Source organism: Phoenix dactylifera, unplaced genomic scaffold (genome assembly GCF_009389715.1).
Source record: "Phoenix dactylifera cultivar Barhee BC4 unplaced genomic scaffold, palm_55x_up_171113_PBpolish2nd_filt_p 000333F, whole genome shotgun sequence".
NCBI classification, from domain to species: domain Eukaryota; kingdom Viridiplantae; phylum Streptophyta; class Magnoliopsida; order Arecales; family Arecaceae; genus Phoenix; species Phoenix dactylifera.
In genome coordinates this window covers 260918-405096 of record NW_024067796.1, presented here as the reverse complement: position 1 = coordinate 405096, position 144179 = coordinate 260918, and the positions used below count along the sequence as shown (strand labels likewise).

Here is a 144179-nt window from a genome sequence, read left to right as displayed (position 1 = left end):
AGCTCACTTTCTGTTGAGATGCGGCTCCTCTTGAGTATCATCTCTAGGTCCCTCTTCCCGAAGACTGGCCGCTTCGATTTTGTATCTGAGAGAGACCTAGCTCTTATGTTCTACATCCTCCAGGACACCCCAATCAACTTTCCCAAGATGATGTATAGATACCTATGTGAGCCACTAGATAGACCTAGGCTCACCCTCCCCTATGGCATGATGTTCACTCTTCTGTTTAGGGAGGCCGAGATTCCCATTCCTGAGGGGGAACCCTCTCGCGCATTGCGATGGACAGATCGCATGCGTCCGGGAACCCTACACAGGATGGGGTTTCGGAAGGTCGAGGAAACCTGGGTTAGGAAATCATCCACCTCCACACATACCACCAGACATTCCCCCAGTCCTGACCCAGACTCAGACTATCCTACCTTTCCCTCCACTTCTGCTCCCACCACCTCAGCCGGACCCTCCTCCTCTGCTCCACCTACTCAGCCCATGGAGGTCCGGATCGCTCCTGAGCAGCTCCGGGAGTTGCGGCAGGAGATAGTTAGAGATCTCCGGGACGACCTACTTAGGGAGCTCCGGGGTTCAGTGCCTGCTCCTTCTCCTGCACCTTCTTCAGCGTTGGTCCCTTCCCTGTCCGCCGTGGCTGAGATGACGGCCCATGTGCGGGAAGAGATCGACAATGTAAGGTTCCTGATCCAAGCCCAGTTCTACAGCATGAGCGAAGTCACGAGCACTACTCGGAAGATGCGCGATAACGTCCGACAGGATATGGGCACCACTACCCAGGGGGCAGAGCGCTTGGCGAATGTACTGATCGCCAAGTTGGACACACTGCAGGAGACCCTGACCGAGCTCTCCACCACACACAGCAGGGCCACTTCGGCCATTATCTCCCAGCTTGGGAATGTCACAGACGGGGTCACTCTCCTTATGGAACAGAACAGATTGAGAGGAGGAGCCACATCCTCGAGAGGAGGAGCCACATCCTCGAGGAGACCCTAGCTGCTTTTGTTTTATTTTGACATGTATCTTTTGCTTTACTTATTGTATTCACAAATGTATTTATATATCCATCAATACAATGAGTAGACATATTCATTTCAATACTGTGCCAATTGATCTCTGCTTGCTTGTGTGTTCTATTCATTTCCTTTTTGATACGATGACAAAAAGGGGGAGAAATATGTAATAGATATGTAAAAGAAAAAAATGAAAATCAATAAAAAAAACTTTTAAAACACACAATAATTTGTTCTTAGTGGATTTGATACCTCGAGGCTCATTATCTCTCTGTTGGGGCTCCTAATGGAGTAATCTCCAGAATCTATTCAAGGGATATTCGGAGATTAGTTGAATCCTACTCAAGAACAAATTGACAGATTTTTCCTCTAAAAACCAAAAATTTCAGTTCAAAAACTTCAATGCATTAAAAGAAAATTCAGAGAATCAAAACAAAGTAGAATGCATATGTTGAGGGGGAGAATCTGAATTTTTAAGAAAGTCAAATCATTAAATATATATAAGCCAAACAATTGAGTGCATGACATGAAGGCTTATATAATTCCAAATGAAAGGGAGAGCTTTAACTCCAAAATTTATTGTTTCACACCTTTCAAGTTTGGATAAATTAAAAAAACCAGACACTTGAATTCATTTATAGATTTCATTTCCTTGTTTATTGAGCAATTCACTTTACATATACTCAATATTTTGTCATCATCAAAAAGGGGGAGATTGTGGAGTGATTGATTAAAACCCTATTTGATTTTGATGAGCTCAAAGCATTTGAGTATATCTTTTGTTTACTAATGAATTCAATTGAGTGTTTCAGTGAAAATCTTGTCTAAGTGTTTCTAGACTTGGTTCAAGATATTTTGGATAAGTTAAGAAGTCAGTTTGAACCAAAGTCTGAGACTCGAATCGACTCCAGAATATTACGAGTCGACTCCAAGCGTATCAGAATCACTGGCACGGGCTCGAGTCGACTCCGGATCATTACGAGTCAACTCCGACTGAGAACTGACAGACGAACAGAAAGACTCAACTCAAAACCTGTCAGCGAGTCGACTCCTGAAGTGCGCGAGTCGACTCCGATGATTACCGAGTCGACTCCGGAGTAGTATGAGTCGACTCCAAGGAGTTACAGACAGAAAAGTCAGAGAGCGATTTTCGACCCTGAGATTCGAGTCGACTCCTGTGGAACGCGAGTCGACTCCGATGGTTGGCAGGTCGACTCCAAAGAAAGCGTAGAGTCGACTCTCAGTGATACACAAGGCAAAAGTCAGAGAGCAGTTTTCGGAAACTGAGAGCCGAGTCGACTCCGGAACAGTTCGAGTCGACTCCAAGACTGGACGAGCCAAAAGACAGAAGATCGGGAGTTCGGGCTCTGAGCGCCGAGTCGACTCCCAGGATTGTCGAGTCGACTCGAGTGGGCCAAGTTGAAAAATTAGCTCCATGGACTTCATGGGATGAGCCGACTCCGAAAATGGCAAGTCAGCTCCAGAAGTTGGCGAGTCGACTCCGGGTTAAGTCGAGTCGACTCCCAGTCGCGGAGGTCACTTTAATTCAAATTCGGAACAGTTGCCGAGCCGACTCCAGAAAAGCATGAGTCGACTCCCGCTACAGCCGAGTCGACTCCAGATCGCGCGAGTCGACTCCGACCCCAACGGACATATTGTCAGGATGTGCAGAGTGTGCAGAACGGGCAGAAAAAAGTGTCTAACGGCTAGTTTCCGTGGGGGATGGCTTAAATAGCCACAGAGGACTGTAGCAAGGTAGAGAAGCACCATTCCACTCAAAGAAATCAACCATCCTATCTCGGCCAACTGGTTTTCAACAGAAAAGAAGGAAGAGCGCCATTAACTCCATCTAGCTACCTCTTCCCAGCATTTAAAGAAGTCTCCTCCTGCCTTCAAGTCGACCAGACATTCAAGAGGAGACTCACAGTTCAAGAAGTCCTACTCTACTCCAACTCAAACGTGTTTGAGGGCTCTTAACTTCTCTCTAGTTTATATTGCTGTATATCTGCTTTTTAGAAGCTCTGTTTTTCTATTTGTCTTTGTTCTTTCCATCTTGTCTTTGCTTGATTCAATCAGGGGATTGAATCAAGAGTGTAGAGGTTGGTTGGTGAGCCGAGGGTAAAACCAACGTGTAAGGGTTCGATTGTGATCCCGGAAAAACAATCGGGGTGGTTCTAGTCGGTGAGCCTGGGAAAACCGACCGAGTTCGTTGTGACCTCGTAAAACAACAAGTTGGGTTGTGAGCTTGTAAAACAACCGGCTGTAATCCAAGGGGTTATAGTGAATTCCCAAGTGAGACTTGGGGAGTGGACGTAGGAGCAAGGGATAGCTCCGAACCACTATAAACATTGTGTTTGTGATTGCTTGTGTCTCTCTCTCTCACTCTCATTTCACTCACAGCATATAGCAACTAATTAATCATCTTGCAAAAGTATTAATTTGTCATCCACAAACGTTTTAATTGCAAAATTATTTTAAAACCCAATTCACCCCCCCTCTTGGGTTGTCTTTCTGGGCAACACTTATTTAATAATCTTTCTTATAGGGAACAAACATAAATTGTAGAAGGCTCTTTTGTGAAATAATATACTGTCCAGGGCTTCACTGCAAAATTCTATTTATTGGCGAAACGGGTTTGGGTTTCGGGTTTCGGATTTCGGGTCTGAACTGGGTTTCGGGTTGCTGGTCTGAATTGAGTTTCGGATTTCGGATTTTTTTCGGGTTTCGGGTTCGAACCAGGCCCAAGTTGGGCCCGTAGTGAATAGGGCCCGTGAACAGGGCCCTTCTTCTTCCCCAAACCCCCACGGATAAGAAGAAGAAGAGGAAGAAAGAACCGGGGGGGGGGTGTCTAGGTGGCCAGCCTAGATGGCGGAGGCCATCATCCGGTCGACGGCCAGCTGGCCGCAGTGATGGCCGGCGGCCGTTGCGGTGGTCGGGGTCGAGAACAACCGAGCTTGGTCTTGGTTTGGGGCTAAAATAAAGGGAAGAATCGAAGCTATCTGGCAATAGAATGAATAGCAAGAAGAAGAGGCTTACTGGCGATCGACGGAGGCGGCGGATCCCAGCCGCAGGTGGCTCGATTCGGCAGCTAGCAGTAGCGACGGCGGTGGGGTTTCCATTGGCCAAACTAGATCTCAAAACAGGGGAAGCAGAGGAAACCAAAAAAAAATCCAAGGAAGAAGATGATCTAGCGTGGAGAAGCTCGGTTGGGGTGGCGCACGCGGTCACCGGAGGAGGAGAGAAGTAGGGAAGAGAGGGGGGAAAGGATAGGAGGTGCTCCATGGAGGATCCAAGGGACGAGGAAAGGAGGGTTTTATAACCCTATTTCAATGGCTTTCCATCGCGAAAATTGCGGCGGTGGGGCGAAATCAATGGCCGCTCGTGCGGCCGCAGGGTGGCTGCGGAACGATCGTGGGGTTGCCAAGTAACGCCCGTGGCACCCCGCCCTCGCTGCGCCCGAAGAAAGCCGGAGGGGATCGTGTCTGCGATCCCCTGCTCTGGCCCCTTCCAAAAGGGGAATGGGGCTGAAGTCGGTTGGGGCTGCCGACTTCAGCCCCCTATCTCACACCAAAGAAAAAGAGAAGGGGTCTTGGGAGGTGATTCATGTGAAGGAAGGAAAAGAGGAGAGTTTCTTCTCTCTCCCAAGTGTTTTACGTGGTGTAGGACGCCTTCCCCAAGGCGTCTTCTTCCCCAAGTCCTCTTCTTCCTGTCGCGTGGGCTCCTAGTTGTTTTTGTGGTGGTTCTCAAGCGGAAGGAAGGGGAAAACATCCTGAGACGATCGGCCGGACGCGATCAAGGAGGAGAGGTAGAATCCCTGTCGCGTGGGTGTTTTGCAGTTTCTTCATTCCCTCAAAAAAAAACTGAAACCCAAGTTTTTTCTTCCTATGGATTTTTTCTCTATTTGCGACGGCTTCCGTGGAGGAAGGAGATCTTCCATCGACGACCGTTTGCATGGAGCACCGCCGCGCGACTCGAGCAAGGAGGAGGGGAGCGTTTCCCTGACGCTATCTACGGCTAGAAAGAGAGAACTTCTGCCGCATCTCCACCACCGCACGCATCAGATCCGAGAGGAATCTCTGACGAGCACCATCTGCACCCGTGCCGGGGCCAACGCGCGTCTGCGGCCGTTCGTGGATAGATCCTAAGAAAAGAAGCGTTATTTGGTATTTTTATTTTTCATCATATCTTAATTTTCTCTATTTTTTTTTTTGCAAAAAGATAAGATGGCAGGATATCTTCTACGAAGTTCGATGTGATAAAGTTTGATGGAACTAGAAATTTCAGGCTATGATAGAGAAGGGTGAAAGATCTGTTAGTATCGTAGGGTATGGTGAAAGCCCTGTATGGAAAGAAACCCGATAACATGGGTGATGCAGAGTGGAAGGAATTGGAGGCGAAGGCTGTTTCAAATATACAATTTTGTCTGGCTGATAACGTGATGTATCATGTCATGGACGAGGAATCTCCGGTAGCAATCTGGTCGAAATTGGAGAGTCGGTATATATCCAAGCCGTTGACGAACAAGCAAAAATGATTGGTATCATATTTTAAGAGCAAGTCCGAGAAGGCATAGTATTGATACCATGATTCAATATGTCACAAGGCTTAAAATTTAACATAATTTATAAATCATAAAGAGGGAACAACTAACACATGACTTATTTGGATACTTAAAAATTTAGATCATGTTTAATTAATGATCAACTCCTCCTAGTCATGAAATGCTCAAAATTTTCTTTATCATACCAATAATAGAAGAACATATCAAAGAGATAACATAGTCATATCTTGATTAACCTGAGAATCAACAGTATTTACCTTCTCTTATTAACAAAATCCTTGTTATTAAAAAAATCTAGTTTTCCATCATAATATATTACAAAATACTATCAATATTTTTGACCAGTTTAAAATGACTCACTCCACCGTACTTTTACTGCGCAACTTTGATCAATATTCTCCAAAATTTCTTAATGATCCAGATCATCATCATTTTTTTTGATAATACCCAAGCAAAATTTTTTCCTTACTTTCCAAGCATACTAGATCATGATTAACCCTCGAGATAATTGCCATATTTGCACCATTGTATGATCAAGTAATAATATTTTAGGTCCAATTTGAGCTAAGCCAACCCTAGATTCCCTTAACAAGTCCATTATACAATTTGATATTGATCTCTCTTTTAAGAATACTAATTTGATGCTCCAACAAATTAATCCTAGATTAACTCACTCATAAGCATATTCAACCTTTTCGAATCTTATCTTATAGATTAAACTCATTGAGGCCTCTCATGAAATTCCACTAGCATTTCTCCTATAGTGATACAGAATCCATGATCAACCCATGGCCTTGATTTATAATTTTTTTCACAAAAATGTAATAATTTGGTTCAAAGATTTACGAAAAATTTCACCAAGATATAAGCACTATGATATTACATTCAAATCAATTCCTCTAATAAGAGAAATATTTTTATTTGCAATATTGCAAACATTCATGATTTTGTAAATCCACTAGACTATCTGAAACAAAGAGACCAATATACATTAACTTAGAGTATCTACTGAAGACAACATAGATTTATTAACTGTTTCATCCTGTTAGTAATAGTCCCCTTTTTTTTAACATACTAGATAGAAGATCCTATTGATAACACAATAATATCCTTATCAGTCAAGAATCAAAACACTATTCCTTTTCTTTGACAAGGAAATTCTCCTTAACAAGGAAAACCATCAAATCATAGAGTTAATATTGTTGACCAGCTATAAAATAATTCAAACCACCACACTTTCTCATAATTTATGAAATAACTTGCGAACCAAATACCAATCTGCATTGTGATTTGAAAAGATCTAAAATTTCAAATTTTAGGTAAAGCTAAAGAAAAATTCTAGAGTCTCATCCTAAATATATTTTCCTTCTACATAGGAGTTTCATGCATGATCTATATATAGATTTCAATCCTCGAAGAATATTTCAATGAATATCATAAAATATTTTCTAGCCCAAACCTTAAACAATATTTTATAAATGAACCTTAACTTGCCACCAAAATAATTAACTTCAAGCTAGAAGTAACATCAAAATACCCTCATCAAGTTGAACTTCCAAAATCACATATAGCACGATAATATTCCATGATCAATACTCCTTCACTTAATTTAGTCAAAATCTAGTTAATCATAACAAGAAATACAAATTGTTACCCTGAGAGAATTTCCAACCAGCTTATTCACACTTTGGCTATAAGAAAAGTTAGCTAGCATTTTGATTCAAACATCTCAAAATTTAGATAACATAACACAAATCTATCAATAACAAAAAGGCATTTGTCTCATTGCCTAATTTCGACCCATCGACCCATCTCTCAAACTTTTCGATGGACCCTAAGAATCTTAAAAGTTAATCTCCAATATAACTATTTCAATCACGATCTCTAGTAATCTTAAACCTAAGCTATGATACGACCAAATATATCATGCCCCAAACATGGAACGCAATAGATGCCACACACCTGTATGGTAGGACATACAAGCATGCAAGGCTATAGATCATATCAAAGCAACAATAAATCCTAAAATTCTATTTAACTAATAATTTATTCAAATCAATCTTACAAAGTTCCAATGTAACATATGTCAATATGTGCTAACTAATAACATAAATCAAATTAAATACTATAACTAATCTGACTAAAATGCTATCAACTGAAGGTATCTTTAAAAAATCTAACGCACTCCCCAGTCTCTTGCAATCATGCATCTAGATCTGAAAATAGAGAAAACATGATAATGAGGCAAACCAGCCCAGTAAGCAACATAATACCCTAGAGTGAGATCAAAGCATAACAAATATTTAATTAAAGTATAAAATATTGACTGGGATTTAAATCATCAATAATACATATTTTCTTTTGAAATTTATTACCACTTTCATAAAAACTGGTACTGTAATCCTAAAATCAATAGGCAATGTCCACGTAACTCAGTGGCATGAGTCGCACAAAGTGTCAAAAACTACTATTATTAACCACCGGTGGCAACGGTGTCAAAATACCACTATTCTAATCATCGGTGGTGCGGTGTCAAAGCCAATTTCTTGTAGATTAGTGTTGCCCAGATAGACAACCCAAGAGGGGGGGTGAATTGGGTTTTAAAATAATTTTAACTATTAAAGCGTTTGTGGGTGACTAATTAATGCTTTTTACAAGATGATTAATTAGTTGCTGTGATGTGTATGAAATGAGAGTAATGGTAAGAGACAAGCAATCACAAACACAAAGCTTTTATAGTGGTTCGGAGCTAACCCTTGCTCCTACGTCCACTCCCCAAGTCTCTCTTGGGAATTCACTATAACCCCTTGGATTACAGCCGGTTGTTTTCCAAGCTCACAACCAAACTTGTTGTTTTACGAGCTCACAACGAACTCGGTCGGTTTTTCCAGGCTCACCGACTAGAACCAACCCCGATTGTTTTTCCGGGATCACAATCGAACCCTTACACGTTGGTTTTACACTCGGCTCACCAACCAACCTCAATACTCTTGATTCAATGCCCCGATTGAACCAAGCAAAGACAAAGGTGTAGATAAAAGAGACAAACAGAAAAATACAGCTTCTCAAAAGCAGATAAATGGCAATATGAACAATAACGAAGTTAAGAGCCCTCAAACGCTTTTAAGTTGGAGAAGAGGAAGGGCTTCTTAAACTTCTGGTCTCCTCTTGAGTGAGTAGTCGACTTAAATGCAGGAGGAGAAGGCTTTTAATTGCTGGGAAGATGTAGGTGGATGCAGTAAATGCAGATCTTCCTCTTTTTCGTTGAAGAACACGTTGCAGAGCTTGAATGCTTGATTAGTTGGAGTGGAATGGTTCTTCTCTGCCTTGCTACAGTCTTCTGTGGCTATTTAAACCAACCCCCACGGAAACTAGCCGTTAGAGAGTTTTTTCTGCCCGTTCTGCACACTCTGCGCAGCCTGACAATGTGTCCGTTGGAGGGTTAGAGTCGACTCGCGCGATCAGGAGTCGACTCGGCTGTAGCGGGAGTCGACTCAAGCTTTTCCGGAGTCGACTCGGCAACTGTTCCAAATTTGAATTAAAGTTGCCTTCACGACTGGGAGTCGACTCGTCTTGACCTGGAGTCGACTCGCCAACTTCTTGAGCTGACTTGGCAATTTCGGAGTCGGCTCATCCACTGAAGTCCGTGGATCCAATTTTGAATTTGATCCACTCGAGTCGACTCGACTATCCTGGGAGTCGACTCGAATCTCAGAGCCCGAATTCCCGATTCTCTGTCTTTTGGCTCGTCCAGTCTTGGAGTCGACTCGAACTTCCTCGGAGTCGACTCGGCTCTCAGTTTCCGAAACTTGGTCTTCTGCCTTTTTGATGTGAAGCTGTCTTGGAGTCGACTCAAGCTGTCTGGGAGTCGACTCGAATCTCAGAGGCAGTAACTTGGTCTTCTGTCTGTTGATGGTCGCGGAGTCTTGGAGTCGACTCGCATATTGCGGGAGTCGACTCGAATCTCAGAGTCCGAAAATTGCTCTCTGACTTTTTCTTGTGTTCCTCTGAGAGTCGACTCTCACCTTCTTTGGAGTCGACTTGCCATCCATCGGAGTCGACTCGCGTTTCACTGGAGTCGACTCGAATCTCAGACCCGAAAACTGCTCTCTGACTTTTTCTTTGTGTTCCTCTTGGAGTCGACTCTTACTATCCTGGAGTCGACTCGGTGAACATCGGAGTCGACTCGCGCACTTTGGGAGTCGACTCGTTGACAGGTTCTGAGTTGAAGCTTTCTGTTCTTCTGTCTGTTCTCAGTCGGAGTCGACTCGTACAGATCTGGAGTCGACTCGAGCCCGTGCCAGTGAACTTGATACGCTTGGAGTCGACTCGTGATACTCTGGAGTCGACTCGAGTCTCAGACTTTGGTTCAAGCTGACTTCTTAACTTATCCAAAAATTATGAACCAAGTCTTGAGACACTTAGACAAGATTTTCACTGAAACACTTAATTGAATTCATTAGTAAACAAGAAATATACTCAATTGCTTTGATCTCATCAAAATCAAATAGGGTTTTAATCAATCACTCCACAATCTTCCCCTTTTTGATGATGACAAAACACTGAGTATATGTAAAGTGAATTGCACAATAAACAATGAAATAAAATCCATAAATGAATTCAAATGTCTAGTAATTCAATTTATCCAAGCTTGAAAGGAGTGAAACAATAAATTTCGGAGTTAAAGCTCCCTCTTTCATTTGGAATTATATAAGCCTTCATATTATACAATCAATTGTTTGGCTTATATGTCATTAATGATTTTGCTTGATTAAAATTCAGATTCTCCCCCTCAACATATGTATTCTACTATGTTTTGCTTCTTTGAATTTCCTTTTAATGCTTTGAAGTTTTTGAACTGAATTTTTTTTGGTTTTTAGAGGGAAAATCTGTCAATTTGTTCTTGAGTAGGATTCAGCTAATCTCCGAATATCCCTTGAATAGATTCTGGAGATTACTCCATTAGGAGCCCCAAAAGAGAGATAATGAGCCTCGGGGTACCGAATCCACTTAGAACAAATTTGTGTGTTTTAAGAGTTTATCTTTTTATTGATTTCCATTGATTCCTTTTACATATTTTATACATATTTTTCTTTCTTTTACATATTTCTCCCCCTTTTTGTCATCATATCAAAAAGGAGGTAAACAGAACACACAATCAAACATAGATCAAAAGGCACATTATTGAAGAAAAATGCGGCTACTCATTGTATTAATTTGTATGTAAGTACATTTCAGAATACAATAAGTAACGTAAAGCAATACATGTCAAAGCAAAATACAAAAAGTAGCTACGGTCTCCTCGAGGATGTAGGTCCTCCTCTCGAGGATGTATCTCCTCCTCTCGAGGATGTGACTCCTCCTCTCGAGGATGTGGCTCCTCCTCTCGAGGATGTATCTCCTCGAGGCATGCGCTCCACGAGTGATTGGACCGCATTGGTCACGTTCTCTAGCTGGCGAATGATGGCCTGGATGGCCCTGCTCTGTGTCGTATCCAGCTCGAGTACTGACTTCTGCAGTCCGTCCAGCTTGTCGATGAGCACATTCGACAAGCGCTCGGCCCCTGCGGTGGTGGTGGACATGTCACGGCCGATGTCATCCCGCATCTGTCGAGTGGTGCTCGTGACCTCACTCATGCTGTGGAACTGGGCCTGTATCAAGGTCCTCATGTTGTATATCTCTTGCCTCACCTCAGCCGTCATGTCTGTCACGGCTGTCAGGGAAGGGACCAATGCGGAAGATGTGGGCGCAGGAGAGGGAGTAGGCACCGCACCCCGGAGCTCCTGGAGCAGATCTCGGACTATCTCCTGCCGCAGCTCCCGAAGCTGCTCAGACGAGATCCGGACATCCATAGGCTGAGTGGCTGAGGAGGAGGGTCCGGCGGAGGTGGTAGGAGCAGAAGTGGATGGAAAGTCTGGTACGTCGGAAAAGTCAGAATCGGGCTCAGGACTGGGGGAAGGTCTGGTGGTCTGTGTGGTGATGGATGACTTCCTAACCCAGATCCCCTCTCTCTTCCGAAACCCCATCCTGTGTAGGGTCCCCGCTCGCATGCGATCTGTCCATCGCAATGCGCGAAAGGATTCCCCCTCAGGAATGGGAATCTCGTACTCCCTAAACAGAAGGGTGAATATCATGCCGTATGGGAGGGTGAGCCTAGGTCTATCTAGGGGCTCACACATATACCTATAGATGAGTTTGGGGAAGTTGATCGGAGTGTCCTGAAGAATATAAAACATAAGAGCTAGGTCTCTCTCATTTACAAAATCAAATCTCCCTGTCTTAGGGAAGATGGACCTAGACAGTATACTCAAAAGGATTCTCACCTCAATCGGAAGTGAGCTAGCAGAAACCTCGTCTAGAGGTGACTGGGGTGGATGCCCTAGAACGGCCGTAAGGGCCTCAACCCTGTCCTCAGGGTGTGTGGGAGCCACCCCTACTAATGGAAGGTGGAGGATGTGGGCAATAAGATCCTCCGTAACAAACAGAGGGACACCGGCTACTGTGCCCTCGATATCCCCATCTCCCCGATGGACGGTACCATAGAACTCTCTAACAAGGCCAGGGTAAGTGGGGAGATCTAAAGTGAGGAAGTACTCTAATCCCTGTTCCCTAAGCCTATCACCTATGGTGAACCCTTCCCGGGAGAGATAGTCGAAATCGACATATCTCTCGGTGGTAACGGCCTTCCCGGCCAATGGCCTCGCGGGAACCGCCCTAGGCGGGGAACGAGCCGGAGGTGGTTGCCTCGCGGGATCGTGCCGCGCCTTGGAGCGCCGCTCGGGACCGGCCTCGGGTCGGGACCTCTTCCGGACAACGGTCTTACGCGGCATTATGACCTAGACGGAATGAAAAACCTAAAGGACGGAGAAAGGTCGACGGAGGAGGCTTGGGACCGACCGGGGGCGACCTAGGAAGGGATGAAAAACCTAAGAACCGGTGAAAGATCGACGAAAAAGGGGTTGGAGACGATCGGGGACGACCTAGGAGTCGGCTCTAGGGCTTTTGAACAGTGGCGGCTTGAGAGAAAAGTGTTTTCGAAACGACAAATCTAGGGTTAAAAAGTCGGATCCCGACTGCGAGTCGACTCCACTGAGTCGCGAGTCGACTCGACCTCGAGTCGACTCCAGAATATGCGCGAGTCAACTCTCCTTATGCGCCTGAAGACTTCGAGTCGACTCCTGACTATATGCGAGTCGACTCCCCCTCTGCTGCCATCTTTGCGAGTCGACTCCCGCAAATGCGCGAGTCGACTCCCCCTTAGGAGCCGACTCTGAAACTTACTTGAGTCGTCTCTAACCTTGGCACGCACCTAAAAATCATGCTATAATCGTGCCAAATGAGGGAAAAACACTAAAGTATGATCTGATTTGATGATTATTGAAAAGAAACTCTATTTTAACCACAATCTAGTCATCAAAATCAATGAATCTAGTGGAAACCACCACTAGGATGGATCAATCACTCCTAATCCCCTCCTAAGCACACTAAACCTCTCTTCACTTAGGGGTTTTGTAAAAATGTCTGCTAATTGATTATCAGTACAAACAAATTGGAGTGTCACATCACCATTCAATACATGATCTCTTATGAAGTGATGTCTTATCTCAATGTGTTTAGTTCTTGAATGTTGAATTGGATTTTTAGTTAGATTAATGGCACTTGTATTATCACAGTTAATGGGAATTTTATCTTGTTTAATGCCATAATCTTCTAATTGTTGTTTAATCCACAAGATTTGAGCACAACAACTCCCGGCTGCAACATATTCAGCTTCAGCAGTAGATAATGCAACCGAGTTTTGTTTCTTGCTAAACCATGAGATAAGATTTTCTCCTAGAAATTGACACGACCCACTGGTACTTTTTCTATCAAGCTTACATCCAGCGAAGTCTGAATCTGTGTATCCTATTAAGTTTAGGCTAGATTCTTTAGAGTACCATAGCCCTATGTTCTTAGTTCCTATTAAGTATTTAAAAATTCTCTTAACTGCAGCTAGATGTGATTCTTTAGGATTAGCCTGATATCTAGCACACATGCAAACACTAAACATAATATCAGGTCTACTTGCAGTAAAATACAATAAGGATCCTATCATACCTCTATAAAGTTTTTGATCTACAGATTTACCTGATTCATCTTGATCTAATTTGCATGATGAGCTCATGGGGGTGCTGATTGACTTGTTTTCCTCCATATCAAACTTCTTGAGCATCTCCTTGATATACTTGGCTTGATTGATGAAGATGCCTCCTTCAGACTGTTTGATTTGAAGCCCGAGGAAGTAGTTCAGCTCTCCCATCATGCTCATCTCAAACTCACTCTGCATCAAATCAGCAAATTCTTCGCAGAGGCGATTGTTAGTAGCACCGAAAATGATATCATCAACATAAATCTGTACTAATAACATGTCTTTGTTTTGTTTTTTCAGAAATAGGGTTGTATCTACATTTCCCCTAGAGAATTCATGTTCTAATAGAAATTTGCTAAGTCTCTCATACCATGCTCTAGGTGCTTGTTTTAAACCATAAAGTGCTTTGTTCAGTTTATATACATGATTAGGGTATTGATGATTTTCAAAACCAGGAGGTTGTTCTACATATACCTCCTCATTAATATACCCATTTAAAAATGCACTTTTTACATCCATTTGAAAAAGTTTGAAGTCCTTAGAGCATGCATATGCTAATAATAGTCTAATAGCCTCAAGTCTAGCTACAGGAGCAAAGGTTTCATCAAAATCTATACCTTCTTCTTGATTATAACCCTTTGCTACTAGTCTAGCCTTATTCCTTATAACAATTCCATTTTCATCAAGTTTATTTTTATAAATCCATTTCGTGCCTATAATAGGATATTCAGAAGGTCTCTCTATTAGATTCCATACCTTGTTTCTAGTAAATTGGTTTAATTCTTCTTGCATTGCATTTATCCAATTTACATCATTTTCGGCCTCTTCTATGTGTTTGGGCTCAAAGTGTGAGACAAAAGCTAGATGGTTATTTAAATTTCTAAGGGATGCTCTAGTCCTAACCGGTTGAGATGGATCATCTAGAATTAGTTCCTTAGGATGCCCGTGAGCATACCTCCAAGCCTTAGTTAGCCCATGATCCACAATAGCCTCTTGGCTTGATGATGCTCCTTCACTCAACTTTTGATTATCATCTTGTAATGCCATCTTATCTATCTTTTCTTCAAGAATTTCAACATCGTCATCAAAATTAACTTTCTTACTAGAGGAGATGTCACTAGAGTCATCAAATACAACATGTATAGATTCTTCTATAACTAAGGTTCTTTTATTAAAGACTCTATAGGCTTTACTAGTTGTAGAGTAACCTAAGAATATTCCTTCATCCGATTTAGAGTCAAATTTACCTAGATTATCTTTCCCATTATTATGAACAAAACACCTACATCCAAAAACATGAAAGTAATTAACTTTTGGTTTTCTGTTTTTCCAAAGTTCATAAGGTGTTTTCTTTATGATGGGTCTTAATAAAACTCTATTTAATATATGGCAAGAAGTATTAATGGCTTCTCCCCAAAAGTACTTAGGGAGGTTACTTTCACATAACATAGTTCTAGCCATTTCCTCTAGAGTCCTATTTTTCCTTTCCACAACTCCATTTTGTTGTGGTGTCCTAGGTGCAGAAAAATTATGAGTTATTCCCTTTTTACTACAAAACTCATTGAATAACTGATTTTCAAATTCGGTACCATGGTCACTTCTAATGGCTATTACTGAAGTATCTCTAGCATTGGTTACTTCCTTATGAAACTTTTTAAATACTGAAAAAGCTTGATCTTTATGTGCTAAGAACATAACCCAAGTGTACCTAGAATAATCATCTACAATAACTAGACCATATTTATTTCCACCTAGGCTTGTTGTTCTAGTTGGTCCGAATAGGTCCATGTGTAATAATTCTAGAGGTCTAGAGGTAGAGACACATTTTATGGATTTAAATGAGTTCCTAGATTGTTTGCCAAATTGACATGCTTCACATATTTTGTTCTTTTCAAATTTTAATTTTGGCAAACCTATCACGGAATCTCTTTTAACTAGTTTAGTTATTGTGTCCATGCTTGCATGACCTAACTTACGGTGCCATAACCAACTAGCATCATTATCTTTAGTTTCATTAACAACTAAACATTGGTTATGTTTTGCAAGATCTTCTAGGTCAACAACATATACATTTCCACGTCTAATCCCTTTAAAAACTAAACTACTGTCATTAGGGTTTGTTATAATGCATAGTGATGGTTTAAACATAACATCATATCCTTTATCACATAATTGACTAATGCTTAATAAGTTATGCTTAAGACCATCAACATATCTAACATTATCTATAAAAGTTGAAGGGGTGATTTGAACTTTACCAATACCAATGATGTGACCTTGGTTGTTGTCTCCAAAAGTCACAGCACCTCCCTTCTTAGCTTCAAGGGTGAAAAATTGATCCTTATCACCCGTCATGTGCCTTGAGCAGCCACTATCCAAATACCAGCAGTTTTTGTTGACCTTGGCTGCAAGACACTCCTACACAAGCAAATCATGTCAACTTAGGTACCCAAGTTTTCTTGGGTCCTTCATGGTTAGTCAAGTTGGTTCCTTTTGGAACCCATACCCTTTTAATTTTCCTTCTTGATTTACCTTTTCTAAAATTACACACATTTGCTTTATGACCTATAGTTCCACAACAAAAGCAGGTTATTTTCTTAGTTTTAGTTTCTCCAGCTTTAACAAAGAAGTTACTAAGAAGTTTTTGTTTATTTCTTGGTTTATATCCTAAACCCGCTTTATTAAATACTGCTCGTTGACTATTGAGTATCATATTTAACTTTTCAGAACTATATGTAAATTTTTCAACTAAGGGTTTGTATTTGTTAAGTTCTTTAGTTAGTGTTTGATTTTCTATTTTTAGATCATTTAGTTTGTTTGTTAGATCCTTGTTTAAGATTTGTTTATGGTTTTTAAATTCTGAAAATTCCTTAGTTAGTTTTTCATTATCTTTAGTTAAGGTATTAGTCTTTTGAGTTAAAAGTTGGTTGCTTGTCTTAAGTTCTATATTTTCTTTGGTGATTAAATCCTTATCCTTAACTAATTTATCGTATTTATGTAGGTATGATTGATTAGTTATTTTTAGTTCTTTATTCTTAAGATTTATTGCCTTATATTCTATCATTAATTCATTAAAAGCATCATAAAGTTCATCAAATGTAAAATCAAGCTGTGTTTCGGAAGTTACCTCATTTTCATTGGCCATGAAGCAGAAATTGGCCTTCTCTTCTTGTTCTTCATCCGATGATGAAGATGATGTGTCGGAGTCCGATAGGGTGGTGACAAGGGCTTTCTTCTTCTTGTACTTGCTGCCCTTCTTTAGTAAGGGACACTCAGCTCTGATGTGTCCCGGCTTTTTGCACTCATAGCACCCAATCCCCTCATTTTCCCTTTCCTTACCTTTGTCCTTGCGGTAGGAATTTGAGGGGCCTCTCCTTTGATGATAAGCCTTCTTGTGGTTGATGAATTTTTTGAACTTGCGCACAAGAAGTGCCTCACCATCATCTTCCTCATGTTCTTCTCCTTCACTGCTGCTACTGCAAGATAATTCCTTGTTAGATGAAGTAGATTTCAGAGCTATTACCTTTTTCTTGTGGGAGGACTCTTCCTCGTTGTGTTGCTTCATGGTTAGCTCGTGCGTCATTAAGGATCCAAGAAGCTCCTCGAGTGGTAATTTGTTCAAGTCCTTGGCTTCTTGGATTGCCGTCACTTTAGCTTCCCACGACCTTGGTAGACACCGAAGGATTTTCCTGACAAGCTCACTGTTAGTATAGTTCTTGCCAAGGCTTTTTAGGCCATTGACAATGTCAGTAAACCTAGTGAACATGCTAGTGATTGTCTCATTAGAATCCATTTTAAATAGTTCATACTTATGAACCAATATATTAATTTTGGATTCTTTAACTTGATTTGTGCCCTCATGGGTCACTTCAAGTCTATCCCAGATCTCTTTTGCAGAGTTGCAAGTAGAGACCCTATTGAATTCATTTCTATCTAAGGCACAGTAAAACACATTCATAGCTTTAGAATTTAGTTGTGCTTTTCTCATGTCATGTTCATCCCAATTCTTTTCTAATTTGAGTACCGTGATACCCTCTACATATGTGGATGGGATGTATGGGCCATTTACTACAATGGTCCACATCTCATAGTCTTGGGCTTGGATGAATATTCTCATCCTAGCCTTCCAGTATGAGTAGTCGGATCCATTAAAGAAAGGGGGTCTTTGGGTGGACTGACCCTCAATGTGGGAAGATCCAAATGGGGTTGTCATTTTGATCTTTTAACTCTTGGGTGGAAGAGTTTAGGCTCTGATACCACTTGTTGCCCAGATAGACAACCCAAGAGGGGGGGTGAATTGGGTTTTAAAATAATTTTAACTATTAAAGTGTTTGTGGGTGACTAATTAATGCTTTTTACAAGATGATTAATTAGTTGCTGTGATGTGTATGAAATGAGAGTAATGGTAAGAGACAAGCAATCACAAACACAAAGCTTTTATAGTGGTTCGGAGCTAACCCTTGCTCCTACGTCCACTCCCCAAGTCTCTCTTGGGAATTCACTATAACCCCTTGGATTACAGCCGGTTGTTTTCCAAGCTCACAACCAAACTTGTTGTTTTACGAGCTCACAACGAACTCGGTCGGTTTTCCCAGGCTCACCGACTAGAACCAACCCCGATTGTTTTCCCGGGATCACAATCGAACCCTTACACGTTGGTTTTACACTCGGCTCACCAACCAACCTCAATACTCTTGATTCAATGCCCCGATTGAACCAAGCAAAGACAAAGGTGTAGATAAAAGAGACAAACAGAAAAATACAGCTTCTCAAAAGCAGATAAATGGCAATATGAACAATAACAAAGTTAAGAGCCCTCAAACGCTTTTAAGTTGGAGAAGAGGAAGGGCTTCTTAAACTTCTGGTCTCCTCTTGAGTGAGTAGTCGACTTGAATGCAGGAGGAGAAGGCTTTTAATTGCTGGAAAGATGTAGGTGGATGCACTAAATACAGATCTTCCTCTTTTTCGTTGAAGAACACGTTGCAGAGCTTGAATGCTTGATTAGTTGGAGTGGAATGGTTCTTCTCTGCCTTGCTACAGTCTTCTGTGGCTATTTAAACCAACCCCCACGGAAACTAGCCGTTAGAGAGTTTTTTCTGCCCGTTCTGCACACTCTGCGCAGCCTGACAATGTGTCCGTTGGTGGGTTAGAGTCGACTCGCGCGATCAGGAGTCGACTCGGCTGTAGCGGGAGTCGACTCAAGCTTTTCCGGAGTCGACTCGGCAACTGTTCCAAATTTGAATTAAAGTTGCCTTCACGACTGGGAGTCGACTCGTCTTGACCTGGAGTCGACTCGCCAACTTCTGGAGCTGACTTGGCAATTTCGGAGTCGGCTCATCCACTGAAGTCCGTGGATCCAATTTTGAATTTGATCCACTCGAGTCGACTCGACTATCCTGGGAGTCGACTCAAATCTCAGAGCCCGAACTCCCGATTCTCTGTCTTTTGGCTCGTCCAGTCTTGGAGTCGACTCGAACTTCCTCGGAGTCGACTCGGCTCTCAGTTTCCGAAACTTGGTCTTCTGCCTTTTTGATGTGAAGCTGTCTTGGAGTCGACTCGAGCTGTCTGGGAGTCGACTCGAATCTCAGAGGCAGCAACTTGGTCTTCTGTCTGTTGATGGTCGCGGAGTCTTGGAGTCGACTCGCATATTGCGGGAGTCGACTCGAATCTCAGAGTCCGAAAATTGCTCTCTGACTTTTTCTTGTGTTCCTCTGAGAGTCGACTCTCACCTTCTTTGGAGTCGACTTGCCATCCATCGGAGTCGACTCGCGTTTCACTGGAGTCGACTCGAATCTCAGACCCGAAAACTGCTCTCTGACTTTTTCTTTGTGTTCCTCTTGGAGTCGACTCTTACTATCCTGGAGTCGACTCGGTGAACATCGGAGTCGACTCGCGCACTTTGGGAGTCGACTCGTTGACAGGTTCTGAGTTGAAGCTTTCTGTTCTTCTGTCTGTTCTCAGTCGGAGTCGACTCGTACAGATCTGGAGTCGACTCGAGCCCGTGCCAGTGAACTTGATACGCTTGGAGTCGACTCGTGATACTCTGGAGTCGACTCGAGTCTCAGACTTTGGTTCAAGCTGACTTCTTAACTTATCCAAAAATTATGAACCAAGTCTTGAGACACTTAGACAAGATTTTCACTGAAACACTTAATTGAATTCATTAGTAAACAAGAAATATACTCAATTGCTTTGATCTCATCAAAATCAAATAGGGTTTTAATCAATCACTCCACAATTAGTGACATATTGAATCATGGTATCAATACCTTACCTTCTCAGACTTGCTCTTGTGATTTGATGTCAATCATTTTTGGAAATAGAACATTGTTGTCTAAAGCCCATCATTACATGTTCACTTTGTGAATGACATTCCTAACCATATAATGATTTGACTCTAAGGTTTGTCATTATCTTTTGTTGGATCATACCATAATAATTGTATTGAATCTATTTTATTTCAACTTCTATCCTAGATACAATTAATTTTAATCGATCGTGTTATGAATCAATCCCAATCTGAGCTGGAGTGAACCTACATCAACATCATGATTTCAATCTTAAATTTTAGTTAGTCACTTATCTAGTGCTAATCTTGTTAGTTTATATAAAATTTTTGATAATTGATCCAAATTTACCTATCACACTAATTTTGATCGAGGAGAATGAGATCTTGGATTTATAGTACTCAATGAGCTGAACATCTTCTAAATTTGGAATGCTTAGATTTTTCAAATTTCGAGGATGAAATTTTCTTAAGGAGGAGAGAATGTAAGACCAGCACGAATTGGGCCATATTGGACTAAAGTCGGCAGACCTAACCAACTTCAATCCAATTTGGATAGAAAAGGCAAAAAAGAAGATCGCAATCGTGATCCTCTACTATGCCTTCCTCGAGCGAAATAGGGACGGGATCTACGGCAGCCCTGTGGCAGCTTTATGGCCGCTTGAACGGCTGTCGATCCTGCTCAACTGCCATGAAAATCGCATCACTGAATGAGCCGATCCCATTTAGAAACCCTCTTATAAAATCCCGTCCCCCTGCGGTTGACCCACCGCCGAGCATTCTCCTCCCTCACCTCCCTCCTTCTCCTCCTTCTTTGGTGGTCGGTGTGTCGCCGCAGCCAAGGACCACCACCCGAGATCTTTCTCTCCTATTTTCGCTTGTTCTGAGATCCACTTCGCCATTGAAAGCTGCCGCTTGACAGCCGAATCGAGCTGTCATGGCCGAAATCCCCCATCTCTGCCGCACACTAGTGAGTTTCCCCTCCCTTCTCTATTCCTCCTGTTGAGCTATTTCCCTATTTTGCGCCAACCAAGAATGTCCTCGGTGTCTCTCTTCTTGTCGGCCGCCGCAGCAGCTAGCGACTACTACTGCCACCGATGGTTGGCCGGCGGCCGCCGCCGGATCCTCTCCTTCCCTCTTCCCTTTTCCTCTCTTCAAACTTTTCGACAGACCCTAAGAATCTTAAAAGTTAATCTCCAATATAACTATTTCAATCACGATCTCTAGTAATCTTAAACCTAAGCTATTATATGACCAAATATGTCATGCCCCAAACATGGAACGCAATAGATGCCACACACCTGTATGGTGGGACATACAAGCACGCAAGGCTATAGATCATATCAAAGCAACAATAAATCCTAAAATTCTATTTAACTAATAATTTATTCAAATCAATCTTACAAAGTTCCAATGTAACATATGTCAATATGTGCTAACTAATAACATAAATCAAATTAAATACTATAACTAATCTGACTAAAATGCTATCAACTGAAGGTATCTTTAAAAAATCTAACGCACTCCCCAGTCTCTTGCAATCATGCATCTAGATCTGAAAATAGAGAAAACATGATAATGAGGCAAACCAGCCCAGTAAGCAACATAATACCCTAGAGTGAGATCAAAGCATAACAAATATTTAATTAAAGTATAAAATATTGACTGGGAATTAAATCATCAATAATACATATTTTCTTTTAAAATTTATTACCACTTTCATAAAAACTGGTACTGTAATCCTAAAATCAATAGGCTATGTCTATGTAACTCAGTGGCATGAGTCGCACAAAGTATCAAAAACTACTATTATTAACCACCGGTGGCAACGGTGTCAAAATACCACTATTCTAATCATCGGTGGTGCGGTGTCAAAGCCAATTTCTTGTAGATTAGTGACATATTGAATCATGGTATCAATACCTTACCTTCTCAGACTTGCTCTTGTGATTTGATGTCAATCATTTTTGGAAATAGAACATTGTTGTCTAAAGCCCATCATTACATGTTCACTTTGTGAATCACATTCCTAACCATATAATGATTTGACTCTAAGGTTCGTCATTATCTTTTGTTGGATCATACCATAATAATTGTATTGAATCCATTTTATTTCAACTTCTATCCTAGATACAATTAATTTTAATCGATCGTGTTATGAATCAATCCCAATCTGAGCTGGAGTGAACCTACATCAAGATCATGATTTCAATCTTAAATTTTAGTTAGTCACTTATCTAGTGCTAATCTTGCTAGTTTATATAAAATTTTTGATAATTGATCCAAATTTACCTATCGCACTAATTTTGATCGAGGAGAATGAGATCTTGGATTTATAGTACTCAATGAGCTGAACATCTTCTAAATTTGGAATGCCTAGATTTTTCAAATTTCGAGGACGAAATTTTCTTAAGGAGGAGAGAATGTAAGACCAGCCCGAAATGGGCCATATTGGACTAAAGTCGGCAGGCCCAACCAACTTCAATCCAATTTGGATAGAAAAGGCAGAAAAGAAGATCGCAATCGCGATCCTCTGTTATGCCTTCCTCGAGCGTAACAGGGACGGGATCTACAGCAGCCCTGTGGCAGCTTTATGGCCGCTTGAACGGCTGTCGATCCTACTCAACTGCCATGACAATCGCATCACTGAACGAGCCGATCCCATTTAGAAATCCTCTTATAAAATCCCGTCCCCCTGCGGTTGACCCACCGCCGAGCATTCTCCTCCCTCACCTCCCTCCTTCTTCTTCTTCTTTGGTGGTCGGTCTGCCGCCGCAGCCAAGGACCACCACCCGAGATCTTTCTCTCCTATTTTCGCTTGTTCTGAGATCCACTTTGCCATCAAAAGCCGCCGCTTGACCGTCGAATCGAGCTGTCACGGCCGAAATCCCCCATCTCTGCCGCACACCGGTGAGTTTCCCCTCCCTTCTCTATTCCTTCTGTTGAGCTATTTTCCTATTTTGCGCCTATCGAGAATGTCCTCGGTGTCTCTCTTCTTGTCGGCCACCGCAGCAGCTAGCGACTACTACTGCCACCGATGGTTGGCCGGCCGCCGCCTAGGCCGGCCGCCGCCAGATCCTCTCCTTCCCTCTTCCGTTTTCCTCTCTTCATTCTCTTCTCCTTACTCCTTGTTTGTGAGTGCATCGGGATGAAAACAACTCTTTTGGGTCCTGTTGGTCCATGACCATTTTGTGCCCGGTTGGGCCGTATTCACCCATTATGATCCGTACTCCTTTTGAGTCATGTTGGACCCTATTCATCCGTTGTGGACCGTATTCCTCTTGGGCTCTATGAGGCTCTATTGACCCATTGTGGGCTATATTCCTTTTTAGCCTTGTTAGGCCCTATTCATTCATTATGGGTCGTATTCATTTTGAGCCCTGTTCACCCATTGTGGGTCGTATTCCTTTTGGGCCTTATTGGGCCCTTTTCATCCATCATAGTCGTATTTGTTTTGGGCCATGTTCATCCATTGTGGGCTGTATTCCTTTTGAGCCTTGCTAGGCCCTATTCATCCATTGTGAGCCCTATATATCCATGTGGGCCGAGTCCGTTAATTTTGAACCAAAAATAAAAATAAAGAGAGAGAAGACAAACACCCTTTCTCTCTTTCTACTTCACTCATGGACTATATACATTGATTGATCCGGATCAACCCAGGCCAAATCTCGCTTGTCTTATTTTGATCAAACCATACTGAATAGACTAAGCCTCTGAATGGACCTAACCAAGTGGATTAGGCCCGAAACTAAGTGTATCAGGCCCAAATGCTCAACTAGCCTTAGATCGTGTATCTCTTTCCCTCTCTAAGCAAGCCCACATTCTGACTAGATCTAGATCTTTCTCCGATGGTCGATCCGAACCACTCGAACTTAGCTGAAGACCAGGATCAAACCAAATCCAGACCCGAGCTGAGATCTAGACATGCTTGGGGAACCTAGCATAGGTCTTATTCTTCTTGTTGCTCAGATCCAAGTTGACCCTATTTGGAGACCATGAACCGCCCTGGTACTTCGGTAGTAAACATGTGCCATTACTTTAGCCCCAGTTAGATTTGAACACTTTTGATCTTTACCTGACCCATTATATCCTTCTAGCTCGGACTGACCTACGTAGTCGAGCACTGTCACCCGACCAACCTGATCCAAGGCATAAGACAATAGTGTTTAATTTAATTTGACTTCTTGAATAATATTAAAATTAATAAAATTTTAATGATATTAAACAGTTGTATCTGACACATTTGTCTAAAGTGGGATTTAAAGCAAAAATAGGTAAGTAACCTAATGCTTCAAAATGTGTTTTTCAAATTATTTGGTAAAATAATTATTAGTTGATTAAATTTTGATATATGCTTTGTACTTAGTTAAACGGGTCAGGCATGTTAATAATCAGTTTTAAAAATTATATTGTATACTATGAAATCTGCAAATTGTGATTGGAAAAGTTATGATAAAACTGTTTTGTATGTATGTATTCTCAGCATGGCTATGATTTGGCTTCGCCAATAAGAATTATTTGTTGGCCTTGTTGACTTATAATCTGTAAAAAACTGGTTTCGATACCGCACCATCGGTGATTAGAATAGTAGTATTTGAACACCGTTATGTACCATCGGTGGTTAATAGTAGTAGTTTTTGGCACTTTGTGCGACCCATGCCATAAGGTTACGTGACCATAACCTATTGATGTTGAAATTCTAGTATCAGTTTTATGAAAACAATAATTATTTTTTAAAAAATATATTTATTGATTATTTTTTTGTCATTACTTTGTATTTTAATTAAATATTTGGTATGCTTTGGCCCCACTCTCGGGTATTATATTGCTTACTGGGCTAATATAGTTCATTACTATATTTCTCTATTTCCCAAATCTAGATACATAGACTCATGATTGCTCGAGACTTAGGAAGTATCCTAATTTTTTTGAAGATTCTTTCAGTTATTGGTATTTTAGTTAGACTAGTTATATTATTTGATTTATGTTAGCGCATGCTACATTAAAATTATTGTCTGAATGAATGCAATAAATTATTAATTAAATGAATTTGTTATTGCTTTGATATGATATGTAGCCTTGCTTGCCTGTACAGTCCTCCGTATAGGCATGCCGCGTTTGTCGCACTCCGAGTTCAGGGCCGGACACAACATCATTACCTCGAGGGGTTTCAAGCAAGTTAGTCACAAAATCTTGGTGTTTGAGTTGTTTGTGCTTGTTCTTATTTTTTGTACTTATCTTCAGCATTTATTTTGCTGTGTATACTTGTGTTTTACTTAATCATTGTTTAAGTTTGTAAAAGGTTTTGTAAAACCCAATTCACCCCCTCCTCCCTCTTGGGCTGTCATTTTGAGAAACAATTGGTATCGAAGCAGGTTCTCTTATATCTTTTAAAGACATAACTGTCTAAGAGCTCAAGATCCATATGGCAATTCTTAAAATGTCTTTTGTTGAAGGACACTCCTTTATTAGGTTTTCTCTTTTTAGCAGATTTGATTATGTTTATTGGAAGGGTAGAATCAAAAATTTTATTCAAGCACAAAACTATGATTTATAGAATATCATAGTACATGGTCCACACACACCCACTAAAACTATAAACAGAATTTAGATTTTCAAACATGAAAGTAAATGGGATAATAACGAAAAGAAATTAGCTCAACTAAATGCTAAAGCAATGAAGATACTTTATCGTGCTCTTAATAAAAATAAATTTAATAAAATTTCTACATGCTCTTCTGCTATGAAAATCTGAGATAAATTGGAAATAATCTATGAAGGAATTAATAGTGTAAAAGAATAAAAAATTAATATGCTAACACAAAATTATGAAATGTTTAATGTTGAATCTATTTCTGAAATATTTTAAAGATTTTCAAATATTATTAATGATTTGAAAACTTTAGAAAAATCATATACTAATGTTGATCTTGTAAAGCAGATTCTTCGATCTTGGCCTACATCTTGAGAAATGAAAATGATAGCTATTCAAAAGGCAAAGAATCTAAATGAGCTATCCTTGGAGAAGTTCTTGGGTTCCCTCATGACCCATGAGCTGAGCATGATGAACCAAGAAGAGGATAGCAATCAAGAAAACAAAATCTTAGCTTTCAAGTCCCTCAATCAGGAAGCTAGCACAACACTTGTGGAATCTAGTGCTAAAAATGAGGATTTATCCTTAATCACCAGAAAATTCAAGGACTTCTTGAAGATTAAGAAGAAGAAGAAGAATCTAGAAGAAAGAAGTGAACCTTCAGCTAAGGGGAAAATAAACAAAGAAAGAAAAAAGAGATGAAAGGAAAGAAAGCTTCCGCTAAGGGGGAGCCAAGCAAAAAACAAAAAAAAAGAAAACTTAGAGCGACAGTGAAGAATTCAGCTTCAAAGAAGAAGAAATAAAGGTAAACAACTTGTGCTTTACGGCATAAGAAGATAAGATAAAACCTGAACCCCATTCTGATTTTACATTCGATGAATTGTAAAATACTTTTGAAGGTCTCCTTTTTGTGTTAAAACAATTGGAAAAATAGAGAACTTACGAAAACAAACTCCAAACTATCTAAAAATAAAACAAATTTCAAATGAAAAAAATCAATTAACTATTGAGAATAATGATCTGAAATTAAAAGTAGAAGACTTAAATACCAAGCTTTCAAACTTCATACATAGAGAGTAGAAATTAGACATCAAAGTAACTAACTCTAATCACTTATTTATAAAATATAATTACTGTGGAAGAAAGGGACACATGACACATTCTCGTCCACTAAAAAACAATACTACTAAATAAGAAAATCTTGGTTCCTAAAAGGATCAATAATTACTAGTCAACAAGGATCTAAAAAAATTTGGATACCCAAATCTAAATTTTGATTTCCTGACCAAACATAAATCAATATTAGGATATTTTGATTTAAACATGAAATCATTATAAAAGCTGAAAATTAGATTATAACCTTGCTTATCTGAAACAAACATAATTTAACTTGAATTGGAACCAAAATAATTCCAAATCTGTAAATAAGGTAGAACTGAAATAGTGGATTGATTTTGATGAATCTCTTTTTGTTGCCTTACATGCTTTAATTCTATGATACTTGTACTTAATGCTTTGATACATGTTATAATGCACTGATACTTGCCGAAACTCATCAATATTAGGTCCTTATTTGATTTTGGTTCTATAAAGTTCTCATATCTTTAAAATTAATATGATCTGATACTTTGAAATATTTGTTCTCTATATTCTGATACTCAAAATCTTAATGACTTAAGATAAGCAGCAATGCTTAGAAAGTATATATCTCAAATTATTAATCTAAAAGATTCATTAAAAACTTTTTACAAACCCTAAAATGTTAAAAATAATGATTAATTGAGGGAGAGAAAGAAAACTTAAGGGGGGAGAGATCATATAAAACTTAATAGCATAAATGAAAGACTTCTACAAAAAAAGAGAGAAAGAATGCTAAACATATAAAGAAATAAAAAATGATCTAATTTCTCTTCAATAAGCCTCATCAGAAATTTAAATCTAAAATTTATTCCCATACTCCTTGAAGCTTGCTATTTGGTTGATATATCATGTGCTTCAATCATGAACCAAATTGCAACTCTAATATTTGATATTTTTAGCACCATTAAAATTGATCTTAAATGGCTCTAATTTAATGACAAAAGAGGGAGAGAGAAAGTTAACTATTGGTAAATTTGAATTTTTTGAAACTCTTGAAACCCAAGTGGTTTGATACATCAAAGTTGAATGATCAAAAGCTCTGAGTCTGTTTTTTCATCTGTGAGCTCTTCAATTCCCTTGAATAATGATTGAAATAAGTTTTAAGTTGCTATAATTTACTTAATACTTGATAAATTTTAGAATGCAATTTTTTCATGCGGTCAAAAAGGGGGAGAGAGTAGATTGAGTATATGCTTAATTGAATATATATTAGCTTGGGTTAATCAGAATATATTATGAACCATTCATGAAGTATGTTCTTAAGGCATATATTTATTTACTTCATATTTTACATAAATGAATTAATTGTGCACAAATCCTAAAAGCATAATATGCTTTATTTTGCATATACCCAAAGTTTCATCATCAAAGGGAGAGATTGTTGACCCAACAGATTGATGTTGATGAGAACAAAATATTTATGTATAATACTGATGATTTTATATTTTTGGAGAAGTTAAATTTGTTTCATAGGGACCTCAATGAGGTTGAAAGATTAGAGAAGCACGGAGAAGTTTTTTTGAATAGTTTTGGGAGTTTCTGTAATGGACAAGTCGATCCCGAACTATCTCAAGTTGACTCCTAAAAATCACAAGTTAACCCTAGCGCAAACGAGTCGACCCATGAATGGTCATAGACAAAAAATAGAAAGCAGTCAAAGACAGCTCTTTTACGAGTCAACCTCTAAAGAATTCGAGTCAACTCCTAAAGATTACGAGTTAATCTTGGAAGAATTTGAGTCGGCTATTTGCGCCTAACAACAATAATGGCTAGTTTGTAAAACCAGAATGGTCATATTCACTCGCAATGGCTAATTTCTCCTCTCCAATAGCTAGAAATGGCTCTCCAACAACTTTTTAGGCTATAAATACTTTCAAATTGGATTAGAGAAGATGATGGATTAAGGAGATTGAGTGGATGAGGTAAAAAAAAAAGAATACAGGTGAACACCACTTCTTGGGTTTCAACTTGAGGATCAATTTGAGAAGTGACTATTCAAAGCCTCCTTCTACTTTAGAGCGAGCTTCCAAAAATCTATAGAGAGAGAGCTTCAACGGCCAATCATTGAATTTCATCACAAGATCAAGAGCTGAATTCTACTCACGAAGATTCCATCATTTAGAGCAAATCAAGCATGAGCTACAACGAGAAAATCCAATATTTATAAAGGCCATTGTGTATGTATTTTTCTATCTTTATTTAGTGCATCAAATTAGAAAATCTCGTATGGAGTTTTTGGTATGGCTGACACCATGAAAATCAGCTGGCTTGTAAGGTTGTGGTTGATTGTCCTAAAAGATCGACTAAGTTTTGCTGATCTTGGAAATCAACAAAGAGTTCCCAAGGGTTGGAACTCGATGTTAGTTTAGTTTTGCTAACAAAATAGCTTGGTTTTGGTTGATTGCCAGAAAAAAGCAAATGGGTTTGGTTGGGAGCTCGAAAAATAACTGAGTTGTATTCTTGTTTATAAGTTATAACGAAATTTCTAAGGAGGAAGCCTTAAGGAAGAGACGTAAGTGTAGGGTTGGCACCGAACCACTATAAAATCTTGGTATTTGATTTGTTTATGCTTGTTCTTATTTTCTGCACTTATCTTTAGTATTTATTTCGCTGTGCATACTTGTGTTTTACTTAGTCATTGATTAAGTTTGCAAAAAGTTTTGAAAAACCTAATTCAACCCCCCCCCCCCCCCCCCCCCTCCCTTGGGTTGTTATCTTGGGCAACATTTGTCATACAAGGTGTGATGCGTACACCATACGTATCACCTTTCTTGAAGTTGAAAGCACAAAGGAAGTAAGAAATTTTCATTTGACGAAGTCTAGAAAATGAAATTCTAACTGAAACAGAAAAAGAACAAGCATAATGGTCGTTCTCCCTACGAAAGTAATAAGGAGACCATTAATATATGCTACTTAAAGTCTTCAAATAATATATAGAAGCATTTTTCACATGCTATGAGAATTAGGCATTTACAGATATTTGTCTTTGAATTGTAAACTTCCTGGTTATCAAGGAGTGCAAGGAATGTATAGTGTTATATTTAATGATGCTATCACTATCTCATGCGAGGCAAGATATGGTGCACCACATGTATCTACTTTCTTGAAGTACAAAGGAACAAAGAAGGTTGAAATCTTTGTTTGACTAAATTTACGAAATAAAAACCTAACTAAAGAAACTTATGGAAGAGTGGTGAACCTGTGCTTAAAAGTTTTTCTCCCTACGAAAGTAATAAGATCACTAACAATATGCTATGTTCAATCTTTGAATTGTGAACTTCCTAGCGAAAGAAATGTGTTAGAAAAAATGTGAAGAAAGTTTAAAAGTTCATCTGTGCTGCTACGTACTGATGCATCTGGCTAGAATAAAAATTTATAATTTTCTTTCTACTAATATATGCTACTTGTTGGATTTCAAAGAATATATGGAAGCATTTATTACTGTACAGCACGGCAATTAGAAATTTATAGAGTTTCGTCTTTAATTGTCAACTTCCTACCAAAAGCAATGTGCTAGAAAAATGACAAATTAAGGGAAAACTTGGATTTTATTTATACTTAATTTAGAGTTTTAACATTAGCTGAGGAAGGCTAGTAGGAAGCATTCAAACTCTTTTAAGCTTAATTTACCCGATTGTTGCGAGAGAGGGGCACTAGCATATGCTAATTACTCTTATTGGTTTGTTTTGTTTTTTCAACCTTCCTCTCCTCGCATCCGCACCCTCTTTCTCCCTCTTTTCTAGTCTTACCTTGGTGGAGTTCCAAGGCTGTACCTTTTATTTTCCCAGTAAAAGCTGTTTAGACCTCTCCATCTAACTTTTGCTCTTAAAACTATAAGAACAAGAAAAGGAGGTGAATTCATACGTAACTCCAAATACTGGTCTGCTCAAGAGAATCTCTTAAGATGGTGCATGGATAAGCCCAAGTCAATATGTTTACCATGTTCTCTTAATTTCGCATTAATTTTTTGTTGGAAGGAAATAAAATCCCAAAAAGACTACTAACAGTACTTAATAAACATAGAACTTCAAAAAAATCTTTTAAATAAAAATAGTTATTAAACGAAGTCAATGATGTGCATTATCAACATAAAAGAATTTAAAATGAAGAACTGATCACAATATTGAAGGAGCGACATTCAGACACACCCGCATCACCTAAGATAATTGATCCAAGCACCTATCAAGATCAACTTCCTCAAATGAAATTAAACTAGTCCCATCTTTAACATTCTTTTGACATCTACTTCCTCAAAATTTGAAACATCCAACATATCGTTTTTTGAGGAGAAAGTAAGGGGAATATTGGAACATCTACCATATCTTGAGGATCCTAATTACCCTTCACCAAGCATCGACATAATTTAAATTTAGGTTTTTTTCTTTTAATTTCCCTCAAAATGGCTATCCTTTACAAATGCACAACCAATGCATGATGAAATAAATATATTCACTGTCTTAATTAATGTGAGGAAAACGTGCCTTCAAGGACATATGAAGATGAGCAATGTGTGGAACTTGATAGAGCACGGGGGAAGCAAGATGTCACACCAAATAATATAGCAACCTTCATTTGAGGGAAGAGGGAATTGATGTAGTGGTGCCGCTGTTGCCTGTGAAGGTGGGGAACTGTCGACTAAACCCATTAATGTCCCAACAACATTACCAATTTCCAACCTTCAATATAAACACAATAAACTTCCACCATTCTCCACCAGCCATCAGCAATTGGTCTAGAATTTAAGTGTGTCTCGGGGGCTCGTTCTGGCCTTTTATCTAGGCCCAACTGGGAGGGCATGGAAAAACCTTGAACTAGTCCTTTTGACCTATAGCTTGTATTGCTAGGAGCCTTCTCTTTTGGTGGACGAGTGCCTGTGTTCTAGTATTCTCCACTTGTAACCGAACGCTATTGCATCAGCATCAACAGAACCCTCTTTTCCATTTTCAGGTTGGTGTCCTAATTGTGCACTTTCAGCTATCACACTTGCACTATTATCAACTACAAGATCATCCCACTTCCAAAATAACATTAGGCCGTGAAACTAGCTCAACACTAATGATTTCAGTAGTAGAGAAATGTGCTTTAGCATCTTATGTTCCATGAACTTGATTAGATACATGAGTCTTAACATTTCTATTTCATGAACTTGGAGAAATTCACCTTTTTTGGGAAGGTAATGCTGAGATTTCTATCTTTGCCTCATTGAAAATTAACTTCTCTAACCAACAGATTAGGTTGGAAGAGTCCTTGTTGAGATGATGTGGTCATTATAGAATGAAGATGAAGGAGAAACACATGCTCTGGTAACATACTGATAGTGTAGAGTTAAAACGAATACAGATCCAATTTTTTTTAATAAGGAAAGAAAATACCCATGTTGAATGATCTTGTTTGTAAAATAATTATCAAAGATCCGAATTGAGTTAAATAGAAGATGTTTTAGCTTTGCCTGTCACTTGAATGAATAGACGTCCATAGGTCAATGTTATCAGGCCTCACCAATGAAACGGAGAGTACTCAATAAACAACATTAAGAAATAGTCATATCTTTGATCATATACTAATCAGATTTTTTGACTCTTTGAGTTTGGTTATTACTCTAGAATGTTGCAACTGAAGTATATTTGTTTCTTCGTAGTTTACAAGCTTTGTTTGTTCATAGATGCATTCAACTTTGCGCTCGCAATCATTTAAATATCTCAAGACAGAGTTTAAGATTCAAAGACTCTCCACGGAGTCTAAATGTCACCAATGCACCACATTAAGGAATCCATGCTGAGGAAACTACTAGAAGTACTACAAGGCAGAAGAGTGTAAATCCATAATACCGAGGGGCCACATATTGAAGATGCCAATGAAGACGCCAAATTATAATAAAAAAAGTTAAATGCTGTGATAACCTGGAAAAAAAAACATCTTTTGAATTAAGTACATTATATTTTGATCAGAATGCAGAGGGCATGCTACTTAGAAGTGGATCTTTCAACATGTAGAACCTTTTGAGAACAAAAATGTTTTTGTTCTGCTTGACTATCAAATAGTAGCCGATATCATGATAATGTTTCTTACCTAGTTTGTTGTATTCTGGGTGTGCGGCAAGATAATTTGGTCCAAGTCTTTCTTCATCTACAACATTACTCTGACAAACTACATAATAATATAAATTTAAAATCTGAGAATAGAGGTTCATCAGCTAACACTGAAATGTGAAGGAAAAAGCAAAAGTCAATACTGATTTATTTGAAAAATAGCAAGAGAAAAGGTCTGCACATACGAGGGACAACATTTTCTACTGACATGTGTAACTCCATTGAGACTTCATGTATCAATCATTCATTGTTCATCAGTAGCTTTGTGCTATCTATAATCAACAACATGTCTATAGGGTTTCTAAAGATAAATTAACAGCTACATTTTGTTTTGAGTCCTCCTTCCTTTGTCATGTACTGTTTAGTGAGTTTGAGGAAAGTCATATATAAGTCACTTAACTGGATTATTATCATTTCAACATTTTTTTTTTCTTGCTCAATGTGATTTTTTACAGCGATTCTCTGATAGGTCTACCAAGCTAAAATATTCGTGCTGATAATGTTCTATCGTCTTTTCTCCTGAAAAAATTGAAAAATTTTGACCATATCTCTTGTGTTGTTATAATCCAATGTCAATTAATTTGGGATTTCTTTTCCTTTTATGAGCATATGGGCGGCATCGAAATGCATATTTATGTTGAATCAGTTACAATATGATGCCCACACGCATTAATTTGTTCTTGTGTGCCCGACACTAAATCGATGTTCCACATTTGAATATTCTAACCAGTGTGAAACAAGAATATCTGGATATTCTTAATTGTCTATCTCATTACCCTCCTTCAAATAATTTTGCTGGAATGCTAACTTGATCTTCCTTGGTCAACAAAAGATAGATTAACATCAATTCAAACTAAGGTCATGCAATCCACCTAACTTCCAATGTAATGTTTCCTACCTACAAGTCTCTGGGGACATCTTACGCTTTACCTTAATTAAGAACATTTTGGAAGTGGATATGGTATGGTCATAATGATAGATTGGCGGCTGACGACCACACGCTTATACGAGCATCGAATTCTTGAGGAGGCCATAGAGGACGTAGTTGATAGTTTACTTGGACCAGAACTCAAGAAGCATGATTGATGAATTATTCTTCTATAAAAGTACATTCTGATATGCAGAATTCTATCAGCACAAAATTGAAAGTACTTAGAAGCACACTGTTTGTGTTGAGAATTTCCATCCTAATTCATACTTACAAAGTTCAGAACAAAATGAGAAAAAGCTAGGCCAACTGATAACAAAGTAGATAAGCCCTATCTCTTATCATTTTGGTCAGTTATCCATTAATCTTATGTATCTAGCTGAAATTTTGCGGGTGAAGCGTAAGAGCATTCTGAATGCACAGCTCTCGGACATCTGCATTGGAACTACTGCAGCACCCGCGTACCTCCCAGCCCATTACTTTGAAACCAAGGAAGCCAAAGGGAACGTGAGAGAGTTCCACCTTATTGATGGAGTTGCTGCTGCTAATAATCCATTATGTACGCATCAAACCATGATGTAGAAATTTGATTATGATTTATGGATTGATGGTGCTAAGCTTTCTAATTCTGAACTTTCAGGCATTGATTGCGATTGGAGAAGTAACGAAGGAGGTGCACTAAGGGAACCCGGATTACTTCCCCTACAGACCTATGGATTATCGCAAACTTCTACTTATATCATTAGGGACCGGTTCAGCAAAGGTTGAAGAAAGGTACGCTGCAAAACGTGCAAGCAAATGGGGAGTTCTGGGGTGGTTGCTGAGTGGCGGATCCACGCCATTGGTGGATGTGTTTATGCAATCAAGTGCTGAAATGGTTGACATACACATTTCAGTGGTCTTTCAGGAGGCTCTCCGGTCTGAATCAAATTATCTTCAGATTGAGGTATGAACATGTGATCAGTAAAGCATTAAAAAAAACTGGCTTGTTTTGCTATAAATGAAGCCTTATATGTCATGCATTCTCTTGAATGGAAACGCAGGATGATACTTTGAGCGGGACTGTATCTTCTATTGATGTCTCCACGAAGGACAACTTACAGGATCTCGTTAAGAGGGGTGACCAGTTGTTGAAGAAACCAGTCTCAAGGGTGAACCTGGAGACTGGTGCGTTTGAAACAGTAGGGAATGGAGAAGGAACAAACGAAGATGCTCTTAAAAGGTAGAGAGAATCATTTATGATTGTTCCTACCTTCTATTAACAACTTAGATTTGTGACAAAAAGATTAGTTGAACCTAATTGGTGTATATTTGCAGGTCTGCTAAACTCCTTTCACATGAAAGAAGACTTCATGAGTCAAGATCCCCGCATGTGAAAACGCCCAGAAAACATTAATGAGCATCGCTCGGTTACTGTAACTTCATGAAATTTTTCCTTTCTTGACGGGAGAAGAAGCCAACTGTACACTGTATGCAAGCAATATACGTCTTCATGGTGGATGCAGTTAGTTCATGCAATCCAAGAAATAGTAGCATTGTGATACTGTAGGCAAATTTGCCAGAAGGAAAGTTCTGTAGATTAGTACATTTTTAAAAGGCAATATAATTCATTCATTCTATTATAAAAGTCCTGCGTAACTATTAATGATTGTTTTGCTGAAGCTGGACTCTCTCTCACTCTGTCTCTCACTCTCACTCATATGCATTAGAGGTGAAGACCTAAAGTCCATGGAAGCAACAAATTAAAAGCTCTCTCTTGATTCAACCAATTATATGAATATAGACATATAATCAGGCTAGCTTGAAAAGGTGCCCGTATGTAAAATATTCAATTTTCTGAAATGTAATGAGTTTGCAATACAAAAAAAAATTAACCCTCTTTGAAGGTTAAGAAATGCAATCCATCATCAAATCTCCCGTCTTTAAAACTAACTGCAAGTTTGACAACTATATCACTTGGATGATATTGGTTTGGTTCTCTGTATTGCTAACAAAGTATTCAAAAAGAAGAACAAAGAATCGATAGAATATGCCTTGAAGTAGAGATCTTCAAAATAAAAAACCAAGTATCTTGAGAATCAAATCCAAATATGAGAAGGAAATTATTGGTCTTCTTAGCTTCAAATGAAATGTGCAGAAGATATACATGTCAACCGTTTCATGCAAAGCTAACAGGACTTAGAAAACCAAATAGCATTGGAAGATTATCAGGACAACTGCTTGATGAATGCAAGGCATAGAAAAGCTTGCACAAAGATCCTAAAACTAATACAGATTCTTGCATAAAGATCCTTCTACATTATGTTCACATCTTAATTTTCTGATTTTTTTTATACAGAAAGAAGCAATCTGCAGATCCATTACGTTTAACAGCATGAGACTGAAAACTAAAACCCAATTTTGAAATCTACTGTCGTTTATAGTGGATTACTTATCCCAGTTTTGAATATACAGTGGATAAATCATTATCTCATTGGTGTTAGATTTTGCTATGCCAATAAATCAACATATGATTTAATTATTGATGACAATAAATTTATGGAAAATCATATTCTAGATAAACAAAAATTTAGAAGACAAGAATTTGCTAGGTCAAGTGGTTATGGCTGTTTTCAGGTTTACTTTGTGTATGCTTTAGGTTTAACTGTAGACTCAATTTATAGAAGTAGTGGTTTTCAGATACTTCAGCACGTTACCATTTTCCATCTTAGAAAAAAATTAGAAAACACAATTAGATCACTTGACTGTCAACAAGTTCCTTTCATACTAAATTTTACCATTAATTAAGTATAGAGATCAAAACCCATATAAAGGTATTTGCTAAGTTTCAGCTTAGCAACATCATTCAATGAAAGTAAAGAATGCTTTGTATGATGTTTATTGTTCTGAAGGCCTAATATAATCAAATAAAAGGGCTTCTTTCAATTGTAATTTGTATTTATGCCCTCATTTGGAATCATTCTTAATTCTTTTTTGGTCAACTATTGAAAGATTTTAGAATTCAGCACAACAAAGCCACCTAACAATCAATATCGTTTCTCTCACCAACAATTCTCTAAAAGAGTTAATCCAACTGTTCTATTCTATGCAATCAATCATGATACGTCCTTTGACGAGCCACCTTCGCGTATTGAATCATTCAACGGCGGCTTGTCATATCAGCCACATGCTGATTTCAAAATGTCAAAGTACGTATATCATCTTCGATGTTGGACTAGCACTCCGAAGAAGAATATTACGAACCTTCTCATGTATGCCGAAGTCTATTTAAACTTCTACCTATCCCTACTTGGATCACTTAAAACTTTTGTGTCCCCAAAGTAGTTCCCTTATTGTTGATCAGCAACTGCTCAACAATCATGCAAAAATCAAAATCCATCAGTCAGATACAGGCCCCAACCTATGGAAACCTAATCACTATTCTCAGCATTGATGGAGGAGGAATTAAAGGAATCATCCCTGCAACTATTCTTACATTTCTAGAATCAGAACTTCAGGTATTAACCATATAAATGCTCATAGATAATTTTATTAAATCTTCAGTTTCCTAGAAATTAAGATACACCTAATAATTAGATAATTGTTGCTGATTCATCATTTCTTTCTTATTTTCTACTTTCTTTGTTTCTTAGATCTAGTTATCCATTTGTTATGCTAGTGTTAGATTTTAGAGGCAGTTTTCCTAATTTTTTTCTATAGTTTTTTTGTTTTATGATTATATTTTTCTAGTTTACAAAATCTTATGCATGCCGAAGATACTTCTATGATATTCATAGATCAGTCAAACATGTTATACAGATCATCTTTTTCAAGCAGTGATTTTCCTTATTAAAAATTGAGAACATTTCTAATTTTTCTAACTTCCAGCCAAAGTTTTTCTTAATGTCCTCTTCGTTACAAAAGCATATTTTGAACAGTGTCAAAACAAAAAATTAGTTCTCAGGAGATTATTTTCACTTATTAGAATTTTTATTCTTGACATAATGATTGCTCAGTTTGCAGCTTAAGTGAGAAATCTTTTAGCTAGCGGAGCTAATATGCACCGGTATCATATGGCTTTTTTGCTTCTTCGATGCTTATAAATGCATAGAAAACTGTAAATGGTTGAAATTTCTTTTTATAATCCAACATGTAAATTGTGTGTTTTCCATAAACTTGAGAATTCAAGATCTATTTTCAGTAACACGTTCTTTATCCATCATTTTCCACCTTTTATTCTTTTTCTGCCAAATTGTCTCATTATAATTAACTAACAGTTCTCTCTAAAATATTTTGATTGATTTTTTTCCTTACAAAAAGGGAGGGAAAAAAAGATTCTGATGGACAAAATAAATCAAATTATAACCTTCCTCGTCACAATCCACAAGTAGATTCCTGTCTGACATCTCAACTAAATTTCATGCAAACTCACCTAACATTCAACATAGTACGTTTTACCTACAATTGTTAAAAAAAGAAAATTTCATGATTCATTATCCTGACAGAAGTTAGTGGATCATATATTACCAACCAATTGTCAAACGTTGGTATAAAGATATTGTTCAAGGAATTGTTCTTCAATATCAACAGCACATAGCAAAGAATCATGTTAAGAAATCAAATAGAAAGTGATCATTCTCCTTAGCTGCTTGTACCATCTCTCTATATCTGTTTTTTCGTGGTGAGATCAGTTAAATATCTCATTTCTAATATAATTTTCTTTTTTTCATGCGTTTTGAGAAGAAACTGGATGGCGAAGATGCTAGACTTGCAGACTACTTTGATGTGATTGCCGGGACAAGCACTGGGGGTCTTGTGACGGCCATGTTGACTGCACCAAACGAAGAAAATCGCCCCATGTTCGCTGCAAAGGACATCAAGGACTTTTACGTGAAACATTCCCCCAAGATCTTCCCACAATGCGGGTCAGTAATCATATCGCGTAATTTTGGGTAACTTCGGACACACTTGAAAGCTTAAAGGAACTATTTCTTGAAATGATCGGTTTTCTCTCCTTTCTTTTTTCTTGAAATTCTTAGAGGGCCATTAGGCCAAGCAGCAAAGATACTAAGAGCTATCTCAGGGCCCCGGTATAATGGCAAATACCTTCATGAGATTGTGCGGAGAAAACTAGGGAATACCAAGCTTCGTCAGACATTGACCAATGTGGTCATCCCAACATTCGATATCAAGCGGCTCCAGCCGACCATATTCTCCTCCTACGAGGTCTCCCTCCCTCTCTCTCTCTCTCTCTCTCTCTCTCTCTCTCTCTCTCTCTCTCTGTGGTTCTCTTGCACGCTTTTGACACCGAAAAACTTCAGTGCTATGAACATCGTAAGCTCTTTTTTCTTTTCGTGAATTATTATTCTTTTGAGAAAATGAAATATGAACTATTATATTGTAGTTGTGGATAACAGCGCAAGGTTCTTCCTTTAGTCCCATAACACTTATGAATCGGAAAAATTTTGAATATTTATACAAAATCAAAGAATTTAAGTAATATCTTCTCACTTGTCTTTTTGGATGAGATCTAACGTACTAGAAAGATCTTGATTACCTATATAAGCCTTAGACATATATATATATATATATATATATATATATATATATATATATATATATATATATATATATATATATAACCTCCCATCTAGCTTTTTTCCAAAATATTAAATTTCAACAAATAATACATCCTCAAGGGGAATACAATCAGGATTGCTCCAAAGTTGTTCAAAGCCGGTTGCTGTTATCTAAAAAGAATGGAATCCAGAGTTTTGGCGAGCCATGGAGCAAATTAGATATGGACTCCTAGAGTAGTTTAGCAGTTAGTCTTTCATGTTTGCTTTTGAGATGTTTTACCTTAAAAGCAATGTATTCTGATACTAAATATTGCATTTATGTTGTAACTTTTTTCTTTAATAAATTCGGGTAAGTTTCATCAAAAAGAAAATTAGTATTAAGTAAAGGCGTAAACATGTTTTTAAATTTCTCTCAAAAAATAGACGTGCTGACAAAAACCACAAGTCTGCTCATGAGCTAACTAGCGTAAACTATAAATGACAAAGTGCCATCATGCCAATGAAATGTTGATAGAAAGATAACTGGTTTCATGCTTCTGCTTTTTCCGTTAGTTGTTTTAAATCCACTCTATCAAATTTTAATATCTTTGAGATGCTCCAATTGTTAAAATCTCTCTGGCTTCCTTCTTATCTTACAGGTTAAGAACAACAGCTCTCTGGATGCTCTGCTTTCTGATATTTGCATTGGCACTTCTGCAGCTCCTACTTACCTTCCATCTTACTTCTTTCAAACAAAAGACTCAGATGGAAGTGTGAGGGAATTTAATCTTATTGATGGAGGTGTAGCTGCTAATAATCCGGTAAAATAATATGTTCCTTACCAACATGATTAGCTTATGAAGTGATTGTAGGTAATCAGTTAAAATCACCAATTATCCCAAAAGCTTAAGTTGATAGGATAAGGTATATTAATTTATATATTTTATATTTTCTTACACTCGCCATCATATGTGGGCTGGAGTTTTCTTTAATGGGTGAGCCCAACATGTAAAATTTTTAATAATGAGGTTAAAGAGTGCGGAGACAGGGTTCGAACCCAGAACCGCTGCTTTGATCCCATGTTTAAAATCACCAATTGTCCCAAAAGTTTAATTTAATAGGATGAGATAGATTTTTTTATATATTTTATATTTTGTTACAAAAGAAGTTATCCATCTGTTGTTGTTTTACAGGCTTTAGTTGCTATGGGAGAAGTAACCAAGGAGGTTTTCAAAGGAAACCCAGATTTCTTCCCAATCAAACCCATGGACTATTGCCGGTTCTTGGTCATTTCACTCGGTACTGGCTCATCAAAGGGTGAAGAAAGATACAATGCAAAGCAAGCTAAGGGATGGGGAGTATTGAGCTGGTTGCTCAGTAACGGATCTAATCCATTAGTTGATGTATTTATGCAAGCAAGTGCTGATATGGTGGATATCCACATTTCAGTAGCTTTCCAAGCTCTGCATTCCAGTAGAAACTACCTTCGAATCGAGGTATTAGATAGTTTCAGATAATCTAATTAATGCTGCTGTCACCATTATTTTCATCCAACAAGAAAGACAACAGAAAGCCAGTATCTCAGAATAAGCTTAATTGATGATAATTTCTATGAAACTAGGATGATGTCTTAACTGGGACAATAGCTTCAGTTGATATTGCCACAAAGGAAAACCTGGAGAATCTTGATAAGGTTGGCGAAGATCTGCTCAAAAAACCAGTCTCAAGAGTAAATTTGGAGACGGGCCACTTCGAGCCTGTGGATAAGGGAGAAGGAACAAATGAAGAAGCTCTTATAAGGTGACTCCACAAATTAGTATTAACATGCTTATTCCATAAAATCATCATCAGTTTAGAAGTATTCTGACTTCCATTTTTGCAGGTTTGCCAAACTATTATCAGAAGAAAGAAGGCTTCGTGAGGCAAGATCACCATATTCTAGATTAACCTGGTCTATGTAACTTCATGGATTGTGAGAATTAAGCTCCTGTTAGATCTTTGAGCTGTAGAGTATAACTTGAGAGAAGCTGAGTAGAGCATAGCTATAGCTTCTGATAATCTGTCTCAAGTAATGGAATAAATGCAGTATTCTGCTGCAATTGGAAACTGAATAATGAAAAATAACAAAGGCTAGGTCAGCATGGTTTCTCCTTGCTTTCTATGTGCAAGTATAGGTTCTACCTTTTGCCTATTCACCAGGATATTCCACTTTCAATGTCTTGCCCCTGAACTGAGAATATAACAAATGCCGCACGCGTACAAGGCGAACCAAACAGACATGCGCTGCATGAACAATGAATCCAATCATTTTATAATAATTTTAAATCAATAACAAATTAAACAACCTCAATCCTCGAGAGTTAAGAACAAACATAATCTTATCAGATCAAGCATAATATTTTTGTATGCCAATGCACTATTTGAAGAACAAACAGTTGTAATAAAGAAAGCATTTTCCAAATCAAACCAGACGTAAACCTTTTGTCTTTATTCCCTGCTTTAAAATCCGTACTCATCATTATTCTTGCTTTGAAATCCATACTTATCATTATTCATGCTTTGAAATATGTACTATTATTATTCATGCTTTGAAATCTGTGCTTGTAATAAAGTAAACATTTCATATAATCAAATCTTTGCCATAATCAAACTAGTTATAAAACTATGCATGTCCATTCATGCAACTTCATAAATATGATTATGTATCATAAAACTTTTGCCATTTATGCATCATAAAAACTTTTGCCATATATGCATCATAAAAACTTTTGCCATATATGCATCATAAAAACTTTTGCCATTTATGCATCATAAAAACTTTTGCCATTATTCCATACTTTAAAATTCATACTCTCAGATGGTAGTGTAGCTATGGCCGCTCTTATTCCTATGGCAAGGCCTTTACCACTGCAGGGTCATCTTCCAGTTACTATTATCCACTGGCGGGGGTCGTAAAGCCAAGTTACTTTTACCCACTGGCGGGGGTCATATGCCTAGTTACTGTTACCCACTGGCGGGGGTCATAAATAGCGATCTGAGAGTTCTTAAAACATATCATGCTTTTCATAAATCTTTTCTCATAGACCCATTGGAAAGTGAATAATGGCATCATGCTAATAAAACTCATGATCATGCTGAAAACTTTATTTTTTCCATGCATCTTTCTACATCATCATAATCATGTGTACATAATATAATAATAATAATCATGATGGATGCTATGTATCCAAAATCTTGTAATCATTTGCTAACACATGCTTGATCCTAATTTTGTGAAAACATAAATAATCATATACAATTTCATAATCGAGTAATCACAAGTATTTGATGAAACATAAGATTATATCAGGTACTTTTTCCACAATTCTTATACATAATTCCAATTGCATAAATAATACTTTTTCATCTTATAAAACGTGATACATGATCCATAATAAGATTAAGACAGGTTACTTACCTTAATTTGCTCACCAAATGCCAATTCTCCAATACCTAACAAGATCATTAAATTACATATCACTTGCACATTTCTATTTATAATCTTAAAGTCGTTTATAGCCCATTCTTAGGACTCAATTTTATTTTCGGGTTCATAGCCTAATTCAATTTCTGGTTCAGGCCCATGGCCCAATTCAATTTCTGGTTCTGGTCTAAGCTAATTTCTGGTTCGGATTTGATTCCATTTCTAGCTCAGGTCTGATTCAGCTTCTGGTTCAGGTCTGATCCAGCTTCTGGTTCAGGTCTGAGCCAATTCCACTTCTGGTTTAGACCAAATTGCCCTCTGGTTCAGGTCTGGGCTCATTTGCATTCTGGCTCAGATCTGACCCAATTACTGGTTCAAGTCTGAGTCAATTGCATACTGGTTCAGATCTGACCCAATTAATGGTTCAGGCTTTGGTCAATTGTATACTGGTTCAGTTAATTCTGGGTTAAAAATTATTGGGCTCGGACCAGAACCCAGCCCGGCTTCAGGCTTTTAAATTTATTTGAAGCCCACTCCGAAATCAGGCCCATTTCGGCCCACAACCATTTTTTATTTATTTTTCTTTCTTCTTTTCTTTTCTTTCTTTTCTTCTTTTCCTTTCTTTTCCTTTTTCTTTCCTTTTCTTCTCTTCTCCCTTCCCGAACCTTCCTCCCTCTTCTTTCTTTTCTTCTTCTCTTCTCCTTCTTTCTTCTTTCTTTCCCGAGCTCCTCCTCCTCCTCCTCTTCTCCCATGAACTAAGAGGCGAGCTCGGAAGGGGTTTTCAAGAGGAGCCGGGTCCGAGGTCGACAGTGCCGGCGGCCAGCCAACGCCGCCCGCGGCTCAGCCTGTAGCGGCCGACCTCCCTTCCTCTTCGTCTTCCATTTCTTATCCCTCTCTAGTGAAGGGGGGTTTCCCTTCCCCATGGACAAGGAGAAGCCGGCCGAAGCCGGTGGTGCACACCGATCTGCGGCCAAGCTAGCGGCGCCCGCATGGCGCATGGTTGGCCTCGCGGCCGATGCCTATGGTCGACCCGACGACGCTCGCAGTGCCCCGAACCGGCGACGTCCACGGCCGGAGGATAGAGATCCTCTTCTTCTCCTTCCTCTTCGATCTCCTCCGGCTGAGATCAAGCCGGTTCCCATGGATACGAACTGGATTTCACTCGAGCTGAGGACCCTTCCATGAATAGGATTTTTAGATCTAAGGTTTTGATGGAAGGGAAAGCCATAATTGAGTGGAAGAGAAAGGGCTCTTTGGCATGGCCGACCATGGCCTTCGATCGACCGAGCCAATGTGGGATTACGGCCACTCACAGGTCCTACCCTTCCTCCACTACATCTTAGTCCTACCCTTCTTCCCTTATTTCCATTTTGATTATTTCACTAGATTGACCGAATGTAACTCATGAACATTGGTGATAAGAAATTTACCTAGCTCCGAGGAGCTGTGAATCCTTTTAGGCAAGCTACTGTATCTCCTCCGGCGGCTCAGTGTGGTGATGAGCTCCCTCCTCCTCCGGCGCCACCACTCATGCTTCAGTTCTTTGTAGCAGAAGAAAGAGGGAGTGAGGGCGGTGAGAGGGTGATCTACTAAGTCCCTCGCCGAGGAATCCCTGAGCTTTTATAGCCCTTGGTCGGAAGAGAGGAGGGTGGTGGTGGTGATCGTGGCTGTCAGGCGGTTGTAACCGCCTCAGCTGGTGATCAGGGACTCCAGATGGGCCCGCCATGTTAGGCTTGGCCCATTAGCCCACTATATATGGGCTGGTTTTCACACTAGCAACCTAGAATGACACGTACGAGGCATTAGCCTCGAAAAAGATTAGTTTAGCACCATGTACTTGAAGCTCAGCATCATAGACCAGGTCATATCCCAGCAGTCTTGGGAAGAAATCCTAGTCAAATGATCAAATTAAAACAGTGAAAAAGAATTATAAAGACAGCAAATGATGGTATCTAGAAAACAAGTCACTATGGCGTCCCTGACATTTGATTATAAATCCAGTTTTGCTCTAGTGATGATTTTCCAGAAATTATGTTTCAGAAGCAGACCAGACATTCTTTTATCCAGACCTTCAACAACAAAGAGAACCAGTTCTGTTGGTGCACGACCAACATCCAATTTAACATCTGGAATGACCCAATAAGCATCAAGAAACCCACAGTACACTCTAAACGCATTCATAGGAGCATAAAGGAATCAAAACAGTAGAACAAGCTTCAATTACAGTAGATAGCATATCCAGGCCAGGAGGTTATGGATGACTTACATATCCAGGGTAATTTGATTTAAAGTGCATATATTAAGTTCATTTACAATCTAATTATTTTAATTAATTTGCCTCCAATGTTTTAATGGATATTTTATTATTTTTATAGATGAACAAGGGAGAGTGAGGTTGACACGGGGTTCTTCTCGAGCACGGGATGTGTGGCAGCTTCGTGAGGATGAGAAAATAGTCGTCGAATGCAACGAACTAGGGCAGCCCATCAAGAGGGCCGGAAGCCTTTTATCAAGTTTCTTAGGATCGGTTGCGCGTAAGGGTCAGTTGTGTCCGCTCAACTATCATAAGTGGAATGATATGCTTTCTTCTTATAAAGTTGAGCTTCTTAAATTTGTACAGGTAAAAAATTGAATTTAATATTGTTAATTTGATACCTACTGTATGTTAATTTGCTTCATAGTTACAATTTTAATTTTTCCAATTAATATTATTATAACATTCTTTACTTTGGTGTAGAAAAGGTTTGTGCTCCCTCTAGAGAGCCATGATTGGGTGCTAAAGTGACTCAACCGCAAATGAAAAGAATATAAGTCGAAGTTGAAGGCCGACTGGAAGTGCGAGGGTATGACAGAGGAGGAGGTTGCTCGTGTTTGTCCTCCTGATGTATACCATCATCAGTGAAGGGAGCTTATTCACTACGAGAGAGGATAGGTTGTGTATTCTCTCTCAATACCTTATATAATGTTTAATACATTTAATATATTACAATGTTTACTTTTTCATGGTAGACATATTCTGACATTGGTCGAGCCGCACGAGCATCTCAGACAGCTCCTCACACTTCAGGCTCGAAGAGTTATGCGAGGCTCAGAGCTGAATTCGTAAGTTTTTTTGAAACTCTTGTATCATATAGCATGCATCATGATATATAGCACTTCCAATAAACTATTTGTTGTAGATGGAAGACCATGGGAGGAAACCTGGTGAGGTGGAGTTCTATAAGATGACTCACACCCACCGAGATGACAGCTTTATCCGAGAGGAGTCGAGAGATATAGTTGTATGTATTCATTAATAATTTGTGCAATGATTTTTCATGTATTTCAATTTTTCAAAAATTAATTTGATTATTTTTGAGAGATATAGGACAGAGCTACATCCCTTATTTCAGAGCGTATCGGAGAGTCATCTTCAATCGGCAACACCAGAGGTATTGAAGCTCAGGTGTTTACCGAATTGATGGGCTCGGAGCGTTATGGTCGAGTGAGGGGTTATGGCGTTGGAGTTATCCCCACTCAGTTGTCTGCAGTGGGTAGATATACTCAAGATGCTAGACAGAGTAATAGCACTGCAGAGGTTAATGATCTGAAGGCAAAGATACAAGAGTTGAAACAGAGCCACCAGTCAGAGATACAATCTTTGAGGGCTCAGATTAATCAGATTACATCTTTGTTGCATCAGTTTGTCCCTCCTCAGGTAAATTACTACATCTACTTGAACTTTAACAAGAGTATCATATTTTTTTTAAAGAGCTTAATAATTTTTGTATTCTTAACTTCTTAAGTTTTTTTTATTACAGGTTCCTGATACTTCATCTGCACGTAGAGATGGTGATGCCATCGACCCCTGAAGCATTTATTTTGGAGTTTTGTATGTATTTTTTTATACTTTTCGAAGTACATTGTAAACTTAAATTGACAGTATGAATGTAATTTGACAATATGAATTTTTAGATAAATATGTTTGATTGTGCGATGTATATATCTCATTTAGTGTGTGTGGCTTTGATTTTGCAAACAGAGTTTAAAATTTATTTAATTTTTTTAAAAAAAATAATATGCTAACGACGCTTTAAAGCGACGTTAAAAGCACCAACGGATGTCAATTAGCGACGCTTTAAAGCGTCGGTACATTCCAATTAACGACGCTTTAAAGCATTGTTAAAATCCCGAACAGACACCAATTCGCGACGCTTTAAAGCGTCCGTAAAATGAACATTTACCGACGCTTTAAAGCGTCGCTAAGTTGCAACTAACGACGCTTTAAAGCGTCGCTACGCTCAACTTACCGACGCTATAAAGCGTCGGTAAAGCGTCGCTAATTTCTGACGCTTCTGGAAGCGTCGTAAAATATTTTCTCCACTGTAGCATAGGCGACGCTTTACCGACGCTTAGGAAAGCATCGGGATGGTTTTTACCAACGCTTAAAAGCATCGGTAAAGGCCAAAAAAAGTATCAGCTTTTTCCCCTTTTACTGTAGTGATTATAGCAAGGGAAATTGCCACTAACCCTATTTCTGGTCACCGAATAGAAGAGGGGAGGTGACATAGTGGAAGCCCCTCTGAGGCTAGCATAGAGAGGAAAGAGAGAGATTAATAGAGAAGAGAGAACAAAAAAACGAGAGTTAAAGGGGTAAAAGAGTACACGGTACCCTCTTACCTATCTCTACACACACCCACATATGGAGGGATAAGGGGAAAAAGAGAGAAAATGGTGGAAGAAAGGAATGGAGAGAGAGAAAAAAGAGGAAGAGGAAGAAGAGATGATAGGGAGAGACGAGGACAAAAAGGAAAAGGAAAAGGTGAGACAACAAAGAAGATGAGGAGAAGGAGAAGGATGATAGGAAGAGAAGCGTAGTGCAGCGATTTAAGGAGGGAGGCGAGTGGGAGGGAGAGAGCAATAGAAAACTTGGCACATGAGAGAAGGAAGAGGCATGGAAGAAGAGTAGCATGGCTCAGCGGGCAATCATGATGGGAGAAGGAAAGAGAGGGAGTGAGAGTGGTGGACGCCTGCAGAAAAAGGAGTGTGCTCTATTTTCAACAAAGCACGTTTCTCTTGTTTATTCGAATGAAGGGGCACCGCTTAAACAGGTGGACCCAAGATTCAAGTTGTCTTGGCTGCGATCATAGGTCGGGTATCACATCCTTCCCCCTTTTCTTAATGAAATTTTGAGGATGAAATTTAACATACCCTAAACCTAAAATAATTATAATGTATCTCTTATAGGGCTTTACTAGGAAGTTGAAATTAAGTCTTCCATCATAACATTCATTGTCGGTGTTATTATTTCTAACTAACTTCAGAATAACTCAACCATTATACTTCCTCTATGTACTCTAATCCAATCTAGAAAATTCTTTGAGTTCCCTAAATAATTTCTTATCAAAATACTATTCTACATTAAAACTAAAAAGATTCAAAATTTTAGATTTATAATAGACTTCCATGGTGTTGGATGCTTATAAATCCCACTGAGTTAACAGATAGACAACATCCATAAGTGCGCGACTGATAGTCAACTTTAAAGACCACGCAATAGCACGTATCTGGTAGAATAGTGATTACAGGTATCGATCCACAGGGATTGGGGTACAGTTGTTTTTCTTTTTAAAATAAATATTTGAAAAGAAAAATTTGTGAAGACTATTAAACTAAGCAATTTAATAAGAAATACAATTAAAATGATATCAGTTTGGAAAAAACCTAGGGCAAGGAATTCACCACTAACATCGGAACAAGGGTTAATTATATTTTAATTTATTCTTGGATTAACATGCAAATTGACTACAAGCCTAATAAGCATTCAAATAAAAATCTCACAAAAGTAATTTAGGAACATCCATCTTTGGTCGGCATGAAATGTCTACCCTATACTAATGTGGCGGGACACTGCATCTTCTCTAAGCATGGGTGATCTTTATACTTACTCCGTGATCATGAAAAATAGTTGTACGAACATTATATTTAAAATCATAGAGATTAAATATGAGATGCAGGAAAAATATTCATTTAAGAGTAAGAGGATTCATACAACTTCAAGAATATAAAATTAAATACATAAAACCCGTGTCCCTTTGTTAGGGCTCCATTTGGCCCTAGTGAAGAGTTTAGGCTTCCATGCAGTGGTGGACGGCAGCAGCAGCACAGCAGCGGGCTCCCATTCCTTCCTTCATTATTTCTTCCTTTGGGAAATATTCCCAAAACACCCAAACTTCTCTCCCTCCTTTTATTTCTTCTTCTTCCCGTGGGAACTTGGCCTATGAGGAGATGTGGAACCAAACCCAAGCTTCATCCGATCAACCCGGCTTCCTTCGGTGGGGAAGAAGGCATGGTGCAGCGTGAGAGGATGAAGGAGATGATGATGCGATGGTCCCCGGTGGGGAAGAAGAATGCCTCTAGCCTTCCTGCATTGACTCCCTTTTATAGCTTTCACAGCCTCTGTTATCAACCTCCAGATATATTCTTCCGAGTGAGAAGATAAAGGGAGAGGAACGGCCTCTGTTCCGCGGACGTGGGTGAGTCTCTTGAGAAGATCCAATCCGGACGTTGGGAGCTGATCACGTTTGGCTTAATCCTTGGAAGCTTATCCACGGATGCTGGAACTGGGTGCTTAGGACTCGGCTGGCAGCTGGGAAGGATGTGGAAGAGTCTAGATGCACTCGGAATGCATGCGTGAACATGGTAAGATTTGTTCCGCTGGGAACAGGGGAGCTGGGATTTGTTCCGAAGAAGGGATAAGGATGCAAGCGGCTGGATGGAATGCTTGATTTGAATGGGATTGGCTGCGGATGTTTGGGAGCTCTCTAGAACGAATCCGGGCGAAGAGGATTCGGCTCTATCTCGGGAGGATAAACTTGGGAAGAAACGGGAAGAAGATGAGGATGCTGGGAGTTATCCGTGGAAGGCGTGATCTGTGGATACGGGAGGAAAGGAAACTGCTCTGTTTTGTTTCCGTAAAGTCTGGGAAGAGGGATCAGAAGCCATGACATGGGAGAGATACGTTTGGGATTCACGCGGGAGATTAAGATGCATGAAACAAGGGAGCTCGAACGGATGCTTGGATGAAATCTGGGAGTTCGGAAGGCTCATCCTTGCTGGGATCTAGCGGAAGAAGTTGGGGAGATGCAGATGAGATGATGAGAGATCTGGGTGATTACAGGATAAGGATAATAGGATGGAGTGCTGGATTTGGGCTTATCCGTGGGTGATGGAAAGCTAAATTCAATCTGGAATGAGAAGAAGGTTGGGATCCATGTGTGGAAGTTTGGGATGTTGCGGATGCAGGGGATGCAGAATCTGTTCCTTGGGTCCTAATGGCATGCACACGGGATGAAGGGGAGATGAGTTGGGACGTTGAGTTTATCCCGTGAGAGGATGCTCTGTTCCGTGAAGCTTGGATGGAGTGTTTGATTCGAACGGGATACAGCCAAATCGTGGGATGATTGCGGACGAAATCTGGGAGGATGTCTTTGAACTGCGAAGACATGGGCGCAATGTGGATGTGGGAAGCATGGAAATTTAGTTAAATACGGGATAAGGATGGAACGAGTCGTGGATCTGTGATGAATGGCTGAGATGACTTGCAGTTGGAGTTGCGGTAGAGTAGCTTAGATATGGCTAGGACACGGAACATGGGAGAAAATACGTGAACTTGGGGTGGCCATTTGTTGAAAAGGAAATTAGGAAGTTTGGATACGTGGGGAGTGAAGGAGAGAGACTTGTTTGGATTCATGAAAATAAATTGTTTGGGATGGCACGTGCTGAGAAATGAAAATTGGGGTCGACTCTAATTGGTTGGGAAGATCCGATTCATGGGGTGCATGCGATTTGGGTTTAGGGGTCATCCCAGATAAATTTGATTCAACCTGCATACATTAGATGGACCAATAAAATCAAGCAAAATCGAATTATTTTTAATAATGCAATGATGAAGGGGAATACATTTCTTATGTTAAATTTAAAATATGTGCAAAGAAAATAATGATAAGTGCTGTGTAAAATAGTTAAATATATACATTATTTAACACTTATCAGCGACTCCCCCCACCCTCCCTCCCCTCTACTTTGTTGCCCCTAAGAAGATGTCTAAGATACCTGAGCTTGAGCGATAGGTATCCGAACAACAGAATCATGCACTAGCTGTGTCTTAGTTATTTGGCGTCTTATTTCTGATTGAGACCCTAAAATATTTTGGGGCACTCATAGATATCTATGGTCCTCCTGGTCACACTTGAAGCGAGCTCCAAATACACACCTACAGTTTTTGGTCTTGTGGACGCCATCACACATGGCATGCTTTGATAGTCAACTTTAAAGACCACGCAATAGCACGTATCTGGTAGGATAGTGATTACGGGTATCGAACCACAGTGATTGGGGTATAGTTGTTTTCTTAAAAATAAAAATATTTAAAAGGAAGAGTTGGTGAAGAAAATTAAACTAAGGAATTGAATAAAGAAAATGCAATTAAAATGATATCAGTTTGAAAGAACCTAGGGCAAGGAATTCACCACTAACATCGGAAAAAGGGTTAATTATATTTCAATTTATTCTTGGATTAACATGCAAATTGACTACAAGCCTAATAAGCATTTAAATAGAAATTCACAAAAGTAATTTAGGAATAATCCATCTTCAGTTGGCATGAAATGTCTATCCTAAACTAATGTGGCAGGACACTGCATCTTCCCTAAGCATGGACTATCTTATGTTTACTTAGTGATCATGAAAAATAGTTGTATAAACATCATATTTAAAATCACAGAAATTAAATATGAGATGAAATAAAATATTCATTAAGAACAACATAAAATTTATACAACTCCAAGAATAGAAATCAAAAATATAAAACCCTTGGCCCTTTGTTAAGGCTGCATCCGGCCCTAGAGAGAAGATCAGCCTTCCATAGATTTGTGGGCGACAGCAGCGATGTAGAGGACTCCCATCACGGCTATCTCCTTCCTTTCTCTGTCTTCTCCCTGCACTGGATTCGGTGGGAACTTCCTTAGCATTTCATCTCTTTTCTTCCCACAATATCCCAAACTATTCTCTCACTCTTTATTCTTCTTCTTCCCGTGGGATTTGGCCTCCGAGAGATGATGGGAGCAGCCCCCGGTGGGGGAAGAGGGAATGCCTTCCTCTAATCAGAAGTCCTCCCTTATATAGGCAGCCCATCTCTCTCTCTCTTCCTTGTGGCTGTTCCGAATGGGTGGATAAAGCATGAGCCGATCCGGGCATTGGAGGAGGCTGAGCTGTGGGCTGGATCCGCAGACTGTTGAGTTCTGATCCATTGAAGGGTGGCAAGTGGGTAGATTCCGAAGGAGGTTAGGAGGAGATGAGTATGAACCATGGAGAAGACGCGGAAGCTCACGATGGGAAGACTCGCCTCTGTTCCACTGAAGCAGGGGATATTGCTTGGATAAGGATGAGAGATGAGTGAGCCGGATCCGTGGAAGAAGGTGAGAGAGTTTGATCCGAAGATCATGGGATCTAGCTTCGGAATGAACACCTAAACCTATGGATGATAGGATCAATCCGGAATGAGAAGAGGCTCGGGAATGGCTGGATTTGCCTGTAACAGAGGGTTTAGAGCTGTGAACGGCTTGATACGGGATAAAGGCTGGCTATGGAAGTTTGAATCATGGAACATCCGGACGCTGGAGAATGGGAAGACGTTGGAACTGCTGGGATATGAGTGAATCACGAACGAGATGTGAGCTAGATTCATGCGGATGGTGAACGTGAGAAGATGCTCTGTTTTATTTCTGTGAAGAAGAACGGTTGGGATGCTAGGATTATCCGTGGGAGAATGGAGCTGGATCCTATGCGAACAGTGGAGTGATGCTGTTGAAGCTTGGAATGGCTTGCGGATGAGGTTGATCCGGAACAGGGGAGCTGGGATAAATCTTGGATGTTATTCGGAGAAGAGGATGAGGCTTGGATGATGATAGGAAGGCTGGGAACTAGCGGAATCTAGTTGGGATCATTCGACTGTGAGTGTGTGAGAAGATCTCGGAGGAAGAGGATGAGGATGCTGTTGTTAACTTGATGTGGCTGAGAAGGAATCCAGATTGGGATGAAGGTGGATCACGGACGAGAAGGATGATTTGTTAATCCAAATGCTGGGAAGTTGGGGAGCAGAGGATATGATCCATAAGATGAAGCTTGCTTGGAACTCATTCGTGGATGCAGGGGGGCGGCTGGCAGCTGGGATCTTGGGATTAATCCGGAAGAAGGTTAGCTTGGTTCTCATCCGGAAGGGAAGAAGCTTAGACGAATCTGGAACTTAATTCCGAAGTAAAGGAAGATGTGGAGAACTTTGTTTCGTTTGGGAGGATCTCGGAATGTTGAGATGCTTGGAGATGTGATCCGGAAGGAGGATATGGCTCAGGGTGAGGATGGATCACAATGGGATGAAGGGTGGATTCTCTTGGATGCAGGGGATAAGCTGGATGCCGTGAAGCTCGCAAGGATGGAGCTGGGAATTCGTGGAGTTGGCTGGGAACCGGAGATTTGAGCCGGAAGATGGGATTTGAGTTTATCCCGTGGAGATGGAATAAGCGGTGGTTGCTGGGATGAAGATATGATGGAAAGATAAAATCTGGGAGGAGACGTGGAAGGTAGTCGGGATGAGTGTGATTACAAATGGATGTGAAACAGGGGAATATTGGCATGGAAGGCTTGTTCTTCGGATGGGAGGTCGGTCACGGTTGGTTGGGTTAATCCAAGAGGCTGTGATGTGTGGGAGGAATTACGTGGAAGCAAGATGAATGGCTGAGATGGCTTGCAATTGGAATTGTGGTAGTGTAGCTTGGATAAGGCACGGAGCACGGGAGAAGACAAGTGAACCTTGGGGTGGCCATGTGTTGAAAAGGAAATTGGGAAGTTTGGATACATGGGGAGTGAAGGAGGAAGACTTGTCTGGATTTATGAAAATAAATTGTTTGGGATGGCGCGTGCTGAGAAATGAAAATTGGGGTCGACTCTAATTGGTTGGAAAGATCCAATTCATGGGGTGCATGCGATTTGGGTTTAGGGGTCATCCCAGATGAATTTGATTCGACCTGCATACATTAGATGGACCAATAAAATCAAGCAAAATCGAATTATTTTTAATAATGCAATGATGAAGATAACACAATTTTTTAGTTGAATTTACAAAATATGTGAATTAAAATAATGATAAGTGCTATGAATAAGATATTAATTTATGTATTATTTAGCACTTATCACGCTTAAGCTTATTCTATTGATTAATCCTACCATAAAACCCTTGTTTCTCCTGACATAAACTAGATGAATATTGAGAGCCCTTAGTTGCTCAAAATTTTGTAGCTCTCCCAAAATGCTGTCCACCTTGACCTCTGAGAGCATTAGAATCTCTACCCCTTATCTTTTGCTTCTCTCCTTTGTATTAGGTTTCCTTTGAAATAATCTCCATGTTCTTATCCTTGTCTATTAGATCATCAATTTGCTAAGTGCACTAGAGCAAGACCCCTTCGAATATATAGTTTCGATCGTTTGCCAAATCTTCTCATCCTAGACTCATCATCAGCAACTAGGGTAGGAGCGAATCAAGATAGCCTATCAAGTCGGCCTCATATTCATCCACGATCATTCCTTCCAATGACAAATCAAGGAATTCTCTTTCCAATTCCCTCAACCAGCTAGATGGGAAATACTTAGAATAGAGGATGGTGCAAAATCATTGTCAGGTAACTGGCCTATAACCAGAAGTCAGTGTACGCTCCACAGACTTTCATCAATGGTGAGCTCTATCTTGAAGCATATAAATAGCAAATCTAATCTTTTTCTTATCAGTGCACTCTATTGCCCTAAAAGCTTTCGCCATCTTATAAATCCAAGCCTCAATCTCATACGGATTAGTAGTACCCTTAGAGGCTAGAGTAGCCATCTTCTTGAACTTTACTATACTCCTACACTTAGATGGACTAGTATTCAATTGCACTAGATGTGGGGACTGCTGAGGTAGCTCTCTATTGACGTACTAGCCCCATAACCTCATAAATTAGTTCAAGCACTCAATCCTAATTCCAAGTTAAGTTCCCTTGTGGAACTATAGATCAAGATTGGTGGATTTGCAGCTGACTGATCAACTGCCACTTCTTATTGAATACTAGAGTCCACATTCTAATTCAAGTGTTTCTAATCCTACAGGATCTCATCCATTGGTTTAACAGGGACTCCACCCTAAGAACGTCCAATTAACTATCTACTCTTTGGCTAAGGACACAACAGGGTTGCGTTTTTAATTTCACCAAAAATAAAATAAGCATCATGATAATATTCGGACAAAATTACACAAAATTATGAACAAAAAACCAAACAGAGCTATCTCATATCCTAATTTCTACCCAACTCTAAACCTTTGTAACTAGTCCTAAGAATCCTTGAACCTAAGCTCTCATTTCACTATTTCTGTCATGATCTATCACAACCCCTAGTGATTTTAAATATAAGCTTTGATACCATTGTTTCCATCACTCTCCAAACTAAGTACATAACATATACCACATACCTACAAAGTGAACCAAACTGACATGCAAAGCTATCTAAAAAATAAATCTAATCATTTCATAATAATTTCAAATCAATAATAAAATGATCTCAATCTTGGAAAATTAAGATTTACTAAATGGTTCCAACAATCGAGTGGGTTCCCTTAAGTCTCACAATCAATCATGGATCAAAATCTAAAAAATAGAGAAACAAAAAATAATGATCTACACCAACCTAGTAAGCAACATAACACTTCAGAGTGGGTCAGAGTATGTTAACATATAGCAAATCAAACATAATAATATATCATTAACTAGAGAAAATTCTATTCTTATTAAATATCAATGAATAATACTTTTCTTTTTTAAAAGTATACTATTCATAAATTGATACTAAATCCAACATTTGGCTATGGCCTCAAAATCTAGTGGCATGGGTTAGATAGTGGATAAAAAATAACAAATAATGCCTAGATACCACTATTTTAATCACAAGTGGTGCAGTGTTGAAACTAGTTTCTCAAGTTCCAAATCAACCAGGCCAATATATAATCCCCATTGGCAAGACTAAACCATAGATATGTTGAATATATACAAACGAATTTTTATAAGTTACCTAGTCAAATTTTTCAAAACCATTATTCAAAACAAATTATATGTCCCAATTAACTTATTTACAAGAATATCAAAAATACATATTTTAATCTACTTAACATGGCAAGGAGGAGGGAGCGTTTCCCTGACGCTATCTACGGCTAGAAAGAGAGAACTTCTGCCGCATCTCCACCGCCGCACGCATCAGATCCGAGAGGAATCTCTGACGAGCACCATCTGCACCCGTGCCGGGGCCAACGCGCGTCTGCGGCCGTCCGTGGATAGATCCTAAGAAAAGAAGCATTATTTGGTATTTTTATTTTTCATCATATCTTAATTTTCTCTATTTTTTTTTGCAAAAAGATAAGATGGCAGGGATATCTTCTGCGAAGTTCGATGTGATAAAGTTTGATGGAACTAGAAATTTCAGGCTATGATAGAGAAGGGTAAAAGATCTGTTAGTATTGCAGGGTATGGTGAAAGCCCTGTATGGAAAGAAACCCGATGACATGGGTGATGCAGAGTGGAAGGAATTGGAGGCGAAGGCTGTTTCAAATATACGATTTTGTCTGGCTGATAACGTGATGTATTATGTCATGGACGAGAAATCTCCGGTAGCAATCTGGTCGAAATTGGAGAGTCGGTATATATCCAAGTCGTTGACGAACAAGCAAAAATGATTGGCATCATATTTTAAGAGCAAGTCCGAGAAGGCATAGTATTGATACCATGATTCAATATGTCACAAGGCTTAAAATTTAACTTAAATTTATAAATCATAAAGAGGGAACAACTAACACATGACTTATTTGGATACTTAAAAATTTAGATCATGTTTAATTAATGATCAACTCCTCCTAGTCATGAAATGCTCAAAATTTTCTTTATCATACCAATAATAGAAGAACATATCAAAGAGATAACATAGTCATATCTTGATTAACCTGAGAATCAACAGTATTCACCTTCTCTTATTAACAAAATCCTTGTTATTAAAAAATCTAGTTTTCGATCATAATATATTACAAAATACTATCAATATTTTTGACCAGTTTAAAATGACTCACTCCACTGTACTTTTACTGCGCAACTTTGATCAATATTCTCCAAAATTTCTTAATGACCCAGATCATCATCATTTTTTTTGATAATACCCAAGCAAAATTTTTTCCTTACTTTCTAAGCATACTAGATCATGATTAACCCTCGAGATAATTGCCATATTTGCACCATTGTATGATCAAGTAATAATATTCTAGGTCCAATTTGAGCTAAGCCAACCCTAGATTCCCTTAACAAGTCCATTATACAATTTGATATTGATCTCTCTTTTAAGAATACTAATTTGATGCTCCAACAAATTAATCCTAGATTAACTCACTCATAAGCATATTCAACCTTTTCGAATCTTATCTTATAGATTAAACTCATTGAGGCCTCTCATGAAATTCCACTAGCATTTCTCCTATAGTGATACAGAATCCATGATCAACCCATGGCCTTGATTTATAATTTTTTTCACAAAAATGTAATAATTTGGTTCAAAGATTTACAAAAAATTTCACCAAGATATAAGCACTATGATATTACATTCAAATCAATTCCTCTAATAAGAGAAATATTTTTATTTGCAATATTGCAAACATTCATGATTTTGTAAATCCACTAGACTATCTGAAACAAAGAGACCAATATACATTAACTTAGAGTATCTACTGAAGACAACATAGATTTATTAACTGTTTCATCCTGTTAGTAATAGCCCCTTTTTTTTAACATACTAGATAGAAGATCCTATTGATAACACAATAATATCCTTATCAGTCAAGAATCAAAACACTATTCCTTTTCTTTGACAAGGAAATTCTCCTTAACAAGGAAAACCATCAAATCATAGAGTTAATATTGTTGACCAATTATAAAATAATTCAAACCACCACACTTTCTCATAATTTATGAAATAACTTGCGAACAAAATACCAATCTGCATTGTAATTTGAAAAGATCTAAAATTTCAAATTTTAGGTAAAGCTAAAGAAAAATTCTAGAGTCTCATCCTAAATATATTTTTCTTCTACATAGGAGTTTCATGCATGATCTATATATAGATTTCAATCCTCGAAGAATATTTCAATGAATATCATAAAATATTTTCTAGCCCAAACCTTAAACAATATTTTATAAATGAACCTTAACTTGCCACCAAAATAATTAACTTCAAGCTAGAAGTAACATCAAAATACCCTCATCAAGTTGAACTTCCAAAATCACATATATAGCACGATAATATTCCATGACCAATACTACTTCACTTAATTTAGTCAAAATCTAGTTAATCATAACAAGAAATACAAATTGTTACCCTGAGAGAATTTCCAACCAGCTTATTCAAACTATGGCTATAAGAAAAGTTAGCTAGCATTTTGATTCAAACATCTCAAAATTTAGATAACATAACACAAATCTATCAATAACAAAAAGGCATTTGTCTCATTGCCTAATTTCGACCCATCGACCCATCTCTCAAACTTTTCGACGGACCCTAAGAATCTTAAAAGTTAATCTCCAATATAACTATTTCAAACACGATCTCTAGTAATCTTAAACCTAAGCTATGATACGACCAAATATGTCATGCCCCAAACATGGAACGCAATAGATGCCACACACCTATATGGTAGGATATACAAGCATGCAAGGCTATAGATCATATCAAAGCAACAATAAATCCTAAAATTCTATTTAACTAATAATTTATTCAAATCAATCTTACAAAGTTCCAATGTAACATATGTCAATATGTGCTAACTAATAACATAAATCAAATTAAATACTATAACTAATCTGACTAAAATGCTATCAACTGAAGGTATCTTTAAAAAATCTAACGCACTCCCCAGTCTCTTGCAATCATGCATCTAGATCTGAAAATAGAGAAAACATGATAATGAGGTAAACCAGCCCAGTAAGCAACATAATACACTAGAGTGAGATCAAAGCATAACAAATATTTAATTAAAGTATAAAATATTGACTGGGATTTAAATCATCAATAATACATATTTTCTTTTAAAATTTATTACCACTTTCATAAAAACTGGTACTATAATCCTAAATCAATAGGCTATGTCCACGTAACTCAGTGGCATGAGTCGCACAAAGTGTCAAAAACTACTATTATTAATCACCGGTGGCAACGATGTCAAAATACCACTATTCTAATCATCGGTGGTGCGGTGTCAAAGCCAATTTCTTGTAGATTAGTGACATATTGAATCATGGTATCAATACCTTACCTTCTCAGACTTGCTCTTGTGATTTGATGTCAATCATTTTTGGAAATAGAACATTGTTGTCTAAAGCCCATCATTACATGTTCACTTTGTGAATCACATTCCTAACCATATAATGATTTGACTCTAAGGTTTGTCATTATCTTTTGTTGGATCATACCATAATAATTGTATTGAATCCATTTTATTTCAACTTCTATCCTAGATACAATTAATTTTAATCGATCGTGTTATGAATCAATCCCAATCTGAGCTGGAGTGAACCTACATCAACATCATGATTTCAATCTTAAATTTTAGTTAGTCTCTTATCTAGTGCTAATCTTGTTAGTTTATATAAAATTTTTGATAATTGATCCAAATTTACCGATCACACTAATTTTGATCGAGGAGAATGAGATCTTGGATTTATAGTACTCAATGAGCTGAACATCTTCTAAATTTGGAATGCTTAGATTTTTCAAATTTCGAGGACGAAATTTTCTTAAGGAGGAGAGAATGTAATACCAGCCCGAATTGGGCCATATTGGACTAAAGTCGGCAGACCCAACCAACTTCAATCCAATTTGGATAGAAAAGGCAAAAAAGAAGATCGCAATCGTGATCCTCTACTATGCCTTCCTCGAGCGTAACAGGGACGGGATCTACGGCAGCCCTGTGGCAGCTTAATGGCAGCTTGAACGGCTGTCGATCCCGCTCAACTGCCATGACAATCGCATCACTGAACGAGCCGATCCCATTTAGAAACCCTCTTATAAAACCCGTCCCCCTGCGGTTGACCCACCGCCGAGCATTCTCCTCCCTCACCTACCTCCTTCTCCTCCTTCTTTGGGGGTCGGTGTGTCGCCGCAGCCAAGGACCACCACCCGAGATCTTTCTCTCCTATTTTCGCTTGTTCTGAGATCCACTTCGCCATTGAAAGCTGCCGCTTGACCGCCAAATCGAGCTGTCATGGCCGAAATCCCCCATCTCTGCCGCACACCGATGAGTTTCCCCTCCCTTCTCTATTCCTCCTGTTGAGCTATTTCCCTATTTTGCGCCAACCGAGAATGTCCTCGGTGTCTCTCTTCTTGTCGGCCGCCGCAGCAGCTAGCGACTACTACTGCCACCGATGGTTGGCCGGCGGCCGCCACCGGATCCTCTCCTTCCCTCTTCCCTTTTCCTCTCTTCAAACTTTTCGACAGACCCTAAGAATCTTAAAAGTTAATCTCCAATATAACTATTTCAATCACGATCTCTAGTAATCTTAAACCTAAGCTATGATAAGACCAAATATGTCATGCCCCAAACATGGAACGCAATAGATGCCACACACCTGTATGGTGGGACATACAAGCATGCAAGGCTATAGATCATATCAAAGCAACAATAAATCCTAAAATTCTATTTAACTAATAATTTATTCAAATCAATCTTACAAAGTTCCAATGTAACATATGTCAATATGTGCTAACTAATAACATAAATCAAATTAAATACTATAACTAATCTGACTAAAATGCTATCAACTGAAGGTATCTTTAAAAAATCTAACGCACTCCCCAGTCTCTTGCAATCATGCATCTAGATCTGAAAATAGAGAAAACATGATAATGAGGCAAACCAACCCAGTAAGCAACATAATACCCTAGAGTGAGATCAAAGCATAACAAATATTTAATTAAAGTATAAAATATTGACTGGGAATTAAATTATCAATAATACATATTTTCTTTTAAAATTTATTACCACTTTCATAAAAACTGGTACTGTAATCCTAAAATCAATAGGCTATGTCCACGTAACTCAATAGCATGAGTCGCACAAAGTTTCAAAAACTACTATTATTAACCACCGGTGGCAACGGTGTCAAAATACCACTATTCTAATCATCGGTGGTGCGGTGCCAAAGCCAATTTCTTGTAGATTAGTGACATATTGAATCATGGTATCAATACCTTACCTTCTCAGACTTGCTCTTGTGATTTGATGTCAATCATTTTTGGAAATAGAACATTGTTGTCTAAAGCCCATCATTACATGTTCACTTTGTGAATCACATTCCTAACCATATAATGATTTGACTCTAAGGTTTGTCATTATCTTTTGTTGGATCATACCATAATAATTGTATTGAATCCATTTTATTTCAACTTCTATCCTAGATACAATTAATTTTAATCGATCGTGTTATGAATCAATCCCAATCTGAGCTGGAGTGAGCCTACATCAACATCATGATTTCAATCTTAAATTTTAGTTAGTCACTTATCTAGTGCTAATCTTGTTAGTTTATATAAAATTTTTGATAATTGATCCAAATTTACCTATCACACTAATTTTGATCGAGGATAATGAGATCTTGGATTTATAGTACTCAATGAGCTGAACATCTTCTATATTTGGAATGCCTAGATTTTTCAAATTTCGAGGACGAAATTTTCTTAAGGAGGAGAGAATGTAAGACCAGCCCGAATTGGGCCATATTGGACTAAAGTCGGCAGACCCAACCAACTTCAATCCAATTTGGATAGAAAAGGCAGAAAAGAAGATCGCAATCGTGATCCTCTATTATGCCTTCCTCGAGCGTAACAGGGACGGGATCTACGGCTGCCCTGTGGCAGCTTTATGGCCGCTTGAACGGCTGTCGATCCCGCTCAACTGCCATGACAATCGCATCACTGAACGAGCCGATCCCATTTAGAAACCCTCTTATAAAATCCCGTCCCCCTGCGGTTGACCCACCGCCGAGCATTCTCCTCCCTCACCTCCCTCCTTCTCCTCCTTCTTTGGTGGTCGGTGTGTCACCGCAGCCAAGGACCACCACCCGAGATCTTTCTCTCCTATTTTCGCTTGTTCTGAGATCCACTTCGCCATTGAAAGCTGCCGCTTGACCGCCAAATCGAGCTGTCATGGCTGAAATCCCCCATCTCTGCCGCACACCGGTGAGTTTCCCCTCCCTTCTCTATTCCTCCTGTTGAGCTATTTCCCTATTTTGCGCCAACCGAGAATGTCCTCGGTGTCTCTCTTCTTGTCGGCCGCCGCAGCAGCTAGCGACTACTACTGCCACCGATGGTTGGCCGGCGGCCGCCGTCGGATCCTCTCCTTCCCTCTTCCCTTTTCCTCTCTTCAAACTTTTCGACGGACCCTTAGAATCTTAAAAGTTAATCTCCAATATAACTATTTCAATCACGATCTCTAGTAATCTTAAACCTAAGCTATGATATGACCAAATATGTCATGCCCCAAACATGGAACGCAATAGATGCCACACACCTGTATGGTGGGACATACAAGCATGCAAGGCTATAGATCATATCAAAGCAACAATAAATCCTAAAATTCTATTTAACTAATAATTTATTCAAATCAATCTTACAAAGTTCCAATGTAACATATGTCAATATGTGCTAACTAATAACATAAATCAAATTAAATACTATAACTAATCTGACTAAAATGCTATCAACTGAAGGTATCTTTAAAAAATCTAACGCACTCCCCAGTCTCTTACAATCATGCATCTAGATCTGAAAATAGAGAAAACATGATAATGAGGCAAACCAGCCCAGTAAGCAACATAATACCCTAGAGTGAGATCAAAGCATAACAAATATTTAATTAAAGTATAAAATATTGACTAGGAATTAAATCATCAATAACACATATTTTCTTTTAAAATTTATTACCACTTTCATAAAAACTGGTACTGTAATCCTAAAATCAATAGGCTATGTCCACGTAACTCAATGGCATGAGCCGCACAAAGTGTCAAAAACTACTATTATTAACCACCGGTGGCAACGGTGTCAAAATACCACTATTCTAATCATCGGTGGTGCGGTGTCAAAGCCAATTTCTTGTAGATTAGTGACATATTGAATCATGGTATCAATACCTTACCTTCTCAGACTTCCTCTTGTGATTTGATGTCAATCATTTTTGGAAATAGAACATTGTTGTCTAAAGCCCATCATTACATGTTCACTTTGTGAATCACATTCCTAACCATATAATGATTTGACTCTAAGGTTCGTCATTATCTTTTGTTGGATCATACCATAATAATTGTATTGAATACATTTTATTTCAACTTCTATCCTAGATACAATTAATTTTAATCGATCGTGTTATGAATCAATCCCAATCTGAGCTGGAGTGAACCTACATCAAGATCATGATTTCAATCTTAAATTTTAGTTAGTCACTTATCTAGTGCTAATCTTGCTAGTTTATATAAAATTTTTGATAATTGATCCTAATTTACCTATCGCACTAATTTTGATCGAGGAGAATGAGATCTTGGATTTATAGTACTCAATGAGCTGAACATCTTCTAAATTTGGAATGCCTAGATTTTTCAAATTTCGAGGACGAAATTTTCTTAAGGAGGAGAGAATGTAAGACCAGCCCGAAATGGGCCATATTGGACTAAAGTCGGCAGGCCCAACCAACTTCAATCCAATTTGGATAGAAAAGGCAGAAAAGAAGATCGCAATCGCGATCCTCTGTTATGCCTTCCTCGAGCGTAACAGGGACGGGATCTACGGCAGCCCTGTGGCAGCTTTATTGCCGCTTGAACGGTTGTCGATCCTGCTCAACTGCCATGACAATCGCATCACTGAACGAGCCGATCCCATTTAGAAACCCTCTTATAAAATCCCGTCCCCCTGCGGTTGATCCACCGCCAAGCATTCTCCTCCCTCACCTCCCTCCTTCTTCTCCTTCTTTGGTGGTCGGTCTGCCGCCGCAGCCAAGGACCACCACCCGAGATCTTTCTCTCCTATTTTCGCTTGTTCTGAGATCCACTTTGCCATCAAAAGCCGCCGCTTGACCGTCGAATCGAGCTGTCACGGCCGAAATCCTCCATCTCTGCCGCACACCGGTGAGTTTCCCCTCCCTTCTCTATTCCTTCTGTTGAGCTATTTCCCTATTTTGCGCCAATCGAGAATGTCCTCGGTGTCTCTCTTCTTGTCGGCCGCCGCCGCAGCTATCGACTACTACTGCCACCGATGGTTGGCTGGCGGCCGCCTAGGCCGGCCGCCGCCGGATCCTCTCCTTCCCTCTTCCGTTTTTCTCTCTTCATTCTCTTCTCCTTACTCCTTGTTTGTGAGTGCATCGGGATGAAAACAACTCTTTTGGGTCCTGTTGGTCCATGACCATTTTGTGCCCGGTTGGGCCGTATTCACCCATTGTGATCCGTACTCCTTTTGAGTCATGTTGGACCCTATTCATCCGTTGTGGACCGTATTCCTCTTGGGCTCTATAAGGCTCTATTTGTTAGGGTTTTCCAGTGCCCTAGGGCGCAGCGGAAGATACGGAATTATAAAATTTTCTTATAAAACCCATTATATGAAACCCTAATAAGCCAAGATCGCCTTAATAGTATAACCAAATAATATAGAAAATATAATCTTGGTATAGAAGAATACCTATCACGCTATATCCAATATATCTGAAGATGTCCTAAGGTGCCCAAATGTTCACCCTCCGATGTTGATCCACACAAGAATGGGTTCAAGACTCTAGCTCCACCAAAACTTGATTCTAATTGTTCAATCCTTCCAAAGGATTTAATTGGCTGATTTTTCTTCACTTCCTTCTTCCTTTCTACCTCTAAAACATTCACTAGCCTTTTTGTCCTAAAGAAGACCCTCTTGTCTTGGGTTAGGACAAAAGAGAGAGGCTTGTAAGAAAGAAGGGATAAGGGAGAGAGAAGGAGAGGCCTTTTCTTGGATGATCTTTAGAACCCCAAGGCACCTCCTTATTTATAAGAGATGGAGGGATGCATCATAAAGGGATGCATCCCATCCACACACCTCATCATGATGAGGCATGTGCCAAGAGATGCATCCCATCATGATGGGGTGCTAAGGAGAAGGGTGTATCAACTTCTTTCTCACATCTCCCTCTTAAATCCTGATGATCCAAGGGCCCAAATGCAGTGAACCAAAGCCAATGGTCCAGATCTAGGCGCCATCTAATGGTCCAGATCAGGGCATCATCATCCAGGGTGCCATCCAATGGTCCAGAAGCAAGATGCCATCACCGATGGTCCAGATTCAGGCGCTGAGCAACGGTCCAGATCTTTCATCCAGAGAGCCATCCAGTGGTCCAGATTCAGGCGCTGAGCAACGGTCCAGATCTTTCATCCAGAGAGCCATCCAGTGGTCCAGATTCAGGCGCTAACCAGTGGACCAGATCCTTCATCCAGGAAGCCATCCAATGGTCCAGATGAAGGCGCCAACCAGTGGACCAGATCCTTCATCCAGGAAGCGATCCAATGGTCCAGAAGTGAAGGCCCTATCAAACCCAATCCAATTGGGTTTAACCAACTTAAAGAAAATATTAAACCTAATCAAATCAGGTCTAATTAAAGCCAAATGGGTTTCAACTCTTGGCTAACCCATATTAGGTCATGATCTAATCATATTAGATCAACCTAATCTAAGAATCATATTCGAATTTAATTTGAATCAGGAGCTAGGGTTTGCAACACGTGCTAGCATGTTCATCTTGCAAACATGATCTAATCCAATTAGACCCTTGATCAATTCCCTTGTGTGTGACCCATTGGGTTCCTTATCTTAGCCAGCAGTAGGTGCAGGTGCAAGTTGACCTAACCTGATTAGAATACCTCTAATCCAATTTAGGTTCAATTTAGTGCTAAACCTGACTTAGCAATCAGAACCTTTCTGATGCTTTGATCTAATCAAACTCTTTGATCCGATCAACCCACAAGACATGATTGACGTCTAGCAACGTATCATGTCTACTCGGAAGATGAGGAATGTATTGGACAAATCCAAACATACCCTTCAGTGGAAAGTTACTGTGCAATTCAATCCCTCAGTCATACTACATCCTGAATAAGTGCTCGAGTATGGATCAATATCGAACTCAATCACTTATTCATGTCTCTCTCAATCTTTTATATGATAATTCAAACAATGAAACATTAGAAACTCTTTCTAATATTCATTTTGCTTTGATCAAAGGCTTCTTGAATCATCATAAGATTAGAGTAAGTAGGATGTTACCTTCTCTTACTAGAAGTGACTGATTCCTTGTTGACCTACTCACAACCTTCGTACAAAATCCACCATATCCAGAATACCCCGTACACAACGCAATATCGTGAATGAGGGTAAACCAAAACATAGCTTCAAGTGCACAAGGTACCATGGTGATCTCAGGTCTAAGGATCACTTGCACAACTCCCACTATGAGAACCATCTTTTGATAATTAAGTAAGAATCCATAAGATGTTCTCATGGCTGGTCATTTCAGTGAACTCATTCCTCTAATGAGCACCTACATCTTTGTATTAGTGTCTCACACAAGTGATTGTGAGATCAATCACCCTCTACATTGAGCATACATAAGATGTGCCAGTCTTTCTGGTAATATTGATCCCCGACTCAATATACCAATTTGACTGGGAATATTCTAAATTAGGATTTTAGGATTTTAGGTCTCACTGGTATGATCTCATCATAACCCTAAAACCAATGTCCTAATTTATAGGGTTCATCATCCAATAATAAAATAGATAAGCAGCAAATGATGAAACACAATGCCTTTATTGATATATATCGAGTGTCAAAGTACATGATTTGGAGGATTACAAAGAGAAACCCATCAAATGATTGGCTTATAGGGCATCTACTATTTCAATCTCCCACTTGCACTAAAGCCAATCGCCCTTATATTTTAACCCCATACAATCGAGGTGACGATTGAATTGCTGCTGTGGTAGAGCTTTAGTAAATGGGTCTGCTATATTGTTCTTTGTGTCTACTCGTTCAATCTTGACGTCTTGTCTTTCGATTATCTCTCGAACAAGGTGGAAGCGTCTCAAAATGTGCTTGGATCTATGATGAGACCTTGGTTCCTTAGCCTGTGCAACTGCTCCAGTGTTATCGCAATAAATTGGGACTGGTCCGGCAATCTCAGGAACTACACCCAGCTCTGTGATGAACTTCTTCATCCAGACTGCTTCCTTAGCAGCTTCACTAACAGCTATGTATTCTGCCTCAGTAGTTGAGTCAGCTACAGTTTGCTGTTTGGAACTTTTCCAACTCACAGCTCCACCATTCAAAGTGAAGATATATCCAGAGATTGACTTGCTATCATCTGGATCAGATTGAAAGCTAGAATCTGAATAGCCTTCTAGTTTCAATTCTGATCCTCCATAAATCAGAAAAACATCTCTAGTCCTTCTCAAGTATTTGAGAATGCTTTTCACAATTTTCCAATGATCCTCCCCGGAATCTGCCTGAAATCTACTTACCATACCCAAGGCATAAGCTACATCAGGCCTGGTACATAACATAGCATACATGATCGACCCTACTGCCGAAGCATAGGGAATAGAACTCATTCTATTCCTCTCTTCAGATGTCTTAGGAGACATCTTCCTAGAGAGTTGTATGCCATGTCCTATGGGTAAGAAACCTTTCTTACTTCCATCCATGTTGAACCTCTTCAGCATATTATCAATATACCTAGACTGGGACAAACCTAGCATCCTTTTAGATCTATCTCTATAGATCCTTATACCAAGTATATAGGATGCTTCACCCAAGTCTTTCATGGAAATTTCTTTGATAGCCAAGTCTTGACCGATTGCATCATTGGAACATCATTTCCAATGACCAATATATCGTCCACATATAATATCAAGAAGACAATAGCACTCCCACTAGTCTTCTTGTACACACAAGGTTCATCTATATTTTTAATGAAGCCAAACTCTTTGACTATCATGTCAAAATGGATGTTCCAACTTCTAGATGCCTGCTTTAATCCATAAATGGATTTCTTAAGCCTACATACTTGATTTGCTCTCCCTCTTAAGACAAATCCCTCTGGCTGTGTCATATAGACCTCTTCCTCAAGGTGACCATTAAGGAAGGCGGTTTTGACATCCATCTGCCAGATCTCATAATCATAGTATGCAGCTATAGCAAGCATAATTCGAATAGATTTGAGCATAGCTACTGGCGAAAAAAGTTTCATCATAATCAATGCCTTGTTTTTGCCTGAAACCTTTTGCCACTAGCCTGGCCTTGTAGGTTTCTACTTGGCCATCAGCTCCTATCTTCTTCTTGTATACCCATTTGCACCCTATTGGAATCACTCCCTCAGGTGCATCAACCAAAGTCCACACTTGGTTTGTATACATAGAATCTATCTCAGATTTCATGGCGTCCAACCATTTTTCAGAGTCCCTACTCTTGACAGCTTCCGAATAGGTCAGAGGGTCATCGTTATCAACGATGTGGGCTTCATCATTCTCAATGATAAATCCATACCTCTCAGGTGCATTTCGCACTCTTTCTGACCTTCGAAAAGGAGTAGTGTGTAGTGGCTGCACCTCTTCCATGGGTACATCTGGTTGAGGATTATTATGTGTCTCACCTTGTAGGTCTTGAACTTCATCAAGTTCAATTTTTCTATCCTTGCCCTTTTCTAAAAAAAAACTCTTTTTTCAAGAAAGTGGCATGCCTAGCAACAAATACCTTTTGTTCGGTAGGATTATAGAAGATATATCCTAAACTGTCTTTAGGATAACCTACAAATATACATTTGTCCGATCTAGCACTTAGCTTATGTCCAAAATTTCTTTTGACATAAGCATGACAACCCCATATCTTAAGATACTTAAGATTAGGTTTCTTTCCTTTCCATATCTCATATGGAGTGCTAGATACAGACTTAGATGGTACTCTATTTAATACTAATGCAGCAGTTTCTAGGGCATGTCCCCAGAAGAAAATTGGAAGATTTGTGAAGCACATCATGGACCGTACCATATCTAATAAGGTACGATTCCTTCTTTCAGCTACACCATTTAATTGTGGCGTATATGGAGGTGTCCATTCAGAAAGTATACCCTTTAATTTAAGATAGTCTAAAAATTCACTAGAAAGGTATTCTCCTCCTCGATCAGATCGAAGGATTTTAATACACTTTCCAGTTTGTTTTTCGACCATACTTTGATACTCTTTAAATTTATCAAAGGCTTCAGATTTATGTTTCATTAGATACACAAAACCGAACCTTGATAAGTCATCAGTAAATGTGATGAAGTAAGAGTATCCATCTCTAGCTTGAGTTGACATAGGACCGCACACATCAGTGTGTACGAGTTCTAACAACTCACTTGCCCTTTCTCCATGTCCCGAGAATGGAGACTTGGTCATTTTACCCATAAGACAAGATTCACAAGTTCCTAATGATTCAAAATCATAAGGGTCAAAGAATTTATCTTTGTACAAGTTATGTAACCTTGTCTCACTAATATGACCTAATCGGTAATGCCAGAGGAGGGTATTATTAATATTTTCTCTTTTTCTTTTATTATCTTTGCCAATATGAAACATAACATTATTAAGACATAATACTAAAAGACCATTTTCCATAGTGCCATGACAATAATACTCATTAGGTAAAGAAATAGAGCAACCATTGCTCTTTCCATTTATTTCGAATCCTTTCTTAAGCAACAAAAGAATTGAAATTACATTTCTAATGATTTTTGGTATAAAATAACAGTCTTCTAGCTTCAAGAACTTTTCGGAGGGTAGCTCCAGTATGTAGGTGCCAACAGCTTCAGCCTGGATGGATTCTCCTCCAGCGCCATATAGCTCGAAGTCACCTTTCTTCAGTCTTCTAATTTTCTGCAGTCCATGCAAAGATTTGCATATATGAGAACCACAACCGGTATCCAATACCCATGAATTAGAATCAGAAGAACTTAATATTATATTGGCATGTAATAAAAACATACCTTTTGATGCAACACTTACATCAGGCTTCACACTTGCAAGAAAGCTCTTGCAGTTCCTTTTCCAATGCCCCGTCTTCCACAGTGGAAATAGGTACCGTGTCTAGAGATTTTCTTTCCCTTCTTCTTTTTGATGTGACTCTTAGGGTTTAGTTTTTTCTTTGAACCCTTATTGCCCGACTTCTTCTTTGAGCTCTCACCAACAAGAAGGATCGGACCCTTGTCCTTCTTGATGTGAGACTCTGCTGTTTTCAGCATATTTAGAAGCTCAGGCAGGGAGGAATTCAGTTTGTTCATGTGATAATTCACGACAAACTGCGAGAATGAGTCGGGTAGTGATTGCAGGATCAAATCCTGACTGAGCTCACTGTCCATAGCGAAACCAAGTTGACTTAATCGAGTGATTAAGTCTATAACCTTTAAACAGTGGTCTTGCACAGACGATCCCTCGATCATTCTAGCACGGAACAACTGTTTAGATATCTCATATCTAGCAGTTCTACTCTGCTCACCATATAACTCCTTTAAGTTAAGGAGTATGGAGTGAGTATCCATGCTATCATGCTGCCTCTGCAATTCATTATTCATAGAAGCAAGCATGATACATTTGACAGTCAAACTGTCATTTTTCCACATACGATATGTGGCCAATTCCTCCTCAGTTGCATCTTCCCCTGCTGACCCTAGGTCAGGGGTTTCAAGAATGTAGGAAAGTTTTTCTTGTGTGAGAACAATCTTTAAATTCCTCAACCAATCCACATAGTTGGGACCAGTCAATTTGTTTGTATCTAAGATACCTCTAAGTGAGAGTGAAGATGCCATTTTTGCAGAATTAATCTATAATTACAAAGAACACTAATATAAGCAGACCAATCATGATGACATGTATTCAATCAGACAAGGACTTTTATCTAATTGTTACTCCCACTATTTTTATCGAATATCATAACCCTCAAGTATGATGAACGAGAAAATACTAATTTTCTTAGTGGGGTTGAGATCCAAATTCCTTATAAAAGACCTTGTGGGAATCACAACAAGCCCTTATAAGTTCAAAGGTAGGAAACTCTTTCCAATTGCATCCCATGCAATCCCCAACTTTATTCTGTCCTCTAGCACACATATAGTCTTGTGGGAATCACAACAAACTATTGTGTCTAGTTAAGTCAAACCCTTCATTTTTATATAGTCATATTTGAATAATGCTGCCCTTGTGGGAATCACAACAAGGCAACATATTAAAATATGCCATATGCATCATATGCACCAAGATATTACAATATCAATCCCTAATACTAGCCTTGTGGAAATCACAACAAGCTAGCGTAGATATTGACATAATAATATCTAAGCATGAAGGAAGGACCTTTATAGTGTTATATCAGCAATTAGCTTTTCCATAGAGGTCAATCAAATAGTTGGCCAGGTAAGCAGATGGGAGGCTCTCCTTACTTAGTAAGGTCCTAATTAAATAACCACCTGTAGCCTCTTTCCTAGACACCAACTTAGTCAATTGATTCAGAATGGCTCAGCTTAAAGCAATTAACATTACGACTTAATTATGAATTTAGTGAGGGCTTTCAAATAGTAGTATCTTACTAACATTAAGCTCAACCATAAAAGACAATCAAATAATTGGCCAGGAAAGCAGGTGGGAGGCACCCCTCACTCAGAGAGTGAGGTCCTAATTAAGTAACCACCTGTGGCTTCCTTCCTAGACACCAACTGAGTCGATTGTTCCAGAATGGGTCAGCCCAAAGTTTTCATACTACTATATTGGTCTCATTGCACATTCTATAATTTAGTACTAGCAATTATACTGTGCTACAACATAAATATAACACTATCTCATAGTATAAACTAATCATGCATACAAACAACCTAGCTATCTCATAGCATCAAGATAATAGCATGTATTATCATTTGGTTAAACTGATTAAGGGTGGCTCTGATACCACTGTTAGGGTTTTCCAGTGCCCTAGGGCGCAGCGGAAGATACGGAATTATAAAATTTTCTTATAAAACCCATTATATGAAACCCTAATAAGCCAAGATCGCCTTAATAGTATAACCAAATAATGTAGAAAATATAATCTTGGTATAGAAGAATACCTATCACGCTATATCCAATATATCTGAAGATGTCCTAAGGTGCCCAAATGTTCACCCTCCGATGTTGATCCACACAGGAATGGGTTCAAGACTCTAGCTCCACCAAAACTTGATTCTAATTGTTCAATCCTTCCAAAGGATTTAATTGGCTGATTTTTCTTCACTTCCTTCTTCCTTTCTACCTCTAAAACATTCACTAGCCTTTTTGTCCTAAAGAAGACCCTCTTGTCTTGGGTTAGGACAAAAGAGAGAGGCTTGTAAGAAAGAAGGGATAAGGGAGAGAGAAGGAGAGGCTTTTTCTTGGATGATCTTTAGAACCCCAAGGCACCTCCTTATTTATAAGAGATGGAGGGATGCATCATAAAGGGATGCATCCCATCCACACACCTCATCATGATGAGGCATGTGCCAAGAGATGCATCCCATCATGATGGGGTGCTAAGGAGAAGGGTGTATCAACTTCTTTCTCACATCTCCCTCTTAAATCCTGATGATCCAACGGCCCAAATGCAGTGAACCAAAGCCAATGGTCCAGATCTAGGCGCCATCTAATGGTCCAGATCAGGGCATCATCATCCAGGGTGCCATCCAATGGTCCAGAAGCAAGATGCCATCACCGATGGTCCAGATTCAGGCGCTGAGCAACGGTCCAGATCTTTCATCTAGAGAGCCATCCAGTGGTCCAGATTCAGGCGCTGAGCAACGGTCCAGATCTTTCATCCAGAGAGCCATCCAGTGGTCCAGATTCAGGCGCTAACCAGTGGACCAGATCCTTCATCCAGGAAGCCATCCAATGGTCCAGATGAAGGCGCCAACCAGTGGACCAGATCCTTCATCCAGGAAGCGATCCAATGGTCCAGAAGTGAAGGCCCTATCAAACCCAATCCAATTGGGTTTAACCAACTTAAAGAAAACATTAAACCTAATCAAATTAGGTCTAATTAAAGCCAAATGGGTTTCAACTCTTGGCTAACCCATATTAGGTCATGATCTAATCATATTAGATCAACCTAATCTAAGAATCATATTCGAATTTAATTTGAATCAGGAGCTAGGGTTTGCAACACGTGCTAGCATGTTCATCTTGCAAACATGATCTAATCCAATTAGACCCTTGATCAATTTCCTTGTGTGTGACCCATTGGGTTCCTTATCTTAGCCAGCAGTAGGTGCAGGTGCAAGTTGACCTAACCTGATTAGAATACCTCTAATCCAATTTAGGTTCAATTTAGTGCTAAACCTGACTTAGCAATCAGAACCTTTCTGATGCTTTGATCTAATCAAACTCTTTGATCCGATCAACCCACAAGACATGATTGACGTCTAGCAACGTATCATGTCTACCCGAAAGATGAGGAATGTATTGGACAAATCCAAACATACCCTTCAGTGGAAAGTTACTGTGCAATTCAATTCCTCAGTCATACTACATCCTGAATAAGTGCTCGAGTATGGATCAATATTAAACTCAATCACTTATTCATGTCTCTCTCAATCTTTTATATGATAATTCAAACAATAAAACATTAGAAACTCTTTCTAATATTCATTTTGCTTTGATCAAAGGCTTCTTGAATCATCATAAGATTAGAGTAAGTAGGATGTTACCTTCTCTTACTAGAAGTGACTGATTCCTTGTTGACCTACTCACAACCTTCGTACAAAATCCACCATATCCAGAATACCCCGTACACAACGCAATGTCGTGAATGAGGGTAAACCAAAACATAGCTTCAAGTGCACAAGGTACCATGGTGATCTCAGGTCTAAGGATCACTTGCACAACTCCCACTATGAGAACCATCTTTTGATAATTAAGTAAGAATCCATAAGATGTTCTCATGGCTGGTCATTTCAGTGAACTCATTCCTCTAATGAGCACCCACATCTTTGTATTAGTGTCTCACACAAGTGATTGTGAGATCAATCACCCTCTACATTGAGCATACATAAGATGTGCCAGTCTTTTCGGTAATATTGATCCCCGACTCAATATACCAATTTGACTGAGAATATTCTAAATTAGGATTTTAGGATTTTAGGTCTCACTGGTATGATCTCATCATAACCCTAAAACCAATGTCCTAATTTATGGGGTTCATCATCCAATAATAAAATAGATAAGCAGCAAATGATGAAACACAATGCCTTTATTGATATATATCGAGTGTCAAAGTACATGATTTGGAGGATTACAAAGAGAAACCCATCAAATGATTGGCTTATAGGGCATCTACTCTTTCACTATTGACCCATTGTGGGCTATATTCCTTTTTAGCCTTGTTAGGCCCTATTCATTCATTATGGGTCGTATTCATTTTGAGCCCGGTTCACCCATTGTGGGTCGTATTCCTTTTGGGCCTTATTGGGCCCTTTTCATCCATCATAGTCGTATTTGTTTTGGGCCATGTTCATCCATTGTGGGCTGTATTCCTTTTGAGCCTTGTTAGGCCCTATTCATCCATTGTGAACCCTATATATCCATGTGGGCCGAGTCCGTTAATTTTGAACCAAAAATAAAAATAAAGAGAGAGAAGACAAACACCCTTTCTCTCTTTCTACTTCACTCATGGACTATATACATTGATTGATCCAGATCAACCCAGGCCAAATCTCGCTTGTCTTATTTTGGTCAAACCAAACTGAATAGACTAAGCCTCTGAATGGACCTACCCAAGTGGATTAGGCCCGAAACTAAGTGTATCAGGCCCAAATGCTCAACTAGCCTTAGATCGTGTATCTCTTTCCCTCTCTAAGCAAGCCCACATTCTGACTAGATCTAGATCTTTCTCCTGATGGTCGATCCGAACCACTCGAACTTAGCTGAAGACCAGGATCAAACCAAATCCAAACCCGAGCTGAGATGTAGACATGCTTGGGGAACCTAGCATAGGTCTTATTCTTCTTGTTGCTCAGATCCAAGTTGACCCTATTTGGAGACCATGAACCGCCCTGGTACTTCGGTAGTAAACATGTGCCATTACTTTAGCCCCAGTTAGATTTGAACACTTTTGATCTTTACTTGACCCATTATATCCTTCTAGCTCGGACTGACCTACGTAGTCGAGCACTGTCACCCGACCAACCTGATCCAAGGCATGAGACAATAGTGTTTAATTTAATTTGACTTCTTGAAAAATATTAAAATTAATAAAATTTTAATGATATTAAACAGTTGTATCTGACACATTTGTCTAAAGTGGGATTTAAAGCAAAAATAGGTAAGTAACCTAATGCTTCAAAATGTGTTTTTCAAATTATTTGGTAAAATAATTATTAGTTGATTAAATTTTGATATATGCTTTGTACTTAGTTAAACGGGTCAGGCATGTTAATAATCAGTTTTAAAAATTATATTATATACTATGAAATCTGCAAATTGTGATTGGAAAAGTTATGATAAAACTGTTTTGTATGTATGTATTCTCAGCAGGGCTATGATTTGGCTTCGCCAATAAGAATTATTTGTTGGCCTTGTTGACTTATAATCTGTAAGAAACTGGTTTCGATACCGCACCATCGGTGATTAGAATAGTAGTATTTGAACACCGTTATGTACCATCGGTGGTTAACAGTAGTAGTTTTTGGCACTTTGTGCGACCCATGCCACAAGGTTACGTGACCATAACCTATTGATGTTGAAATTCTAGTATCAGTTTTATGGAAACAATAATTATTTTTTAAAAAAATATATTTATTGATTATTTTTTCGTCATTACTTTGTATTTTAATTAAATATTTGGTATGCTTTGGCCCCACTCTCGGGTATTATATTGCTTACTGGGCTAATATAGTTCATTACTATATTTCTCTATTTCCCAAATCTAGATACATAGACTCATGATTGCTCGAGACTTAGGAAGTATCCTAATTTTTTTGAAGATTCTTTCAGTTATTGGTATTTTAGTTAGACTAGTTATATTATTTGATTTATGTTAGCGCATGCTACATTAAAATTATTGTCTGAATGAATGCAATAAATTATTAATTAAATGAATTTGTTATTGCTTTGATATGATATGTAGCCTTGCTTGCCTGTACAGTCCTCCGTATAGGCATGCGGCGTTTGTCGCACTCCGAGTTCAGGGCCGGACACAACATCATTACCTCGAGGGGTTTCAAGCAAGTTAGTCACAAAATCTTGGTGTTTGAGTTGTTTGTGCTTGTTCTTATTTTTTGTACTTATCTTCAGCATTTATTTTGCTGTGTATACTTGTGTTTTACTTAATCATTGTTTAAGTTTGTAAAAGGTTTTGTAAAACCCAATTCACCCCCTCCTCCCTCTTGGGCTGTCATTTTGAGAAACAATTGGTATCGAAGCAGGTTCTCTTATATCTTTTAAAGACATAACTGTCTAAGAGCTCAAGATCCATATGGCAATTCTTAAAATGTCTTTTGTTGAAGGACACTCCTTTATTAGGTTTTCTCTTTTTAGCAGATTTGATTATGTTTATTGGAAGGGTAGAATCAAAAATTTTATTCAAGCACAAAACTATGATTTATAGAATATCATAGTACATGGTCCACACACACCCACTAAAACTATAAACAGAATTTAGATTTTCAAACATGAAAGTAAAAATAACGAAAAGAAATTAGCTCAACTAAATGCTAAAGCAATGAAGATACTTTATCGTGCTCTTAATAAAAATAAATTTAATAAAATTTCTACATGCTCTTCTGCTATGAAAATCTGAGATAAATTGGAAATAATCTATGAAGGAATTAATAGTGTAAAAGAATAAAAAATTAATATGCTAACACAAAATTATGAAATGTTTAATGTTGAATCTATTTCTGAAATATTTTAAAGATTTTCAAATATTATTAATGATTTGAAAACTTTAGAAAAATCATATACTAATGTTGATCTTGTAAAGCAGATTCTTCGATCTTGGCCTACATCTTGAGAAATGAAAATGATAGCTATTCAAAAGGCAAAGAATCTAAATGAGCTATCCTTGGAGAAGTTCTTGGGTTCCCTCATGACCCATGAGCTGAGCATGATGAACCAAGAAGAGGATAGCAATCAAGAAAACAAAATCTTAGCTTTCAAGTCCCTCAATCAGGAAGCTAGCACAACACTTGTGGAATCTAGTGCTAAAAATGAGGATTTATCCTTAATCACCAGAAAATTCAAGGACTTCTTGAAGATTAAGAAGAAGAAGAAGAATCTAGAAGAAAGAAGTGAACCTTCAGCTAAGGGGAAAATAAACAAAGAAAGAAAAAAGAGATGAAAGGAAAGAAAGCTTCCGCTAAGGGGGAGCCAAGCAAAAAACAAAAAAAAAGAAAACTTAGAGCGACAGTGAAGAATTCAGCTTCAAAGAAGAAGAAATAAAGGTAAACAACTTGTGTTTTACGGCATAAGAAGATAAGATAAAACCTGAACCCCATTCTGATTTTACATTCGATGAATTGTAAAATACTTTTGAAGGTCTCCTTTTTGTGTTAAAACAATTGGAAAAATAGAGAACTTACGAAAACAAACTCCAAACTATCTAAAAATAAAACAAATTTCAAATGAAAAAAATCAATTAACTATTGAGAATAATGATCTGAAATTAAAAGTAGAAGACTTAAATACCAAGCTTTCAAACTTCATACATAGAGAGTAGAAATTAGACATCAAAGTAACTAACTCTAATCACTTATTTATAAAATATAATTACTGTGGAAGAAAGGGACACATGACACATTCTCGTCCACTAAAAAACAATACTACTAAATAAGAAAATCTTGGTTCCTAAAAGGATCAATAATTACTAGTCAACAAGGATCTAAAAAATTTGGATACCCAAATCTAAAATTTGATTTCCTAACCAAACATAAATCAATATTAGGATATTTTGATTTAAACATGAAATCATTATAAAAGCTGAAAATTAGATTATAACCTTGCTTATCTGAAACAAACATAATTTAACTTGAATTGGAACCAAAATAATTCCAAATCTGTAAATAAGGTAGAACTGAAATAGTGGATTGATTTTGATGAATCTCTTTTTGTTGCCTTACATGCTTTAATTCTATGATACTTGTACTTAATGCTTTGATACATGTTATAATGCACTGATACTTGCCGAAACTCATCAATATTAGGTCCTTATTTGATTTTGGTTCTATAAAGTTCTCATATCTTTAAAATTAATATGATCTGATACTTTGAAATATTTGTTCTCTATATTCTGATACTCAAAATCTTAATGACTTAAGATAAGCAGCAATGCTTAGAAAGTATATATCTCAAATTATTAATCTAAAAGATTCATTAAAAACTTTTTACAAACCCTAAAATGTTAAAAATAATGATTAATTGAGGGAGAGAAAGAAAACTTAAGGGGGGAGAGATCATATAAAACTTAATAGCATAAATGAAAGACTTCTACAAAAAAGAGAGAAAGAATGCTAAACATATAAAGAAATAAAAATGATCTAATTTCTCTTCAATAAGCCTCATCTGAAATTTAAATCTAAAATTTATTCCCATACTCCTTGAAGCTTGCTATTTGGTTGATATATCATGTGCTTCAATCATGAACCAAATTGCAACTCTAATATTTGATATTTTTAGCACCATTAAAATTGATCTTAAATGGCTCTAATTTAATGACAAAAGAGGGAGAGAGAAAGTTAACTATTGGTAAATTTGAATTTTTTGAAACTCTTGAAACCCAAGTGGTTTGATACATCAAAGTTGAATGATCAAAAGCTCTGAGTCTGTTTTTTCATCTGTGAGCTCTTCAATTCCCTTGAATAATGATTGAAATAAGTTTTAAGTTGCTATAATTTACTTAATACTTGATAAATTTTAGAATGCAATTTTTTCATGCTGTCAAAAAGGGGGAGAGAGTAGATTGAGTATATGCTTAATTGAATATATATTAGCTTGGGTTAATCAGAATATATTATGAACCATTCATGAAGTATGTTCTTAAGGCATATATTTATTTACTTCATATTTTACATAAATGAATTAATTGTGCACAAATCCTAAAAGCATAATATGCTTTATTTTGCATATACCCAAAGTTTCATCATCAAAGGGAGAGATTGTTGACCCAACAGATTGATGTTGATGAGAACAAAATATTTATATATAATACTGATGATTTTATATTTTTGGAGAAGTTAAATTTGTTTCATAGGGACCTCAATGAGGTTGAAAGATTAGAGAAGCACGGAGAAGTTTTTTTGAATAGTTTTGGGAGTTTCTGTAATGGACAAGTCGATCCCGAACTATCTCAAGTTGACTCCTAAAAATCACAAGTTAACCCTAGCGCAAACGAGTCGACCCATGAATGGTCATAGACAAAAAATAGAAAGCAGTCAAAGACAGCTCTTTTACGAGTCAACCTCTAAAGAATTCGAGTCAACTCCTAAAGATTACGAGTTAATCTTTGAAGAATTTGAGTCGGCTATTTGCGCCTAACAACAATAATGGCTAGTTTGTAAAACCAGAATGGTCATATTCACTCGCAATGGCTAATTTCTCCTCTCCAATAGCTAGAAATGGCTCTCCAACAACTTTTTAGGCTATAAATACTTTCAAATTGGATTAGAGAAGATGATGGATTAAGGAGATTGAGTGGATGAGGTAAAAAAAAAGAATACAGGTGAACACCACTTCTTGGGTTTCAACTTGAGGATCAATTTGAGAAGTGACTATTCAAAGCCTCCTTCTACTTTAGAGCGAGCTTCCAAAAATCTATAGAGAGAGAGCTTCAACGGCCAATCATTGAATTTCATCACAAGATCAAGAGCTGAATTCTACTCACGAAGATTCCATCATTTAGAGCAAATCAAGCATGAGCTACAACGAGAAAATCCAACATTTATAAAGGCCATTGTGTATGTATTTTTCTATCTTTATTTAGTACATCAAATTAGAAAATCTCGTATGGAGTTTTTGGTATGGCTGACACCATGAAAATCAGCTGGCTTGTAAGGTTGTGGTTGATTGTCCTAAAAGATCGACTAAGTTTTGCTGATCTTGGAAATCAACAAAGAGTTCCCAAGGGTTGGAACTCGATGTTAGTTTAGTTTTGCTAACAAAATAGCTTGGTTTTGGTTGATTGCCAGAAAAAAGCAAATGGGTTTGGTTGGGAGCTCGAAAAATAACTGAGTTGTATTCTTGTTTATAAGTTATAACGAAATTTCTAAGGAGGAAGCCTTAAGGAAGAGACGTAAATGTAGGGTTGGCACCGAACCACTATAAAATCTTGGTATTTGATTTGTTTATGCTTGTTCTTATTTTCTGCACTTATCTTTAGCATTTATTTCGCTGTGCATACTTGTGTTTTACTTAGTCATTGATTAAGTTTGCAAAAAGTTTTGAAAAACCTAATTCAACCCCCCCCCCCTCCCTTGGGTTGTTATCTTGGGCAACATTTGTCATACAAGGTGTGATGCGTACACCATACGTATCACCTTTCTTGAAGTTGAAAGCACAAAGGAAGTAAGAAATTTTCATTTGACGAAGTCTAGAAAATGAAATTCTAACTGAAACAGAAAAAGAACAAGCATAATGGTCGTTCTCCCTACGAAAGTAATAAGGAGACCATTAATATATGCTACTTAAAGTCTTCAAATAATATATAGAAGCATTTTTCACATGCTATGAGAATTAGGCATTTACAGATATTTGTCTTTGAATTGTAAACTTCCTGGTTATCAAGGAGTGCAAGGAATGTACAGTGTTATATTTAATGATGCTATCACTATCTCATGCGAGGCAAGATATTGTTGGGAACCCGCCCATGCCGCTGATATTTCAAAAAAAATCAGATGGCAGCGGAATCGGCATAAGCGGGATCGACGTTCATCGCATGAACGTTGTTTCATGAACCGTTCGTAGTTAGATAAGAATTAAAACTTTTAAATGCATTTAGAAGATCAGAACTTCACCTTGTGCGGGTAGATGATCACCGCAAACTGAAGTTCGTGGTCTAGGATGAAGGTTCGCTTGAAGCCGTTCAAGTGCCCGGCCTCTACGGGTATCCACACGAAGCAGTGATCCGATCAAAGCTCTCTTGTCTTCCCGGGGTGCTAGCTCCCTTGCAAAGACTTCTTTTGATGGCTGATTTTCTCTCTTTCAATCAACCCTTGATTGTGCTTGAGAGGAGGAAGAAGAAGGATGAAGAAGAGAAAGAAGAACGAAGCCCCTTGCAGCCTTCCTTTTTCTCCCTGCGTTGGAGCCAAGGAAGAAGACCAAGAGGAGGGAGACGCCTCCTCTTCTTTTTCCCTTTGCTGATGGCGGCTGAACCAAGGAAGGGAGAGGGGTGGCCACGGCTTGGAAGAGGAGAGGAAGAGCTCATCTAGGGCGCCGGCCCCCTTTGCCCCTTTTTATAACCATCTAGGGCTCCTACAATCTAGGAGCCCTAGAGTAATTACCTTTCTCTTCTCCCTTCTCCACATGGAAAAGGGAGGGGCATATTCCCCTCCTCATGGTTAACCCTAATCCACATTAAGTAGGGTTTGAAATGCCCTAATGTGGTCAAGCCCTAATCCAATTAGGCTTAGCCCAACGGTGAACATATTAGGATCCAATCTAGGTAAGTCCTAATCCAATTAGAACTTAAATCAATTTTGACTCAATTGAACTCTTCAATCCTAATCCAATTAGGAGTCTTATTGATTCATTAGATTAATAATTAATTGTGACTTAAGAAACCCTAATCCAAATTAGGACATATTTAATTTTAGTCCTAATCCAATTAGGACTCTATTTGAATCCGAAGTCCTAATCCGATTAGGACTCTAGGAATCCTACTCCAAGTAGGAATCCAATTTTGATTCAAAACTCCTAATCTCATTAGGATTGCAAGAATCCTTTTCCAAGTAGGAATCCCAGTCCTACTCCAACTAGGATTCCCAGTCCTAATCCAATTAGGACTCTAGGAATCCTACCCGAAGTAGGACTCTTGTTTTAAGTCCAATTAATTAATTCCCTTTGTTCCTTCTTCAACTTCTTATCAATCAAATTGATTACTTGTGATTCATAATCACTTTTCAACCATCGGATTGGTCAATACTTCTAGTGTGTGTGACCCCATAGGTTCTATTCTGACTGGTAGTGAGATATATTGTGATCTCTATCACTATATCATTGAAAACTCCTTTCAATGGGTTGGAACGATTCCAACTCAACTCATTAGGATTTATCGATCATCGAGATAATCCCTGTGAGTCCCACCATCTACCAATGACACCTAGCAGTATGTAGTGGCTACCCAGTAGAATAGAAAGATGAACCTCTAGGTGCAGTTAACGTGTGATACAGTCCTACTATCGTGGATCCCTACAGGACGGAGGTCATGGACAACTCGTCAAACCCCATCGTCTGTCATATATCAAGATTTATGTTGACTTGAGTTCGATAGTGGAAAACTCTTTTTTCACTTTATATTACTGCCCTGGCCAAGGTCTTAGAACTCAGTCTAACAAATCACATAGGATCACTCCTCTTCTATCAAGGTCGATAGATTCCTTATAGGTGCGTACCCTACTCCTACAGTGAACTTACTGCAGCCAATCTACACTGCATGGACCCATATGGCTAGAGACCTATGTATGTGTGCAAGTCAAACTACAATAACCTCACTGTGAGTAGCCGAAGCACCGCAGGTCAAAGGACCAGTCACACTACTGGCAACATCAAGCAAGTCACTGACGAGTGGATAGACATCCAAGTGACTTCTTGTCTTGGTCACGCTCAGTACCCTTGTTCTCTAACAAGCACCTGCACTATCACTTCAGTGTCCCCTACACTGTGGGACTCAAGTCTCGTCCATCCAGAAGGAAAGTGATCTGTGCACTGATCGGATCGATCACCGTCCTCGTGATGATTCATTGATCAGGAGCATTTTAGAAATTAATCACCAATGATACATGGCTCAAATTCTCAACTCTTGAGAATATGTATCATCATCTTATTAATTTCTTGGACGATCATAGACACATAAATAATATGAATGAAAAAGATGCCTTTTATGTTATTCAATAATAAAACAGTCAAGTACAAAATTATGTCCCTAGAATCAACCAATTGTGTCAGCCAAATTGGCTTCTAGGGCATACATCTAACAGATATGGTGCACCACATGTATCTACTTTCTTGAAGTACAAGGCAACAAAGAAGGTTGAAATCTTTGTTTGACTAAATTTACGAAATAGAAAAACCTAACTAAAGAAACTTATGGAAGAGTGGTGAACCTGTGCTTAAAAGGTTTTTTCTCCCTACGAAGTAATAAGATCACTAACAATATGCTATGTTCAATCTTTGAATTGTGAACTTCCTAGCGAAAGAAATGTGTTAGAAAAAATGTGAAGAAAGTTTAGGAGTTCATCTGTGCTGCTACGTACTGATGCATCTGGCTAGAATAAAAAATTTATAATTTTCTTTCTACTAATAATATGCTACTTGTTGGATTTCAAAGAATATATGGAAGCATTTATTACTGTACAGCACGGCAATTAGAAATTTATAGAGTTTCGTCTTTAATTGTCAACTTCCTACCAAAAGCAATGTGCTAGAAAATGACAAATTAAGGGAAAACTTGGATTTTATTTATACTTAATTTAGAGTTTTAACATTAGCTGAGGAAGGCTAGTAGGAAGCATTCAAACTCTTTTAAGCTTAATTTACCCGATTGTTGCGAGAGAGGGGCACTAGCATATGCTAATTACTTCTTATTGGTTTGTTTTGTTTTTTCAACCTTCCTCTCCTCACATCCGCACCCTCTTTCTCCCTCTTTTCTAGTCTTACCTTGGTGGAGTTCCAAGGCTGTACCTTTTATTTTCCCAGTAAAAGCTGTTTAGACCTCTCCATCTAACTTTTGCTCTTAAAACTATAAGAACAAGAAAAGGAGGTGAATTCATACATAACTCCAAATACTGGTCTGCTCAAGAGAATCTCTTAAGGATGGTGCATGGATAAGCCCAAGTCAATATGTTTACCATGTTCTCTTAATTTCGCATTAATTTTTGTTGGAAGGAAATAAAACCCCCAAAAGACTACTAACCGTACTTAATAAACATAGAACTTCAAAAAAATCTTTTAAAATAAAAATAGTTATTAAACGAGTCAATGATGTGCATTATCAACATAAAAGAATTTAAAATGAAGAACTGATCACAATATTGAAGGAGCGACATTCAGACACACCCGCATCACGTAAGATAATTGATCCAAGCACCTATCAAGATCAACTTCCTCAAATGAAATTAAACTAGTCCCATCTTTAACATTCTTTTGACATCTACTTCCTCAAAATTTGTAACATCCAACATATCGTTTTTTGAGGAGAAAGTAAGGGGAATATTGGAACATCTACCATATCTTGAGGATCCTAATTACCCTTCACCAAGCATCGACATAATTTAAATTTAGGTTTTTTTCTTTTAATTTCCCTCAAAATGGCTATCCTTTACAAATGCACAACCAATGCATGATGAAATAAATATATTCACTGTCTTAATTAATGTGAGGAAAACGTGCCTTCAAGGACATATGAAGATGAGCAATGTGTGGAACTTGATAGAGCACGGGGGAAGCAAGATGTCACACCAAATAATATAGCAACCTTCATTTGAGGGAAGAGGGAATTGATGTAGTGGTGCCGCTGTTGCCTGTGAAGGTGGGGAACTGTCGACTAAACCCATTAATGTCCCAACAACATTACCAATTTCCAACCTTCAATATAAACACAATAACTTCCACCATTCTCCACCAGCCATCAGCAATTGGTCTAGAATTTAAGTGTGTTTCGGGGGCTCGTTCTGGCCTTTTATCTAGGCCCAACTGGGAGGGCATGGAAAAACCTTGAACTAGTCCTTTTGACCTACAGCTTGTATTGCTAGGAGCCTTCTCTTTGGGTGGACGAGTGCCTGTGTTCTAGTATTCTCCACTTGTAACCGAATGCTATTGCATCAGCATCAACAGAACCCTCTTGTCCATTTTCAGGTTGGTGTCCTAATTGTGCACTTTCAGCTATCACACTTGCACTATTATCAACTACAAGATCATCCCACTTCCAAAATAACATTAGGCCGTGAAAACTAGCTCAACACTAATGATTTCAGTAGTAGAGAAATGTGCTTTAGCATCTTATGTTCCATGAACTTGATTAGATACATGAGTCTTAACATTTCTATTTCATGAACTTGGAGAAATTCACCTTTCTTGGGAAGGTAATGCTGAGATTTCTATCTTTGCCTCATTGAAAATTAACTTCTCTAACCAACAGATTAGGTTGGAAGAGTCCTTGTTGAGATGATGTGGTCATTATAGAATGAAGATGAAGGAGAAACACATGCTCTGGTAACATACTGATAGTGTAGAGTTAAAACGAATACAGATCCAATTTTTTTTAATAAGGAAAGAAAATACCCATGTTGAATGATCTTGTTTGTAAAATAATTATCAAAGATCCGAATTAAGTTAAATAGAAGATGTTTTAGCTTTGCCTGTCACTTGAATGAATCGACGTGTCACGCCCCGAGCCCGAGGCGCGGCAGACGCCGCACGCCCACACGGCGGGACCGCACAGGCGTGCAAGGCAGCAGATCATATCAAAACAGATACAACTATTCAAAGATGACATAATTATTTAAATTGTTCAAAAGCAGACTTACAAAATTTCAAAATAGCATATGCCAACATAATTTAAATGTCCAAACTAAACTAACTAAAATGTCAATAACTGAAGGAATCGTCGGAAAATCTAACGCACTCCCCAATCCCGTGTGATCAAGCCTCTGGATCTGAAAAATGAAGAAAACAGAATAATGAGCTACACTAGCCCAGTAAGCAACAAAATACCCCAGAGTGGGGTCAGAGCATATCAGATCAAAATACAGGATAATGTCTGGAATAAATCATAAATAACATCATTTGTTGTTTTCAAAACTTATTATCATTTTTCCAAAAACTCTTATACCAGAATCTCAACATAATAGGCTACGGCCACGTAACCCAGTGGCATGGGTTGCACAAGGTGCCAAACACCACTATTATTATGCACCGGTGGTACGGTGTCTAAATACCACTATTCTAATCACCGGTGGTACGGTGTCCAAATACCACTATTCTAATCACCGGTGGTACGGTGTCGAAACCGGTTCCTCACAGATTACAAGTCGACAGGGCCAACGTATAATCCCCATTGGCGGGGGCCTAGAACAGAACAGAACAGATCATAGCCATGCTGAGAATACATATATATAAAAACAGATTTCATAAATTTCCAATCATAGTTTACGGATTTCAAAGCATAATTTTCAGAAATTTAACATGCCAGACCCATTTTACTAAATACAAAACATATTTCAGAATTTAATCTATTTATCAAATAATTTAGAAATCACACTCGAAGTATTAAGTTACTTACTTCTTTTCGCTTGATTCCTACTTCAGATAGACGGATCAGGTTCACCTGTTTAAATTTAATTAATTCCTTATTAATTTCAGAGCTAAGCAAATCCAAAAATAATACTATTGGTCACGGCCCAACAGGGTCCAGAGTTGGCCCATAATGGGCATGGCCAGATAGGGCCCATATTGGGCACGGTCCAATGGGCCCACATAGACCCAGCTAAATAGGGCCCCCAAGGTTGGCTTCTAACTGGTTTATTTATGCAATAAAATTTATTGCAGGGACTAATACTTAATTACAGGGTACTGTTCTATAATAAACTTTAGTGGAGGGACCAATCAAATATACTTGGGGAGCCTTATGTAATAATCTTTCTTATAGGGACCAAACATAAATTACAGAATACCCTTTTTGTGAAATAATATACTGGCAAGGGCTTATCTACAAAATTTCATTTATTGGCCAAATGGGTTCGGATTCCGGGTTCGGGTTTGGGTTCGGGTTTCGGGTTCGGGTTCGAACTCCGGGTTCAGGTTCAGAGTTGAACTAGGTTTCGGGGTTTGGACTGAGTTTCAGATTTGGACTGGGCCCACAAAAGGGTACGACCCAAATAGGGCCCGGACTAGGCTGAACTGGGCCCGATTTGGGCCCACAAAAAGATTATGGCCCATCTGGGCCCAACACTATTGAACTGGGCCCAAGTTGGGCCCACAGTGAACCAGGCCCAAGTTGGCCCAGTTCGGCCCACGATGGGCCTTCATCTTCCCCAAACTCCCCATGGACAGGGGAGATGGGTACCAAGGAGAAGGGAGAGGGGAGAGGGGAGAGGGCTGGCTAGGTGGCCGAAGGCCACCCCTCGGTTGACGGCCAGCCGGCCGCGGAGGGCGGCCGACGGCCGCTGTGACGGCTAACGGGGAGGAGGGCAACCGAGATGATCTCGGTTTGTAGGGGCGAAACAGAGGAGAAATCAAAGGTAAATGGCAACGAAATGAAGAGCCAAAGAAGAGGCCTACCGGTGGACTGGAGGCGGCAGATTCCGGCCGCAGGTGGCTCAGTTCGGCGGTCAAGTGGCGGCGATGGCGGTGGGGCTCTCCGACAGGAAGAAGATTTCAAAACAGGGGAGACTCGCGACGGGGTTTCGGACAGCGCTCGGCCGGGAGGGCACGCCGGTCACCAAGGAGAGGAGGAGGAGGGAAGGAGGGAAGAGGAAGGGGAGGAGACGGAGGAGAGGGAGGAGGGCTCGGGTGATCTCCGAAGGAGGAGGAACGGGGGTTTTATGACCCCATTTCAACGGCTCTCCGTTGCGGGAATTGCGGCGGAGGCGAAATCAGCGGCCGTGCGTGCGGCCGCGAGGTGGACGCGGGACGACCGCGATGCAGCCGCGGGATGCCCGTGGCGTCTCTGCGCCCGAAGAAGAAGGAGGGGATCGCGTCTGCGATCCCCTGCTACGCCCCTTCCAAAAGAGGCGTTGGGCTGAAGTCGGCTGGGGCTGCCGGCTTCAGCCCAGTATCTCACATTCTCTCCTTCTTAAGAAAATTTCGTCCTCGAAATTTGAGAGATCTAGGCCTTTCAAATTTAGAAATGCTCAGCCTATTGAGTAATACAAATCCAAGTTCTCATTCTCCTCGGTCAAAATCAGTGATAGATAGCTTTAGATCAATTATCAAAACTTTCATATAAACTCGCAAGATTAACACTAGATAAGTGACTAACTAAAATCTCAGACTGAAATTATCATCTTGATGCATGTTCACTCGAGATCGGATCAGGATCGATTCACAATAGGATTGACTAAAATTAGTTGTGTTGGGGATAGAACTTGAAATAAAATGAATTTGATGCTCATATTATGGTAAGGAGCTGATCCCACAATAGATAATGACCAACCTTAGAGTCAAATCATTATATTGCTAAGAATATGATTCGCAAAATGAACATGTACTGATGATCATTAGGTAGCAATGATTTATCTCAAAAATGATTTGCATCAAATCACAAAAGCAAGTCTGGATAGACAAAGTATTGATACTATGATTCAATATGCCGCAAAGCTTTTAACTTAAATTTATAAATCATAAGATGGAAGCAAATAATGCATGGTTTATTCCGATACTTAACAAATTAGGACCATATTTAATCAATAATCAACCAATCTTGGTCATGATATCCTCAAATTTTTCTTAGCATACCCAAAAATAGCAAAGTCTATCCAAGAGATAACATAATCTTATCATGATTGACCTGAGAATCAATAGCATACACCTTCCCTTATTAACAAAATCTTTCATTATTGAACAACATAGTCTTTCATAATAACATGTTACCAAAACACAGTCAATATTTTTGACCAGTTTAAATTGACTCAGTCCATCATACTTTCGCTGCGCAACTCTGATCAATATTCTCCAAAATTTCTTAATGATCCCAGATCATCAACATTTTTTTTTTTTTATCCAAGCAAAATTTTATCCTTGCTTTCCAAGTACACTAGGTCATGATTAACCCTTGAGATAGTTGTCGTATTTGTACCATCGTATAATCAAGTAATCATATTCTAGATCCAAATTTGAACTAAGCCAATTCTAGTTTCCCTTGACAATTCCATTATACAAGTTAATATTTATTCTAAGCTTTGTTAATTAAAAGATTCTAGATTAACTTACTCAGGAGCTTACTCAATCATCCCGAATCTTTTCTTTTAGGCTAAACTTATTTGGGCCTCTCATAAAATCCCACTTGCATTTCTCATATGGTGATACAAAATCCACAATCAACTCACAGCCTTGATTAATAAATATTTAACTCACACAAATCTAATAATCTGGTTCAAAGATTTACAAGAAATTCCTCCAAGATATAAGCTCTATGATTTTTCATTGAGATCAATTCCTTAAATAAGTAAAATATTTTTTTATTTGCAATACTGCAAACATTTCGGAATCTTGTAAACTACTAGACTTAGAGAATCTATTCAAAACACCACAAACTCATTAACTATTTCATCCCTTTAATAATAGTTCCCATTTTTTTTTAATATATATATTGCAGATAAAAGAATCTACTAATAACACAATGATATCCATATTGATCAAAATCAGAAACACTATACTTTCCAACGAAATTTTTCATTAACAAGAAAAACCATCAAGAACTTTTCCAAATCAAAGAGGACCTATTTTCGACCAACCCAAAAATATTTTAATACTCTAATATTCTCAAGACGTACTAATTGACTTCCCATCAAAATACCAATCTTAATTGTAAAACGAAAAGATATAAAATTTCAAGTCCCAAGTAGAGCCAAAGAAGAACTCTTGAGTCTCATCCTTAAATATATTTTACTTACATATAACAATTTCATGTTTGATCCGACTACATATTTTAACCTCGAAGAATATCATAAAATCTCTCCTAGTTCAAGCATTAGACAACTTCCTATGAACGAAACTTAACTTGCCACCAAATAATTAACTTCAAACTAGAAGTAATATCCACAATACCTGATATCAAGTTGAACTTCAAAAATAATTACATTGCACGATAATATTCCATGATTAACATTCCTTCACTTAATTTAGTCAAAATCTAATTAATCATAACTTGAAATACAAATTGCTCTACCAAGAATACTCTCGGAATAGCTTATTCACACTTCGGTTACGACCATAATTAGGTTTCATTCTAATTTTAGCATTTCAAAATTATGATAAAATAACTCAAATTTATCAATAACAAAAGCAAATAAATGCCTTCGTCTAATGGCCTAATGTCCACCCATCTCTCAAACTTTCCGATGAATCCTAAAGATCCTAAAACTTAAGCTCCATCTGACTATTTCAAACACAATCCCTAGGAATCTGAAATCTGAGCTCTGATACCACCAAATCTGTCACGCCCCGAGCCCGAGGCGCGGCAGACGCCGCACGCCCACACGGCGGACCGCACAGGCGTGCAAGGCAGCAGATCATATCAAAGCAGATACAGCTATTCAAAGATGACATAATTATTTAAATTGTTCAAAAGCAGACTTACAAAATTTCAAAATAGCATATGCCAACATAATTCAAATGTCCAAACTAAACTAACTAAAATGTCAATAACTGAAGGAATCGTCGGAAAATCTAACGCACTCCCCAATCCCGTGTGATCAAGCCTCTGGATCTGAAAAATGAAGAAAACAGAATAATGAGCTACACTAGCCCAGTAAGCAACAAAATACCCCAGAGTGGGGTCAGAGCATATCAGATCAAAATACAGGATAATGTCTGGAATAAATCATAAATAACATCATTTGTTGTTTTCAAAACTTATTATCATTTTTCCAAAAACTCTTATACCAGAATCTCAACATAATAGGCTACGGCCACGTAACCCAGTGGCATGGGTTGCACAAGGTGCCAAACACCACTATTATTATGCACCGGTGGTACGGTGTCTAAATACCACTATTCTAATCACCGGTGGTACGGTGTCGAAACCGGTTCCTCACAGATTACAAGTCGACAGGGCCAACGTATAATCCCCATTGGCGGGGCTAGAACAGAACAGAACAGATCATAGCCATGCTGAGAATACATATATATAAAAACAGATTTCATAAATTTTCCAATCATAGTTTACGGATTTCAAAGCATAATTTTCAGAAATTTAACATGCCAGACCCATTTTACTAAATACAAAACATATTTCAGAATTTAATCTATTTATCAAATAATTTAGAAATCACACTCGAAGTATTAAGTTACTTACTTCTTTTCGCTTGATTCCTACTTCAGATAGACGGATCAGGTTCACCTGTTTAAATTTAATTAATTCCTTATTAATTTCAGAGCTAAGCAAAATCCAAAAATAATACTATTGGTCACGGCCCAACAGGGTCCAGAGTTGGCCCATAATGGGCATGGCCAGATAGGGCCCATATTGGGCACGGTCCAATGGGCCCACATAGACCCAGCTAAATAGGGCCCCCAAGGTTGGCTTCTAACTGGTTTATTTATGCAATAAAATTTATTGCAGGGACTAATACTTAATTACAGGGTACTGTTCTATAATAAACTTTAGTGGAGGGACCAATCAAATATATTTGGGGAGCCTTATGTAATAATCTTTCTTATAGGGACCAAACATAAATTACAGAATACCCTTTTTGTGAAATAATATACTGGCAAGGGCTTATCTACAAATTTCATTTATTGGCCAAATGGGTTCGGATTCCGGGTTCGGGTTTGGGTTCGGGTTTCGGGTTCGGGTTCGAGCTCCGGGTTCAGGTTCAGAGTTGAACTGGGTTTCGGGTTTGGACTGAGTTTCAGATTTGGACTGGGCCCACAAAAGGGTACGACCCAAATAGGGCCCGGACTAGGCTGAACTGGGCCCGATTTGGGCCCACAAAAGATTATGGCCCATCTGGGCCCAACACTATTGAACTGGGCCCAAGTTGGGCCCATAGTGAACCAGGCCCAGTTCGGCCCACGATGGGCCTTCATCTTCCCCAAACTCCCCATGGACAGGGGAGATGGGTACCAAGAGAAGGGAGAGGGGAGAGGGGAGAGGGGAGAGGGCTGGCTAGGTGGCCGAAGGCCACCCCTCGGTTGACGGCCAGCCGGCCGCGGAGGCGGCCGGTGGCCGCTGTGACGGCTAACGGGGAGGAGGGCAACTGAGATGATCTCGGTTTGTAGGGGCGAAACAGAGGAGAAATCAAAGGTAAATGGCAACGAAATGAAGAGCCAAAGAAGAGGCCTACCGGTGGACTGGAGGCGGCAGATCCCGGCCGCAGGTGGCTCAGTTCGGCGGTCAAGTGGCGGCGATGGCGGTGGGGCTCTCCGACAGGAAGAAGATTTCAAAACAGGGGAGACTCGCGACGGGATTTCGGACAGCGCTCGGCCGGGAGGGCACGCCGGTCACCAAGGAGAGGAGGAGGAGGGAAGGAGGGAAGAGGAGGGGGAGGAGACGGAGGAGAGGGAGGAGGGCTCGGGTGATCTCCGAAGGAGGAGGAACGGGGGTTTTATCACCCCATTTCAACGGCTCTCCGTTGCGGGAATTGCGGCGGAGGCGAAATCAGCGGCCGTGCGTGCGGCCGCGAGGTGGACGCGGGACGACCGCGGTGCAGCCGCGGGATGCCCGCGGCGTCTCTGCGCCCGAAGAAGAAGGAGGGGATCGCAGACGCGATCCCCTGCTACGCCCCTTCCAAAAGAGGCGTTGGGCTGAAGTCGGCTGGGGCTGCCGGCTTCAGCCCAGTATCTCACACGACGTCCATAGGTCAATGTTATCAGGCCTCACCAATGAAACGGAGAGTACTCAATAAACAACATTAAGAAATAGTCATATCTTTGATCATATACTAATCAGATTTTTTTGACTCTTTGAGTTTGGTTATTACTCTAGAATGTTGCAACTGAAGTATATTTGTTTCTTCGTAGTTTACAAGCTTTGTTTGTTCATAGATGCATTCAACTTTGCGCTCGCAATCATTTAAATATCTCAAGACAGAGTTTAAGATTCAAAGACTCTCCACGGAGTCTAAATGTCACCAATGCACCACATTGAGGAATCCATGCTGAGGAAACTACTAGAAGTACTACAAGGCAGAAGAGTGTAAATCCATAATACCGAGGGGCCACATATTGAAGATGCCAATGAAGACGCCAAATTATAATATAAAAAGTTAAATGCTGTGATAACCTGGAAAAAAAAACATCTTTTGAATTAATAGACAGTTAATAAGTACATTATATTTTGATCAGAATGCAGAGGGCATGCTACTTAGAAGTGAATCTTTCAACATGTAGAACCTTTTGAGAACAAAAATGTTTTTGTTCTGCTTGACTATCAAATAGTAGCCGATATCATGATAATGTTTCTTACCTAGTTTGTTGTATTCTGGGTGTGCGGCAAGATAATTTGGTCCAAGTCCTTCTTCATCTACAACATTACTCTGACAAACTACATAATAATATAAATTTAAAATCTGAGAATAGAGGTTCATCAGCTAACACTGAAATGTGAAGGAAAAAGCAAAAGTCAATACTGATTTATTTGAAAAATAGCAAGAGAAAAGGTCTGCACATACGAGGGACAACATTTTCTACTGACATGTGTAACTCCATTGAGACTTCATGTATCAATCATTCATTGTTCATCAGTAGCTTTGTGCTATCTATAATCAACAACATGTCTATAGGGTTTCTAAAGATAAATTAACAGCTACATTTTGTTTTGAGTCCTCCTTCCTTTGTCATGTACTGTTTAGTGAGTTTGAGGAAAGTCATATATAAGTCACTTAACTGGATTATTATCATTTCAACATTTTTTTTTTCTTGCTCAATGTGATTTTTTACAGCGATTCTCTGATAGGTCTACCAAGCTAAAATATTCGTGCTGATAATGTTCTATCGTCTTTTCTCCTCTAAAAATTGAAAAATTTTGACCATATCTCTTGTGTTGTTATAATCCAATGTCAATTAATTTGGGATTCCTTTTCCTTTTATGAGCATATGGGCGGCATCGAAATGCATATTTATGTTGAATCAGTTACAATATGATGCCCACACGCATTAATTTGTTCTTGTGTGCCCGACACTAAATCGATGTTCCACATTTGAATATTCTAACCAGTGTGAAACAAGAATATCTGGATATTCTTAATTGTCTATCTCATTGCCCTCCTTCAAATAATTTTGCTGGAATGCTAACTTGATCTTCCTTGGTCAACAAAAGATAGATTAACATCAATTCAAACTAAGGTCATGCAATCCACCTAACTTCCAATGTAATGTTTCCTACCTACAAGTCTCTGGGGACATCTTACGCTTTACCTTAATTAAGAACATTTTGGAAGTGGATATGGTATGGTCATAATGATAGATTGGCGGCTGACGACCACACGCTTATACGAGCATCGAATTCTTGAGGAGGCCATAGAGGACGTAGTTGATAGTTTACTTGGACCAGAACTCAAGAAGCATGATTGATGAATTATTCTTCTATAAAAGTACATTCTGATATGCAGAATTCTATCAGCACAAAATTGAAAGTACTTAGAAGCACACTGTTTGTGTTGAGAATTTCCATCCTAATTCATACTTACAAAGTTCAGAACAAAATGAGAAAAAGCTAGGCCAACTGATAACAAAGTAGATAAGCCCTATCTCTTATCATTTTGGTCAGTTATCCATTAATCTTATGTATCTAGCTGAAATTTTGCAGGTGAAGCGTAAGAGCATTCTGAATGCACAGCTCTCGGACATCTGCATTGGAACTACTGCAGCACCCGCGTACCTCCCAGCCCATTACTTTGAAACCAAGGAAGCCAAAGGGAACGTGAGAGAGTTCCACCTTATTGATGGAGTTGCTGCTGCTAATAATCCATTATGTACGCATCAAACCATGATGAAGAAATTTGATTATGATTTATGGATTGATGGTGCTAAGCTTTCTAATTCTGAACTTTCAGGCATTGATTGCGATTGGAGAAGTAACGAAGGAGGTGCACTAAGGGAACCCGGATTACTTCCCCTACAGACCTATGGATTATCGCAAACTTCTACTTATATCATTAGGGACCGGTTCAGCAAAGGTTGAAGAAAGGTACGCTGCAAAACGTGCAAGCAAATGGGGAGTTCTGGGGTGGTTGCTGAGTGGCGGATCCACGCCATTGGTGGATGTGTTTATGCAATCAAGTGCTGATATGGTTGACATACACATTTCAGTGGTCTTTCAGGAGGCTCTCCGGTCTGAATCAAATTATCTTCAGATTGAGGTATGAACATGTGATCAGTAAAGCATTAAAAAAAACTGGCTTGTTTTGCTATAAATGAAGCCTTATATGTCATGCATGCTCTTGAATGGAAACGCAGGATGATACTTTGAGCGGGACTGTATCTTCTATTGATGTCACGCCCCGAGCCCGAGGCGCAGCAGACGCCGCACGCCCGCACGGCGGGCCGCACAGGCGTGCAAGGCATCGGATCATATCAAAGCAAATACAGATATTCAAAACTGACATAATTATTTAAATTTATTCAAAAGCAGTCTTACAAAATTTCAAATAACATATGCTTACGTAAGTCAAATACTTTAATCAATCTAACTAAAGGACCAATAACTGAAGGAATCGTCGGAAAATCTAACGCACTCCTCAATCCCGTGAGATCAAGCCTCTGGATCTGAAAAAATGGAGAAAATAGAATAATGAGCTACACTAGCCCAGTAAGCAACAAAATACCCCAGAGTGGGGTCAGAGCATATCAGATCAAAATACAGGATAATGTCTGGAATAAATCATAAATAACATCGTTTTGTTGTTTTCAAAACTTATTATCATTTTTCCAAAAACTCTTATACCAGAATCTCAACATAATAGGCTACGGCCACGTAACCCAGTGGCATGGGTTGCACAAGGTGCCAAACACCACTATTATTAAGCACCGGTGGTACGGTGTCCAAATACCACTATTCTAATCACCGGTGGTACGGTGTCGAAACCGGTTCCTCACAGATTACAAGTCGACAGGGCCAACGTATAATCCCCATTGGCGGGGCCAGAACAGAACAGAACAGATCATAGCCATGCTGAGAATACATATATATAAAAACAGATTTCATAAATTTTCCAATCATAGTTTACGGATTTCAAAGCATAATTTTCAGAAATTTAACATGCCAGACCCATTTTACTAAATACAAAACATATTTCAGAATTTAATCTATTTATCAAATAATTTAGAAATCACACTCGAAGTATTAAGTTACTTACCTCTTCTCGCTTGATTCCTATTTCAGGTAGACGGATCAGGTTCACCTGTTAAAGTTTAATTAATTTCTTGTTAATTTCAGACTAAGCAAAATTCAAAAATAATACTATTGGACATGGCCCAACAGAGCCCAAAGTTGGCCCATAATGGGCACGGCCTGATAGGGCCCATATCGGACTCGGCCCAATGGGCCCGCATAGACTCGGCTAAATAGGGCCCCCAAGGTTGGCTTCTAATTTGTTCATTTATACAATAAGATTTTTTTGCAGGGACTAATACTTAATTACAGGGTACTATTCTATAATAAAACTTGAGTGAGGGGACTAAATAAATATAGTTGGGGGTCTTTATGTAATAAATCTTTCCTATAGGGATCAAATACAAATTACAGGAGTCCCTATTTCTGAAATAGCATACTGCCAAGGGCTTAACTGCAAAAAATCTGTTTATTGGTCAAATGGGTTTGGGTTTCGGATCCCGGGTTTCGGGTTCGGGTTCCAGTTCAGGTTCAGGTTCAGGTTTGGGTTCGGGTTCGGGTTCGGGTTCGGATTCTCGGGTTTGATCTGGATCCAAGTTGGGCCCATGGGGGTATTGCCCAACTGGGCCCAACCGGACTGGACTGGGCCCAAGTTGGGCCTGCAATGGACTGGGCCCAACGGCCCAATTTGGCCCGTGATGGGCCTCCTCCTTCCCCAAACTCCCCCCCACGAACAGGGGGAGAAGAAGAGACGGAGCAGAGAGGGAGGTGGCCGGCGGGGGTGGCCGGCTTGGGTGGCCAGGGGCCACCCCTCGATCGACTGCCAGCCAGCCGCCATGGGAGGAGGATTTGGGGGGTTTTTATCACCCCCCTCGTGATGGCTCTCCGCCGCGAAGATCGCGGCGGCCGAGCGAGATCCGCGGCCGCGGTTCGGCCGCGGATGAGCTGGAGGGGGGGGGGGTGCCGCGGGACTAGCGACATCCCCGCCCCGATCATCCCCGGAAGAGCCGGAGAGGATCGCAAATCGCGATCCTCTGTTCCGGCCTTCCAAAAAGAGAACGGGACTGAAGTCGGCAGGGGCTGCCGACTTCAGCCCGTGTCTCACATTCTCTCCTCCTTAGAAAAATTTCGTCCTCGAAATTTAACATACCTTAGCTTGCAAAAAGGTCCGGATATTTTTCCTTCATCTTGTCCTCCAGCTCCCACGTGGCTTCACGTTCTGAGTGATTGCTCCACTGGATCTTAACATAAGGAATCGTGTGCCTCCTCAATACTTGCTCTTTTCTATCAACCACACGTACAGGCTGCTCAGGATATGTCAAATCTTCTCTAAGCTGCAAAGGAGCCACTTCTACCACATGGCTCATATCTGGAATATACTTTCTTAACATAGAAACATGAAAAACGTTGTGGACTCCAGACAGTGAAGGTGGGAGTGTCAATTTGTATGCCACAGCTCCTACTCTTTCCAGAATCTCAAAAGGGGCCCACATAGCGTGGACTAAGTTTTCCGCGTATTCCAAATCGCATCACCCCTTTAACTGATCAAATAAGTCATCAATTTTTGGTAGAGGATACTTGTTCTTTATTGTTACTTTATTTATCTCTCGATAATCAATACATAATCTCATACTACCATCCTTTTTCTTTACAAATAAGACTGGGGCTCCCCAAGGTGAAACACTAGGTCTGATGAAACCCTTATCAAGAAGATCCTGCAACTGCTCCTTTAATTCTTTCATTTCAACTGGAGCCATTCTATAGGGGGTCTTAGAGATTGGTGTGGTACCAGGAATCAAATCAATTGCAAAATCAATTTCTCTATCTGGTGGCAAGCTAGGGAGGTCTTCCGGAAAGACATCGGGGTATTCATTTACTACTGGGATATCTTCAAATCTTTGATCTGACTGTCTAGTGTCAACCACTGTGGCAATATATGCCATACTCCCCTTTCTAAGTAGTCGCTTAATTTGCATAGCAGAAATAATTCGAGGGGAGGTATATGCACCACTGTCGATGAAGCTGAATTCAGTATCTCGAGGGATCTAAAATTTTATCCGCTTTTCATGACAGTTAATGGTAGCAAAGTGTGATGCTAAGTAGCCCATACCGAGAATTATGCCAAAGTCATGCGTATCTATAACTATCAAATCAGCAGGCAAGTCTTTACCTACTATCTGAACCGGACAAGTCTTGCAGACCTGATTACCCATCATCCCACTTCCAGCAGGGGTGTTAACATGCAAATCATACTCTAACAGCATGCAAGGTAGATCATGTTTTCGCACAAATATCGATGACATAATGAATGTGCAGCACCAGTATCAAATAGTATATAAGCATAAACAGAAGCAACCGGTAGTGTGCTGATCCCTCAAAGGATAATGACTAACCTTAGAGTCAAATTATTATGTTGCTAAGAATATGATTCACAAAATGAACATGTACTGATAATCATTAGATAGCAATGATTTATCTCAAAAATGATTTGTATCAAATCGCAAAAGTAGGTCTAAGAAGGCAAAGTATTGATACCATGATTCAATATGCCACAAAGCCTTTAACTTAAACTTATAAATCATAAGATGAGAGCAAATAATGCATGGTTTATTCAGATATTTAACAAATTAAACCATATTTGGTCATCAATCAACTAACCCGAGTCATGATACGTTCAAATTATCATTATTATTATTATTTTCTTAGCATACCCAAAAATAGCAAAGTCTATCCAAGAAATAACATAATCATATCAGGATTGACCTGAGAATCAATAGTGTTCACCTTCCCTTATTAACAAAATCTTTCATTATTGAATAACATAGTCATTCATCATAACATGTTACCAAAACACAGTCAATATTTTTGACCAGTTTAAATTTACTCAGTTAATCAAATTTCTGCTGCACAACTCAGATCAATATTTTCCAAACTTTCTTATTAATCCCACATCATCAGCAATTTTTTTTTTTTTAATATCCAAACAAAATTTTATCCTTGCTTCCCAAGTACACTAGATCATGATTAACCCTTGAGATAGTTATCGTATTTGTACCATCATATAATCAAGCAATCATATTCTAGATCCAAATTTGAACTAAGCCAATTCTAGTTTTCCTTAACAATTCTATTATACAAGTTGATATTTATTCGAAGCTTCGATAATTAAAAGATTCTCGATCGATTAACTTACTCAGGAGCTTATTTAATCATCCCGAATCTTTTCTTTTAGGCCAAACTTATTTTGGCCTCTCATGAAATCCCCCTTGCATTTCTCATACGGTGATACAAAATCCATAATCAACTCATAGCCTTGATTTATAAATATTTAACTAACAAGAATCTAATAATCTGGTTCAAAGATTTACAAGAAATTCCACAAAGATATAAACTCTATGATTTTACATTGAGATCAACTCCTCAAATAAGTAAAATATTTTTATTTGTAATACTGCAAACATTTCAGGATCTTGTAAATCTACTGGACTTTAGAGAATTTACTAATAACACAATGATATCCATATCGATCAAAATCAAAAATACTATACTTTTCAATGATTTTTATTTTTATTTTTATTTTTTATTTTCTTTCAAGCATCAAGAACTTTTCTAAATCAAGCAAGTCCTATTTTCGACCAACCCAAAAAAAATATTTAAATCCACCAATATTCTCAAGATTACTAATTGACTTTCCATCAAAATATCAATCTTAATTGTTTTAAGTCTCAAGTAGAGCCAAATAAGAATTATTAAGTCTCATCCCAGAGTATATTTTCCTTCTATATACGAGCTCCATGCATGATCCACATACAGATTTCAATAAATATTTTCTAGTCCAAGCTTTAAACATCTTTTTATAGATGAATCTTAAATTGCTACCAAAATAATTAACTTCAACTAGAAGCAATATTCACAGCGCCTGATATCAAGTTAAACTTCCCAAATAATTACATTGCACGATAATAACTCATGATTAATATTCCTTCACTTAATTTAGTCAAAATCTAATTAATCATAACTTGAAATACAAGTTGCTCTACCAAGAAAACTCTTAGAGTAGCTCATTCACACTTTGGTTACGACCATAATTAGGTTGCAGTCTAATTTTAGCATTTCAAAATTATGATAAAATAACTCAAATTTATCAATAACAAAAGCAAATAAATGCCTTCATCTAATGGCCTAATGTCTACCCATCTCTCAAACTTTCTGACGAATCCTAAAGATCCTAAAACTTAAGCTCCATCTGACTATTTCAAATACAATCCCTAGGAATCTGAAACCTGGCTCTGATACCACCAAATCTGTCACGCCCCGAGCCCGAGGCGCAGCAGACGCCGCACGCCCGCACGGCGGGCCGCACAGGCGTGCAAGGCATCGGATCATATCAAAGCAAATACAGATATTCAAAACTGACATAATTATTTAAATTTATTCAAAAGCAGTCTTACAAAATTTCAAATAACATATGCTTACGTAAGTCAAATACTTTAATCAATCTAACTAAAGGACCAATAACTGAAGGAATCGTCGGAAAATCTAACGCACTCCTCAATCCCGTGAGATCAAGCCTCTGGATCTGAAAAATGGAGAAAATAGAATAATGAGCTACACTAGCCCAGTAAGCAACAAAATACCCCAGAGTGGGGTCAGAGCATATCAGATCAAAATACAGGATAATGTCTGGAATAAATCATAAATAACATCGTTTTGTTGTTTTCAAAACTTATTATCATTTTTCCAAAAACTCTTATACCAGAATCTCAACATAATAGGCTACGGCCACGTAACCCAGTGGCATGGGTTGCACAAGGTGCCAAACACCACTATTATTAAGCACCGGTGGTACGGTGTCCAAATACCACTATTCTAATCACCGGTGGTACGGTGTCGAAACCGGTTCCTCACAGATTACAAGTCGACAGGGCCAACGTATAATCCCCATTGGCGGGGCCAGAACAGAACAGAACAGATCATAGCCATGCTGAGAATACATATATATAAAAACAGATTTCATAAATTTTCCAATCATAGTTTACGGATTTCAAAGCATAATTTTCAGAAATTTAACATGCCAGACCCATTTTACTAAATACAAAACATATTTCAGAATTTAATCTATTTATCAAATAATTTAGAAATCACACTCGAAGTATTAAGTTACTTACCTCTTCTCGCTTGATTCCTATTTCAGGTAGACGGATCAGGTTCACCTGTTAAAGTTTAATTAATTTCTTGTTAATTTCAGACTAAGCAAAATTCAAAAATAATACTATTGGACATGGCCCAACAGAGCCCAAAGTTGGCCCATAATGGGCACGGCCTGATAGGGCCCATATCGGACTCGGCCCAATGGGCCCGCATAGACTCGGCTAAATAGGGCCCCCAAGGTTGGTGTTGCCCAAGGTGACAATCTAAGAGGGGGGGTGAATTGGGTTTTTCTAAATTTTAGTGCTTTTAAAAACTTTCGTAATTAAGTGCGGTGAATGCTTTCATAAATTACTTGAATGAATTAAACCTGAGTAAAGATGAAAGATAATGCAAGAATAAGCATAAGAACAAGCACAACACAAACACAGCGATATATAGTGGTTCGGTGCACCCCAAGGCACCTACGTCCACTCCCCAAGCGTCCCCTTGGGAATTTTACTATAACCCCTCGGATTACAGTAGGATTGTTTTCCGGGCTCACAATCCAAAACCTTGTTGGTTTTACGGGCTCACCAACGAACCTATACACTTGGTTTTCCGGGCTCACCAAGAACCTTGTTGGTTTTGCGGGCTCACCAACGAACCTATACAACTTTGGTTTTCCGGGTTCACCAAAAACCTTTGTTGGTTTTGCGGGCTTACCAACGAACCTTTGTTGGTTTTGCGGGCTTACCAACGAACCTTTACAAAGTGTTTAAACAAATGAAAAGAAAAGATTTAAACTCCTAGATGAGCATATAAAGCAATATGAACAACAAGAAGAGTTAGAAAGAAATTATCGCTTTGAAGTCGCTTTGCTCTTCTTGGTCAAGGAAGCTTCACTCTTCAATGGGGGAAGGAGCTCTTAATGCCTCTTTGAATCTGCTCAATCCCTTTCTTTGATTCTTGAATGAAGCTCTTGATGAAGCTTGTCTTACTAGGGTTCTCTCTTGAATGCACTTGATGTATTTTCCCCAAAAGCTTACTTCCTCTGATGAATACTCCCTCTTAAATACTTCTCCAACCTCCAAATAGTCCTTTCTGACCGTTGGATTGAAGAAACTAGCCGTTTATAGCCGTTGGGAGTCCAAAAAGCATTTCTGCACAACTAGCCGTTATGTTCAGCCCGTGTTTGGGTCGGCTCAACCTGTCCTTGGGTCGACCCAACTTGGCCTTGGGTCGACTCAACCATTTCTTGGGTCGACCCTCTCAGTAACCACAGAAACCTCAATTTTCAGCCTTCCATCCCTTGGGTCGACCCAACCTTTCTTTGGGTCGACCCAACCTTGGGTCAGCTCAAACTTTTCTTGGGTCGACTCAAACCTTGGGTCAGCTCAAACTTTTCTTGGGTCGACCCAACTTTCAGAAAATTCAGAACCTTGGGTCGACTCAACCATTTCTTGGGTCGACCCTCTCAGTAACCACAGAAACCTCAATTTCAGCCTTCCTTCCCATGGGTCGACCCAACCATTCTTTGGGTCGACTCAAAGTCCACTTGGGTCGACTCAACTTCTTCTTGGGTCGACCCTCTCAGAAAATCCAGAGAACCATTTTTGAGTTGTTTGAGGATCTTGATGTTTGGGTCGACTCATGCTTTCCTTGGGTCGACCCAACTCACTGTTCATCTATGCCATATTTGCAGAAGTGTGCCAAATGATTTCTTGATGTGCCGGGGTCGATCTAATCATCCTTTAGGTCGACTCAATTCACACTTTGCTGCATTCTCAAGGTTAGATTCATTCAAATGAATAATGAAATATATCTATATCAATTTATACAAATATACTGAGAGTAATGAACTTATAAATGAAGTATCAATTTAACTTATAGCATGCTCTAGATAATTGCTTGTTAATCATCAAAATAACACTATCATCCTCAATCTCCCCCTTTTTGATGATTACAAAATAAAGAGTATAAGCCTATTGATACTTGTCTTTAAAATCAGTTTATAAAAGGGATTAAGTTGCTGAATTTCAGCTTTTCATATATCCTTGTGAAATCTCCCCCTATATCATTCAAATGTTGCCAATTTGACTTTTTGAATTGCTCCCCCTTTCATTTATAATTCATTAGCAATGAAACTTCAAAAATTTGAGATAAAATATGAGTTTCAGCTTATGTATCGGGGTGCTAGAGGTGCGTGCCAAATTCTGAATTTTTATTTGCCAAATTCTGAATTGTGATAGAAATTTTTGATTTGATGATTTTCATTGTTACAAATTGCTCCCCCTTAAATGTATAAGCTTTCTTATATGATTTCCAATTTGTTTGCCCATTTATTCCTCTTTTCTTAACATACTCTAAACACTATTTTTACTTCTCCCCTTTTTGTTATACATATCTTTACTTCTCCCAAAATTAATACTCTTTCTTTACTTCTCAAATGAAGTGCTCTTTCTTTTCTTAAATTGAATACTCTATCTTTTCTTCTCCCCCTTTATATACTCTTTTCTTCTCCTCTCCCCCTTTTTGTTATCATCAAAAACATATATATGGGAAAGGATGCAATAAGGAACAAACTTCAGACTTCATTGATCAAAATAGGAACATTTTCATACATTAATGCCCAAAATAAAGATAAGTACAATGTTCCTCAATCAAGATTTAAAGATATAAGGGAAAAAACAAGATACATATGGGAAAAAGCAAGATATATATGAGAACTAGATATCTAGCCTAGGCTCTAAACATAGATCGTGAGACTCTCTCGGATTGCTTGGCTACGGCTCTCTCGGGTCCCATTTCTCCAAGATATTGAAGTAATCTACTGTTTGGAGATGATTGGAGAAGATTTGAGAGTGGGAAATAGGGTTTTCGGAAGAAGACAAAGGGTAAATAGTGCCCTAGATAGCTCACGGGTCCCCCTTTTAACAGTGGGATCCCGACATTGGGTCGACTCAAGAAACTTCTTGGGTCGACTCAACGTTGGGTCGACCCTATTCTGGGTTGGGTTGACCCAAGTGCAGAATTTTTTTTTTTTTTCTCTTCCTTTTTGCTTCTAAAAATTTTTCTTGCTTCCGATCCTTATAAATTCTTTCTGGGACAATGATACATGAGTAAGGAATCTATAGATAACAAGTTTGACTCATGTTTCATAGATTTTTAGAAATTGGAGGAATGTATCATGAGACTACTTGCTCCCTTTTATATTTCTTCAATAAAAAGGATCACATATACCTAATTCTCTCCTTAGCGTGCAGAATCTATCTTCACTCAAGGGTTTTGTGAGTATGTCGGCTAATTGTTTTTCAGTGCATATATGCTCAACACATATGTTTCCATTTTGCACATGATCCCTAATAAAGTGACATCTTATTTCTCTTTGTTTGGCTTTAGGAATGAGATATTTACGATGTAAGCCGGAAGTGATCTCTAAATGTAGATTCCAAGGATAGTTTTGAAATCAAGTGTAGATGGAATCTTTTTCAAGTTATTTTAGGGAGTATCAAGAATAATATTCAAAGAAAGGCACGGATGAAAATCCAACATTTTTTTTTTTTAATATATTAAGTATATAGCAAAATGAGAGCAATCTAATTAATTTTCAGAGTATAGTATAAGATCAAATAAAGATCAAACCTTATATGCTTGAAAAACATAAGATTATGTTGAATCCTTAATTCTTAATGACTTTAAAGTTCTTTCATGATATAAAAGTATTGGGGCATAGACACCAAGACATGAATTTATGCAATGTAGGATATATAAAATTCAGGGCTTTGAAAGTTCTTTTAAAGCTCTCTTAAAGACTTTCTTTTACTTCTTTAAAGATCATAGCATCAAAATCAATTAAAATGGATTGGCTCAGGATTGAAACACTAAAGTGCAAGCCAATAAGAGATCATTAGTGGATTCCAAAGTAAATTTTCAATGCTAAGACAACTGGAATCCTTTTCACTTAGTTTTCAAAACAAGTGGTTTACAAATTAAGTACAGATAAAAATCCAACTTTCAAAATATATTCAATGAAGCACAAAGTTTAATACCACTTTACATTTAGTATTCTTTCTCTTATCTTTAGTTGTAAATTTACATGATTAAGTTCTATATGATCTCTCCCTCTGAAATTTTCTTTCTCCCTCTTAATTAATTAATCCATAAAATTCAAGGTATGCATCAAATTAAAGTAACTTTAGGATAAGATACTGAATATCTAAAGCTCCCCCTTAAAAGATGCATTCTTCTTTAATTATTCTTATCTTTTGTTGAATTTCAGATTTTAATGATAAACGTGAATAAAACTGAAACTTTATGATATCAAGAATGTAGAGTGATCTAGAATTATTCAAAATTTATAGCAATCACTCTTTTTAATCTTTTAAGAACAAGTTATGCTTCCTCTTAATCTTTGAGAAAATGTACTGAAATATTAATCAGAAAATGATTCATTTGAAGCTCAAATTCTTTCAAAAGTATTTACATTTTCTTTCTTTTAAGAATCATTTGAGTGAGCTGAAATATTTCTAGACTTAAGATCATTCACTCTTTTCTTAAAAATAGTTTTTTTTTTTGATGGAAGCATTTAATTATGCAGGAGTGTATATTCAAAGTATTAATTTCTTAGTCATAGTTTTTCAGCAATGAATATATGAAGCACAATAAATCTTTTCAATATTAAAATAAAATCATATATTAAAAATATTTGTTTGCAATCAAGATCATCAAAAGACACATCATTCAGACCAATATTAGTACACTTTGAAGATAAGAAATGATATGTTTTAGATGCGTATCGGGGCAAGCAATCAAGGCATCAGAATTATTCTATTTTTCTTAAGCTGTAGTTTTATCTAGAAATTCATATTGAGTTTAAGCTTTTATACAAAATCAGATTCTGAATTTCATAAAGATTCTCAAGGAGGCTTTCAAAGTTGTAATTTGAGATATGTATCTTCACATTGTAGCTCATCTTAAATCATTAAGATTGAAAACACATATTTCAAAAACATTAGAGCACATCCAGAATCTTTGTAATTCATATTGAATTTTGGTACAAATTGGAGGACATTATGTACTAATGTTAGGCAAGTTGAAAGATAAATTATAATCAATTCATTCTGCCTAATTTGCAAATTCAGATTATCCTTTTCTTCTTCTTTTTATAAATATATTCAACTTTCAGATTTCAAAGGTGATCATGAACGACAAATCTAAAATTTCTTTCAAAAATATTTTTAGAAAAATTCTTTATGTAATTTTTCAAATATTCAAGCATTGGAACCGATTTAATAAGAAATTTTATTTTTGATCAAGAGAGTACAAGAGAAATCCAACATATCATTGATGAGTATAGAATACAAGTAAAACAATTTTCATTAGGCTTTGAGGCACAAGTTATTTCGAAGTCAAAGGTGAAGCAAAAACTTGTATACAAAGTTAAGGCTTATTCCAAATTATGAGTGTTATAAAGAAAAATAAATTTGCTATTGGTAGAAACATGTTTCAATCAAATTATTCAAGCATGAAGCATTTCAAACTGAATATTGAAAATATATAATTCAAAGTATGCAAAACATAACACGCATGTCATGGATCAAAATCAATTCTTTTCAAATAAATTTTTTTTTTATTTAAATACAATTTAGCACTGATTTTATCCTTAAGGTGTGTTTTCAAGTGATTGAAACTTCATTTGATTTTTCACAACCTTCTTATATATTTTCATTTATTTATCATTCATTCCCCAAATTTTTAATTTCTTTCTTTAACCATTCAATGAACATTTTGATTATCTTCATTTATTTTTCGGTTTTACTTTTCTATGCTCTATATTCTATTTGCTCCCTATCCGGTGGAGTTGGAAGGGGCACGAGGTACTACCACTAGCCTCCCTCTTGTGCCGTCCCTAATATGCCCTACACCGAATAGTTGGGTCAAATAGTGCCGGGTACTACCACTAGCCTCCCCATTGGCACCATCCCTATAATGAGCAATGTAGAAATGTTAAACTGTTCTCTTTAGCAACAAGATATTCACTCCAAACTCTCCCTAGTTAAATATAATTAATTACGGATTTTATCCCTTCCAAAAGAATGTTCACACAAGTCTCACAAATATGCTGAATATATTATGCTTGCGCTGCTTTTACTTAAGATTGGAGTATTTACTTAGCTTTTACTTCTTCTGAGCAATGTTCATTTTCTTTTTCTTTATCTCTCTCTCTTTTTGTTATTTTCAAGTAGTTACATGAAAGAGCAGAATAAAGAATTAATCTAATATGCTGCATATAAATATATATCATGCAAACAGCATTTTCATTATGCCCAATGATTCATAGCTTATCACAAGTTATTTTGAATTAGAAACTTGAGGCATAAACTTGTGTATTTCATGGTTATGCATTATATAGGCAAAAGTGAACTTCAATTTAATCATACCATGAAACAATTATCATTAGCATGAGAATGAAGCATGATATCAAGAAGATTAGCAATTAAATGTTTAATCATGCTACCATATAATTTTAGACTATTAATTTTGCTCAACTAACTCACAAGAGAAGGGTTTAGATTACCAATGCATTTAGCATTCTTCAAGCCAAATACCTTTTAGATTCTTTACACCCTTGGCTGAAGAAAATCTCTTTTTTTTGTTTGCAAGGGAATGTTTATTGTATCTTTCATCGAGGTGTCCTTCAAGTTGAAATTTCTTGCTCATAAATCCTGTATCATTAATGAAATCTTTTTCTTTCTTGAAGGAAAGTCATTAGTTTCTTCAAGATACAAAACATTCATACAATATATTTCTTAGCTAGATGACTCAACATAAGATATGACAATAATTGAATATTAAGTCACTTTACTCAAGAGATTGTCTAAATATAAGCACAAGTCACTTGAACTAAAGAGATAACTTCATTAAGTAAAATGGTTCAAGGACAAGCATGTGAGGCAATCAAGAAAAAAAAAAATTTTTATTTTCAGAATTAATTTAGCTTAGATTCTATTTGCTTAAGATAATTATCAATAAGATATACAAGTTGAGTTTTAATCAAATTATCTTAAACAGTTGTTTCTATCAAAAATTTTGATTATGATTTAGTTTTCAACACTAATAATCATGTTTCAGGGAGTTGAGCAATCTTCTTTTAGAGCAATTAGGATTTTATTTTGACTTATGAGTGATAGTTTAAAAGAATTAATATTCATGCTTTAAAAGATTTTTATGATCAAGTTAAGCATGACATGTTACAATTAATCAGTAGAATTTGAGATAATTTTAGAGAAAGATATTAATCATGGATACAAAGATTATGCTCAATGAAGTTTTAACATGAAGGCATGAAATCAGCATCTATCATTTATACTAGAGAGAAAATTTAGATTTTAAAAACTTGAAGAAGAAAGTTATATATATTCATTCATTGTTTTCTTATCATCATGCAAGCACTAGAAAATTTCATGCTAAGATCGTGTAGATAAGATTTGTCATACATACAAGGCATTTAATAAATATTCAATAGCCTAACTGAATTTATAAAGTTAAGCATATCAAGACATAAAATGACAATTTAAATTACATTCACAAATGATGAAATAAAATTTATTTATAAGTCACGTGCCATGGCACCCAATTAAGAGTTTCACATGAGTTTCAAGGGCTGCTTTGACACATTTGCAAGATAATCTCAGTTTTTCATTTTAGGTACCCAAGCTTGCTTGGGTCTTTGGGAGTTAGTGCATATGGTTCCTTTTGGAATCCAAATCTGTTTAATTGTAATAATTTTATCATTTGATTTGCTTGTATTAGAACCATAGGTAAAGTTTTTATGCCCAATCTTTTTATGTTTGAAATAAGTTATCTTATTTGATGGTTTGCTTGGCGAATTGATAACCATTTTCTTTAGGGGTTTATTATTGAGCAAAGGAATCCAACCAAGTCTTGATTTATCAAAAACAGCATGTTGGCTTTCAAACATCGTTTTTAATCTTTCTAAACTTACAGTGAATTTGTTAATAAAAGATTTCAATTGGTTAACTTCTTCACTTAAGTTTTGATTTTCTTTAATTAAATTCTGATTTTTCTGAATCAATTCTTCCGAATTTAATCTTAAGCGTTCATTCTCAGAGTTTAATTTGTCTCTCATTTTAGCGGAAGAATTTCTTTCTTCTGACATTTCCAGATTTATCTTTTTAAGATTTTTATTTTTCGTAGCTAATTTTCTACATTCACCATACAAATCATGAAAAGCATTTAATAGTTCATCATAAGAGAATTCTTCCTGAAATTCATTAGGTGTGAAATCAGATTCAGATTTTACCTTATCTTCTTGTGCCATAAAGCATAAGTTAGTTACCTCTTGTAGTTCTTTGGAGCTAGTATCATTATTGTTGCTCCTCACTTTCATTTTCTTGCTTGACTCTTCCTTGGTCAAGGCTTTCTTGCTTTTTATCTCTTTCTTCCTTTCTTCTTGCTTCCTCTTCTTCTTTGTCTTTAGGAAGCTTTTGAATTTTTCGGTGTTTGGGTATGGATCCTTGTTTTCATCACCGAATTCTTCATTTGTTGTTCTTTCTTCCGGATTGGGAGATTCAACATCGTTTTCTGCAGGCTCACTGTTAGTATGTAATTGAAGCACATGTGAGCTAATCTGAATATTGTCATAGATATTTTCTAAAGTATCCCAGATTTCCTTAGCAGATAAGCATGCAGAGATTTTATTAAATTCAGTTTCATGGATAGCACAATATAGTATGTTCATAGCATTAGCATTCAATTGTGCTAAGTCTTTTTCATTAATAGTGTGAGAGAGTGAGTGAGGGCCTCTGGTAATGATGTACCATAATTCATAGTTTGAAGCTTGAATGAATATCCTCATTCTAGCTTTCCAATAAGTGTAGTTTGTGCCATTAAATAGAGGTGGTCTATCAATTAATTGTCCCTCTCGTATAGAACATCCCACTTGGGTTGTCATGATCTTTAACTCTTGATTGTGAGATCAATGGGTACTATTAGAGCACCTTGCTCTGATACCACTTGTTGCCCAAGGTGACAATCCAAGAGGGGGGGTGAATTGGGTTTTTCTAAATTTTAGTGCTTTTAAAAACTTTCGTAATTAAGTGCGGTGAATGCTTTCATAAATTACTTGAATGAATTAAACTAGAGTAAAGATGAAAGATAATGCAAGAATAAGCATAAGAACAAGCACAACACAAACACAGCGATATATAGTGGTTCGGTGCACCCCAAGGCACCTACGTCCACTCCCCAAGCGTCCCCTTGGGAATTTTACTATAACCCCTCGGATTACAGTAGGATTGTTTTCCGGGCTCACAATCCAAAACCTTGTTGGTTTTACGGGCTCACCAACGAACCTATACACTTGGTTTTCCGGGCTCACCAAGAACCTTGTTGGTTTTGCGGGCTCACCAACGAACCTATACAACTTTGGTTTTCCGGGTTCACCAAAAACCTTTGTTGGTTTTGCGGGCTTACCAACGAACCTTTGTTGGTTTTGCGGGCTTACCAACGAACCTTTACAAAGTGTTTAAACAAATGAAAAGAAAAGATTTAAACTCCTAGATGAGCATATAAAGCAATATGAACAACAAGAAGAGTTAGAAAGAAATTATCGCTTTGAAGTCGCTTTGCTCTTCTTGGTCAAGGAAGCTTCACTCTTCAATGGGGGAAGGAGCTCTTAATGCCTCTTTGAATCTGCTCAATCCCTTTCTTTGATTCTTGAATGAAGCTCTTGATGAAGCTTGTCTTACTAGGGTTCTCTCTTGAATGCACTTGATGTATTTTCCCCAAAAGCTTACTTCCTCTGATGAATACTCCCTCTTAAATACTTCTCCAACCTCCAAATAGTCCTTTCTGACCGTTGGATTGAAGAAACTAGCCGTTTATAGCCGTTGGGAGTCCAAAAAGCATTTCTGCACAACTAGCCGTTATGTTCAGCCCGTGTTTGGGTCGGCTCAACCTGTCCTTGGGTCGACCCAACTTGGCCTTGGGTCGACTCAACCATTTCTTGGGTCGACCCTCTCAGTAACCACAGAAACCTCAATTTTCAGCCTTCCATCCCTTGGGTCGACCCAACCTTTCTTTGGGTCGACCCAACCTTGGGTCAGCTCAAACTTTTCTTGGGTCGACTCAAACCTTGGGTCAGCTCAAACTTTTCTTGGGTCGACCCAACTTTCAGAAAATTCAGAACCTTGGGTCGACTCAACCATTTCTTGGGTCGACCCTCTCAGTAACCACAGAAACCTCAATTTTCAGCCTTCCATCCCTTGGGTCGACTCAACCTTTCTTTGGGTCGACTCAAGGTTTACTTGGGTCGACTCAACTTCTTCTTGGGTCGACCCTCTCAGAAAATCCAGAGAACCATTTTTGAGTTGTTTGAGGATCTTGATGTTTGGGTCGACTCATGCTTTCCTTGGGTCGACCCAACTCACTGTTCATCTATGCCATATTTGCAGAAGTGTGCCAAATGATTTCTTGATGTGCCGGGGTCGATCTAATCATCCTTTAGGTCGACTCAATTCACACTTTGCTGCATTCTCAAGGTTAGATTCATTCAAATGAACAATGAAATATATCTATATCAATTTATACAAATATACTGAGAGTAATGAACTTATAAATGAAGTATCAATTTAACTTATAGCATGCTCTAGATAATTGCTTGTTAATCATCAAAATAACACTATCATCCTCAGTTGGCTTCTAATTTGTTCATTTATACAATAAGATTTTTTTGCAGGGACTAATACTTAATTACAGGGTACTATTCTATAATAAAACTTGAGTGAAGGGACTAAATAAATATAGTTGGGGGTCTTTATGTAATAAATCTTTCCTATAGGGATCAAATACAAATTACAGGAGTCCCTATTTCTGAAATAGCATACTGCCAAGGGCTTAACTGCAAAAAATCTGTTTATTGGTCAAATGGGTTTGGGTTTCGGATCCCGGGTTTCGGGTTCGGGTTCCAGTTCAGGTTCAGGTTCAGGTTTGGGTTCGGGTTCGGGTTCGGGTTCGGATTCTCGGGTTTGATCTGGATCCAAGTTGGGCCCATGGGGGTATTGCCCAACTGGGCCCAACCGGACTGGACTGGGCCCAAGTTGGGCCTGCAATGGACTGGGCCCAACGGCCCAATTTGGCCCGTGATGGGCCTCCTCCTTCCCCAAACTCCCCCCCACGAATAGGGGGAGAAGAAGAGACGGAGGAGAGAGGGAGGTGGCCGGCGGGGGTGGCCGGCTTGGGTGGCCAGGGGCCACCCCTCGATCGACTGCCAGCCAGCCGCCATGGCGGCCGGCGGCGTTGCAGGGACCGACGGGGAGGAGAAGCAACCGAGATGATGATCTCGGCTGCTTGGGCTGAAACAGAGGAGAGGAGGATCTTGACGGAGGAGGGCTTACCGGCGGTCGACGGAGGTGGCAAATCCCGGCCGAGGGAGGCTCGGTCCGGCGTCAAGCGACGGCGGCGATGTTTGAAGCCGAGGGGTTGGATCTCGGAGCAGGGGAAGCTCGCGGAGGGGATCCGGGCGGCGCTCGGTCGGGAAGACACACCGATCGGAGAGGAGGAGGAGGGAAGGAGGAAAGAGAAGGAGGAAGAGGGCTCGGTTTGCCCTAGGGAGGAGGATTTGGGGGGTTTTTATCACCCCCCTCGTGATGGCTCTCCGCCGCGAAGATCGCGGCGGCCTAGCGAGATCCGCGGCCGCGGTTCGGCCGCGGATGAGCTGGAGGGGGGGGGGGGTGCCGCGGGACTAGCGACATCCCCGCCCCGATCATCCCCGGAAGAGCCGGAGAGGATCGCAAATCGCGATCCTCTGTTCCGGCCTTCCAAAAAGAGAACGGGACTGAAGTCGGCAGGGGCTGCCGACTTCAGCCCGTGTCTCACAATTGATGTCTCCACGAAGGACAACTTACAGGATCTCGTTAAGAGGGGTGACCAGTTGTTGAAGAAACCAGTCTCAAGGGTGAACCTGGAGACTGGTGCGTTTGAAACAGTAGGGAATGGAGAAGGAACAAACGAAGATGCTCTTAAAAGGTAGAGAGAATCATTTCTGTTTGTTCCTACCTTCTTTTAACAACTTAGATTTGTGACAAAAAGATTAGTTGAACCTAATTGGTGTATATTTGCAGGTCTGCTAAACTCCTTTCACATGAAAGAAGACTTCATGAGTCAAGATCCCCGCATGTGAAAACGCCCAGAAAACATTAATGAGCATCGCTCGGTTACTGTAACTTCATGAAATTTTTCCTTTCTTGACGGGAGAAGAAGCCAACTGTACACTGTATGCAAGCAATATACGTATTCATGGTGGATGCAGTTAGTTCATGCAATCCAAGAAATAGTAGCATTGTGATACTGTAGGCAAATTTGCCAGAAGGAAAGTTCTGTAGATTAGTACATTTTTAAAAGGCAATATAATTCATTCATTCTATTATAAAAGTCCTGTGTAACTATTAATGATTGTTTTGCTGAAGCTGGACTCTCTCTCTCTGTCTCTCACTCTCACTCATATGCATTAGAGGTGAAGACCTAAAGTCCATGGAAGCAACAAATTAAAAGCTCTCTCTTGATTCAACCAATTATATGAATATAGACATATAATCAGGCTAGCTTGAAAAGGTGCCCGTATGTAAAATATTCAATTTTCTGAAATGTAATGAGTTTGCAATACAAAAAAAAATTAACCCTCTTTGAAGGTTAAGAAATGCAATCCATCATCAAATCTCCCGTCTTTAAAACTAACTGCAAGTTTGACAACTATATCACTTGGATGATATTGGTTTGGTTCTCTGTATTGCTAACAAAGTTGTCAAAAAGAAGAACAAAGAATCGATAGAATATGCCTTGAAGTAGAGATCTTCAAAATAAAAAACCAAGTATCTTGAGAATCAAATCCAAATATGAGAAGGAAATTATTGGTCTTCTTAGCTTCAAATGAAATATGCAGAAGATATACATGTCAACCGTTTCATGCAAAGCTAACAGGACTTAGAAAACCAAATAGCATTGGAAGATTATCAGGACAACTGCTTGATGAATGCAAGGCATAGAAAAGCTTGCACAAAGATCCTAAAACTAATACAGATTCTTGCATAAAGATCCTTCTACATTATGTTCACATCTTAATTTTCTGATTTTTTTTATACAGAAAGAAGCAATCTGCAGATCCATTACGTTTAACAGCATGAGACTGAAAACTAAAACCCAATTTTGAAATTTACTGTCGTATATAGTGGATTACTTATCCCAGTTTTGAATATACAGTGGATAAATCATTATCTCATTGGTGTTAGATTTTGCTATGCCAATAAATCAACATATGATTTAATTATTGATGACAATAAATTTATGGAAAATCATATTCTAGATAAACAAAAATTTAGAAGACAAGAATTTGCTAGGTCAAGTGATTATGGCTGTTTTCAGGTTTACTTTGTGTATGCTTTAGGTTTAACTGTAGACTCAATTTATAGTAGTAGTGGTTTTCAGATACTTCAGCACGTTACCATTTTCCATCTTAGAAAAAAATTAGAAAACACAATTAGATCACTTGACTGTGAACAAGTTCCTTTCATACTAAATTTTACCATTAATTAAGTATAGAGATCAAAACCCATATAAAGGTATTTGCTAAGTTTCAGCTTAGCAACATCATTCAATGAAAGTAAAGAATGCTTTGTATGATGTTTATTGTTCTGAAGGCCTAATATAATCAAATAAAAGGGCTTCTTTCAATTGTAATTTGTATTTATGCCCTCATTTGGAATCATTCTTAATTCTTTTTTGGTCAACTATTGAAAGATTTTAGAATTCAGCACAACAAAGCCACCTAACAATCAATATCGTTTCTCTCACCAACAATTCTCTAAAAGAGTTAATCCAACTGTTCTATTCTATGCAATCAATCATGATACGTCCTTTGACGAGCCACCTTCGCGTATTGAATCATTCAACGGCGGCTTGTCATATCAGCCACATGCTGATTTCAAAATGTCAAAGTACGTATATCATCTTCGATGTTGGACTAGCACTCCGAAGAAGAATATTACGAACCTTCTCATGTATGCCGAAGTCTATTTAAACTTCTACCTATCCCTACTTGGATCACTTAAAACTTTTGTGTCCCCAAAGTAGTTCCCTTATTGTTGATCAGCAACTGCTCAACAATCATGCAAAAATCAAAATCCATCAGTCAGATACAGGCCCCAACCTATGGAAACCTAATCACTATTCTCAGCATTGATGGAGGAGGAATTAAAGGAATCATCCCTGCAACTATTCTTACATTTCTAGAATCAGAACTTCAGGTATTAACCATATAAATGCTCATAGATAATTTTATTAAATCTTCAGTTTCCTAGAAATTAAGATACACCTAATAATTAGATAATTGTTGCTGATTCATCATTTCTTTCTTATTTTCTACTTTCTTTGTTTCTTAGATCTAGTTATCCATTTGTTATGCTAGTGTTAGATTTTAGAGGCAGTTTTCCTAATTTTTTCTATAGTTTTTTTGTTTTATGATTATATTTTTCTAGTTTACAAAATCTTATGCATGCCGAAGATACTTCTATGATATTCATAGATCAGTCAAACATGTTATACAGATCATCTTTTTCAAGCAGTGATTTTCCTTATTAAAAATTGAGAACATTTCTAATTTTTCTAACTTCCAGCCAAAGTTTTTCTTAATGTCCTCTTCGTTACAAAAGCATATTTTGAACAGTGTCAAAACAAAAAATTAGTTCTCAGGAGATTATTTTCACTTATTAGAATTTTTATTCTTGACATAATGATTGCTCAGTTTGCAGCTTAAGTGAGAAATCTTTTAGCTAGCGGAGCTAATATGCACCGGTATCATATGGCTTTTTTGCTTCTTCGATGCTTATAAATGCATAGAAAACTGTAAATGGTTGAAATTTCTTTTTATAATCCAACATGTAAATTGTGTGTTTTCCATAAACTTGAGAATTCAAGATCTATTTTCAGTAACACGTTCTTTATCCATCATTTTCCACCTTTTATTCTTTTTCTGCCAAATTGTCTCATTATAATTAACTAACAGTTCTCTCTAAAATATTTTGATTGATTTTTTTCCTTACAAAAAGGGAGGGAAAACAAGATTCTGATGGACAAAATAAATCAAATTATAACCTTCCTCGTCACAATCCACAAGTAGATTCCTGTCTGACATCTCAACTAAATTTCATGCAAACTCACCTAACATTCAACATAGTACGTTTTACCTACAATTGTTAAAAAAAGAAAATTTCATGATTCATTATCCTGACAGAAGTTAGTGGATCATATATTACCAACCAATTGTCAAACGTTGGTATAAAGATATTGTTCAAGGAATTGTTCTTCAATATCAACAGCACATAGCAAAGAATCATGTTAAGAAATCAAATAGAAAGTGATCATTCTCCTTAGCTGCTTGTACCATCTCTCTATATCTGTTTTTTCGTGGTGAGATCAGTTAGATATCTCATTTCTAATATAATTTTCTTTTTTTCATGCGTTTTGAGAAGAAACTGGATGGCGAAGATGCTAGACTTGCAGACTACTTTGATGTGATTGCCGGGACAAGCACTGGGGGTCTTGTGACGGCCATGTTGACTGCACCAAACGAAGAAAATCGCCCCATGTTCGCTGCAAAGGACATCAAGGACTTTTACGTGAAACATTCCCCCAAGATCTTCCCACAATGCGGGTCAGTAATCATATCGCGTAATTTTGGGTAACTTCGGACACACTTGAAAGCTTAAAGGAACTATTTCTTGAAATGATCGGTTTTCTCTCCTTTCTTTTTTCTTGAAATTCTTAGAGGGCCATTAGGCCAAGCAGCAAAGATACTAAGAGCTATCTCAGGGCCCCGGTATAATGGCAAATACCTTCATGAGATTGTGCGGAGAAAACTAGGGAATACCAAGCTTCGTCAGACATTGATCAATGTGGTCATCCCAACATTCGATATCAAGCGGCTCCAGCCGACCATATTCTCCTCCTACGAGGTCTCCCTCCATCCCTCTCTCTCTCTCTCTCTCTCTCTCTCTCTCTCTCTCTCTCTGTGGTTCTCTTGCACGTTTTTGACACCGAAAAACTTCAGTGCTATGAACATCGTAAGCTCTTTTTTCTTTTCGTGAATTATTATTCTTTTGAGAAAATGAAATATGAACTATTATATTGTAGTTGTGGATAACAGCGCAAGGTTCTTCCTTTTTTTTTTCTCTTTTTTCCTTATCATCTGTAGTTGTGGACGTAAAATTTAGATAAAACATCAAAATATTTAAATGAAAGAGAAATTGTAAATTATATAATTCAATTATAGTTCTAATTTTTAAATATTTAAAAAAATATATGCGAGACTTTGTGTTAGCATGTGTTTAGTCATACATAGATTGTGCACAGGGGAAGTTTAGGGTAGTTATATAAAGCTAAAGAATCTAAATAATGCTCTCTTTCTAATCTTTTTGGGTAATATCTTGCATCATTATAAATAGTATCAAAATAGACCTGATCCATAATCCACGTAGATTAAAAGACACCGGTCATTTGAGGGCTAACAACAAGCCAATTGTTGTATTTATGATTTGATTTGGATCTTTTAGCCTAGCAAGGATCTTAGAGCTTAAATAGATGGAGTATGTTAGAGCCCGTGTCTTTAGTCCCATAACACTTATGAATCGGAAAAATTTTGAATATTTATACAAAATCAAAGAATTTAAGTAATATCTTCTCACTTGTCTTTTTGGATGAGATCTAACGTACTAGAAAGATCTTGATTACCTATATAAGCCTTAGACATATATATATATATATATATATATATATATATATATATATATATATATATATATATATAACCTCCCATCTAGCTTTTTTCCAAAATATTAAATTTCAACAAATAATACATCCTCAAGGGGAATACAATCAGGATTGCTCCAAAGTTGTTCAAAGCCGGTTGCTGTTATCTAAAAAGAATGGAATCCAGAGTTTTGGCGAGCCATGGAGCAAATTAGATATGGACTCCTAGAGTAGTTTAGCAGTTAGTCTTTCATGTTTGCTTTTGAGATGTTTTACCTTAAAAGCAATGTATTCTGATACTAAAAATTGCATTTATGTTGTAACTTTTTTCTTTAATAAATTCGGGTAAGTTTCATCAAAAAGAAAATTAGTATTAAGTAAAGGCGTAAACATGTTTTTAAATTTCTCTCAAAAAATAGACGTGCTGACAAAAACCACAAGTCTGCTCATGAGCTAACTAGCGTAAACTATAAATGACAAAGTGCCATCATGCCAATGAAATGTTGATAGAAAGATAACTGGTTTCATGCTTCTGCTTTTTCCGTTAGTTGTTTTAAATCCACTCTATCAAATTTTAATATCTTTGAGATGCTCCAATTGTTAAAATCTCTCTGGCTTCCTTCTTATCTTACAGGTTAAGAACAACAGCTCTCTGGATGCTCTGCTTTCTGATATTTGCATTGGCACTTCTGCAGCTCCTACTTACCTTCCATCTTACTTCTTTCAAACAAAAGACTCAGATGGAAGTGTGAGGGAATTTAATCTTATTGATGGAGGTGTAGCTGCTAATAATCCGGTAAAATAATATGTTCCTTACCAACATGATTAGCTTATGAAGTGATTGTAGGTAATCAGTTAAAATCACCAATTATCCCAAAAGCTTAAGTTGATAGGATAAGGTATATTAATTTATATATTTTATATTTTCTTTCACTCGCCATCATATGTGGGCCGGAGTTTTCTTTAATGGGTGAGCCCAACATGTAAAATTTTTAATAATGAGGTTAAAGAGTGCGGAGACAGGGTTCGAACCCAGAACCGCTGCTTTGATCCCATGTTTAAAATCACCAATTGTCCCAAAAGTTTAATTTAATAGGATGAGATAGATTTTTTTATATATTTTATATTTTGTTACAAAAGAAGTTATCCATCTGTTGTTGTTTTACAGGCTTTAGTTGCTATGGGAGAAGTAACTGTCACGCCCCAAATCCGGATCATGACACGGCCGTGCTATTGCTATCTTATGCACACAATAACACGAAGCCACATAAAATTTCATAATAAAAATAAATAGTTTCATTTACTAATATCATAACATTGTTCATGAAGTTGGAACAGTACAGAGCTTCTAAAATCTGATTATTACATAACATTTTCAATTACCCCAACCCTGAATAACATCAAGCTCCCCGCTCCTAGTGGTCTTAATCATCTGTAGGAAAAAAATAGATAAAAAGGTATGAGCTACACAGCTCAGTAAGTAACCAGGTACTATCTTATTGGATCAAGTACAATTATGCCAATGCAGTGATTAAAATAAAACATTTTATAGATGATATACACAAATCAGGTCATAAAGTAATGCATGTTCTATCCATAAAAGTTCATAATCATGATAATGCAAGTCATATAAAAATATTGCCATTTATCCATTGTAGCTGAATTTGATTCTTTTATAGCAATTGTATGCCATGGCTTGATGTTACCAAGAAAAAATATGTCATGGCTTGACAACAATAAGTTGACTCTGTTCTCAGCAGAATTCAATAACGTATGAACGTAGTATCAATGTTTCTTTTTTAAAAGTTTATCATCAATGATTCTGTTAAATACGCTAGTGTGTAGTACCAAGCGCAACAATTGTGTCAATGATGTATGCTACCAGGTTTATGTTGAATACATTTATTTAAGTGAAAAAAGATACCTAGTTTATAAGATAGAAATATGAAGTAATTCTTTTTTCTGATAAGATATGAAGTGAAAAACTTCGCCCATTCTATATTAGAAAATTAAAGATTAAAGATAAATATGAGGCAATTTTCAGAGTCTTATTGTCAAAACAGGCTTGGTGTTAACTCTATGATTCCCTTCATCTGTGATTATTTCAAATGAAAACAATTTGTGAAGGGGAAGGACAAGCCATTCAATTTCTAATTCAATTGTAAGTAGACATTTGCAATACTTTTGAATACCAAACTATCATCCGTCACCTAAAATACTTGTTTCCTGTTAAAAAATGTTCAACATACACATTGATAAAGCACTACAAAAAGGACATGAAGCACAGCAAAAAGGACATGATGGTGTTTTTAGAGAACCATATAAAAGCTGTGCATCCATCCAGAAAATTTGCTTAAAATTTCAAATTATTCATAAGATAACTGTAACCACCTAGGATATCATTCGAAAAGGCTAAGAAGGCATGATTTGGGTTTTTCAGCTCTACATAAGTATCCAAAATCTATCTTATACATGGCCAATATGGGAGTAAATGCATGCCCTCACGACAAGCAAAACGATGTAAATATATTCACAAGTACTACAAATCCAATTATAAACATCACAATCAGCATGTGGTCAATCCAAATAGGCTCGTTTTGCAGTATGCGCTAGTTTACATGAACCTACATAGACCTTATCAACAAAGACTAGCCAAAAAATATAATTTAGTTTCTTAGCTTTGTATAAGTATGCAGGATCTACCCAATTTATAGCAAATGCGGGACACCACAATCCCATATGGATCCTATGTACCCCTTCTCTCTTGTTTAAACTTTGATGTCCTTGCTAGAATAAGGGTCTAAATTTATTCCAATCTATTCGCAAGTATCATAAATCCGATCACAAATACTATGATTAGCCTGTGGTCAGCCTATATGGACTCATGTTGTAATGTCCTCTAGTCTACATGAGCCATGAGCCAAGTCCACTCTGACACTATTTCTATAACAATTCAGAGCCTTACTTAAAAAGGCTAAGTGAAGCAATTATTTGGATTTCTTTATACTATATATGTCACGCCCCGAGCCCGAGGTGCGGCAGACGCCGCACGCTCGCACGGCGGGCCGCACAGGTATGCAAGGTATCGGAACATATCGGAGCAAATACAAATGTTCAAACCTATTTGAGGGTAAATCACAGATGCTTAAAATTGACATAAATAATTAAAGTCATTCAAAAGCAGTCTTACAAAATTTCAAAATAATATTTGTTGACGTAACTCAAATACTCTAATCAATCTAACTAGAATGCTAATAACTGATGGAATCATCGAAAAATCTAACGCACTCCCCAATCCCGTGCGATCAAGCCTCCGGATCTGAAAAACAGAAAAAATAAAATAATGAGCTACACTAGCCCAGTAAGCTACAAAATACCCCAAAGTGGGGTCAGAGCATATCAAATCAAAATACAGGATAATGACTAGAATAAATCATAAATAACATTGTTTTACTGTTTTCAAAACTTATTATCATTTTTTTAAAAACTCTGATACCATAATCTCAACATGATAGACTACGGCCACGTAACCCAGTGGCATGGGTTGCACAAGGTGCCAAATCCACTATTTTTATCCACCGATGGCAGCCGGTGTTGCACAAAAGTGCCAAATCCACTATTTTTATCCACCGATGGCAACCGGTGTTGCACAACAGTGCCAAATCCACTATATTTACCCACCGATGGCAGCCGGTGTCCAAATCCACTATTCTAGTCACCGGTGGTGCGGTGTCGAAACCAATTTCTCACATATTACAAGTCGACAGGTCCAACGTATAATTCCCATTAGCAGGGCCAGAACAAAACAGAACAGATCATAGCAATGCTGAGAATGCATATATATATATATATATAATGGATTTCATAAATTACCCAGTCATAGTTTATAGATTTCAAAGCATATAACATAATTTTCAAATAAAATTTAATATGCCAGACCCATTTTACTACATACAAAACATATTTCGAAATTTAATCCACTAATAATTATTTTACCAAATAATTTCGAAAATGCACTTTGAAGCATTAAGTTACTTACCTCTTCTCGCTTAATCTCTACTTCAGATAGGCGGATCAGGTTCACCTGTTTAAATTTAATTAATTCCTTGTTAATTTCAGAGCTAAGCAAAATCTAGAAAAAATACTACTGAGCACGGCCCAACAGGGCCTAGAGTTGGTCTATAATGAACATGGCCCAATAGGGCCCACATCGGACACGGCCCAGTGGGCCCGCATAGACTCGGCCCAATAGGGCTTCCAAAGTTGGTCTCTAATGGATTATTTATGCAACACAATTCAGTGTAGGGACTAATACTTAATTATAGGGTACTGTTCTATAATAAAACTTTAGTGGAGGGACCAATCAAATATATTTGGGGACCCTTATGTAATAATCTTTCTTATAGGGAACAAACATAAATTGCAGAAGGCTCTTTTGTGAAATAATATACTGTCAAGGGCTTAACTGTAAAATTCTATTTATTGGCTAAACGGGTTCGAATTTTGGGTTCCGGGGTTCGAGTTTCGGATTTCGGGTTTCGGGTTCGGGTTTCAAATTTTGGATTCAGGTCTGGGCCCAATTTGAGCCCATAGTGAACCAGGCCTAAATTGGGCCTATTCGGCCCACGATGGGCCTTCATCTTCCCCAAACTCCCCCATGGACAGGGGAGATGGAATCCGAGAGAAGGGAGAGGGAGAGGGGAGAGGGGAGATGGGAGAGGGCTGGCTGGCTGGCCGGCCTGGGTGGCCAGGGGCTGTCGCTCGGTCGACGGCCAGCCGTCCGCTGCGGCGACCAGCGTCGAGGAAGAACCGAGAAGGGTCTCGGTTTGGGGCAAAAACAGAGAAAAATATCACGTTATTTGGCAAAAGACAAAGGCAAGGAGGAGGGAAGCTCACCGGCGGTCGACGAAGGCGGTGGATCTCGGCTAAGGGAGGCTCGATCCGGTGTCAAGCGGCGGCGACGATGGCGCTTTCCGAAGAGGAAGGAGATCTCGAAATAGGGGAGGCTCGGGTGGTGGTGGTGGTTGGCCGAGGCGGCTCACTGGCGACTTGGAAAGCGGGAGCAGAGGAAGGAGAGGGAGAGGAGAGGGAGGAGAGGAAGAGGAGAAGGCTTAGAGGGTAGGGAGGAGGGCTTGGAGGCGATGGGGGGGGGTTTATCACCCCCCTCATAACGGCTCTCCGCCGCGAAGATCGTGGTGGCAGAGCAAAATCCGCGTCCATGGATTGGCCGCAGATTAGCTGGAGGGGGGGTGCCACGGGATACCTGCGGCGCCCTCGCCCCGATCGTCCCCAAAAGAGCCGGAGAGGATCGCGATTCGCGATCCTCTATTCTGCTCTTCCCAAAAGAGGAATGGGACTGAAGTCGGCAACCCCTGCCGACTTCAGCCCGTATCTCATATTCTCTCCCCCTTAGAAAAATTTCGTTCTCGAAATTTAACATACCTTAGCTTGCAAAAAGTTTCGGATATTTTTTCTTCATCTCGTCCTCCAGTTCTCACGTAGCCTCACGTTCCGAGTGATTGCTTTACTAGATCTTAACATAAGGAATCGTGCGCCTTCTCAATACTTGTTCCTTTCTATCCACCACACATACAAGCTGCTCAGGACATGTCCAATTTTCTCTAAGCTGCAAAGGAGCCATTTCTACCACATGGATCATATCTGGAACATACTTCTTTAATATGGAAACATAAAACACATTATGAACTCCAGATAGTGATAGTGGAAGTGTCAGTTTGTATGCAATAGGTCCAACTCTTTTTAGAATTTCGAAGGGGCCCACATAACGCAAACTGAGTTTCCCTATCGAAAGCAATGGATATGGGTACTTATTTACTATTGGAATATCTTCCAATCTTTGATATGTCCGGTGTCAACTACTGTGGTAGTATACGCCATACTTTTTTTTCTGAGTAGCTACTTAATTTGCATAGCAGAGACAACTCGAGAAGAAGTATATGTACCACTACCTAGGAAGCTGAATTCAATGTCTCCTAGGATCTGAAAGTTTACCCATTTTTCATGGCAGTTAATGGTAGCAAAATATGACGCTAATCAGTCCATTCCAAGAGTTATGTCAAAGTCATGCATATCTACAACTATCAAATCAGCAGGCAAGTCTCTACCTATTATCTAAACTGGACAAGTCTTGCAGACCTGATTACCAATCATCCCACTCCTGGCAGGGGTGCTAACATGCAAATCATACTCTAACGGCACACAAGGTAGGTTATGTTTTCGCACAAATATCGATGACAAAATGAATGTGTAGCACCAGAATCAAACAACGTATGAGCATAGACAGAAGCAACTGGTAGTGTACCTGACACCATAGTGTTAGATGCCTGAGCATCCTACTGAGTCAGTGCATAAATACGACCCTGTGTGCGTGGCCTCTCCTCTTGCTGATTCTAAGGAGAAGAAGGCTGAGCTAACTGAACTGGAGCAGGAGAAGCTTGTACTTGTTGGGTCCCTATAGCTTGGGGCCTCTGATTTGATTGTGATACTTGCCGATTGCGAGGGCACTCTGCTATCTTATGACCCTGTTGGCCACATTTGAAACATGCTCCAGATAATCATCTACAGAGTTCTGTCTTATGGGCACCTCCACATGTTATTAGCGTAATTTTTAGATATAATTTTCAGTTGAATAAATATGTGGATTAAGATGATGTTTTGATTTTCAGAAATTAAAAATAGAGAATAATAGATCAATGAACAAAGTTCAATCAAATAGAAATGGTTAGGGATCCGGAATCCCCCTTGATAATATTGCATTCAAGAATAAATCCTGCGATTCTTGATTAAGGATGTAAGAGTAGAATAGGTCAAAATATGAAATATATTTTATGGACATATGAACTCTATTTCTAAGCATTCATCGTGCCTATTACATCAACGACAAATCAAATACTAAAGCAGTCCATGTACCAATAAACATAAACCATTAAAAATCTATCTATAAAATAGTTATGCAAGAACCCATAACACATCAAAAATATAAATCAATAAGAGCAAAGGTTCAGAATTTACTTCAAAGAAAGCAATACATCAAAGGTTCCTCCATCACCCTTCACCTAAGAAATCAGCCACTCATTTTACAAATTAGTCCCCCTTCCATTTTTTTCTTTTCTTTGGCCCGAAACAGAGTATCTCTTCTTTATTTCTTTTTTTCTTTTCTAATGGCTCATCCTCTATTTCTACCGAATGGGAGTGGCTCTGTTTTTTTTTTCCTTTGAATCTCGCAGAGGGCCTCTCTGTTTTTTCGAATGAACTCCTCCCCCCGTTTCAGCCGAGGGAGCCCTCCTATAAGCTGCGATGGATCCCTGATCCCACGGGATATGTGGAGATGCCGAGTATCCCGGATGCGAGAAGGCCAAACGCGGGATGGGAGCTGATCACGGATCCTGGGATGCTGATCATCTTCGGACGTGGAGGGACGGCTGGATTGCAAGAGCTGAGATGCATGGGAGATAGGAGATCCGAGAAGAGCTGGGATGCGGACGAATCGGAAGGAGGCACGGACGGATCGCTGAAAGGCTGATCGCATGAGGCCGCTAAGATGCTCTGTGAATGTGGAAGCTTGGAACGCGTGGGATCTGAGAGGAGCTGGAGCGTGGAAGCTTTGGCATGCATCGCGGGATTTGATGAGCTGCATGCGGACGCTGGGAGCTTCGCGGATGAGGCGGAATCTGGGATGCTGGTCACAGAAGCTGGTATCTCGGGAGAGCTGAAATCGCTGGGGAATCCAATGCTTGAGATCTGGACGCGGAGGATGCTTCGTGGGAGGAGCGGACTCGGATGGATGAAATCTGGAGATACTTGCAGACGGCTGCAATGCTTCACGGGTCCTGGGATCACGGTTGGATGCTTGAAGGAAGCTGGGACGTGGTGGAATCGCCAAGGACGGCCGAATGTTGGGCTCGGGACGCTGAGATTCGTATGATGCCAAGGTGACGGCGTGGACGGCTGGGAGCTGATCACACGCGCTGGGAGAAGTGGATGGGCTGCACGAGGGCTCTATCGGGAGAAGCTGATCGCAGGACAATGTAGAAATCACGGGATGCTGGGACCTGTGACATGGAGGGTGAATCACGGACGCCTGCGGGATTCCTTCAAATGGACGCACGAAATGGAGAGGACATGCTGCTGCTGGATGTGGCTGCACCTAATCGGCTAATGCTCCTTCTAGTGTGCAACTGGGACTGACCCCTGCATATTTTTGGACCCGATGCGCAATAACTTTGATTTACGATCACCTGCACCCCACAAAAATATAATATTAATGCAGCACTTTTATCATTTTTTTGTTAGCAATAATACTAATTTAAATGATGTGTAGATCGCACTTTTGTGCTCTCATCAACATGCTTCACATTTAGACTGGTCTTGTTGAATAGTCTCTCCATAAGATTCCTGCTTTTCTGATTGCCCAGACCTATTATGAGATTTTGCTGTCCTGCTAGAATTCTGTCCACTCTGAGTATCATCATCTCTACTCCTCTTATTTTGTATTCTACCTTTTGAATCTTGTGTTTCCTTCCAGACAATTTCCATATTCTTGGCTCGATCTACCAGGTCATCATAGTTTGTTGAGTGCACTGCGGCCAAACCCCGACGTAAGTGTGGCTTCAATCCTTCTTCAAATCTCCTCATCTGGGACTTTGCATCTATGACAAGGGTGGGAGCAAACCGAGCTAACCTATCAAACTCTGCCTCATACTCATCCACGCTCATAGTTTCTTGAGATAGATTTAGAAATTCCCTCTCCAGCTCCCTCAGGCAACTGGAGGGAAAATACTTGGAGTAGAATGCTGTGCAGAATCTCTGCCAGGTAAGTGCCTCCTGCTCAGGTGCCAATGTGCGCTCCACAGACATCCACCAATGATGAGCTCGGTCCTGAAGCATATAGGTGGCAAATCTGACCTTCTCTTCATCGGTGCACTCCATTGCCCTGAAGGCTTTCTCCATTTCATCTATCCAAGCTTCGGCCTCTTGAGGACTAGTGGTGCCTTTAAAAGCCGAAGGTGTCATTCTCTTGAATTCTGCTATACTCCTTCTTTGCTCAAGAGGATCAATGGCTTGCTGGATTGGTTGTTGAGGTTGTTGCCTCTGTTGGGTACTAACCCAATGACCTCCTCAATCAGTTCGAGCACCCGGGTTTGATTTCCGGCGACAGCTTCTGGAGACAATGTTGATTGACCTTGGGCCCTGAGCTTTGCGATGCCTCGCCCACTTGGTTAGTAGGGACTCTTCCTCGAGAGCCCCCAACCATCTGATTTAGGCTACGAACACGGTGAGGCGGCATTCTAATTCAGTGAAAATATATAAATGTCATAAAATCATCCAAACAGAATAATACGAAATAGTTAGCAAAACAAATAAACATTATCCCCTTGTTTAGTTCCTAACCATCTCTCAACCTTTCCGACGAATCCTAGGAATCCTAAAACTTAGGCTCAAATATTACTGTTTCTCTTATGATCCCTAGTGATCTTAAACCTGAGCTCTGATACCACCAAATCTGTCACGCCTCGAGCCCGAGGCGCGGCAGATGCCGCACGCCCGCATGGCGGGCCGCACAGGCGTGCAAGGCATCGGAACATATCGGAGCAAATACAAATGTTCAAACCTATTTGAGGATAAATCACAGATGCTTAAAATTGACATAAATAATTAAAGTCATTCAAAAGCAGTCTTACAAAATTTCAAAATAACATTTGTTGACGTAACTCAAATACTCTAATCAATCTAATTAGAATGCTAATAACTGATGGAATCATCGGAAAAACTAACGCACTCCCCAATCCCGTGCGATCAAGCCTCTGGATCTGAAAAACAGAGAAAATAAAATAATGAGCTACACTAGCCCAGTAAGCAACAAAATACCCCAAAGTGGGGTCAGAGCATATCAGATCAAAATACAGGATAATGTCTGGAATAAATCATAAATAACATTGTTTTACTGTTTTTAAAATTTATTATCATTTTTTCAAAAACTCTGATACCATAATGTCAACATGATAGACTACGGCCACGTAACCCAGTGGCATGGGTTGCACAAGATGCCAAATCCACTATTTTTCTCCACCGATGGCAGCCGGTGTTGCACAAAAGTGCCAAATCTACTATTTTTATCTACCGATAGCAACCGGTGTTGCACAAAAGTGCCAAATCCACTATATTTACCTACCGATGGCAGCCGGTGTCCAAATCCACTATTCTAGTCATTGGTGGCGCGGTGTCGAAACCGGTTTCTCACATATTATAAGTGGACAGATCCAACGTATAATCCCCATTGGCAGGACCAGAACAGAACAGAACAGATCATAGCAATGCTGAGAATGCATATATATATATATATATATAATGGATTTCATAAATTACCCAGTCATAGTTTATGGATTTCAAAGCATATAACATAATTTTCAAATAAAATTTAACATGCCAGACCCATTTTACTACATACAAAACATATTTTGAAATTTAATCCACTAATAATTATTTTACCAAATAATTTCGAAAATGCACTTTGAAGCATTAAGTTACTTACCTCTTCTCGCTTAATCCCTACTTCAGACAGGCGGATCAGGTTCACCTATTTAAATTTAATTAATTTCTTGTTAATTTCAGAGCTAAGCAAAATCCAGAAATAATACTACTGGGTACGGCCCAACAGGGCCTAGAGTTGGTCTATAATGAACATGGCCCAATAAGGCCCACATCGGACACGGCCCAGTGGGCCCGCATAGACTCGGCCCAATAGGGCCCCCAAAGTTGGTCTCTAATGGATATTTATGCAACACAATTCATTGTAGGGACTAATACTTAATTACAGGATATTGTTCTATAATAAAACTTTAGTGGAGGGATCAATCAAATATATTTGGGGATCCTTATGTAATAATCTTTCTTATAGGGAACAAACATAAATTGCAGAAGGCTCTTTTGTGAAATAATATACTGTCAAGGGTTTAACTGTAAAATTCTATTTATTGGCCAAACGGGTTCGGATTTTGGGTTTCGGGTTTCGGGTTTTAGGTTTCGGATTTCGGGTTCCGGGTTTGGGTTCGAGTTCGGGTTCGGATTTCAAATTTTGGATTCAGGTCTGGGCCCAATTTGAGCCCACGGTTAACCGGGCCTAAATTGGCCCAGTTCGGCCCACGATGGGCCTTCATCTTCGTCAAACTCCCCATGGACAGAGGAGATGGAAACCGAGAGAAGGGAGAGAGGAGAGGGGAGAGCGGAGACAGGAGAGGGCTGGCTGGGTGGCCGGCCTGGGTGGCCAGGGGCTGTCGTTCGGTCGACGGCCAGCCGGCCGCTGCGGCGACCGGCGTCGAGGAAGAACCGAGAAGGGTCTCGGTTTGAGGCAAAAATAGAGAAAAATATCATGTTATTTGGCAAAAGACGAAGGCAAGGAGGAGGGAAGCTCACCGGCGGTCGACGAAGGCGGTGGATCTCGGCTAAGGGAGGCTCGATCCGGTGTTAAGCAGCGGCGGCGATGGTGCTTTTCGAAGAGGAAGGAGATCTCGAAACAGGGGAGGCTCGGGTGGTGGTGGTGGTTGGCCGAGGCGGCTCACCGGCGACTTGGAAAGCGGGAGCAGAGGAAGGAGAGGGAGTGGATAGGGAGGAGAGGAAGAGGAGAAGGCTTAGAGGGTAGGGAGGAGGGCTTGGAGGCGATGGGGGTGTTTTTATCACCCCCCTCGTAACAGCTCTCCGCCGCGAAGATCGCGGCGGCCGAGCGAAATCTGCGGCCGCGATCGGCCGCGGATTAGTTGGAGGGGGGGTGCCGCGGGATACCTGCGGCGCCCTCGCCCCGATCGTCCCCAAAAGAGTCGGAGAGGATCGCGATTCGCGATCCTCTGTTCCGCTCTTCTCAAAAGAGGAACAAGACTGAAGTCGGCAACCCCTGCCGACTTCAGCCCGTATCTCACAATATAAGTATCAAAAATCTGGTGCGTAGCTGACGTGTGACTAAACAAACGCTTTCTAGCATTCTTGCCAAGCTAAAAATCTAAATTCATTTTGTAATAACCTAGAACCTCACCTAAGAAAGCTAGCAGAAGATATTATTATGGTTTCTTAGTATTGTATAAGTACTAGAAATCTATCACGTGCATAGTCGATATAAGATTAAATACACACCCTCACGGCTCCTCATATATTTACCTAGTTGAAGCTTTGGCGTCCTTGCCAAGGTAAAGCATCCAAATCCATTCAAATCAAATAACGAATACCATAAATCTAATAAAAAATGCCATGATTAGAGCCGTTGCTATGGGCCATGAGTCGGGTTTGCACTAATTGTTATAAATTAGGAAATCATCCCAAAAAAACTAGTTGGAAGATGTCATTTAGATTCTTTGGTTTTATATAAGTATCCAAGATTAATTTTGTGCATAGCCGATGTAGGACTAAATTTATTAAAGCCTCTTTGGATATATGTTGTTCCAATGGGTATTTTATGAGTTGGGGCTTCCTTGGAAATTCTAAACCGTGGGGAGAATGCTTCTGATAAGCTGTTCAGATAAATTTAATGGACATAAAATATCATAGATAATGTTGGAGACCTAGATTGTATATATGCATATGCTTGGGTATTTACTCTTCGGTGGTAGCCTCGCTGCCTGTCTAGTATGGTCATGTATATACACTCTTGAGATTACTCTAAAGTAACATCATTTTTCACAACCCATGCCTTATTGTAACATGATATTAGCGCCGTTGCATCCAACATTCATGTATTGATCTCATTCCCTAATCACTAAATGTACATCTCCAAATCTCATTCTTTGCTGGACTTTGTTTGAAATCAGTGAAGCATTCTCTGCTGGTCTGTCCTCGGGTCCTCTCATTGCACTTGTTCCGTGCCTTGTTTCCAGCCATCTTCAAACCACTTGATCATCCAGGACAGGTATTTCAAAGCATCGTGTAATCTTGATTGGCTTCATTTTTGGCCAAAATCAGCAACAGAACTCTTGCGCACAATATGTTCGATGAAAGGTCTCAAGTAACATCCGAGCACCTATATTTAAGCCATTCTCCGCGTCTCGATTGGCCTTGATTGGTCACTGTTCCATAGCCTAGAACGAATGTGCAGTTATTGCCCAGCCACCAAATTTGAATCCCTTCCCTGTTAGGCTCGTACGAAAGCATTAATTCCAAGTTTTTATTGCTGACGAGAACTGCATGCTACCTGCTCGTTGGTATTTCGCTGCCAACATTTATGTCTTGTAGCTTTCTTCAACATCCAAGTGACGATATGATCATATATGGAAACATCACTAACACCAGATTCTAATTCTATGTTGTCCTTGACTTCTTCTAGCTGTTGTCTAGAGTTGTCTGCTCAGCTTGCTCAGCAGACGGCTAGCATTGGATTTATCACTTGAGCATGCTTCCCCTACTTTCTCTAATACCGGCACTTCAGGTGTATCTAAGTCTTCCCTGACCCGGATTATAGAATCCAGTGCTTCCTATCATATGACTCTATATGAATCTTTTCTTAGTATTTCTGCATCATCTCCTTTTCAACCTCCTAATGTTACTACTTATGGTATCCTAAGACGACCGTTTTAGCAAGGTGAAGTCAAAGCCGCCCACTTTACTATTCCCTCCATCTGCATTGCCCAGCTTATCTGTTGATTTGCTATTTGGTAGTCAGCTTACTGATCATGAATGTCTTGTTTCATTTGATGTTGCATCTTGTTATGTGCGAGATTAGCAAATCCAGTAGTCTGATTAGTTTTGGCAATCGCTTAACGGAGTATATTTGATGGACTGCTTCGATGTGCCTACCTCTTTGGTCACATATTACAGACATTTCCTCTACCCTTGGCTTTGAGTCTTGGCATCATCGCATTGGCTCTCTGTGATTCATCTTACTGCCCTTATTCATACTGAAGGTTTAGATCCTCTACCTAGTCTAGATATGCCATATTGCAAAGGTTGTGTCTTAATGCAAAACTGCCTTTTCATTCTAGTAATCTATTTCTGCTTTGCCTGTCGAATTGATTCACTCAGATACTAGGGAGTCTAGCCCTGTTTGTTAGAAATGGTTGAAAAAGATACTATATCACTTTCATTAATGATTACTCTATTTTTGCATGGATTTATTTGCTGCATTCTTGCTTACCGCTATGCCAGATTTACAAATATTTTATTGCTATTGTTCCCGCTCATTTCCTTTAAGCCATTAAGACCCTCCTCCCAATTCTGGTCGTTAGTATTTATCCCATGACTTTCTGACCTAGCTTCAGGAGGGACTCTTCCTTCCTCTCTTATTATGGTGCTCCCAAAAAAAAGGTATAGCTAAGCAAAAGCATCCTTACATTATCAAGACAGCTCATTCTCTTTTGCTTCTGGTCCTCCTCATTTCTGGGCTAACGCTGCTTGGATTGTCTATCTCATCGATATTCATTGTACTTTGTTCTTCATAACCTTAATTGTAGTGAGTCCTCGAAGATATGATAATCTGAGTTTTCTGTTATAGTTGCTTTGTTATTCCCTTTTTCTTTGAATGCACCAAACTCTCTCTCCTCAATCTACTCGATGTGTTTTCCTAGGTTATAGTCTCGAACATAAAAGATTTGCATGTTATAATCCTATGGTTCGGTGCATGCATATCTTTTGTGATGTTATTTTTCATGAGAATACTTCTTATCATTCTTCCTCATCCACAGTCTGTGGTCTTATTCTAGTGCTCAACGTCGTCGTTCTGGATCTTCTGATTGTAGATTCATCCATGTCTACTCCAACCCATGTTCCATGCTTCCCTGAGCCTCCGAACTTACCTTCTCCTTTAGCAACCTGGGCCTTGGCATCAGATACGACTCCTACTCGTTTATGATACTCCTAACAAGTTATTAGCTTGCAATATTTACCTAGTGGTAACTCTCCCTCCTGGGCATCGTTATCCCTAGCATCTTTCTTGAGCTTTAACTAAGCTCTTCTCTATGTCTCCCTCCCGGCTCCTAAGTGTTTTTTACTAGATTTCAGACTTTGAATTTGCCATTAACACCTAGAAGGAGACTAGGGCTTTCAACAAGGCGATTGATACTCTTGAGTGGCACACAATGGCCTAAAGAGTTTTCACTCTTGAGCACATTGACACTAGGGACCTTGTGCTATTGCTTCTTGGCTGTAATAATTTAGAACCTTATCCAAAAAAGCTAGTCGGGTCCTATATAAGTATCCAAGATCTACTCAGTGCATAACTGATGTTGGATTAAATACATGCCTGCATGGATCCTCACATGCAGCCTCTATTTAAGCTCAATCTACGATCTCATCCAAAAAAACTAGTCGGAAGGCGTTATAATAAATCTGCTAGAGTATGCAGCTATGTCACATGAACACAAATGATAGGTTTGGGGCATGACACTGCCAAGGTTCCTATTTCTCTAGAAGATTTATTGTTATAAGGATCGTTTAGTAGCTTAGGGTTTTAGCAAGAGCATAAGGATGACTTCAAGGAGACTTTTTGCATGGGTGGCTCATATGACTATTGTAAAGACTTATTTCTATAATTGTTATTGATCACTTGATGCTTTACCAGCTTGCCATGAAGAATGTGTTTCTTCGTAGTGATATTCATGAGGGACTCTATATAGTACCATCACCTCAGATTTCCCATCCTCATTACACATTTGTCTTGTTTGGTCTACTGAGGCTCCTCATATACTTTTTGAGCGATTGGGTTGCACTGTCATAGGTTCAAGTTTTCCTTAATGCCCATGATCTTGCCATGTTCACCTAATTTAGTTATAGAGGCTATAATAATCTTTTATTATATGTTGGTGACATGATTATGTCGATTCACATTGTAAGTCAAGCAAAATCTTAGTCGACAATTTTCAATAATCCATCATGGACCACTACATTACTTCTTAGACTTTCAAAATCTATTCACATTGCCATGTTATGCTTCAGAGTCAGTGCTCATAGTGGGATGCATCTGACTAGTGAGATCATTGCCGAAGGCGCTTAGATCTAGCAAAGAAACAAAGTGGGATGTGTCCTTGTTTTCCACAAGTTCAAAGGTTCGAACCCTTCCTATAGCGCCAATTGTTGCCGCTACGAATTGGCCTGCTCTAGGTGCCGAACGAGTGAAGCGTTGGTACTAGAGGGCTCGACGATCGGCTGCTGGGATCATGCTGGGTTGAGTTTTGATGCGGGCAGCGATTGCGAAGATGCTGATCTGCAACCACCCTCGCCCTAAAATAGCACAGATGAGGAAATCCTCTTGTCGGAATGTGTCCGGCAGGGGATCCTCCGATTTCTTGGTCAGGATGATAATCAAGAAATAGCAAGAGGTTATTCGTGGTCTGTTAGGATAATCGAATACTTATCTGAAAGATCCCCTGGATAGTTGGTTGTATAGGTGAAGGCGAGAGCCTGTTGCTGTGGAGTTCGGGCATATGGATCAGCCAGAATTGACAGGCCTTCACACGTTCTGAATATTGGGTGTGGGCTTTTTGCACACGATCACACCTCACCTGGTAGGTCAGCGTGATTTTGAAGATTGTCTCGGATCTCGATTAGGGTTTTCCAAGTTATGAGGACTTTTGAAATTCTGGATGGGCGCTTTCGGACGTGCCAAGTGGCTAGCCCTGATTGGTGGTGCCCTAGCTTCGTGAAAAGCTTTGATTGGGTGGCCTCTCGGGTGAGTTGTGGTCAGTCTTGATACATATCACATATCATATGCTAGCTTTCTTGTATTGTCTTGCTCAAAACTTGCAATGTTGTGACTACATTAAAGCTCAATCATCACTTATGGCCTAACTTTGGTACGTCTCTTCCTGATCCTCCTTAGTATCACCTTCTCATGGGCTAGACTTATTGACCTTACTGTATCCAAGCTAGATATTGTTTATGCTGTTCATTACAAGCAGTTTGTATTTTTCCTAACATCAGTTCATTTTGTGCATCTCATACCTTCATTATCTTTGTGCTACTAACTCACTTGCACCATTCCCTAGATCTTCTAGCTTGTAGCTTATAGCTCTTCTACCTTCTCTAATGTAACTTGGGCTAGTGATCAAGTAGATTGCAACTATAATATTTTCTATTTCTTGGTTCCTCCCTCATTTCTTGGAAGTCCAAGATAACAAACAACTCTCTTTCTTTTGAATGAAAGATGAGTTGCATGCTGTGGCACTAACTATTATTGAGAATATAGCTCCATTGGTTTCTTGTAGATATATGAGCTATTATTTCTTCTAAAAAAAGTGACAATCATGGATTAGGCTCCATTCCATGAGGTCTTACTCTAGTTCTCTCCACTTCTCCACCCCAATCTCCAAAGCTACCGACTGATATCATTGGTATGTCTACATTGTATTAAGTAGAGATATTGACACTACAGGAAAAGGTAGATTTCCCGACACTTTTTTTCCGACGCTAGGGAAAAGCGTCGGGATAGTTTTGACCAGCGCCAAATTTTACCGACGCTTTTTAAAAGCGTCGGTACATCTTTAAAATTGACGACGCTTTTTAAGCGTCGGTGTAAGCTGGACCTACGACGACGCTTATAAGCGTCGTCGTAGGCCAAATCCTTTCCAACCCATGCCCTCGGGATAACAGGGGCTGCACCTGGAACAAAGCTTGGAGAGCTCAGCATTAAGTCACGTCACTGCCGGCTATTGGGGCTACTCCACACTGACGAATGGCCAGCCTTATCCCTTCGTTGAGGTGGGTTTATCTCTTCCAAAACCTTTTCTTTAAATCCGCTTCACCCCCTCCGGATGATCTACCACTGAGCTCCGCTGGCCAAAACCCCATTCTTCCCTTGCAAAACCCCTCTTTCTTTGTTCCCATGTTTCGAGTTCCCTTATCTTTCTTCTCGCTAGAATCTGCTGTCGTTGCCTAAGATTCCTCAGCCTCTGCCTACACCTCTGAGCTCCTTCCCTCACCCATTCCCATTCTTACTAAAGCTGAGCTGATTCTTCCCTTTTCTTCCTCTCCTTCTCCTCTCCTCTCTGTCTGGCCTCTGGGAACCCTAAGGAGGTCTTCAAGCGTATCGGCCTCGCCTTCTTGCAGCCTTTCTGGAAGGCGTCGATCGTCAACTACACTGTCTCTGATGCAAGTAAGATTATCCATTTCTCTTTTTTTTTTCTTGGATTTTTTCGTTGCCACTTTCTCTGGCGTGGATTTCTTTGGCCTTTTTTGTTGTTTTGGGGTTTGATTGTCGGAATCTTGGATCGTGTATCGCTTGAAAGAAAATTGGCTATTGGATTTAAATTACGTGAATCATTATTGATTTCTTTGGAGGAGAACGAGGTCGTTAGTTTTTGATGAAGAGGGGTTGATTGTGATTGAATGGGGATTTGAGGTCGTTCAGGAGTGCAGCAGGTACTCCATCATCCCCTCCTCCAAGGCCATGTCCATCCACTTCTGCATCTGGTACCACAACGCTACCCTCCACACGGCCTCTCTCGACGCCCGATCTAACTCAGCCAAGATCTCCACTCCGGCACCGGCTCCGGTTCATCACCAGATGGCAGCCGTTCATTCCCCAAATCCGGCGCCGCTGCAGCAGCAGGTTCCGGTCCGAACCGAAGCCTCCCCTGCCTCCACCTTCGATCCGCCACCGCCAACCCAACAGAAGAATGACACCAGCACCGGGGCCGAAATCGTCCGAGATCCGAAGGTAGCGGGAAATCCCCCTTCGCCGTCCCCACCGCTACTCCAAGCCCACCTCCAGTTTTGCCAACAGCAGGGTTTCCAGATTTGGATGCATGATTTTGGTGCAGGAGACTGAGCAAAGGTGTGGAATATTTGGTTGAAGCCTCGGCAGCAGAGGCTGAGGCAATTAGTGCTACTCTGTTTTTTTTTTAAAAAACAGGTGGCTAACGCCGACGCTTATAAGCGTTGGCTTTGACTTATTTATCGACGCTTTAAAGCATCGCTAAAAGCGTCGTTCAAAACTGACCTTTTAGCGACGCTTATAAGCGTCGGCTTTGACTCTTTTAGCCACGCTTTTATTAGCGTCGGGAAATCCCAATTTTTGCCGACGCTTTCTCTTAGCGTCGGCAAAAACCGGACCCACGCCCACCTGCCCGACGTCTGACCCACGCTTTGGGGTGCGTGGGCTGGAAATTCGCCGACGCTTAAAAGCATCGGTAGAGACCAAAAAAAACCGCCGGGAGATATCCTTTCTTTTGTAGTGTGACTTGCCTAAGCAAAACAAGTCTATTTATTGACAAGGCAAAACATTAAAAAAGGATCTTACAAGCCAAACTCACGCATGGGACAAGAAAAAAGTGACAATGAAAGTGATGCCAGGAGTGGAATCTCCAAAAATTGACCTTGAACTTCAATTAGGCCAAAAATTGAGCTTATCTTTCTCTTTGGCACTCCCCTCCATCTCCAGCTTATTTTTTAGACTCACATTCCAAAAACTTAAGCTTTTTCTTTGTGAATCCAAGGCAGGTGGTATTAGAGCAAGATCTCATATAACCCTTATCAGTAATATGGTCCTTCACTGAGATACAAGCTTAAGGTCACATAGGATCCAAGTTATCGAGCCTCCTTCTCAAGTACGAGCCAATGCATAATGAGGGCGCCATATGGTTAAGTAAGGGAGATTATCATAGGCCCACATCGACTGACTATATGGGTGCCATATCGATCTATAAGCTTGGGCTGGTCTCCTCATCTAATAGCTTGAGCTATTGGGCTATGAGTTCATAACACATCGTTAACAATGCTATATTCCTTTGGTCAAGCTCCTATAAGACCTCCTTTCCTATTCCTATTTATTATTTCCTCATGAGCTTAGAGGTTCAAAATCCTCCAAATCTATCATGGTTAAGTAACAAAAAATTAATATCATAGTTAGACTTAATGAAGGTTGTACTGATAATGCTGGTGGTGAACAAGATATCCAGATCTAACTTCAAGCCTTTAATCGAGTCCTACTTTCATCCTATTTTCACTCACTCTATCTGCCCTTTGTCACCACTATGAAGAACTGCTACTCCACTTTCCCACCTCTTTCCTGGCGCTTCATCTGCATTGTTGTTATCCCCAACTTCCTTGTTACCATCTTATGCAATCTTGCCTATATCTCTTTCTTTCGTTCCCTCTACTACAAAGAATTTTCTTGTCCACCTCATTTAGGCTGAGTCCAATCTGCGCCTTGCCGATGCCTTCCAGCTCCACAACTAGAATGACTGCGATCGCCTACATTGGTTGAAAGTTTCTTTGTGAACTAACCAATTGACCTAAAAGTTACACCTTCTCCTATCACCTCCACAATCGAAGGTTTCTTTGTTAAGTAACCAATTGACCCAAAAGTTATGTCTCCTTCAATCACCTCCCCAATTACAAGTGGTTTCTCAACATTTGGACCAACCATGTTGACCACTTCTATTAGGCCTATATAAACTGGGGAAATTGAGTAAATAATTGGTGTGAAGTTGGCTTGAAGTTGTGATATCTAGCAAACCCAAGTTATAATACTATAATAACTAACTAATTGACCCTGAAGCTTAAGCTCATGAAGGAAAAATGATATTATGTTAGGCTTAACTTTCTTTTGGCCGCATTTGATCGGTATCAACATAAGTAAAACAAATGTTAACATCAATAATGTTTCCATTCTCCACCATATCACCCTTCACGACACTAGAAAGGTAATAAAAAATAGCAACCCGATGACGCTCATGTGTGGCAGCGGAAGAGAACCGATTAGGTCTAAGCAAGCCACTAGGTTGAAGATAAATTTCAAGCTTGAGCTATTAGATAAGCTTGATTTGTTTATCATTATTTTGAGTTCAATTGGAGCTTAATTTTGAATCATGCTAAGCACAAGCCTAACTCATGAACTTGATCTTCATATATCAAGCTACATTCATTTCGAGCTTGAATCCAGCTTAGTTCAAGCATGATTTCAAGCTAGAATTAATGTTTCATTGATTTAAGGAATGAAAAATGTACTTGTTGAAGCTTCAATCCAAAGGTTTTCTATTTATCTAATACATAATATATGTATAATAGTATACATATATTTGACCATATATGGAGTCACATGTGATTGAACATTATCTAATATTTTTGCTTGGCTTGGAATTATGAGGTTGTGTGCTGATTCAATCGTAGTTTATTTAGTTATGAGCCGGCCTTAATTTGTGCTTTTCTCAAGTCAAGCAGATCTCTTCATTGGATAGCCCTCAAGATAGGGTATATTTAATACTTACAAGTTTCAGTCGTCTTACATATTAGCTATCCACGCTACTATCCCAAATTTGAGTTCAACATTATTTCCAATTAAACAATTGCATCAAAATTCTCTCCCACATGTTGGTTTGCTGTGTGTTGGAGCGAGCTACACCAAATTGCCTGCACGTTGCTCATAAATGATATCTTATTCCAAGAAAAGACAAGGCCCTAGATTGGACCACGAGAAGTGTTAGTATTTTTTTTTTTTTGACTCAGTATTTTTACTCGCATAAACTAGTTGATTGCCGCTATGGCTGATTTATTTACTTCTAGCTATAAGCCTCGTATTTCCCGTATCCAATCGTGCTAGTAATTTCCAATTCTTTATGACAGAGATGCCGATAAAAGCAAAATAAGTCTATACATGTACAAGCAAGGTAGAATAATAATCTGAGTCATCCATTTTATTGCAGCCTGTCCATATTTCTTTTCTATGGAAGTCCAATAGATTCCACCTTGTTAATCCTATTCACTAGGCTTTTGTTCCCTAACACAAAATTCAGATTTAAAACATACTAGATGCACGGAGAGCACATTCTTTGAACAGACTAATTCAAGGCTTACCTCCTGACCTTGGACTCATTCCAATGCTTAGCTAGACATGATTATAATAATTTGATGACAGGTGAAAGGTCTCATTTATCGCTTGTGTGTAATTAATCTGTAGGCCTATAAATACTACATTAATGATGCACTACATTGCCAGAACTTTGGAACAGATATACCAGCTCTCTTCTTGTTCCAATTCCTGTTTCTTCTCCCAACCTAATCTACAAAAATAATTCTTCTATCGTAAGTTGCCATGACTGACATAATTCAGATCCAGGCCCCAACATACGGGAATCTTATCACTGTTCTTAGCATCGATGGAGGAGGGATTAGAGGAATTATTCCTGCTACAATCCTTGCCTTCTTGGAGTCACAGCTTCAGGTAATTGATCGTCGTGCTACCCATTTTATGGATCGACAACTCTGCCATGCTGATTAAGTTCATAAGCTATGCGTACTGTGGGTGAAATTGGTCTCTATATTCTACCTTCATTACGTATGTTAGGTAGTTTGGTAGGCAACTTGTTTAGCCTTACAAACACATAACAATTAATGAATAAAGTCTTTGTTATGTTGATCAAAAGAAACCAGCTTTCTACAATTTTTGCTAGGTTCTTATATGAATCAACTATTCGATTTAAGTCTTTCTTGGTTGTAGTTTATGATCATCATGAAGTAGAAACCAAGTTTCCATTAAAACTACAATGCATGATGGCTTTTGAAATTAGTATGGTTCTTCATGATAGCTTTTAATTCAGTATGCCATCACATGATGAAGAAAATTACTCTCAAAGTTTGCCATGCATTGCACGAGGTCCTGTAATTTTTTCAGGAGAACGTGTTTTCCGAGCAAAATATGTTCTTTTGAGCAAATTTAAATTGCATCTATATCCTCTCTCAAAGACTGCACCCTTCCCCTAAAAGGAAAAAATAGCTTTTTCTTTAGCAAAAGGTGGTAATCTTTCTCAAGATGTTGGCACCTCTCTCTTGGCTACAAGATCAGGTGCGATACATCGTATTAACTTGTGGAGATTGATTTGGTTAACGCTATGGACGGGTTGCTTTCAAAATATGTAACTTGACTATAAGTAAATGAAAGTTTTCATATTATATCTGAAAAACTTTTCTACAGCTTAGGTAGCCAAGGGCATGGTGGATGAAATATGTCTTTGAATTGATATTAAATCCATGCCAATGGCATATGCCTGCATAGAATGGTCGAAACAAATGTTAAGGCTGATGCGCTCAACCCATACAAGCTTGTATGAATCAAGTTAATTAATCCTAAAATAATAAGTCCTGAAAACTCATATGGTCCATTGATGTGGACTCATCAACCATTTGACTCATCCAAATGATCTAGTTTTGATCCATCCAAGTCAAATAAAACTAAAATTTTATTATTTATTTATTAGAATTATTTTTTTGAAAATATTATCAATAGTATAAATTTGTCTATTTTTGAATTCCCTTTATCATCATTGCCATCCTAAGATTTACAGCATATATATGTAGGGTAAGAGATTTTCCCTTTTTAATAATAGCTTGGGAAATTCTGTCGTTTGTGCTTTAGATGATACATATATAATAAGATCATGATTAATATTAAAATTTTACAATTTTATTCATTTTTTATTTTAAAATTTTAGTTTGATCCATAGCTGAATCAAGACCTAATGGACCAGGTTATAGGCTAACGCTAAATACTTGATTTCCATACGTTTTTTCTCCTTCTTTAGGAGCACGATGGAGTGGATGCAAGGCTTGCGGATTACTTCGATGTGATTGCTGGAACTAGCACTGGCGGCCTTGTGACTGCCATGTTAACTGCACCAAACGAGAAGAACCGGCCTATCTTCGAAGCTAAAGATATCAAGGCCTTTTATTTGGAGCACAGCCCTAAGATCTTCCCACAACCTCGGTAATATATATGTACATATACCTTTGCTTAGACTCGTGACTTCTGTTTTCTGACACTTCAGTATTTGAGAGACAAGTACCATGAAATGCCAATAGAAGTGATATAAAACTTAAAGATGATTGCATCGATCAATTTTAATGATAATATTTATACTATTCAACAATAATTAATGTTAACGTTATAATGTCTTCATTGTATCATTCTTGGACCTGAAGAAATTTCCATGAGAATCTAGAATATTTATCTAAAAGTAGCTCAAGAAGTTATTAGTTGTCATCTAATTACATTAGCCAAGAGACCCGGTACTTAAGTGGTATAAGTGCTGGGGAGAAGTTTCACATGCATTCAATCCCCAAAGTATAACCTTCCGGGCTCTTTTTTTTTTTGAGAAAAAAATGAAAGGAAAAAGATATATAATGAGACTATGTCAGACAAATTTAAATATTAGTATGCTTATTAGGTTAAGATGGTGTTGATGCTGTCACGGTAGCGAGGCAATACATGTAATATAATACTGTGAAAGTGGTGACTTCTGTAAGGTGAGGTGGAGTCCACCATTTTGCTGAAGAACGATTTCTCTGTAGTTACACAAATATATGAAATGATGCTGCCAATTATTTTGATAGAAAACAAGACCACTGATGGTGATGATACCCTTCTCTTGTGAGGAATTTGATTATTTTCAGTGTACATAGATATACAAAATAAAGAGAAAAAAATAAGAATTTAGAGAGCCCAAAAGCGTCTAAGGTGCATGTTTTGCACCACGGATATGTATCTTTGGATAGCTACCATGTTTCTCATCTTGGAAATGGAGGATACTACATTCTCATCTTGGAAGTGGAGAACCTTGCATTGGGCTGCCGAACATACTGGGTTGAGAGATTGTGCAAGGGCCCCCCTTCCCCAATGAGATGACTTGTACCATGGCTATCCAAGCATGCATGGCTCTCTGTAGTGCCATATGCACCACAAATTAAGGATAAGCATCCAAGCATAGTTTTTCATCATGGAAAAGAAAGGGTGGAAAAAAATTGATAGACGAAAATAATGGTATTTATTGTCCTGTTCGACAATGTCCCATACATAATTGGCTGGTAACTAAAATGTCAACAAAATCTTTAAGGCATTCTTCTACTAATTGGTTTGTACTTGTGTGTATTGCAGAGGACCTATTGATGGAGCTTTTAACGCTTTCAGACTATTTAGCGGACCCAAGTATGATGGAAAGTATCTTCACCAGACTATTAAGGAAAGACTAGGGAGCTTGAGACTGCACCAGACCTTGACAAACGTGGTCATACCAGCTTTTGATATCAAAAAACTTCAACCCACAATATTCTCCTCCTATGAGGTTCTTCTTTGATTTTTTGCAACTCTAGTTAGTTTAACTTTCTTCCATTTTTTTTTTTCGTCTATGCGTGCACTCTAAGAAACGGTCAAGAATAAATTGGTCATAAAACCTTGCAATGGCTGAGCCAGATACACAAGCAATGACTAGCTGTTTATCCATTACATTTTCTGTCCTCACCAACATGCGTGTTTTTGTTAGGTATGGATGTGTATTTTTGTCCTCATCAAAAAATACTTTCTGGCCCTCCAAAAATACTTTAAAATAAAAAAGATTATTTGGTAAAAATTTCGAAAAGCTGTTTTAGCTTTTCCAGAAAACTGGAAACAGCTTTTTAGGATAAACTTCATTTTGGAGCTTTTCAAAAAAGCACTTTCAAGCCGTGTCGGAAAGCTATTTATTTGACCAAAATACCTCAATTTAAAAGTTCCTCTTCCTCCCAAAACACTCCATCCCGCTGCCTCTTCCTCTCCCACCCATCCCCATTCCCCCCTCTTCAATGTCACCCTCAAGGCCCTCTCCCTCTCCCTCGCCACCGCCCCCGACGCCCTCCACCTCTTCTCCCTCTTCCTCTACCGCTCTCTCTCCCCCTACCGCCTCTCCTTCGCCCCTCTCCTCAAAGCCGCCTCCTTTCTCCCCGCCGCCCTCGGCCGCTCCGTTCACTCCATCCATGCCCTCACCCTTGTCTCTGGCTTTGCTGTCCACCCTCCCATCGTAGCACCGTCGGCCTCGGCTGGCCCACCCAAGAGCTTGATTGCCCCTTCCATGACCGTGCGGGAGAAGTGGGGCAAGGGAGGAAGAAGTGAGAGGGGAAGAGAAGAAAGAAAGAAGTAAAGAGAGGAGAAGCTTCGGGAAGGAAGAAGAAGAAAGAAGAGAAGGAAAAGAAAAGAAAAAAAAGAAAAAAAAATAAAAAAAATAAAAGAAAAGAAAAAAGAATGAATGAATAAATAAATAAATAAATAAATAAATAAATAAAAATATTAGTAATTGTTTAACCAATTTTATCACCTAGCTAGAAAATTTGTTGGAGAGATAAATGGTCATAAGAAGGGTGAAAA

General features: G+C 38.9%; 4 protein-coding genes and 1 long non-coding RNA gene across 10 annotated transcripts in view; all 5 read left to right on the top strand.

Moving 5' to 3' along the window:
• Window positions 1-31451: 31451 nt before the first annotated feature.
• LOC120105651 (patatin-like protein 3) lies at window positions 31452-113710 on the top strand. 3 transcript variants are annotated; one of them, XM_039118312.1, is made up of 6 exons: window positions 31452-31671; window positions 94604-94769; window positions 94851-95156; window positions 95254-95289; window positions 113163-113305; window positions 113401-113710. In XM_039118312.1, the coding sequence occupies exons 3-6, from the start codon at window positions 94923-94925 to the stop codon at window positions 113477-113479; spliced, it is 492 nt and encodes a 163-aa protein (XP_038974240.1). In that variant the 5' UTR covers window positions 31452-31671; window positions 94604-94769; window positions 94851-94922; the 3' UTR covers window positions 113480-113710. The 3 variants fall into 3 exon arrangements, with proteins under 3 accessions (XP_038974240.1, XP_038974242.1, XP_038974241.1); XM_039118314.1 differs by lacking the exons at window positions 94604-94769; window positions 94851-95156; window positions 95254-95289; window positions 113163-113305; window positions 113401-113710 and adding exons at window positions 34141-34300; window positions 34382-34687; window positions 34785-34963; window positions 35059-35368; XM_039118313.1 differs by lacking the exons at window positions 94604-94769; window positions 94851-95156; window positions 95254-95289; window positions 113163-113305; window positions 113401-113710 and adding exons at window positions 34121-34300; window positions 34382-34687; window positions 34785-34963; window positions 35059-35368.
• Window positions 36999-41430, top strand: LOC103699669 (patatin-like protein 2). 4 transcript variants are annotated; one of them, XM_039118307.1, is made up of 7 exons: window positions 36999-37238; window positions 38464-38645; window positions 38760-38946; window positions 39938-40099; window positions 40472-40774; window positions 40900-41078; window positions 41161-41430. In XM_039118307.1, the coding sequence occupies exons 1-7, from the start codon at window positions 37101-37103 to the stop codon at window positions 41237-41239; spliced, it is 1230 nt and encodes a 409-aa protein (XP_038974235.1). In that variant the 5' UTR covers window positions 36999-37100; the 3' UTR covers window positions 41240-41430. The 4 variants fall into 4 exon arrangements, with proteins under 4 accessions (XP_038974235.1, XP_038974238.1, XP_038974236.1 ...); XM_039118310.1 differs by having other exon boundaries at window positions 37152-37238; window positions 38480-38645; window positions 41161-41326; XM_039118308.1 differs by lacking the exon at window positions 36999-37238 and adding an exon at window positions 38217-38348 and having other exon boundaries at window positions 41161-41326.
• On the top strand, window positions 45760-46286 carry LOC113462433. The gene is made up of 3 exons (XR_003384748.2): window positions 45760-45843; window positions 45921-46022; window positions 46109-46286. It is a non-coding gene; the product is annotated as an uncharacterized LOC113462433 (long non-coding RNA).
• Window positions 113711-115325: 1615 nt separating the features above from the next.
• LOC120105650 (patatin-like protein 2) lies at window positions 115326-119915 on the top strand. Its single transcript, XM_039118306.1, has 5 exons — window positions 115326-115578; window positions 116803-116984; window positions 117099-117285; window positions 118713-118874; window positions 119247-119915. The coding sequence occupies exons 1-5, from the start codon at window positions 115441-115443 to the stop codon at window positions 119370-119372; spliced, it is 795 nt and encodes a 264-aa protein (XP_038974234.1). The 5' UTR covers window positions 115326-115440; the 3' UTR covers window positions 119373-119915.
• A 20092-nt stretch (window positions 119916-140007) lies between these two features.
• Window positions 140008-144179, top strand: part of LOC103698887 (patatin-like protein 2) — a 6984-nt gene continuing 2812 nt past the window's right edge. The window contains exons 1-3 of the mRNA XM_008780936.4: window positions 140008-140231; window positions 141589-141770; window positions 142938-143124. Coding sequence (XP_008779158.1) covers window positions 140103-140231; window positions 141589-141770; window positions 142938-143124 — 498 coding nt within the window. The 5' untranslated portion in view covers window positions 140008-140102. The remainder of the gene's footprint in view (window positions 140232-141588; window positions 141771-142937; window positions 143125-144179) is intronic.

What these genes read in the sequence shown, in the direction of transcription:
- LOC120105650 (XM_039118306.1), top strand. Translation starts at nt 115,441, where the DNA reads ATGCAAAAATCAAAATCCATCAGTCAGATACAGGCCCCAACCTATGGA. An exon ending in TTCTAGAATCAGAACTTCAG is followed by an intron (nt 115,579 to 116,802) that starts GTATTAACCATA and finishes CGTTTTGAGAAG; the next exon opens with AAACTGGATGGCGAAGATGC. An exon ending in CCATATTCTCCTCCTACGAG is followed by an intron (nt 117,286 to 118,712) that starts GTCTCCCTCCAT and finishes CTTATCTTACAG; the next exon opens with GTTAAGAACAACAGCTCTCT.
- LOC103699669 (XM_039118307.1), top strand. Translation starts at nt 37,101, where the DNA reads ATGCAAAAATCAAAATCCATCAGTCAGATACAGGCCCCAACCTATGGA. An exon ending in CCATATTCTCCTCCTACGAG is followed by an intron (nt 38,947 to 39,937) that starts GTCTCCCTCCCT and finishes CTTATCTTACAG; the next exon opens with GTTAAGAACAACAGCTCTCT. An exon ending in GAAACTACCTTCGAATCGAG is followed by an intron (nt 40,775 to 40,899) that starts GTATTAGATAGT and finishes CTATGAAACTAG; the next exon opens with GATGATGTCTTAACTGGGAC.
- LOC120105651 (XM_039118312.1), top strand. Translation starts at nt 94,923, where the DNA reads ATGGATTATCGCAAACTTCTACTTATATCATTAGGGACCGGTTCAGCA. An exon ending in GGACTGTATCTTCTATTGAT is followed by an intron (nt 95,290 to 113,162) that starts GTCACGCCCCGA and finishes CTCACAATTGAT; the next exon opens with GTCTCCACGAAGGACAACTT. An exon ending in AACGAAGATGCTCTTAAAAG is followed by an intron (nt 113,306 to 113,400) that starts GTAGAGAGAATC and finishes GTATATTTGCAG; the next exon opens with GTCTGCTAAACTCCTTTCAC.